General features: G+C 41.9%; 16 protein-coding genes across 22 annotated transcripts in view; 8 read left to right on the forward strand and 8 right to left on the reverse strand.

The window, feature by feature from the left end:
• Positions 1–968: 968 nt before the first annotated feature.
• Positions 969–10609, forward strand: ccz1 (CCZ1 homolog, vacuolar protein trafficking and biogenesis associated). Its single transcript, XM_035146287.2, has 17 exons — positions 969–1264; positions 2278–2353; positions 2457–2553; positions 2688–2785; positions 3032–3125; positions 3509–3589; positions 3667–3714; positions 3904–3987; positions 4688–4863; positions 5389–5470; positions 5903–5964; positions 6597–6708; positions 7025–7058; positions 7216–7333; positions 9081–9239; positions 9886–10013; positions 10134–10609. Exons 2-17 carry the CDS (start codon positions 2340–2342, stop codon positions 10187–10189), a joined length of 1443 nt encoding a protein of 480 aa, XP_035002178.1. The 5' UTR covers positions 969–1264; positions 2278–2339; the 3' UTR covers positions 10190–10609.
• A 1407-nt stretch (positions 10610–12016) lies between these two features.
• On the forward strand, positions 12017–19323 carry dlgap5 (discs, large (Drosophila) homolog-associated protein 5). 2 transcript variants are annotated; one of them, XM_035146768.2, is made up of 19 exons: positions 12018–12161; positions 12933–13185; positions 13335–13522; positions 13719–13793; positions 13885–13924; positions 14564–14650; positions 14776–14874; positions 15437–15511; positions 15641–15675; positions 15771–15988; positions 16118–16291; positions 16393–16481; positions 16581–16741; positions 16840–16941; positions 17194–17443; positions 17547–18190; positions 18340–18505; positions 18861–18901; positions 19038–19323. In XM_035146768.2, the coding sequence occupies exons 2-19, from the start codon at positions 12948–12950 to the stop codon at positions 19155–19157; spliced, it is 2802 nt and encodes a 933-aa protein (XP_035002659.2). In that variant the 5' UTR covers positions 12018–12161; positions 12933–12947; the 3' UTR covers positions 19158–19323. The 2 variants fall into 2 exon arrangements, with proteins under 2 accessions (XP_047194404.1, XP_035002659.2); XM_047338448.1 differs by lacking the exon at positions 18861–18901 and having other exon boundaries at positions 12017–12161.
• Positions 19316–24986, reverse strand: rsph10b (radial spoke head 10 homolog B). The gene is made up of 17 exons (XM_035146771.2): positions 24860–24986; positions 24706–24781; positions 24315–24383; positions 23895–24068; positions 23728–23813; positions 23539–23659; positions 23236–23412; positions 23053–23131; positions 22794–22909; positions 22515–22704; positions 22278–22383; positions 21510–21589; positions 21192–21340; positions 20824–20928; positions 20538–20717; positions 20206–20308; positions 19316–20067 (listed from the first exon to the last, which is right to left on the reverse strand). Exons 1-17 carry the CDS (start codon positions 24901–24903, stop codon positions 19907–19909), a joined length of 2016 nt encoding a protein of 671 aa, XP_035002662.2. The 5' UTR covers positions 24904–24986; the 3' UTR covers positions 19316–19906.
• Positions 24987–26364: 1378 nt separating this feature from the next.
• On the reverse strand, positions 26365–32199 carry pms2 (PMS1 homolog 2, mismatch repair system component). Its single transcript, XM_035146769.2, has 15 exons — positions 31999–32199; positions 31189–31328; positions 30709–30795; positions 30526–30628; positions 30256–30439; positions 29722–29889; positions 29405–29502; positions 29075–29174; positions 28901–28985; positions 28666–28818; positions 27699–28554; positions 27444–27611; positions 27245–27345; positions 26964–27133; positions 26365–26743 (listed from the first exon to the last, which is right to left on the reverse strand). The coding sequence occupies exons 1-15, from the start codon at positions 32010–32012 to the stop codon at positions 26600–26602; spliced, it is 2571 nt and encodes an 856-aa protein (XP_035002660.2). The 5' UTR covers positions 32013–32199; the 3' UTR covers positions 26365–26599.
• Positions 32200–32887: 688 nt separating this feature from the next.
• On the forward strand, positions 32888–44685 carry eif2ak1 (eukaryotic translation initiation factor 2-alpha kinase 1). 2 transcript variants are annotated; one of them, XM_035146772.2, is made up of 15 exons: positions 32888–33304; positions 35349–35516; positions 36288–36424; positions 36635–36669; positions 36776–36875; positions 36968–37048; positions 37137–37230; positions 37505–37547; positions 37642–37984; positions 38599–38707; positions 39261–39367; positions 43095–43209; positions 43316–43395; positions 43861–44094; positions 44394–44685. In XM_035146772.2, exons 1-15 carry the CDS (start codon positions 33127–33129, stop codon positions 44517–44519), a joined length of 1950 nt encoding a protein of 649 aa, XP_035002663.2. In that variant the 5' UTR covers positions 32888–33126; the 3' UTR covers positions 44520–44685. The 2 variants fall into 2 exon arrangements, with proteins under 2 accessions (XP_035002663.2, XP_035002664.2); XM_035146773.2 differs by lacking the exon at positions 32888–33304 and adding an exon at positions 34846–35109.
• Positions 38744–42733, reverse strand: LOC118101103 (ankyrin repeat domain-containing protein 61). 3 transcript variants are annotated; one of them, XM_035146775.2, is made up of 5 exons: positions 42223–42733; positions 41751–41804; positions 41336–41507; positions 40692–40892; positions 38744–40116 (listed from the first exon to the last, which is right to left on the reverse strand). In XM_035146775.2, exons 1-5 carry the CDS (start codon positions 42342–42344, stop codon positions 39517–39519), a joined length of 1149 nt encoding a protein of 382 aa, XP_035002666.2. In that variant the 5' UTR covers positions 42345–42733; the 3' UTR covers positions 38744–39516. The 3 variants fall into 3 exon arrangements, with proteins under 3 accessions (XP_035002666.2, XP_035002665.2, XP_035002667.2); XM_035146774.2 differs by having other exon boundaries at positions 41751–41836; positions 42223–42729; XM_035146776.2 differs by lacking the exon at positions 41751–41804 and having other exon boundaries at positions 42223–42732.
• A 134-nt stretch (positions 44686–44819) lies between the features above and the next one.
• usp42 (ubiquitin specific peptidase 42) lies at positions 44820–56191 on the forward strand. Of its 3 annotated transcripts, none has more exons than XM_035146765.2 (18): positions 44820–45643; positions 47462–47711; positions 48412–48618; positions 48781–48891; positions 49106–49205; positions 49783–49850; positions 49955–50025; positions 50154–50236; positions 50319–50430; positions 50544–50684; positions 50994–51094; positions 51338–51503; positions 51618–52289; positions 52394–52476; positions 52618–53721; positions 54040–54353; positions 54440–54505; positions 55119–56191. In XM_035146765.2, exons 2-17 carry the CDS (start codon positions 47471–47473, stop codon positions 54475–54477), a joined length of 3612 nt encoding a protein of 1203 aa, XP_035002656.1. In that variant the 5' UTR covers positions 44820–45643; positions 47462–47470; the 3' UTR covers positions 54478–54505; positions 55119–56191. The 3 variants fall into 3 exon arrangements, with proteins under 3 accessions (XP_035002656.1, XP_035002658.1, XP_035002657.1); XM_035146767.2 differs by having other exon boundaries at positions 54043–54353; XM_035146766.2 differs by lacking the exon at positions 44820–45643 and adding an exon at positions 46766–47293.
• Positions 56192–56508: 317 nt separating this feature from the next.
• On the reverse strand, positions 56509–88695 carry LOC118101104 (cytohesin-3). Its single transcript, XM_035146777.2, has 13 exons — positions 88393–88695; positions 75567–75649; positions 75131–75195; positions 74033–74099; positions 73784–73902; positions 71549–71629; positions 71341–71453; positions 68876–69024; positions 68624–68735; positions 64217–64293; positions 62334–62405; positions 61866–62020; positions 56509–58357 (listed from the first exon to the last, which is right to left on the reverse strand). The coding sequence occupies exons 1-13, from the start codon at positions 88409–88411 to the stop codon at positions 58285–58287; spliced, it is 1185 nt and encodes a 394-aa protein (XP_035002668.1). The 5' UTR covers positions 88412–88695; the 3' UTR covers positions 56509–58284.
• An 8041-nt stretch (positions 88696–96736) lies between these two features.
• On the forward strand, positions 96737–103746 carry LOC118100454 (ras-related C3 botulinum toxin substrate 1). Its single transcript, XM_035145594.2, has 6 exons — positions 96737–97102; positions 98902–98973; positions 99634–99751; positions 100275–100337; positions 101506–101665; positions 102254–103746. The coding sequence occupies exons 1-6, from the start codon at positions 97068–97070 to the stop codon at positions 102382–102384; spliced, it is 579 nt and encodes a 192-aa protein (XP_035001485.1). The 5' UTR covers positions 96737–97067; the 3' UTR covers positions 102385–103746.
• A 55-nt stretch (positions 103747–103801) lies between these two features.
• Positions 103802–108306, reverse strand: crym (crystallin, mu). Its single transcript, XM_035145593.2, has 8 exons — positions 107772–108306; positions 107545–107695; positions 107036–107098; positions 106268–106369; positions 104923–105106; positions 104659–104780; positions 104498–104582; positions 103802–104395 (listed from the first exon to the last, which is right to left on the reverse strand). Exons 1-8 carry the CDS (start codon positions 107936–107938, stop codon positions 104322–104324), a joined length of 948 nt encoding a protein of 315 aa, XP_035001484.2. The 5' UTR covers positions 107939–108306; the 3' UTR covers positions 103802–104321.
• Positions 108307–109432: 1126 nt separating this feature from the next.
• Positions 109433–111290, reverse strand: snu13b (SNU13 homolog, small nuclear ribonucleoprotein b (U4/U6.U5)). The gene is made up of 3 exons (XM_035146726.2): positions 111076–111290; positions 110779–110899; positions 109433–109907 (listed from the first exon to the last, which is right to left on the reverse strand). The coding sequence occupies exons 1-3, from the start codon at positions 111076–111078 to the stop codon at positions 109645–109647; spliced, it is 387 nt and encodes a 128-aa protein (XP_035002617.1). The 5' UTR covers positions 111079–111290; the 3' UTR covers positions 109433–109644.
• A 487-nt stretch (positions 111291–111777) lies between these two features.
• On the forward strand, positions 111778–117481 carry LOC118100826 (cytochrome b-c1 complex subunit 2, mitochondrial). Its single transcript, XM_035146256.1, has 14 exons — positions 111778–111891; positions 113295–113381; positions 113825–113974; positions 114171–114235; positions 114323–114379; positions 114580–114704; positions 115112–115209; positions 115292–115349; positions 115434–115529; positions 115632–115831; positions 116107–116187; positions 116281–116357; positions 116581–116734; positions 117139–117481. The coding sequence occupies exons 1-14, from the start codon at positions 111859–111861 to the stop codon at positions 117220–117222; spliced, it is 1365 nt and encodes a 454-aa protein (XP_035002147.1). The 5' UTR covers positions 111778–111858; the 3' UTR covers positions 117223–117481.
• A 732-nt stretch (positions 117482–118213) lies between these two features.
• LOC118100827 (uncharacterized protein C16orf52 homolog B) lies at positions 118214–125395 on the forward strand. The gene is made up of 3 exons (XM_035146257.2): positions 118214–118910; positions 123015–123227; positions 123999–125395. Exons 1-3 carry the CDS (start codon positions 118805–118807, stop codon positions 124181–124183), a joined length of 504 nt encoding a protein of 167 aa, XP_035002148.1. The 5' UTR covers positions 118214–118804; the 3' UTR covers positions 124184–125395.
• A 732-nt stretch (positions 125396–126127) lies between these two features.
• Positions 126128–132665, reverse strand: tmem235b (transmembrane protein 235b). Its single transcript, XM_035146153.2, has 4 exons — positions 132382–132665; positions 132207–132287; positions 131845–131982; positions 126128–127015 (listed from the first exon to the last, which is right to left on the reverse strand). Exons 1-4 carry the CDS (start codon positions 132557–132559, stop codon positions 126786–126788), a joined length of 627 nt encoding a protein of 208 aa, XP_035002044.1. The 5' UTR covers positions 132560–132665; the 3' UTR covers positions 126128–126785.
• A 726-nt stretch (positions 132666–133391) lies between these two features.
• On the reverse strand, positions 133392–136440 carry birc5a (baculoviral IAP repeat containing 5a). The gene is made up of 4 exons (XM_035146718.2): positions 136204–136440; positions 134982–135091; positions 134030–134147; positions 133392–133601 (listed from the first exon to the last, which is right to left on the reverse strand). The coding sequence occupies exons 1-4, from the start codon at positions 136309–136311 to the stop codon at positions 133509–133511; spliced, it is 429 nt and encodes a 142-aa protein (XP_035002609.1). The 5' UTR covers positions 136312–136440; the 3' UTR covers positions 133392–133508.
• A 508-nt stretch (positions 136441–136948) lies between these two features.
• faap100 (FA core complex associated protein 100) overlaps positions 136949–137255 on the forward strand; it is a 4911-nt gene continuing 4604 nt past the window's right edge. Inside the window, exon 1 of the mRNA XM_047338467.1 lies at positions 136949–137255. This exon is cut by the window's right edge and continues 68 nt beyond it. Coding sequence (XP_047194423.1) covers positions 137168–137255 — 88 coding nt within the window. The 5' untranslated portion in view covers positions 136949–137167.

The raw sequence follows: 137255 nt of genomic DNA on the forward strand, positions 1-137255 counted from the left end.
CAAACGTGTTGAAAATCACCTATCATTAAAAGCCAGGCCCTCCACAAAGTAGGAGCTGCCTATTACTCCACATTACTAAAATATATATATAAAGTTTACCTAAAATTTCTCAATACATTACATAAATAATTACCCATAAAAATTGGGTAATATTTACTCTTGATTTGGTAGCAGGTAATTGTTAATATAATCAATATGACTAGCTAAACATTATTTATTCAGGAAAGGTAGATTTACTCAAAAATATTGCACTGGTATTGATCATGTCAACTATTTTAAATCAATCCAATCATCAAAAAATAAACAGGATAAATGTGGATTTGAGGGCCCTGCCCCCTAACAGTCAACACAGTCCTCGTGTCATTAACAGCTGCAAATGCTCTATAGTTTCTGCAACAATGGATCACATAATATTTCAAACCTTTCCGGATTGTGAAACCTTTAATTTATTTGTGAAAATAAAATGAAATGAAATAAAGACCACAGCTGCTAGATTATCCTAGAATATATTTTTAATGAATACACTGTTTCTGATTTGTAAGAAATGTGTGTGTGTGTGTGTGCGCGCTCATGTGTGGGTGTGTATATTTTGGAATTGGACAGATGGTGGAGGATGGTGACGGAGAAAATAAATAAATAAATAAAAGAAAAATAATAGTATTAAAAACTATAGCAATGATGATGACAGTGATAATACTATGTATTATTGCATTAGCAATAATACATAGTTTATCATTCTAAAAACAACAATAACAAACGAGACAAAACATGGTGTAAATGAGACACTGTTTACCCCTGAGACTCCAAACGTGTTTTGTGGCCTCAAACCCTTCACCCTCACCTTCATCGGCACAGTGGGGAGTAGATAATGAGTGGATTTTCATTTTTGGGAGAACAATCCCTTTAAATACAGAACACATAACAAACAGTGCGCCCTGTGCGGACCCGGACCTTTTATTTGTCTTGGTATCGCTGCCGCCCGAGCACTTGAGCGTGTGGCACCGCGCTGTCTGAATCAGGAAGTTGAAAATGTTTAGAATGCGGCGTCTCCTCTCATTAAGCTCTTTTTATTTATTTACGTTGTCTCCGGCCACGAGCACCTGAACGCGTGGGCTGAATTCTCTGTACGGCGGGTGGCACCGTCGTGTTGCTCCGTTACCGTCACCTTTTTCTCACCGCCTGGACCTTTGCCACCACAACTCCACTGCTAGCATAAACAGCTAGCCCGCTAGCTGCCCCGACTCACCTCACATCGGCCGCTTGGGTAATAACAGTGACTGTCAAGTATTTGTACTCGTTAACTACAACACACACGTTACCCTCAATTCAGCGAGTTGTCATTTATTAAAACCGGCTGGATTTACAATGACATGGAGGTGTGTTAGCCCACCTCACGAGCACTTAGCTAGCTAAACATACAAGAAACTCAATATGACATGAGAACAGTAGCTATGTACTTAGGTAAAAATACACTGTGCTTGTCTCCACTTACGTTATCTAATCTTATCTAACCCTACGAGTTTAAAGGTGTATTTAAAATATCGTTATTGACATATATAACGTGACCATCAGTGTTTCTTTTTTACCACAAACAACAAACACTTACATTTGTATCCAAACGTTTTATACAGGTTGTTTTCTATTGGGACATTTACCTATTTATATATGTACACATCAGACCCATTTGTAAACTCAGACTGGGCAAGAAACGACATAATTTGATCCTTCATGAACACAAGCGATAATCGAGATTATTTTTAATACAAAGTGTGAAGCACTTAGAGCTGTCCACCTGTGATCGGATGTGTCAGGACGGATGTTAAAACTACGTATGAACTGGGCCTAAATAACTTTTTCCCCCCATCCAATTGGGTGTTTCTCTGCTGATTCTGATATCCCGACTCAGGAGTATCTGTGTGCACCAGCTGCCAGTTAATCACAGTGCACTTATTTTCTCTTAAGTTAAAATCTCGATACCTTCCTTGTTGTGTTTAACTCACAGGACTGTATTTTACTTCATGTAATTTGAGGCTAGGGATCGCTGTGGCATTAAAAGTTAAGTCAGAGGCTGAACGAATGCAACTGTGAATGGACACGCTTAATGCCAGAATCTGGACAGATAGTCTTCCAGTACGTCAGAACCGTGCGTCCCGGGAAAAGATGCCTTCTGTGTTTCCAGCTTTGGATGCAGATCCACTGTACTCAGTGTGACCCATCAGTTAGTATCTCAGGATTTGTCTTGCCTCAGTATGTGATGTACTTGTCTTCACCCTGCAGGCACACGGCATGCGAACCACACCGTCTCCGGAGCAAAGGAAATCCAGACACAAGTTACACTAATGCTGATGATTAGGTAAAGATGGTGATAAGGCTGACGTTGATTTAACCTGGAAGAAACCTGGAGATGTCTCAGCTTTTATGTCTTCATCAGCTTTTCTCTTTTGTGTCTGATACAGCCCCAGAATGGCCTCAGGAATGCAAGAGAAACAGTTCACACCCTGTCTGCTTAATTTTTTCGTATATAACCCTACATTTGGACCACGAGAAGGAGAGGTGAGCTTGACTCCTAGAGGAAGAGTTGTCGTGCACATGTTTTACACCTGAATCATTTGACTTTAAACTCTGTAGATGTTAAGAAAACATTTTATAGGGTAACTAAATTCCTAATCCAAAGATTCTATATTTAGGAGGAGAAGAAGATTTTGTTTTACCACCCCAGTGATGTTGAGAAGAATGAGAAGATCCGAAATGTGGGTCTTTGTGAAGCCATTGTACAGTTCACCAGGTACAGATCTCAGTACTCTGCCAAAAACAGAGTTTACATATAGTCGTTGCTAGTATTTCACTGAAAGGGTGGATTTGGGTGTGTTTATTCAGCCTTTTGGCATCTTTGTAACATTTGACTTGGGCTTAGAAATGGTCTTAATATTGATAGCATGGCTAAGTTTGACAAACTGCATAAAAGGAGGGTCAGATCTTCTGTTTGGGTGTGTCTCCTTGCTCCTCACAGTCACGTCTTTTTGTCCTCCAGAACCTTCTGTCCGACAAAACCGGCTAAATCCCTGCACACACAGAAGAACCGGCAGTTTTTCTTCGAGCCCGAGGACAATTTCTGGATAGTCATGGTATCTTAAAGGCCCATATGTACAGTTATTCAGCATATACAGATTATTTTGTAGACTTCGATTGGAATGTAATTTAGCTTTTACGTCTCCAATCCTTTTGTAATCTGCAACTTTTGTACGTATATATCTCAAGAGCGTGATTCCTGAAGTAAAAATCCCATTCAATTTCTGAATAGAGATTTTGATTATTAGCCATAATATTGTAAACATCCAATGTAGTTGACCTATGATATCAACAGTATTTTAGGAAACAGTTGGAAAGGGATCATTCGCAATGGTTCTTGGGAGTCGTAGTTCTTTCAATCTTAAAAGAATTGTGTACACACTCTTGTACCTTTTTACATTTTTCAGTTTTCCAATCATTTATTTTGTCTATTCTTCAGGTGGTTCGAAACCCCATGATTGAGAAACCAAACAAAGATGGTAAACCTCCCACAATAGAATATCAGGAAGAGGAAATACTTGTGAGTACTGAGAGAGACTGTCTTCATTTTTATTTTCTTAAAAACATTTTACTTACCATTCCCTTTTGTCTTTGCAGGACACTGTTTATGGTGCAGTCGTAAGACAATGCTACAGCATGTACAAGGTTGGTTCCAGTATGTTTTAGATGATATTATCTGTAATGCTTTTAGCAGCTTAATTCTTTTACTTATATAAAGTGTATAATGTTATCATCTTCTTCTAAAAAACATATGGTGACAAACTACTTATTTAAGGACTTAATAATGCACAAAGAATCCATTTGGTAAAAGTGATTACTCTCCTCGTGCTGTAGCTCTTCAATGGTACGTTTGTCAGAGCGATGGAAGCCGGCGGAGTGGAGCTGCTCATACAGAAGCTGGAAAAGTTCTTCTACAGGGTAAATATCTCTCCACTTCTTACTCACTGATTTGATATTGCACACTGTTATTTACACAAAGTCGGTCAAACCACAAGTAAACGTTTTGAGCTGCTTTCAGACATGCACTTAACTCCGGTTATTCTACTGCCTCTGCATGCTGCACCACCCCTCACTTGACCACTCTGGAGATTTATGTGTTGTTGTGGAATGGTCTGACCGGAGAATCTCCTGCTGAGTTCATATCTGAAAACATCTTTTGTTTCCTTGTAAATACTCATGTCACTCTTGGAAAAAGTGGTGAAATCAGGCATGACCGGCTGGAGTCATGCCTGATTTCCTAGTAAATATCCGCCTGCATTAGCTGTCTTCGCCTCAAGCTTCTGTCACCTCTATGGAAAGCTGCAGCTCAAGGCGACACACCAAGTATACATAATTCATTTGTGATTAGGGAATACCCTTCTTAAGTTAACACAGGCTTCCCTCGCCACCATGTAACTCAACGACAGTGAGAAAGAGAGAGGCTGTGGGGTGCATATCAGAGGTTGAATGTCAGTGGCGCTACTGCTCGTGCGGGGCGTCAATCATTTTGAGTTTCCCGTTCCGTTTTCTTTATTGCACTGTAAGGAGGCACTTGTAGACAGGTAAACTAACCCCTTGCTCCTTCCCTTCTCCTGTGTCTTGTCATTTTTGTTGTGTGCGGTCACTCTGGGGTTTCCAGTATCTGCAGACTCTCCACTTGCAGTCCTGCGACCTCCTAGATGTATTCGGAGGCATCAGCTTCTTCCCACTGGATAAGATGACCTACCTGAAGATCCAGTCCTTTGTCAACAGAGTGGAGGAGAGCCTCAGCCTGATCAAATACACAGCCTTCCTGTATAATGACCAGCTTATCTGGTACAGAGTGCTTGTTGAAAATGTTTCCTTAACCGTGTGTGCCTTCTCCCTGACATCCACTACCTAGGAATTGATGGCTTCTACAATCTTGTATAAATCGAAACATTAGCCTCTGCAAACACATCATGACATGCTGTGTAAACAGAGGTGGATTTAAACATAACCTCTAATCCTCTTTGTGGTTTATGTCCTCCCTGGCACGCCACTTGCCTTTAATTTCACTGTCAACCTCCAGTGTAAGCACGGGGGGGGATTATGTGATTTCTAATGAATTGACTTGAGAGCAGCGTGATCATTTAATGCAAACTGTCAATAGACAAATAAAGATGAGCTGTTTAATTATTGTCCAAATTAAGTAGCTGCATCGTGTGCTTTCATGCTCGGCTCTGGAGTATTGATTGTAGCGCGTTTTACAACCACTGCTGAACTATAATTACCCCCAGGAGAGACACAATTATGATTTTGCACAGTGTGTTGTGAAGGTTATAAGGTTTAAAGGTTTAGCCTCTTTTGTTTTGTCTGCAGGAGCGGATTGGAACAAGACGATATGCGGATCCTGTACAAGTACCTGACCACCTCACTGTTCCCCAGACACTCTGAACCAGAGGTGAGGAGATGGGAGAGCCAAATGAACCAATTAAAAAATAACAGCGCACACTTTGCTAAGGGCACAGAGGAGTGCAGTTTAGAATTTGGTGCGATTTGGACATGCGGTACATTCAACATTAATAAACCTTGAATAAACAGGCTGGGATATCAATATCAATCAAATTTGCTTAAGTATGTGTTGCTAATGTTACAATTTCATGTTTGGTGTGTTTTTTGAATTGTAGACGCACCCAAACATAGATGAACATATTTGGAGCTGGTGGTCATAAACTCAAACTTAAACACATTAATGATGAACTGTAAAGGAGTTATAATATGAATGGTCCTGACAGATCGCACAAGACTGTTGACCACAATATGAGGCATTATTATTGCTTCCACAGCGAAGCCACACATTCTCACTTCACCATTTTGTCTTCTCTCCTGTCAGTTGGCCGGCAGGGACTCTCCTCTGAGGCCAGAGGTCGCAGGGAATTTATTGCACTACGGAAGGTAAGTGTCGGTATAGGTGTACCTGCTTCTTCTGCACAGGATAGGATCAAAAAGAGAAGAAAATTTGTAATATCAAGTAAAGACAAAGCATTGCACATCCAAAAGCGTACTGATACTTGATGTGCACATGAATGTTTGCATGAGAATGTGTATCTGATTGCCAGCTTTATGTGGTTTTCCACCGGCAGTGAGTTTTTCTTGGAATCAGATACGGAGGAAACTCCCTTTGCTAACACATTGTTGTCAAACAGCAGGAGTAAGTGTATTGTATGTATCTTCTGAGTTTCAGTGTACATATGCAACAAGACAAAGTTGGCTCAGGTACTTAAATTCTTACAAAACCTGTGTCTTGTGATGACTTTGTTTCAGCTTGAGGTGACTCAAGTGTAAAGGTGAAGTTTGGCGGCTGCAGTCCAAGTCTGACTCCTGCTGAGCTGTCATGGGACAGAAAACACAATTTTACATGACACACTAGAATATACAGATTACAGTGTTGAGGCCAGAGGTGTTTGCTCTAATGTCACGCCTCCTCTTTTATACTAGTATTATGGAAGTCATAATCTTTGTCAGATCACCTCTACCACAGCCGCTCTCTGAATATTCCCTCTGCTGAACACATCTGTTCTCTCCAGGTTTTTGACAGGACCCACCAACCTTAAAGATCCAGAGGCCAAATTCAGATTCCCCAAAATCTTTGTCAGCACACAGGACGGCTACGAAGAGCTGCATCTTATTGTTTATAAGGTACGGTAGAGTAAATGTGATCTGTTATTTCGTGACAGTCTACAGGAGTAAATATATTAAAATAGGGGGGAAGTTGTTATTCATTTTTTCAGGTGAGACTCGTAATCTGTAATGGGGGGGATGTGTTTATGAACAGTAGATTTAGGATGATCTATTCCATTGCTCTATTAAACGATATGGATTTTTGGGGATTAGACTGCAGAGTTTTAAAATGATGAAATACGTCCCATGATGCTTATCATCACGTTAATGTAATTTCTAACCTGAGTGACCTTGACTCTGCATTTAAAACCTGCACTGATCTGCCCTCTTCCAGGCGATGAGCGCTGCAGCTTGTTTTATGATCAGTGGTAAGTGTGCACCTACTTCTATGATGAATTATCCCTTTTCCTAGTTTATTTTTTATAATTTGATTCTATTATGTTGCTCTTTTATAATATTTTGACCATTCTGCAGCTCGTATAGAGCTAAAATATGAACTTGTATTCCTCCTGTCCCCCTTCCCAGCTTCTGTGGACCTGACGAGGGAGTTCTGTGAAGAGTTGGACGGCTTGGTGGGACCTCAGCTCACCTTGCTGGCATCTGATATATGTGAACAGTTCACCGTTAACCGCAGGATATCAGGGTCAGTTGAGAATCCACCACTGTCTGAATTTCTAACCCGCCTCCTTATGTTTTCCCTCTTTCTCTCTCCACATATCAGTTGCCTGCTTTTGAGACAGTCTAGAAATAATGTAATTACACCAGAGAATTTTCACATTTGAAGAGCTAGAATAAGAAGTTGTTTATATTTTACATACATCTTATTTTAACTGACAGCATACGAAATCCTAATATGAAAATGTACAAAGCCCGTTTTAAAACTAAATGAATGCGATGAAAAAGCTGCACAGCTAAATGACAGATACACAACTGATGATGGTTCCCTAACTTTCACTAACATCTGCTGATGATTGGCAATTGATCATAAATATATTTCAGAGGATTTCCAAACGTACAAGGGATACTGACCATCTTTAAAATAATGAATAATTATTTATTTAAAAAAAGAATTTTGACTAGTTCTTCTCAAAAAACAAGGTTGCATGGTGAATGAAGTAGCCGTGTCATCAGTTTGCAGTTGTTCCTTTGTATTAACTCTGTCTGGTTGCCAGTGATAGATGAAACTCTAATACCATTAAATATTGTCTTGGCACATTGTGTGGGTAACTGAAGCAGTGTAGCTTTAAAGTCTGGCACCCCGGCCTGCTCTCCTTTAACCCCAGCTTCAGATACGCCCTGGCCTGTAATCTAAGACTGGACTCTCTGGCCCAGACAATTTGATGGGCTCCTTTTTAATCACTGTAGTGAAGAATCCACTAAATAAATAATGCCGTCCCTAATTTCTCTGCTGGCACTCCGGTTCGTGTCCTGATTTGGCCTGGTGACACTGTCAATGAGCTGCAGCATAGATATGAATCAGTTATACGACCTGTTTTAATACATGTCAGGTAACTGCCCTTAGCATCCAGAGTGATTACTTGCTGTGTTACAGTCTCTGCCCCAGAGAGAACTGAGCTCTTAAACCTCACAATAGTGGGATCTCACCGTCGTATAGAGGGGCCATGGCTCCAGGTTTAGTGTTAAAACACAAGATGTGTCATTCCTCTCAATGTACTTGCAACTTCTCCTGCTTTGCGACACACAAGATGAAAAAAGGAGAAATGTGCGCACAATGGGGTTCAGACTTTCTACGTGTGTGATGCCTCTTTTTCATCTTGAGATCTGTGTTCTTTTTGTTTAGTTTTTTCCAGTTTTGCATTAAGCGCATTTTTGAAACATCTTTCTCCAGAGGATCACCTGCTGTTCTCTCACATGGGCTCTTTCGGATATAATCCAGATTTTTCACCACGGGGCTGGCAGGAGAAACTACGGAGAATAGCACCTCCTCTGAATCATTTCAGGAGATTATCAGTTCAGTGCATGTCTGAAAGCTGCTTCATAGAAATCAGTCCCCTATATATGCCAGATCTTTTTTTCTTATCAAGAGCTATGTATTATTCCTTGGGAAATTCTTGAGAATGTCAAAAACAACAAGAAATTCATCAAATAAATTCCTAGATCCGGCTCTTTGTCTGGGTCAAACATTTGATGAGTCCTTTCTTGGCCCATGTCCCATCCTTCCAACACGTTTTGTGGAAATGTGCTGAGTAGTTTTGGTTTAATCCTGATGACAAACAAACAAAACAACTTCATCACCTCCTTGGCAGACGTAATGAAGTTGTATCCTTTGAACAGATGAATCATCTTTATTCACTAAAGACTGGTCCTTGTTTTGCCTCTTGTTTATTTAGTTTAATTTATCTGTTCTTTTATTTATTGTGTCCATACAGGCCAGAGAAGGAGCCTCAGTTTAAGTTCATCTACTTCAACCACATGAACCTGGCGGAGAAAAGCACCATCCACATGAGGAAGACAGCCAGTGTTTGCCTTACCTCTGTCCACCCTGACCTCATGAAGATCCTGGGAGACATCAACTGTGACTTTGCCAGGTACAGCAGAGAACATCCACTTCGTGAGAGTGCAGCAGTACTTATCTTTACCAAATGCCTTCCAGGCATTTTCCAGAGTTTTTCTTGGGGCTGGCCACAAATCATTTCTGTGGTATTCTTGGTTTTCCCAGTAGAAACCAAAGAGATGCTATAATTGATTTGTTTTAGTTATGGAAACCTTTCAGTGTCAGTGGATGATACGGCAGCATGAGGCCATTAAACGTCGTTTGACGTGGTCATGAGACTGTAGTCATGTGAACGTTTTCAGTCGGTGGGATGAAACCGTGGCATCGACGTTTATCTCAAAAACAGTGTTAATTTGTGTTTATATAGTTGTTGTGTAGTTGCTGCTCGTCATCTTATCTTGTCAGCAAGGTCAAAACTCACTCACTGTGCTGTTATCTCAATTAAATATTTGATTTTAGGTAATTACATGTGGTTCTCTTGTTTGTTTGTAATGTTAAATATTATTTAGTACACAAAACTTCAAAGAATATTAAAGTTTATGACTTTTTGAAATCACATCATAGCTGCTTTCAAAAATGCACTTTTCTCCGGAGGAGGTGCATGCAAATGTTCCAGTGAGTGTTATTTCTATATATTTTGTTCTTCTTTCTGTTCTAAGTTTTGTCTGTCTCACTCCCAGGGTTGATGAAGATGAAGAAATCATCGTAAAAGCAATGACGGACTACTGGGTCGTCGGTAAGAAGTCAGACCAGAGAGAACTGTACGTGATCCTGAACCAGAAGAACGCCAACCTGATCGAAGTAAACGGTATGTCTCCTCCACCCGGTGAAGAGTAAATCTGTGTCATTACAGCCACAGTAGACAATCCACCCTGCTACTTAATCTCCTCTTCACCCTTAAAGCCTTTTTCTCTTTTCTCTTCCACAGAGGAGGTTAAGAGGCTTTGTGCAACACAGTTCAACAACATATTCTTCTTGGACTGATGACGCGGAGCGACTGTTCCAGCACACTAAAAACTGTCACTGTTGAGGGTTGTCATGACAGCATCAGCGTAATGCAATAATTGCATTGTAAAATACAAAAAAATATAATAAAAAGCTTTTTTTTATTTAATCTACAAGAAATTAATGTAATTATGTGTAAAAATCCAGATTTTTACTGTACATGTCCTTTTCTTTCATTTTCTTTGTACATACATGTTTCTTTTTGATTTCTTTCCGATTAGAAGTTGTTCATGCATTTTCTTTTTGTAATGAACACATTGTGACAGTTTTTCAAATTAATTTAAAACGCTGACAGCAGTTTACTCCAGACCCTTTAAAGTTTTAAAGATTTCATCATATCAAAAATATTTTCTTTGTAAACAACTGTGCTAACTTTAAATAAATTAAGAGTTAATGTGTGACAAATGTCTTTTTTGGGTTTAGAAGCTTGACAATGACTAAACTTTTGCACCATCTTCCAAATGACAACATCATCATCACTGACTCCACGATGGTTGTAATGTTTTAACACCTGTTTGTTTGTTTGTTTGTTTGTTAATTAATTAGTTTTTTTGTTTATTGAATTGATTTCCTAAAACTTGGTGGTAGTATTGGACATTAGCCAAGAAAGAAATCATTGAATTTTAGCATGGATGTGAACCAAGGGTCTGACTTAGAATTTTTTTCTTTAATGCGAGATAAAGCATTTGTTTTATTTCTCAGATTTCCCAGGAAATGGATCTTGATGATAAATATGTGACATGTTAAGGGGACTGATATTCATGGGCGTGTACAATTTGGTTCAGATCCAAATATATATCTAGATCTAGTGGATTTAAATGTGGTTCCATAAGGGGGCTCATGTTAACAATGTTTATTTTATAAGAGTTGCAGACACGGGCACCAACTTGGCGATTAACCTGCTCAGAACTGGAGGTCGAAGATGTTTCCAGCTGAATTATTCTGAGCTTTTGATTCAGTTTTATGATGAGCAATCTGTAGTCGATGCAAAAATATAAGAAGGTAGAATCAACCTCACCATGTCCCAGGCCAAAGACCCTTTTATATGAATCTGAGTTGCATGCCAACCCATAATTACTTGGTGCCCTTTAGGCCAAGACAGCATAAAGTACATTCCCTAATACTGTACTGTCCCCTTAATTAGAAAATAAATGGCAAAGCGAAACAGTTGTGTTTGAGCACAGTGTGTGAATGCATGAAGGAAATATAATTACATGATTATAAGCGAAAATCGAAATAAATACTTGCATAAACAAACTAATGCATATAGAGATAAAGAAAAGTACATTTTACAATGAAAAATGCTATTATGTATCCTATTGTTTACCTTCAAATGTGGTTTGAAATGTGCTATATAGATACAGTTGACTTATTATTTCTGTATAGCTACATTTATTTATTTCATATTTATGTGTCCATTTGTTACTCGGGTTTAACTCAGTCTAAAACATGGTTGGTTATAGCCATGTGATTTTTCATTTGTTTATGTATTTAATTTTGTATCCCTACATTTATTTAATTATTTAAAGTCATGTAATTTTTGGTTTTAATTAAATGTTGCTAAGGAATTTGGTATTGAAAGAAGTATTCATGTAGGTCATCACAGAACAGACATGTAATTTAGTTCACGGCCTAAAAACACATTGAAATGTTTCATTTGCACGTCATACTCCAGACCAGTAGGTGACATCAGGTCAAATCCGTGGGTTGTTGTGAGTAGAGAAAACTAACCCGAAGAAGAAGAAGAAAAAAAGAGCCAATCAGAGCTCACACTGGAGCTCTGACTCTCAGCCAATCAGCGTCCTACCAGATGAATTTCAAAAAGTCGCCCGCCATGATTGTTGTGTTTTCAGACTGAGCTGAAGTCCGTCCGTTGTTTTTCAGGTTTTTGTTTTTAACTCTGCGACCAAAGGCAGTTTTTTTGTGCGTGTGTTTTTTAACAAAGGATCAGGTGAGATGTGTGTATGATTGTAAATTGTCTAAATGCTAGTTTGGGTCTTTTGTTGCCAACTGAACAGTTAACGTGACTCGTGGCTTCCTGTTCATCCGCAGTAGTTCAGCGCACGGTTGCTAATTTTGGATGCTAACAAACACATTCAAATCCCATTTGGATCCAGTTTTTTTTAGGCTTTGGCATTTACAACAGATACGTGTTCATTATGTTGAGAGGCTGAAGTGAAATTGTTAAAGTTAAAGTTCGCTCCACGACGTAGTGTTTATACCACTATTTAAGCTCGTTAAACTCGTAATGTGTTACTCTTCTCTAAATACAAATGTGTGTGTCTGTGCTTGTGGGCGTGCGTGTGTGTGTGTTGGCTCTTTTCGCCTTTTAGTGTTCGTCACTTTAATAAAGTTTTGTAAATTTAAGTACATTTTTGGATTTCAGGAACATTAGCCTGTTAGCTAACTGGTTCGCCCATATTTAAAGGCACAAGCTACATGTATATATTAGTCAGGGGACAGCATTCATGTTACATTAATGATATTTGAACGAACATCCTTATTTTGTTTTTGAGAGGAAACTGCTACTACCAGCAACTTAATACACATTATATAGATGTTTTTAACATTTGGTTAAAGATAATAAATTGAGAAAATGAGTTATTTCTACCTTAGTATCAGTTCCTACAATTACTTGTGCGTGTTTGTGATGTGTGTAATTTGTGTAGTAACTGTCAAATGCAGTATTTCTCTAATGCATAGTCTTGTGTTCCTCCTACAGATTTTTCCAGATACCATGGAGTCTCGCTTTTCTCACCTGCGCCAGCGGGACACCAGTGTGTCCATGCTGAGAGTAAAATTGTCCCGCAGAAGGTCTCAGTCCCAGAAGGAGAATCGAGATCGGGCCGTGAACACACGCAGGCAGCTGGACAAGCTCCCAGAGCTGGAAGTCTCCTCCCTGGACGCTTCCATCGCGATGGCCAACATGTCAACCATCAACGAGAAAACTCTGAACACTGCACAGTCTGCAAAAAGTAATGTTTCGATATCCTTGAGCTCAGACCTAATAACCTGTGCAGGCACACACTACAATAACCCTATATTTTAATGATTTACTATAGAGCTAGCAACACTTTGTTTAGAAAATCCAGGTGATCACCAGGCTTCTCTGACCTTTTTCCAGATGTGGCAGGAGAAGAGAGGTTGAAACAGCTTGAGCGTTGGAAAGAACGCAAGGTTCTTGAGAAGGAGAAAGAAATGAGAGATAAGGAGCGCAAAGGTGTATTTAAGACCGGCCTGTATCATCCTAAAGACGGATTCGCTATTGGTTCTCTGCCTGTTGTCCCAGCAGCTCCAAAAAGAGCAAAGGAGGTGAGCAAGGACTTAACTGTAGGCTCACAATTGCTGTAAATGTGAATGTAACTTATACTTCTACCCCACTGCTTTAATTTGTTCTTACTGGTTATGATTAAACTGCTTACAACAATGGAATGGGTCTGTGTAGCTGGGTTGACTTTGATGAAGAATAACTTCTGTGATCATCATGTCATATTTGCTTGTGTTTCAGATAAAAGTGAACGCGGCTCCATCCCAGAGTAGCAGAGTCACTCGTTCAATGAAACAACCACAGCAAGTGCAGCAGGTATTGTATTCCAAAATCTTTCTGATGAACACTTTCATTGAATTAAAACTGCTGTGCTCTTTCATTTACCTTTTTGCCCAAATCTCCACAGCCTCTGAAGACACAAGACACAAATACTGTGGCAAAGAAAGGTAAATTTATTGAATGTCCCCTTTTATTTATAATTGTGCAAAACCTCTTCTGTAACCTGAGGAAACTGTAAGATGTAGGATTCAGACTAATTGAAAAGTAAACAGTTAATGACCCAAAAGGCTAACGGGGTGTGTCTATGCACTGACAATGTTTGTGTTTTCTGTTTTTAAATGGCAATCCACCCCGTCCTACCTTGTCATAGGAAAAAAAGAATTATAAATAAAACAAGTAATTTGAATAAGAACTCTAACTGTGCAGCTAACAGGGAAGGAAAAAAACCTGGTTAGCAGGGGCACCTCATGATACACAGGATCCACATTGCAACCTAACATTGGGCACGATCTGTACTGCAGAAGGACACAGTTCCAAGATGCTACATTCACACACTTAATTCACTCATAAACACACAGTATACCTTTTTGTAAACACAAGTGTATATGCATATATGTGCACACAGCCCCTGGAACAATCCTGTGTGTTTATCTCAACTGCCTCTGCCTTTTTTATGCTTTTACATTAAAACCAATCAGAATTGACCAAACATAAAACAACACATAGGGAAAAAGTGTAGTGGATTATCCACTGATCACTGAATCTGGTGATTTTATTTCATGCCTGATCTCTTGCTCTTCCTTTAGCTCAACCTGCTGTGGAAAGATCAACCAGGATCCGGGGGGCTCCTGTCAAGCCTGCCCCAGCACCGGTTTCAACCAAAGTTTGTGCCGGTAACTAATGAGAAAAATCTCGGTGCATAACTTGACCTTGAGACTAGCTATCGTGTTGGCTTTGCCCGATTGTGTTTCCTTGTTGGCAACTCAGCCAGTGTCTCTGTCATGCCATCCTACTGTAGTGGAGCCTTCCGTACGAGCTACGACGACCAGATCAGCCAACAGGCCTCCTGTTACAACTGTTCCTGTGGTGAAAGACAAACCGAAGGACAAGGCTGCAGGTATAAACTGAGCCCAGGCCAGAGTTCAAGCTGTTTGTTATTCTTTGGCATAGAACGTGTAATAACGTTGGAAATTTGATCATTAAAGCAAAATGAACGAAAAGCATCAGAGCGGCAACACATACCCTGTGTGTGTTGTGTATATACCCCAATCAGGCAACTTTTTAATAATGGCGTTATTCATACCGTATGATGATTGCAAATCTAAATATGCTGCAGGCTGTGTTGCTAATGTTCCTGTAGAGTGCAAAGATGCCTGGGAAAATTAATTTGCAAACTATGTATTATGTCATTTTGTGATGTCACTTATGTGATGGGGAATGATTTCTTGACCAAAATAATGTTTATTCCTGTTATTTGCAGAGACCTATTGTAAAATGTTTTTTTCGTACCTTATTTTCGTTGACCTCGAAACCCGTCCAATCATTCTTGAGTTCTGTTGTACACACAGACGGGTGAAAATAATACCTTGCTAGCGAGTCGATGCTGGTGCACAGGATAAATGCAGTATTGTTCTAGAAAACCACTTTGAACCCTGTTAAATGTCCCTTTCCACCCTCAGATGTAAGGGCCACAAGGAGTAGAGCCTTTGTCAGCCATGTGGCGCTCCCTTCTGGCAAAGACAAGAATTGCAAAGGTATCGTTTCAAGTTGTCATAGAGCCATGTCGTTTTTGAGACTGATTAATTTTACTTTTCCCATGTGATCATGAGCATTTGTTAGTCATTTATACCCCATATTTTGTTTCTCTTCCATTAAATCTGCAGCAACTGTCCACACCGTCCAGCCTCTTGCCCCAAAAGTGAGAATTTCATTTCTCTCTTCTTCATTTTTTTATAGTAATTTAAAAAGAAGAATTATTCAAAAACAGTAATTTTCTGTTTCTGTCTTGTGTAGGAGCCAGAGGAAGAACTTCATCCCTCCACGTCTGAGGAGGAAGACATGGTGGTGGATCAGGATCCGATGGACTCCGTCCCTGCTGTGGACCCTGTTGAGGTTCCATCTTTATCTTCATTTGCTCCAGAGGGTTTTCTCTTCCAGGCTCCTGTCGGCTTGTCGTCTTTCAAGTTCGAGCCTCTCACTCCTCGCTCAGCAGACGCCTTCCTTACACCAAGGTCTGTCGGTTGCTTTACTATGATAATTTAAATGTGAGCCTAACCATAGAAGAAGCCTCAAAGACAGATTTTTATGTTTACCGCTCAAGTTTATCATCTAAATGCCGTGTTGTGAATCTTCCCACCCAGCCCCAGCTTCAATATTCCATCAGTTCCCTCGTTCAACGTTGAACCTGAGCCTGAAACATGTGAACCCTCTCCCTCTAAGTCCCCTCGCCGCTCCCAGCCCCGAGCATCTCCCATAGTGGCTCCTCCAACTACAGACAGCCCCCTGGAATCAAAGCATGATGTACCATACTTCAGGTACCTTTTTTAAATCTTTCTATTCATATATGTTCAAAATGTACAAACAGTAGTTTGGTTAATTCAATGTTTTCCATGCTTTTTTATTTTTTATAATTCAGATCAGAGATTGTGAGTGAGACAAACCAACTTAGAACTCTGTGTGTCGAGTGGGAGCCTAAAGTGGAAGACGAGTCCATCCCAGAAGAGAGTGAGTGTGACATTGTCTTGATTTGGTGCTGCACAGAGGCCAGTGTTCCCTGAACTGAACAGCAGTAATTCAGTGTCTTTCTGGCTCTTCTCTGTTTAGTGAGAGACCGAATGCGTACAACAATCGGCCAAGCGCGGCTCTTGATGAAAGAGCGTTTCAACCAGTTCAGCGGTCTGATCGACGACTGCGAGTTGGGCCGAGGGGAGAAGATCACCACCTGCACTGATCTGCAGGGCTTCTGGGACATGGTTTATTACCAGGTGAGTGGCTCATGGGAGAGCATCAACACATTGTTTCAGTCACCAAATATGCAAAGAGAGGGAAAACCATATATACATATATTTATTGTACTTTTCAGGTAGAGGACGTCAACAAGAAGTTTGACGCGCTCAAAGAAGCAGAGGGCCGAGACTGGCTGGAGGATCACAAGCCCCCACCACGACAGAGGAAAGTAGCGAAGGTGAGTACAACTAAATAATATTAGTTTTTATTAACATTGTTGTATACTGTTTCATACTTCTGTGCTTTTTGTATTTTGAATATTTTGGCAACTGACTGAATGATCACACACTACCCATTTAACCTCACAATATTGTCTCCATTTTCATCATATTTGCCTCTTATCTTCACCAGAAGCTCTTACAAAAGTGGCAAATGAAATGCAGTGATGTGAACATCATGTATATCTTGTTTATTGTTTTTTTTGTTACAGAAACCATCAGCTGCACCTGCCAAGCCAACAGGAACCAAAGTGGCAGCCAAGTCTCGTCTGGCTGCCGTGAAAGCCGCCATGAAAGCACGACAGCAGGCGGCCGAGAAAGCTGCAAAGGATGCTGGTCAAAGTGAGGATGACCCCAGCCTGAACTCCGAGGAGCCAAAACCCCAGGCAGAGCCCCAAGTGCCAGGCACCATGGTCTTTGATGGAGGCTTCTTTCAGGTGGAGAGCCCAGCCAAAACCCCAGGTGAGAGAAACGTGTATATGTGCCACAGGCCTTTCTTTTCATGCGGCCTCCTTTCCTGACCATAAGATCTGGAGCCAGGTTGTAAGCGTTTTTGTCTCTGTAGGTTCAATGAGGAGATCCAGCCGACTGAGTGCTGCTGTGCTGCCTCAGCCCTCTCCCTGTTCCAACTTTCTCACACCTAGAAGAGTCACCCGCCGATCCCTTGCGTTGGCACCGACCCCCGTTCAGGTCGCTGCCTCTCCTGCTCAGCGCATCCTCACTCCCGCCCCGCTGCGTCTTACCCACGATCAAACACCAAAGTCTCAGTGCGGCACTCCTCGGACATCCAAGAAGAGACAGGACACTGTAAATGTCTCTCTGTGTTTCTCACCTGCAAAGGTCGTGCTTTCAGACGACGCCCAGCCTGAGGGAAGCTCCTCACAACAGACTGAGACGGTCTCTACACAGGAAAAACCTGCCTCTGTTCCTGAAGCAAGCACAGTCATACCTGTACATTCACTTCCATCCATAACTGTAGTGGATGAGCAAGAAGAACCAGTTGAAGCTGTTGATGTTGTCCTCGCTGCCTCTCCATGCAAATCCCCTCCTCCTGTCTGCCAGGCCCCTGAGCCCTCATCATGTCTGAGCTTCACGCTATCCCCCTGTGTGAGTCCTTGCCAGCCTCCCATGTCCTCCCCTCCTGCTGTGCAGGGCCACATTGAGGCACAAGACTCAGTGTGCTGCACACCAGACACCTCAGTTGTTGAGGTAAACAATTATTCTGGCTTCTCTACAATTCTTTCTTAGTATTGAAATAATCTCAGCTTCATCATTTCTCATTCAAACTTAATATATGATCGACATTGAACAGTATTCTCTTTTGATACAATAAGCAAACTATTTTCTTGTAACTTTAGGAAATTCCTGGGTTGGACTTTGAGCGTTACCTTCAGCCGTCACTGAGAGGCAGCCTGTCACCAAGGGAGACAGTTGCCATGGAGACACTGTCACCCATGGCAGTGGATGTTGAGATGGAGAGTCCCAGAGGTCCATCTGATGATCTGCTGTCTCAACATGAACCAGGTATGATTGATGCCCACAGGTACTGTGCATGCACACACTCTGGGTACACCTGGGTTTTGTTGTTCTCATGGATTTTTAAGCTGCAGTAGTAGGAAGTTGAGGCTCATTTATTACACCTTTATGTCCAAAAAGGGATGTGTCCATCTCAGATGATGTAAGCAACATGTTCCACATGCTTCCATGTGTCCTTAACGTTGGTATGGTTGTTAAAGAAATGTCTAAAGCCTCATATCAGATCTACATGCTGCAACTTTAAATGAAATGTGATTTCACTGAGCTTTATTATGGTGTAGATTGATTTTAATACTTTTTTTTTTACTGTCACTCACTGTTCACTTTCTCACTGTTACCACAGCTGCAGCGGTGCCTTCTGTGTTAACTCTTCAGTCACCACAGGTTCAAGTTTTTTCAATTTTCAAATATCTAAATACTTTGACTAACTAGACTCTTAACTGATACTTAAATTTTTTAATTACAGTCTTGTCATTGCTGAATATTATTTCTGAACATTCTTTGTTTTTGTTTGTTTTAGGTCCAGAGTCGGGCAGCTGAGTCTGATCTGCTTCTTTTCACCCCGGACTTGAAAGACCGGATACGCCAGTCTGTTTGCCCGAGTGACCTCATGGTCTTCACACCTCCCTCTAATGTGTAGCAAAGATTTTTTTATATTTTAAAGTTTTTTACAAATATCTACTACTTTTATTATTCCCTTTTGGAGAAGAAAAAAAAGATGTATCTGATTTTAACATTTCTTTTTAGATGAATGGAAAATAGTGCGTCAAGATTGTTCGATTAAAGTTTGAGTTAAAACAAGAAAATGGCCGGTTCTCTTTATTTACATCCAAGCACAAATCAGCAAAACTCATAGCTTTTACTACAGTAATTGAAGGCTCTATATATTTAGTTTGGTTGTAGCCTCTTAATGCTCCTTCTGCCTGTATCACAACACAACATTTCACACTTTATAAGTTTGTGCAACAAAAATGCAGTGAAGGAGCTTTTTTTGGGACTTAGTTGGAGATGATCCACATCCAAGAAGCAGAGATTAAAGTGGAATAAAAGGTGAAAGATGCCATCTGGTGGCTGTACTCATGCTGCATTGGGAATTTGTCTATGATAATGTGGATTCAAAATGTAATATTAATCCCAGCATTGCCGTTTAGATTTGACTCATAAGTTTTTGCAATTTATATTTTGAAATCAGAAAATGTTTAATGCACACAGTGAAGAAATCTTATATTTTCACATGTTTCATAAAAATTGGTTCATGAAGATTGAAGTTACAATTTGACAAATCCACTGTAATGATGCATATAAACCAATTTTATCAAGCGTTGGACCTCTAAATGTTGACTGACCCAACAAAAACAATTCTAGACTACCTGTCTCGTTGGGATTTAGCTATAGATTTAACGGGACCTTCTGACAGAGCTTCTGTTCCTCCATGAGTTTAGTCACTAACTGGTAATGGTCAAATGCAGGTAAGAAAAAGTGGTTGAAGAACTGATGAATCGTCTGGTCGTTGGCCTCCATCTCCTCAACTCTATGTTCTTCTCTGTGAACTAGAAAAGACCGAACATTAACTGGTATGTAGTCAGTCGATCCATAGATTTGAGGATTCTGATTATCTAACCACCACTAAATATTTTTAATGAAAATATAAATGTTTCAAACATCAAATAGAAACCAATAAAACAAACCTGCAGACTGAGGTTCTTCACAGACTTTGGTCTCGACATCTTGTTGACTCTCAATGATGTCCTGAGCAGGAGATGATTCTGCTGCTTCGCTGGAATTCTCTTTCTGTTGTAAGATGTAAATAAAATAATAAGCTATTAGAGATTTACCCTGTAACAATATTGATATCAAACTAAAAGTAGGCATTTTTCTGATCTTACATAAAAGACGGAAGTATGGATTCAAAAATAGACACGGATAACAAGATCTGCCACCTGGACAGAAAGCGTGTAATGTGTACAACTACACTCTTTAAATAGACTGGGCAGGGGGGAGTCTCGAGGAAGAACCTGACCGAGTGTGCAGGGCTGCTTGTAGGGGCGATTTTCTCGCTGTCTTCCACCTCGGAAAGATCACTGGTCTCTTCATCTGAACTGGACGAGGAGCTGCTCTCCTCCGGGCCTTTTTCAGAAACCCACTGACACTTGATGTCAGCGAAGCCCAGAAGTACTTCAAAAAACTCCAGGAATGTGATCTGGAGGCGGGAAAGAGTGAGAAACAACAATGGGCATAAAGAGGGGTGGAAGGAGGTGGATGACTGGTAATCCAATGAGTGAGCGTGTAAATGCAAGAGATCGAACCTCCAGATTCAGGTAGGATGACGGGTTGTTGGGATCCTGGCTCTCTGCCATGATGATCTTCAGTAACCTCACTGTGGTCAGGTGATTGTCCACCAGACCAAGTTCCTGGCAGGGGTTACGATAAACTAATCAACACATTGTTGTAAACACGGTCATAGTCATGCATTTCGTGTCTGTGACATGTTATAATGTTATATGGGGACTGAGTGTGATATGGTGGTTCCTGGTAAGGGAGACGTCTGTAGCTGAAAAGTAAGTAAAATCATTTTCTGTTGGACACACATCCATGCAGTAGTTTGAAATATGTTATCACTTACAGCATGCCAACAGTGAGTATGCATGGAAATGTTCACGTGTGAGTGTTGCACCTTGAACATCCACAGCAGGTGTCTGCAGGTCATGGTCCGGTCCTCTCTGGGTTCTGCCTGGACCTGGCAGTGAGCCTGATAGACGTCCCAGCACCTACTCGTGTAGTTCAGAGCCGCAGCTGAAAGGTGTGGTCGTCCGAACAGCAAGCCTGGATGGAAGAAAAAAAGCTGCAGTTATTAAGCATCACTGCATAATATAGAGCTGAGAAACCACGTTGACTATGACACCGTCAGTTTCTGTCGGCGTGTGGTCTCAGACAAAACGATGAAACAACACCAGACAAGGACTGACACATCGGCAGTAGAAACAGTTTCCACCTTTAACATTCTTGGCATTGGGAAGGATGTCGTCCGTCATCAGTTTGGAGAAGCAGGAAGCCAGAAGGTATTTTTGTGACCTGGTAAAAAAACAAAAAGGACGTGAGGCTTCAAATTTAAAGTCACACTCAGAGGACAATAGAGTGTATAATCCTGTCTCTCTTTCACTCCTCTGAGGGACGGTTATTCCCGTATCAGTGAAACATTTGCAACTTAAATCACTGGATGTAATTTTAGCTCTTAATCCTTTATGAAATCACAGCCATCCGATATCAACCAGGTGTAACTGGTGGTGCTAGAGTAAACATAAAGGGGATAAACATCCTCTGGAGAACATGTATATCTGATCAGGCCATCCGGTGGTCACTGAATAGTCTACGCACCAAACTAAAAAGACTAGAACAATGCTGCTATATATACACTGAAAATATACTGCAAATATACTCAAAACCTCCTGGTGGTGCTAGAGTACACAAGGGGACAAACATCAAAGTCACTAGGATTCATCCTCTGGAGACTATGCATATCTTAATAAAATTGAAAGTCAGGCCATCTAATAGTTTCGAAAGTATACTGAACACCACAAAAATCAACCTCCTTGTGGTGCTGGAATAAAATAAATGGGATCACTGAGGTCAATACTGTTAATCCTCTGGAGATCACGCATGTATGTACAGAATTTCAATTGCCATCCCTAGAACAATGCTGCGAGCATAGCTAAACAAATTCCACTTAAATACAATCCTTCCACTCCTATCAATTCCTTACTCCATGTCTTTATTGTAGATGTGGTGGGCCACAATCACGAGACAGCTGAGGAGCCTAGTAAGCGACATGGGGGTATAAGGAGAGTGGATCTGTGTGGGGGAATCCACTGAGACACAAAGAGAGACAACATTAAGCACCAACAACTACTGTCATCATGAAACTATCAATTTTCTCCCCTGTTTACATACATACTGTACGTGAGATATAGAAACGATTGCGAATGGCATTCCCTCTCACCTTTCATTAAATGATCTATCTGCGTCAGAGTGATGCCATGATGGTGGATGTTGCAGTCTTTGAGCAGGCGCCAGAGCTGCAGGCGGCACAGCAGGAAGGTCTTGTCCGGGGACCTGCTCTGACCAAGTCTGCAGTAGAAACTGTAGATGGACCGCAGCTCCGCGTCCTGCCTCAGCACCACAAACTCCACCTGTCACCCACGGAAACACAGGTTAACACAAGGATGTCGGGCAAAGCTGTACTGCATGTTGATGATTTTACAGCAAAGCAGAATCTGACCTGCTTGCGTTCAGTGCTGCGCTTTTTCTCTGGGATTTTATCCAGAAGACTTTCAATGTTCAGGGCCATGTCTGCTACCAGCACAGATGAATCACTGCCTGATAGAGGAAGTGCACCTGCAACAAGAAGAAGCCATCATAAGGTCTTCACTTATCCATATTTGAGGTTTTGACCATCTCCTCATTGGGAGACTGAGCATTTATAATGGAGCTAATGTGCTGTAGCTGTTTACCACACAGAGGAGTGCAAGCTCTGTTACCTTTCAACTCGTTTGTCACCATCTGATCGTCCTCAAATTCTCCTTCAAAAACATGTCCGTCCTTAGAAGTGAATTTCCCCTGTGGACAAAAGTCACTTTTAGAGTGTCTCATAATATGTATAATATGTATGAGTCAAATCTCTCTGGGCACATATGCATATTGACAGTGAGAATGATATTAACCTTCCCGTGTTTTTTATCGTTCCTCAATTCTCCTTCATAGACTGCACCACCAGCGTAGAAAAACGTTCCCTGTCCGTGCCTCTGACCCTTAACGTAATCCCCCGTGTATCGATTATTATGGAAATACTGGGATCCATCCGTTCGCCTCAGCATCCAGATATGTGTTCCTCGTCCATGCTGCCAGAGAGGAGAGCTCATGTAATTCACAACAAAAAAACCCAAGAAAAGGTTAAGGAAGATGAAAGAAAAAGCTAAATTTAAGGTTCAAACTGTATATGTTGACTCCACGGTGGGCTTTCATACCTGGACCCCATCCTGCCACATCCCAACATACTCCTGCCCCAGCTGCAGCCACCTCATCGTGCCCTCTCCGTGCCTCAGGTTGTTCTTCCACTCACCAGAGTAAATGTTACCAGAGGGGTAGCTGTTGAAAAACAGATGTTACCCAAATGTAACTCAGGCTTACAGGTTGATCCTTTACCATGTACGTACCATCTCACTCCAAATCCCTCTCTGCTGTTCTTCACCCAGTCTCCTTTGTACCAAGAGGTCTTACTCTGGTCATAAAACACTTCACCCTAACACAAACACAACCAATTAAAGAAAATGTGGGAAAAAAAGAAAATCACTACACCTCATAATAAATGTATGAATCATACCTTTCCGTGCCTCTTGCCCTGATCCCACTGCCCGGTGTACGTCACTGCAGATTTGGCACATTCATAAGTTCCTGTCCCATGTCGTACACCGTCATAGACCTCTCCTTTGTAGGAGCCGCCATCTGGCCAAGTGTAGGTACCCTGACCCATGGGCTTGTTGCACACAAATTCCCCCTGTTCGATAAGAAACTTTAATTTACTTTGAGGACATTTTGATGAGAACATATCATATAACATAATATAATATTACTTATTTTATTATCTATGTATGACGTATGTTTATTTACGAATGTTACAGGAGACAGACATTTTAAAGAAACAATTAAGTGAAGTTATTTAATAAATCAAATATATTTACAATATGTGATGCAAGATGTGCAATAATAACAGTCATGATAATATATCCTTATTGTTCTATACCTCATATTTCAATCCTCCTGCCCATGTGAAGACACCAGGTCCATCCATTAGTCCCTTGGCAAACATGCCCTTCATAAAACAGAGCAGTGACTTTAGGATAGCACATTTATTTATGACTTTTAATTCAGATTCACATTTTTCTTTTCAAAATGCATTTGAAGCCAAAATGTATGTGTGACAACTGACTTCATTTAATGAAATATATCTGAAATGAGCACTTTCAACATCAATGCTTACTGAAAAACAACGTTCACTGTGTTAGAAATTCAAATGTAATGTTTAGATGTTGCAAAATGTTCCATTAAGGATTTAAAATGTCTTGTATTGTAAAACCAAATATACAGTCTCTTCCATATGTTTCCACAATGCGTGTTGTTATGTGTTATTGCACCTTGTACATGTGGCCTCCTTCAAAACAAGCGACACCGTTGCCATGACACTGTCCTTCACTGGTTCCCCCCTCATGTCTGACAACGAAACACAACAGGTTGATCTCTGACAGTGACACTCATCTTCATCATGTGTCTGATCTAACACGTGTTTACCTCTGCAGAACGAGGTTAAACAATGTGGACGGGAGCTGGTACATGTCGTCTTTCTCTGGCTGGAGGTCCGTGGCTCGGTTCCACTTTTCTCTTTTCTTCTTCTTCTTCCTCCGCTGTCTGACAGCAAGCGCACACTCAAATCGTGGCAGCGGTAGCTCGCACAGGCACTTCCGGTGTCAACAGAAGCTGCCACTGATATGTAAAGGCAGCTGCCTCTGATGTCACACTGTTTAAAGGCTTCTGCCTCTGATGTCACGTGACATCACGGCCGCCAGCTGTTTGTGATTTATTCAAAGAGATATATACTGGTTTATGAAAGTTTATTAGATAGTTTGTTAGCTCTGGGGGGGTTGGACTCAAAATGAATCAACAAAAGCTCCACATCTATCAGATTCATATGCATGATATTGGTGTGTATCGATGGGTTAGAACTCAAAGACTGTATTCCCAGTATCAGTTCCAGTCTGACTGATACTGTGCCTGAGTAAACTGGAGGAATGTACATTTTTATCCTTGCCTTGAATTCTACATAAAATGGTGAATAACTCCATGATAGCAATGGTGCACAGAGATGCCACTGCTCAACCGAGGCCGTAGTCATGAAGTGAACATCATTATTAACACACAAGATTCATTGTTATGTATTTTGTTATTTAAAACAATGGTTAATACTGTATTGGAGGTCTAATGTGTGCTTGGTAATACAAACATGTTTATGTGTATTTCATATAACTTTATATTATATTTTTTATATTTTTTTTAAATACAATTACATAAGTATATAAAATTATATAAAATATACATAAATGTCTTCAAATTAACATGTATACATTAGACTTAAGGCATAAGACAGTCAACACATTAGGGCCCACAATGTTAAATATTTGATTGTATTATTTTTTTAAACAATTACAGAAATATAGTCATTGGAGGTGTCCCCCCCCCCCCAATGACTATTATGGCAACTGCCTTTACAAATCAGTGGCAGTTTCTGTGGCCACTGGAAGTGCCACTACGAGCTGCCGCTGCCACGATTTGAGCTTGTTGTCGCTCCGTTTTCCTCCGTGAACTGTATCTCACTTACAAGCTAGGATGATCTCCATGGCAACGGCGAGGACGCTCACAACTACGGCAACGTCACTCAGCCAAAAAGAGTCGTATGATATACATATTTGTCGTTTTTTATAATCAAAGACAGAATCCAAAACATACAATATATCGACTCATGAAATACATTACAGTCCAGGGCTACTTGTCATTGTTACAACCGGCTCGTAGGCCGATGCACTCTCAAATCTGTTTAATATTCAATGTACTTAAGAAAATGCCAATAATTACCGTGTGATGTGGTGGTGGGGGGGATCAGTAGATAGATATATATATATATACATATATATCACACACACACACACACACACACACACCTAGATATATGATAATATGTGAACCCAATAAAAAAGTGTAAGAGAGGACATTTGCATCAATTAACAGAACGAGGCAACACCAAGAATACATGCTGTTTATTTCTCCGCAAATAAAAAACAATTATTTTTGTGATGTAAAATACACATAATATATACAAAAACACTGCGAATACAAAGCATTTGAATAAAACTAATTTACAATATCTATAGTTTGGACTCAGGTTTTCAGTGCGTCGGTGAGGGGGATGTTGAACGGGGATAAACTGGAGTGAAATGACAGCTAAACGTTCAGTCTGTTCCTCCCTCGTCATTCTGGTCAGTCTAGTGAGATGATGTCCAGGTTGATGAGGTGTCTCATGGTGGGTCTGCCGTGAGGACAGTTCCACGGATGCTCGATTTCCCCCATGTGAACCACCAGCTTCTTCATCTCGCTGACACTCAGAGCAGTGCCGATCATGATCTGAACACAGACATAAAAAACAATCCATTATGTACAATTAAACAATCTATTCTTCTCTTTATTTGATCTGCCACACAGCCATTTGTTTTCCAGTTTGGTTCCTTGAGGAGTGCATGTGGACTTTTTCATTCCAACTAACAATATTATAGAACTGCCGATCAAATCAGGATCACACATTTTAATCATAAACACTGTCTGTTAATTATCTGTGTAAACTCACAGATTTGCGACACGCTCTGGAGGCAAACATCTGTCTGACTCTAGATGGCCGACACATGACTCCTGGGCTGTCGCTCAACATGAAGACCAGCTCCTCGATGTCGGCTGGACCGAACGTCCAGTTCTTACTGGTGGGTAGAGACAGCAGCTTCACCCTCTCCATCACCTGAGCTGCAGTCACAATGAAAAACAATGTTTGGACGTAATTATCAAAAATTGGACGTCAAGTATGAGACCAAATCAAAATGTTTAATCTGTGATATCAGAAGAAAACGTTAATACCGTCCTCCTCAACCAGAAACTCAAAGCCGTTCTTTCTGAAAATCTCAATGTTCTCCAAGAGCACGTTCTCGCTGACCGCAGTGAGGTGAAGTTTCTGAGGTCTGCAAACATCAAGGAAAAAACACAAATCAATCACTGACCGGCTAAAATCGTACTTCTTGAAGAATAGTGTAAACAACCAACACTAATAGATCCTTACGCGATGAGTTTCTGTCCTTGGAGCACCGTGTGCTGCTGCAGCATCTCAAAGTTGTACTTCTCATCTGTGGCGTGTTGGTCAATCATGAAGATGTCCGAGTTCAGTTTGGTGATAATGAAGCCCAGGTTAAACTGACCGATGATCTCCATCTCTTTGAACATGTCCTTACTGTCGATATGAGAGTGCAGATGGTTTAGTGTTGGGTAAAGAACAGTGTAGAAGTATAGTCATAGTACAGAAGAAGAAGAATTCTACCTGATCTCCTTGCTCAGCTCGTCCTCTGCACTTTGGTTTTCTCCAGGGTTGATCTTGGCCCGGAAGCGTCTGTAGCGTAGCTCCTCAGCCACGTTTTGCTTCTGCCGCTCCTGTATCCTCTTTACCTTCCCTACAAGCTCTTGTAGAGAGAACTGCAGAGGCACCGTCCTCCTCTGTGCGCAGCCTGGAGCATCCACTGTGGTGGAAGATGATCCCAGAGAACAGTATGAGAATGTGTTGGGTTTGACTTCTGCATTCTCTTTCCTGGCCCTCTTGGCATCCGGGCTCACAGCACCGTCCTCTTCCAAAGCGCACGGCTCAGTTTGTAACGCTGGGGCTTCAGGAACAGTCGGACTATTGTTTGGTGTTTCTTCTAATTCTTCCAGTTTTACTCTGGGCCTGTCAATCGCCGGTTCAGGAGAACTGACCTCCAGGCCAGAACACCGACTGTCTGGAGCTGCTGTAGTGGACACAGCACTGTCTTGGTCGTGGTCTGCGTCCCCACACGATATCTGTCTGTATCTGAATCCATCTAGTGCCGATTTTCCCACTGGGGAGCATTCAGCGAGATCTTTAGCAAGTTTCAAAGGAGATTTCACACTTGGGCTGGAAGCAGAAGGTTTTACAGAACGGTTTAAAAAAGACTGCAGAGTTGTCTGTGCTGGGCGGCCGCTGGCTGCTTTTGACGTGTTTAATTTGCTCCCAGAACTGGAGCTGTGATGACTTGAAAACGCAGCTTTCAGGCTGGCCAGGTTCAAGGAAGACTTTGGGCTCTGAATTGCTGGTTCCATGGATTCTGCAGGTTGTGGCACGTTCTCGTTAGATTGGACCACTGGACATAAATCCGATGTTGCATCTGCAGATCATTGACAGACAAATATTTCAAAATAAAAGCACTGTGGTGGAAAAGTCGACAGAGAATTATCCCTCAAATGATTTTACTTTTACTGTAATGCAGTGTTCTTACTGGTTCTGGGCATGTGCATATAGTTCAGACTGATCTTATTGACTCCAGCCTCATACATGCTGATGAGAGAGGTCTTTAGAATAGCCAGCAACAGCTTCTCCTCCTGAAGTAGAATCTGTCGTTTGTCTGGGGTGACGTTCACATCCACACAATCTGAAATAACAAAACTCAGGTTGTACAAAACACCAACTGTGCATTTCAAAAATAGAATTTTGATATAATTAAATTCTCTTACCTGAGGCGACGGCTATGTTCAAGGCCACAAATGGATACTGATGTCTGTTATACATGTGATACACTTCATTCACAACTTTGGTCACCTGCAAGTTGAAGGACATCCACAGTTTAGGCTGAAATAAGGGAATCATCACCTTTAAATTTCCCAGTAAACCCACTGCACTGGAATTACCTTGAGGGGATCACATGGTCGGTTGTTAATGAAAAAGAACTGTCTGTCTGTGGCGCTTCTCCCGACGCCATGATCCCCGCGTGACACAAACCCTGTGATGCTGCCAAAACACAGATTTTCATTGAAACAAAAAGGTTCCATCCACGTTAAAGACGCAGACGAAGATGTAAACACCTAATTTCTGCAGCTAAATGTATACGTCATGTTCTGCCTCCTGCATGCTCTACCCAGGCGTCCCCCCCCTCGCCTGAATGTTCTGCACATTTTGTGGCTTTAGTTTTTTGAACCAGAGAGAGGGACACAGGACTTCCATGCAATAGGGCTACTTACGTGAAAAGCTGTTTGGGAAGATCAGCATCTGTCAGTCCATATTCTTCAATAATATTTTCTGTAGGTGAAAGTTGTTGAAAAGGTAGGAGACTCTGGAGCTGCAGGACACACAACCATAGAAAATGGAAAATAGAAAATTTCCAATCAATTTGAGTTTCTATGGGGGATTCCAGAAATCCCATTACTCTGCAATATATTAACAACAAGCAAACCAGTTTTACTCACATATCAGTGTGATCAGTTTGGTAAAAACATGGTATTCCTTCCACAGAAGTTAAACATTATGATCAAGACAAATGTAAAACCAACATTCCAACCTGTTTTGGTCCATATATGGCTCCTATGTTGTCTCTCATGCTGTGGCTTCCGCTGGTGCTCAGCACCGTGCTGCGTTTTCCCTTCTCATTTTGGTTGGAGCAGGTGATGCGCACTCCTATGGAGATGATGCAGTACGACTGCAGGACATGGATCATTTTGACGTACTCCTGAAAATACAAAGCAACGGAAACTTTAGGATCAAATATGAAGGACATATGCAATCATTTAAAAATCGATAAATCCAAAAGACTAAATAATAAAACATTATGAAATGCCTTTAGGTATAATACAGGTTATACTATGTACTGAGAGAATTTGGATGGTTTTTATATGTGTTTGCCCCTTGAATGTCTTACACCCCAGTGTTTCATTTATGGTATAAAAATGCAAAGTCTAAAAGGATGAGCAATCACTCTGAGCATTTATATTGATATACTTGTTATATTGTATTTGAAAGCATGGATTGCACTCACAAAAATGTCTGTGAAAGGCTCCCATGATCACATCATCTGAATGGTCCTTTAATGACTGACCTTCTTTATATTGCGTTGGAACTCTTTGTGTCGAACAGGCAGGGTGTAGAAGAGCTGCTGCAGGCTGACTGTGGTGCCTTGCTGACGGGGATGGGGTGTCTGCTGCACCGTGTGGCCTTTGTGGTCAAACACCAGCTTGGTCCCCACCTGGTTGGACTCGTGGCACGTCACCACACTCAGGTCACTAGGGGAACAGGAGTTGGAGGCTACTGAGGTGGCGAGTGGTTTGAGTTTATGTGCTGAATGGACGTGTCCGTTGAAGTGTTTTACCTCAGAGCACACAGAGAGCTGAGCGCTTCACCCCTGAAGCCAAACGTCTCCACGTGGATGAGATCGGAGAAATCCTTGAGCTTTGACGTGTGATGCTTCAGTGCTGTGGAGACAGAGGAGGTTTCGCCAAAAAGAACAGGCAGGACTCATCCAACGGAGTGAACATACAAAGCTGACACTTACTCAGTGCTTCAAAGTTGGCCTCCTCCACACCTTTGCCATTGTCTGACACTTCAACTTGTTCAGCACCGCACTCCTTCAGCTTCACATCTGGAACATGCAGCAATGTGAAACGCGTGAAACGCAGCAATTGCAAGCGATCACAATTTTAAATGTGGATAAATCCTCTCACAGCACACTAACAACCTTGTTGAGTGATCAGAACCATATCTTTTCAATGGATTTAGTATTTTTGATTTGCTCTGAAAAGCTGAAACATGATACTGGAAACGTTCTGATGTAGATATGTACAGCACCGTATCATCTTGACAAAAGTAAAACAATTACTTTGATAGGGTTCTCACTAACTCTCTAATGCTCTGTGTTCTATCATAACCTCATCTGACAGAAAACCCCAGTATCAGTTTCTGCTTTTTCTATTTTAAAGACAGATAATTGTAGTCCCCTGTGGGAGGAAAAAGAACAGAGTATATATTTTCTTACCAATGTTTGTGGCTCCTGCATCAATGCTGTTTTCCACCAGCTCTTTGACGGCAGTGGCCAAAGTCAGCACCACCTGTCCTGAGCAGATCTGATGCACTGAGTGCTTGTCAATAGCCTTGATGGCTCCTGCAGGTTCAGAGCTGCAGAGAAACAGACAATAACTATAAACATTATATTGTCATATAGGTTTGATAACAATATCTCTGGAATCATTGCCAAACATATTTTGTCATATACGCATAGTATAAAAGGCAGATATATTGGTATCAAAGTTTTTTAACTCCCTAATATCGGTATCAGTATCGCCCCCCCAAAAATCAGTGGGGCTCTACTCCTGACAGTTTTCCAGTGCACACCAAAGTTTGTTTTTAGTCCCACATTCCAGACAGCATTTTATCTCCATTTGTAAATTGAATGGGTTTAATAGATCTGACAGGATATAATATGTTCAGTATGGTGGATCGCCCACTTTATCTCGGTATCCATCGGCCCCCAAAAATCCACATCTGTCAGGGTCTAATGTTACCAGCCCCTCAAACTCTGCATCGTCTGACCTGTGGAGAGTTAATGAGGATTGTGGGAGGGTCGGGGTCCTGGTTAGAAAGCATGGAGGTCTCATAGAGTCAGTACAGAGATGCAAGGGTTTGCAGGAAGTAGGTTTGAAGAGAGGATCCGCCTCTAAAAAGCGTCAGATTGGCAGTTTATGTGATGAAGGTGTTTAAGAAAATCTATATGACGCCTGAAGCCTGAAATGTAATAAGGGTTTGACGTCTAATTGCAGGCAAACTGGATGAATAGTAGCAAACTTACCAAGTATCAGACATCTTCAGAGTCCGGGAGGCTTGATGAGGAGGAATTCATTCATTTGTTCACATGTGACTTTCGCTGACACGTTAACAGACCAACATTAACACGTGCCCGTCCACACAAGTGTAAACAATGTCTGTTTTCAGTGTTGGAGGGAAGAGCTGCTTCACGACACCGTTGTGTTGTAAATACGTGAGTGTTCGAGAGCAGTTTTTACGAGCAGCAGATTTCACCATCAAATGTAAAAATTTCAAATATATTTAAAATAAATGGATGGTGCTTAAAAGATCAAACTTAAATATATGAGCGATGGTAACGTAATAATAATGATATCGCTCTACATGAATTAATAACAAATGTATCGAAAGTGTGGCCGCAAACTTTGTAACACTTCATCATCAGCCTTGGGTGCATTCATGTACTATTAGACTAATCGGTAAAATGAGTGACCAAATCAGGAAATTCACGTGAACTCCACATCAAGTCGGAACAGCGCCATTGTTACCCTTTATTATCATGCAAACATTGGAAATAGATATCAACGTGTTGCTTAAACACCCTAAACACAAAAATACAACAAATTTTGTTTTTCCACGTTTCTTTTTTCCTACACATTATGAAAGCACATAAACACGACTTCACAACTCCCGAGCTGGGGATCTTCCCGATGAGCACGTGAACGCACCGCTTTGACCTGTTGAGATGTTAGGACCCGTGTGCAAACCTCTCACATTTTACAAAAACGAATAACTAGTTTGCTGCAGCTTCGTTCTCACCCACTTTAAGCTGCAGATTTGTGTTTCTGATAAAACACAACACAGTGTATGAATGTTGATTTCACGCTGTAATTATAAAATGCAACATGTTCCATTATATTGGAATATTAAGTCACCATCGGTTATTTGTGGACCCTCCCCGGGCTGTTAATCATGGCAGTCCTCGGCATGGCTCTGACATATGAGGGACTTTAGCTTTTCTGATGGTTTACTAAACGTTTGAGAAGCCAACTTCTATCTATTTGGTTTTCATACTGCAGTTATGGGGTAGTTGTTGTGAGCTGGGCAGCGTTTGTTTCGTAACTATCTTTTTTTTATTTTTGTGCTGTCAAACCATCGCGATTCGCGTCCAGACATGTTCAGCTCGACACCCAACACCGGCGCGCTGCGCTCGGAGGAGAGTTTCAGCAGCGGCAGCAACATCTTAGTCCGATTCCAGCTGAGAGCCGCCGGGAGACATGAAGCTAAAGCTAACGTTAGCATGGAGAGTTGGGCGAGAGAAGAGGACGAAGAAGAAGAAGTCCAGTTCGACAGTAAGCAGCTGTTGTTGTTCTTCTGCTGTAAAGTCGCTGCATGTGGTTGACAGACATCCCCCTGTTAGACCAGAAGAACACTTTGACCAGCATGAACTGGCACAAGGCCCTCGTTACGCAATAATACGTCATGTAAACAGTTATGGGCTCATCCCAGCATCACTCCAGCTACTTACCATCAAATAACTCTTATTACACTTTGATTTATGTGTTTTCATCCTGATAAACCAGCATCTCCTACACTCAAAGGACCCAAATAATCTTGGTAATGTTTTTATTAGTGTGTTTCATCTAAAGTGTACCAATTGTTGTTTTCTTTACCTACTTTGTATTTACATTGGGAGCGGGTCCTCTCTACGGAGGCCGCCATGTTTTTTGCAAACTAAACACCCTTTGAGATGTTATGACAACTGCAGCGACCACATGCTCTCTGTCATGGTTGGAAGGGGAGGGGGAGGTGGGGGGGGGGATTCAGCTGCACCACTAAATTCTACACACTGAACCTTTAACTCATCAGACTCAACTTTGGTTTGTGGAGTTTTGCCAAAAATGCTCCTCAGTTTGTTATATTCTGAAAACAACAGAGACAATGATCGCTCAGCTTGTCCGGGTAAACCTGAAGTTGTTTTGAAACTGAGCTCAGATCTTCTTACACAGCAATGTTTGTACTACTGCGTTTCCACTTGAGTGTATCCCTGTTTTACTACTTTTTACTTTTTATTATTAAACTTCAGGGTGAACAAATGCATTTCCATGCACATATCTTTTAGCCTCTCCTTGAGCTCGGGGGCAGTCATCCATTCTACATAAGCCTCTGTTTCTTTGTTTTACACAAGCTGCAAACTATTCATGTTTAAAGCCCCCTCCGATGAACATTGATTGGACATTGTAGGAATAATCTCCATTAAAATGTTCCATAACAGGAATTATTTTTCTTTAATATTGCCAAATAGGATATTTTTTACGGCATTTTTGGGAATTTCTCAAGAAATACTTCATGGAACTTGATGGTAAAAAAAACAGGCATGTATTTGAAGGGGACTGTTGGGCCTTGGCAGAAGTAGGCACTCTACTGATTGCCATTTTAGTTTGTTCCAAATATGAGTCGTGTTTCAAAATGGGTGGATCATTTCCCAAATTGACACTGAAAAATGGCTTTCATAAGACTTTCTCTTCCTCTTTTGGGGGAAGAGGAAGTCTAATGGAAGTAAAGTTCAGGATAACACTTACATTTTAGAGTTATTTTCTCAGTCTTTAGAGAGCTCCGTCCAGTGCCTCCACAAGACTTGATGCAGCCTGTTTTCATAGTTTGAGTAGTACTGACAAGTGACCTTGATTGACCTTCAAATTGACCTTCACATGTAAAATCGGTGGAATACCCCTTTACCCTTAAACCTACTTGCAGTTGACAGATACGTTTGCATGGGTCCAGTAACAGCATCAGAATAAAAGGTTAACTCTAAAACAAGCCAAGACTTGCTACTCCACACATCCTGCAGTATGATGACACTGACATGAAAACGTGTCCTGTCACAGTGACCAAGTGTCTTAGCTGGGTCGTGTGTTTACAGAGTAAGGTAGGTGGAGGAGGCTGGTGTCCGCTGGACCAGGCAGATAAGCATTAACACTGTGCACACCCCCTTATGTTTCATCCAGATGAGCTCATTTTGGGCCTTGAAGGTGAATAGGATTATTCATTAGTACGGCTCTGAGTCTCGAATATTGCACCAAAAGGGTTTTATACCGAAAAATGGACCTACGAGAAAAAGGGATTGTTGAAATGATTGCAAAAGTTATTGAAGAAGGTAAGACAGCTGCAATTCTGTATGTATGAATATTTGATTTGATTGAAATTTGAACAAAATAACATATAATCTAAATCCTTTTTTTGTGCTAAAATATTCAGTTTGGGTCTATTGAGGGGGTGTTTTATTAGTAACAATTATGCAAAAGAGAAACTGAACAAAGAATCATGTCAAAACTGTGAATTTAAAAAATAATAATTCTCAACTGCTTCCTTCTCCTCCTCATTTTCAATACTCAGCTTCTGACACAGATAATAACCATGAGGTGTTAATGGCAGAAAGACATTACCCGTCCATCCAAGAGTTTACCTCTGCGATCCCCAACCACCTTCTCCTGGGCTCTCTTCTGGAGCAGCTGTGCTTCATCTACGAGAGGAATCCAACACGCTCAAATAGGCTGTTCAAAGGTAATCACAGAGCAATAACACTGGAAATGACAGTTAAAAAAATGAATACATGTTTAGACCCTATACCAGACTGTTTGAAGTGTTTTTAGATGAGTGTTTGTTGATAAAGATCGACAGTGTGGTTCCGGACGTAAAAAATCCCATTCATTTTCTGAGTAGAGATTTTGATTATCAGCCATAATATTGTAACCATCCAGTGCAGACTTGCCACAAACTACGAGACTGTCAAATGATGCTCTATGCTCCTGAATAAGCCACAAATCTGTATGATATTAACTGTGTTTTCAGAAAAATATGTTTTATTCATGATGTTGAGGAGTAGTACGACCCTACCTACAATTCTCAAGTGTAGTAGCCATTGTTGGTGCTCGCTGTTACCATGGAAATGTTTACCACAACTGCAAAGACCTTGTTGGTGATCAGATCGTTCAGGGTTAAATTAACAAGGTTAAATTCAAGAAGAAGCACTGAAAGTCATTGGAAAGGGATCATTCGCAATGGTTAATGGAATGCATTGTTCCTTCACACTAACAATAATTATATACACGGCCTTGTACCTTTACCTGCTTTTCTGTTTTCCAATATATTTTTTGCACCAAATCAAATGTTTTATTGTCATGATCCATCTCTGAATGGCCTCAGCTGGTAGGCCTTATAGGGATTTTCTGAAACGTCAATCTAGAAAATGAAAGTGTGCTCTTAAAGTGGGCCGTCACTGTTGCGCTCCATTGCAAATTCATTCACAAAAAAATTCTGTCGTCCCTCTGACAGTCATTGGCCAGCATTTAGCAGCCTTGAAACTCCTCTCACCTCTGGCCATAAGTGATGAGTTCAGCACGATCAGACTGCAGCACAACCGGGCCTTCACTGAGCTGCTCAACGCTGCCACCTCCTCAATGTACCCGCAGGTAACCGGACATGTCTCAAACAGCTGCCAGTATGTTTTGATCTAAAGTGAGGTTTTTAAAGCACTGATCAAAGCAGCAAACTCGGCTCACAGTTTAATAAGCTGATAGTCCTTTTCTAATGAAATTAATATATTGCATATTTTACTCTGTCGTGCTCTGCTCTGTGTTTGTTTTCCAATGTGAACATAGTGTGTTTCTTCTTTTTTACAGGGTCTTGGCACAAACACGTATAATCTTCCTGTAAGGTAAGGTGCACTTGGTGTCATTCGAATGTTGAGTTGCCTCCAACAACTGTTTTTAGTTTGTTTTTAGTTAAGTGTTATGTAAGATGTTTTGTTTGCCCTCCCGCAGACTTAAGGAGGGACTTTTTCAAGCACAGACGTCGCGGTATCTCAGTGAGTTCGAACAACTCTTTAGGCTTGGGAAAGGATCATATGGAAACGTTTTTAAGGTATTTACTTTGTTCTAATCCACACGGTTCCTCCGGTCCATCTCCCCTATAAGACATGAGTTCACACTCATGTTATCTTGATGATCTTGCAGGTTATGAACAAACTTGATGGACAATTTTATGCTGTGAAGAAAATTCTCATCAAAAAAGTCTCAAAAGATGACTGTATGAAGGTGGGTGGTCAGTATTTCATCAGCAGCAGCAGAGATGTAACACACCCATTATAACAAATTTAAATGTTTGTTTTCTTCTTGACTGTAGGTCCTCAGGGAGGTCAAAGTTTTGTCCAGCTTGCAGCATGTAAATGTTGTGGGCTATCACACTGCATGGATGGAACATGTTCAGCTTGCACCACGTGAGTATTTAAGTGCTGCCCTGCAACGTGTGTTTGTGGCTGACGTTTAACGACATACTGGTGAATGATAAGACTGTATCATCGATTAGACCAGTGGTTCTTAACCTCGAGTCGCCACCCATCAGTATGATCAGGCTGGTGCACACAACCCCCCAAAATGATCTTGTGACTGCCCCAGAAATTCTCTCATATCATATATATATATATATCTCACAACCCCCAGGTTGAGAATCAGTGCACCAGTCAAACTTTGTGTGAACTGTCTTTGTTACAGAGTCTCTCCTGCCTGAACTGGATTCACCTGAACAAGAGGACAAGTAAGATCAGTGTAAACATTATCACCAACAAATCTTATAAATCTTGCTGATGACTTTTTAATTGTGCTCAATAACTTGAAACTCTTTTTTGCAGTTCTGATGAAAGCTTGTCTATAGTTTTTCGAAGCCTCACTCAAGCATCAACAGATGCAGCTGCCTGTGACCGAGTGTCACCGAGTGAGACCCCGTCTGTCAAAGCTCTAGTTCCAGCCCAAGAGAAGGGCCAGGTGGTGTGTCCCCAGACGATGCACCGCATCCCGGAGAACTACGTCCCCTGTGTGTTTCTGGGGCAAAAAGGTCCCATAAAGAGCTCCAAATGTCCAGCCATGGGTTGGGACAGCTCCGAACTGTTAGAGGAGGAGTCTGGTAGGATCGAGCTGAACGACAAGTCCTGCATCGACGAACAGTGGACTAACGGATTCCCAACTTCTACAGAGGTAGGAGCTTGTCACTCAGGCATTAGACCAATTACATGAGAGATAAACATATTTTTTACAACACATATGTTTCTTTAGCAGTTTTCAGACATGAACTCTGGAGAATAGCCACACAATGGGGTCTGGACATTATGTATTAATTCCACTGAGGAGAACACATTATTGTTTACAGCACACCGACACCAGCGTTGGCCCGTTTCACCAAAAGCTCTCGCATCTCGTCATCTGTATGGGAACTGTTTTCTCTACAAACTTAAGGTATCGGCCTTATTATGTCATGATTTGGCTCTTAAATTAAACTGAACAGGATATCTTTTATTACAATCGATATGTTAGAAACCTCATCAACATGCCCGCTCACTCGCTGTGAATCCTCCGGTTACTCTCCTGCTGTGTTCTCACATGGTCTCATTCGGAGTTCTTACTCGAAGTCTGGCAGGAGCAACAGACTCGGACATTTGCGTTTTCATAAACAGCCCCTTCAGAAAATTTAAGGAGATTGTCCAGAGTTCAGTGCATGTCTGAAAGCAGTTTTTAAAATACAGAGCAAGTGATAAAGTGAAATATACACCTAAAAGGGTAAGTTCTCTGTTACAGTTCCTCTTTATCTGCAGGTGCAGTTCCACCTGATGCTCTACATCCAGATGCAGCTTTGTGAGCGCTCATTGAAGGACTGGATCTCTGAGAGAAATGAAAAGCCCAAAGAAGAACAAACCTCCAAATGTAAGTGTATAAGACATTATGCATTACACTGTAATATATTGTTCCAATACAGATTTTATTTATTTAAAAGCACACAATTAAATATTGCTTAGCGAAAAGCAGTAATACACAGTCGTAAAATGGGGGAACCTGCCCCTATTGGAGCAAATCTCAACAGTTTAACTCAATTGATCACTTCTGATTCAACGGCTCTCCTGTCTATATTCCCAAAGAACACACGTGCAAAAACTATCCATTAACATGTCATCAATATGAAATCAAATAATGATAGTGGTCAAGCAAATGCTTTGACTAGCAGCTGGTAAAATCCGCACTGTAATAAGCTGGTTAAACCTTTTGTAGATTTGTCCTCGAGAAAAAGTTTATAAAATGCACAAGAAAAAATCCTCACGGTATATTAACAAATGGCTCCATTAATGACATTTCTTCCTATGAGAGAAGTAACGGGCAAATATGAATTAGACATGAGTCCTGCTGGAGTAGTGACCTCAGTCGTTCTGTGAAGGTCTCACTTGTTTAATGTCCTTGTTTTGACCCATGGCTTCTATGACAGGTCCGTATGGATGTGTGGATACTGAGCAAACCCTCAGCCTGTTGAGGAACATACTTGAAGGGGTGGAGTATATTCACTCCAGAGGAATCATGCACAGAGACCTGAAGGTGAGATGCTTTCATGGTTTTCATTGACAGGCATCTGTTCATATGTGTTGTTATTAGATTTAAATTGTCTTTCTAGCTTAATGCATCGTTTGCAGTCACCTGTAAGTCGCAGTGACACACAGCTGTCAAGTTTGAGTGATATCAATCTGTTATTTAACGAGTCCGTCATCAGTCACAAAGGAGATGTCCTGTACGTTCTCCCAGGAGTTGAAGACAAAGTCACACAGCCTCTCGGGCAGCATTTTTGTCAGTTCCCCTTTCTTGCCTTGTACATGTTTTAAATAAATATAACTCTTACAAATATCCTGAAGCCTTCTTGGTTGCTGAATGAGTTTCAGTAGCTGTTCTCTCTGCTTGTAGAAACACGGTAATGTCAAGGTTGAGGGAAGGAGACCGTTTTGGTTGTAGACGGTGAGCGGGGATGTCAGGTTGACTAGTTTCCCCAGCATGGAGCTGTTGTTTACGTTGGTCCTGTGGTTCAGGAACAGAAACAGACAGTTCTCCCCTGCTCGGCTCAGCTTGTGGATGTCTGCTCCGTACCTGAGCAGCAGGTCCACCAGCTCCTCGTTGCCCATGCAGCACGCCTCCTGTAAAGGTGTAAGTCCGGCCTTGTTCTCTGCGTCGGTCTTGGCCCCGTGCTCCAGCAGCTCGGAAATGCAGTTGAGATCGTCATCCAGGGTTTTAGCGCTCTTTATGGCCGTTGCCACAGCAGCTAGGTGTAAAGCTGTGTTTCCTGTGTGCTTCACCCCCTTGAAAACAGTCAAGAATTTACATTACTTTTAATTAAGCTGTAGAATCTTTTAGCATGTGTTTTAGCAAGAGATTTTTATCTTTTTTATCTTGTGTGGAATACATCACTACTTTTTTCATTCTTAAACATTAACATAACAAGATTAACATCTGATTCAGATGTGTTTAACAATTTAATCTTTATTTCTCTGTGGCAAGTTGCAGTCATTGAAACATAAAATAAAGCTCAATAAACACTTAAAAACAAAACAAAATAATCCAGTGTATTTAATAAATTGATGAGTATTCAGATATTAAATTAAGTAAATGTATAAAATATTTTAATAAGTTAAAATATTATTCTTTTTTGTTAGTTGACCTCAGAAGAAAATTGCTTAGTTGAAATCAGCCGACTATTAGACTGTATGTTGCCTGCAACAAGCCCATTACTGAATTTGGTTTATATTTTTAATCTTTCAATATTTTCCTTTCACAATAAAAGACAAACACTATCACTGTGTTTGTCTTTTGTGTTTTATTGTGAAAATATACGCAAATGACAACTGCCAAAAACAAACAAAGGAACGACACACACCCTGTTGATATCTGCTCCCTGTCTGATCAAGTTAACAAGAATGTCCTTATGAAGGATCCCTGCGGCCATATGCAAGGGCGTCATCCCGCTGCTGTTCACGGCATCGACCTCAGCACCATAACTGGCGAGAGTTTGGACTGCAGACAGAGCAGCGTAGCGTACTGATAGGTGGAGAGCCGTCTCCTGACTCTCCCTCTCTACCTAAGGAGGAAGCACAAGAAAACCACCCCTTAGCCATCATGTTTCGAGGAACTGCAATCTTTTAGAAGGTTTTTCATAATACATGTTTAAATATATTTACACTTTAACACTTAGTCAGCACTGTAAATTACTTTTTGAACAATTGAATTTAACCCTGTCCATGTTGGGCAAGGAATGTCGCTGACAGGAGATTAAAGCTAGGATTGGTAATCCTGGTAAAACTAGCAAGAGCAGGTTCCACTTTATGTAGGTTACGGTGTATGTCTCCTTGGCTGAAGACTCCTGTCATGCGCAGTGAGAGCAGTGGCAGGGTGCGTGCAGGCAGACTGGTCAGTTAGTGACTGACGGGTACATCGACCAATCCCAACTTTAATCCCAACTTTATTGATTAATGGTTATCAGCACATGAAAAAGATTTCAACAGATAAGAAAAAACTGGTCACCTCTGCATTGACGTTCACACCATGCTCACAGAGGAGCTGTAGACAGGCCTCTGCCTTTCTGTGCGCGCCGATCACAGCATTCTGGAAGTTGGAATCGGGTTTTGTCCAAGGAGTCGAGGTACGCGGCCAACTGGTTATCACCTGGTGAACTGTGGTTCGACCGAGCTGGTCCCTGTGACGGAGGCTGAGACAGTGAAACTGATGCAGAGGAAAATGGTCCATTTCTACTGTAGTAGATAAAAGCAGCCAGTGACATGCATATTGTTGTACTTATTGTTATTTCATCAACTCTAGCTGAGTTACTTTATTATCCTACTAAACAATAGGCTTACACAATGAATAAACCACCTGATCCAACACTGAGATATTGATGGGTGTATCCGGGTGTGTGTGTGTTTGTGTGTTTGTGTCACACCTCATGTCAGGGTCTGCTCCTAATGACAGCAGGTTCTGCATGCTCTTTAGTCTTCTGTAAGAGGCAGCCAGATGAAGGGGGAGGCCCTGGGGCAAGACAAGTCAAGACAAAGTGGTGTAGTGTAGTGTAGTGTAACGCCACAAGAGCAACTCCCTTTTATACTGTTTCCTTTTACTGTCAGAATCTGATCCCATTGTAGCATCGACATTTGAGGGTAATTAAATGATAACCCTTATCCCTAACCACACCAAGGCAATTTCCTGTATGTGTAAATATACTTGGCAATAAAAAGAATTCTGATTCTGATTCTGATATGCATGCTCGTTCGTACAAGATTTCGTGATATTTTGATATATAACTTGCTGCGTTTTGGTCTATGTGAGAAGGTTTTCTGTGAAGGGAAGTTTAAACATATTTCAAAACTTTATCTGAGTCAGTAATTTAAAAACAAAGTCTGCGTTTTTGCATTTACCTTCCAGAAAATGTTCCCAGGTTCACCGACTTGTACCTGGATGGGAAGGTTGGTCCTGTGCTTTTTTGACATATCCTCAATACGTCCCACATCTTCATCCATAATAGCCGTATAGAATTCATTGTTGTGAAACTTAATCATGTTACTGCTCGTCTTCATGGTCCCTTTGCTCCTCCAGCAAGACATCGCAGCTTCCCTGCTGTCTGTGCTTAGTCTTTCAGGAGGGGAGTGGTTAACAGAATCGGGTTATTCTAGTTTGTGGTTGCAGGCGTTAATTTCTCGAAAGGAAGGTTGATTCAATTTGCAGTTGCTACTACTTCCCTTTTCTGTGTGTACATTTTTTCACCAGCTACTTCCGTTTCTTCAGTTCTGTGTTTTTCGCTGCGTCTGATTTAATCAACTCTGGTCTGAGAGTTACATGTCTAACTTAGATGTACGGCCTTCCTGTCAAGGGGGCCAATTACAGGGACTAGTTAAATACTCCAAAGGGTGTCACCTGTGGAGTATTCAACATTTTTTTCCTTTGTTTGTGGCACTTCAATAGTTTTATTTTAGTAAAGCAGGGGAATTATTACTATGTAAATGCTCACAGTGCATTCTAATCAATCATTTTGCAGTGCAGAATATAAAGTGTGTTTTTCCAGAATCACTTCTCATTTTTTGCTGAGTATCTACATCACAGTGTTGTACCATCTATCTTCCCATTAGAGCCATAGAGGGAGAAATATAAATTTTCTAGATAAGTAATATTGTATTCATATTGTTAATGTCTGCCCCCTCAATATTTGCATGAAACCGTGGGATCACACATGCAAAAACCTTGGACATTGCATCTTAACATCTTTATTTATAATTTGTTCTCTTTCCCACAGCCGAGGAACATTTTCCTCCATGCTCAGGACTGCCATGTTCGGATTGGGGACTTTGGTTTGGCCTGTGGCAGAATAATAGCAGATGGACACAAAAGCACCGCGTCTCCCCTCAGCGGTAACAATGTTCCTATTACCTTGTTACATTTTCATGGCGTGGTACCTCATACAACCAGTAGATGATGCTGTGTGCTTATAAGTCATCTGAGTGGTGTAATTTGCAGGTTCTTCGCACACTGGTGGTGTTGGCACAGTTGTCTATGCTGCACCAGAACAATTGAATGGATCCCATTATGATTCAAAGGTAAACAGTAATAGTATAATCTGTCTGTGCAATATCAACGATTCATGTGCAATCCATTAACTGTACATATTCTCAAACTGCATATCATTTTCACTGTCTTTACACTGTATATACTAATTTAATTACATTCATATTTTTCTACATTTCTTTTTTTTTTTTTTTATATTCCTCACGCTAAAGTATTGCATGTTACTTATTACTTCCTGATGTCTTTTTGACTCTTGCTGCTGTAATACTGAAAATGTCCCCATTGTGGGACTAATAAAGGAGTTATCCTATCTTCTTATAACAGCTTAACTATGAATAATTCAGACTTTATTTTTCATGTAAAACAGGTTTCATCATTGTTTTATACTCAAAGCATTTTGAACTTTATCATTTAGTCGTTACACCTTCATCATTTTCAGGACTTAATTGAAATTCTTAACAGTCTAAACTTAATTTGTATCGTTGTGGGTCTTCCAGTCAGACATGTACAGTATTGGAGTGCTGGCTCTCGAGCTATTCCAGCCCTTTGGGACGGAGATGGAAAGGGTCCGGACCCTTGGGGACCTGAAAGAGGGGAAAATCCCAGACTCCTTCTGCCAGAGATGGCCCGTCCTGACGAAATACATCATGAAGCTAACGAGTAAAGAGCCTAGTGTTCGTCCCACGGCCAGCCAGCTTCTACAGAGCCAACTCTTCTGCACCAAAGACATGGTACAGAGCCTTTTAGCTTTAAAAATTAACTACCCCTGAATTTTTATGCAGTAAAAAAAATTCAGAATAAATTATTTTGGCATTACTTATATAAAATCTACAAAGATTTAATAGATTTATGGAAACAAGTATAAATAACATTTAATTGTTACTTATCTTTATGTAGCAATTATTTACTGTATCTATTCATGTGTGGTAAAGTGCAGTTTGTTTGATTGTTGGCTCCAGGAAGACTTGATCACACTTGAATCTGCACTGAAAGTTCCTGACCATATCACGAATAATCCTTTATCCTTCAGGTGATCCATGGTTTGCAGAGGAGGGTTGAAGAGCAGGATGAGGAGATCATGAAGCTGAGGAGACAGATCAGTGAGCTTCAGATCTCACAGGTCACAGCCAGTTTGTCAGAGTCGGACAACACCTGAACATTAACAAGAAATATCCAGACTGACAGAACTTGATTCATGTAACCACTGTGCTATGAGTATGTGTGTTGATGTGCGTGTGTGTGTGTCTGTCTGATACACCTGGATGCAAGGAGGCAATTATTTATCTTCATTCAGCTGTTCAATAAAAAAACTATTTATGCTACGTCTGTTGGGATTTCGAAGAAGCATCATATGATTATTTTATTCATCATGATGTTGCTTGGATATGAGCACATTTATTTCTATGCATGTTTTCTTTTATTTGATGGTGCATTCCCTGTGCCAGTAACCTCTAAATCACCCCTACTTTCATACTTTACAAGAGGAAATGTTATGGGCACCCAGTAATCTTTCTTTTTCTCAGCAGAGATACATGATCTGTGCTTTCAGGACAATCGGGTTGTCTGGTTTTAGCAAGGAAATTATCTGAGGCCACCTGCTATAATATAACGCACATATTGTGGCAAAGACACTGGAAGTAGGGCAGAAAATATCTGACAAAACAATAATAATGATCTGTTATTGTTTAGAATGACATTCAGAGTAGCACAGGAGTAGAACTTGACATTTTCTTGTAAATGTAAATGTTTTTCTTTAATATTTAATTTCAGAATATTCAGTGTATTTTCTCTGTAACATTTCTGATGTAGAATAACGATAGGAGTAAACTAACAGGATTTTAATGGTTGGAATAGTAGGTTAGATATTTCTTTTATTCCCCTAAAGCCAAGGCACTAAGCCCGTTGTTGCGGGAAATGTCCTAAAACTGGTATAAAATGTGGTCGGTTGTTCAAATAATGCAAAGATGAATGATACTGCTGCAGCAATGTGTTCATCGGGATGTTTCTGGACAGACTCTGTATCGTGGCTTCATATACAGAGTAGGATTGTGGGCTGAACATCATGTACAACTGTCGGAGGTGTGTACATGCGACGGATCTTCCCGAAACACGTTCCTCGCCGAGAAATCACCGAAGCAGCCAATCACACGCCTTGTTTCATCCCGTGTGCCCGGATGTACCCGTGGGGCAATAAGCTACGTCATTGTTCACCGCCGGACACCCGCTGGAAATGAGGAATGGATTTACAGGCGCTATTAACGTGTTCGTAACAGATTCCAGGTGAGTGTGTTGTTGCGTTCACGACCCGGGGGCAGTTCCACCGTGCAGCCGGAACATTTGGTCGCGCCTGAGCCGCACAGATTAGCTGTAGTAGCCGTACACCGGTCCCTCTGTCATGTCGGAGAGAGCAGCGCAGTGGGCGCACACAGCCGCCGGTACCGAGCCCCTCCTTTCTTAGCTAAGCTACACGTCCCGTTACCCGGGCCTCCGACGTCCGAACCGCAGCCACTTCGAATGGGAAGGCGGAACTGCGCGCTCGGACGCGTAGAGAAAATGGCTGTGTCGCTCTCCGCCATGTCAGAGAGCGTCCATCGTGTAGCAGCGGCAGCTAGCGGCGTTAGCATCAATAGTACCACACGAGTGCCGCCACCGCACGTAACGTTAGCTTCTGCGTTACGTGTCGCCGTTTCCATGGCGTCGGCGGCTCGCTCGCCCGCAGTCGTTCCGTTCCTGTCTTCGACGAGAGCTACGGGCCTGTGGGCAGAGCTGCGTCTCCCTCACCGGGTTTAATGGAGCTTTAGCGCGTGTTTTATTGAAGTTTCGCGGTGCTGCGTGCTACAGGCCTAGCAGCCGTCTGTTAGCCAATGTGAGCCAGGCTGCAGGTGTCGTGCCAAAAAGTGATCGTCTGCCAGAAACTGATCGCCGTCCACGGGAGCGCGCGCACAGTGTGTTAAAGTTGTATCGCCCCGTTTACATGCGAGTGTAAACGGGGCGATCCAACCCCCGTGATACGGGGGTTGATAACGTTTGCTTCTCCAGCTCCCACGTTGACGTTGGTCGTTTTATTTTTAGCCATAGCCGCTAGCTCCTATCAGTTAATTGCTAATAGTTAAACGGCTAAGGTTAAAGATGCAGTGTGTAAAATGTAGTGACATCTAGTGGTGTGTTGCATGTTGCAGCTGAATACCCCCCCACCCTGCCCTCCAAAACATGATAGAGAACCTGTGGTAGACTTCAGTTGTCATACAAACTCAAAAGGTGTTTAGTTTGTCCAGTCTGGGCTACTGTAAAGAACATAGCAGCCTCCATAGAGAGGACCCTCTCCAGAAGTAAGTATAAAGTATTTGAATATAAACGGCCCATTCCATGGTAAAGAAAACACACATTTGTATAATTTAGATGATTACACACTAGTGATAACATCTCTAGGATTACTTTATATTCAATTTCTACAATACATCCTTTTCACCTAAATCTTACACATTGGATCTTTAACGTGTGCTGCTGTTAACGTTTATAACAACAGTTTAATACTTCAATGTTGTTGAAACAGGAGCTCTACTGACCTCCAAATGCATCATAAAGACCGGGGGTGTTGGTCTCTATGACGCTTCGCCGAGTTTGTTGTGCTACTCGACTTTGTCGCCACCACTTTGTCGCATTGTTTACTTATCTTTGTACCTTGTATGCAAAATGCTTCCAAACAGCACTTTAGCTTTTTTCATTTTTGACTAAAACTGGTCGCGATGGCTGTTCAGCAGCAGCAGTTGCCATGTTAAGTTAGTTTTATGTTGGCGACACTTGCTCAGTGTGGTGACGTCAACCAGAGTTCATGTGTTCAGCTGCTAGTGAGGGGAGGGTTTGTGTGTCTGCCTGTCTGCAGCGGTGCTGTGTGAAGCACCGAAGAACTGCAGGAGGACGTTGGTAACGGTACTGTTGCAAATTAGTATCTACTCCGATACTCATTTTTAGTATTGATTAGTATCTGAGTATCGTTTTTTTTTGACAACCCTAGTTAAATAGATTGTGTTCCCTTAAATACATCCCATTAAGAACAAGATATTTAAGTTGTACACTTCTGTTTTTCTCTTCATACAGCAATGAACAATGACCATAGTTGACAGATCTTCAGAAAAGTCTGACCACGAGTCAGTCGGGTGTAACCGATCTCCCTTCACCAGTGGAGACGCGGGGATGGACGGCAGCTGTTCCAGCAGCTGGGCGGTGGGTCCCACCATGCCGAGTGACTCTCCTCGGCTGAAGGCTCCAGGAGGCTGCCTGGGCCCGACACCTGGAGCTGCCGTCTACAACAGTACTCTCTCATCTGTGGACCGGCCCAAGGAGCAAGGTAGGAGCAAGCAACAGTTAAGCTTGTACTTGAGACCAATGTCAAGATTTTGCCACTCGTATTAGAAATGATTCTTCACACTTTTGTTAGGTCAGATGCGAAAGGTAAAAAAAAAATGACATCAGAAATGTCTGAAGGTAATTCATTTGTTTTTACACAAAATACCACGTTGCTGATTTCTATTTTCCTTTGCTGAATTGGCTGTGATGTTTTAAGTGACATACTCTTACAGGACGGTTGAGAATTATTATCTGGAAATAATTGCTCTGCTTCGGTCAACTTTCTGTTGGCTCCTGTTTCTGTATGGAGTGTGGCACAACTTGTTTTGTGGGTGTTGTGCTGCTGGTTCCACTCTACCTTCATTTATCCAGTTATGTAACAAAGCCAGTTTTGAAGCTGGAGCATGATCAATCATTTGAGCTCGTGACACAATTGTTGTTTTGATATAAAGAGCAGTAATCTGACTTGTTCAGGGGAAATTGCAAACTCTTTATCTTCTATTTTCTCCCTCAGCTTGTTTTACAGTGTTAGACATTCATAAGAATCACATTTTAGAATTTATTAGAATATCAGCAATGACTATAAGGTGTCAGATTATACTTAAATGGGCATTGTAGCATATATATATATAAGTATTTGTCCTCGATCTGGTAAATACATTAAATCTGATATAAGCAATGATGTCCCTCTGTTTGTCCAGTGATCAGCAATGGTGACGGCATTGAGTTGCCGCAGAAGGTCCTCTTCCCTCCAGACCGCCTCATCCTGAAGTGGACCCAGGTTCACCGTATCGGTGCCGGCCTGCAGAACATGGGGAACACATGCTTCCTCAACTCAGCGCTGCAGTGTCTCACCTACACGTCTCCATTTGCTAACTACTTGCTGACACGCGAGCACTCTAAAACATGTGAGCTAGTGTTCATTGTTTCATGGTGGGTCTTTGCACCCATTTTTTCGTGTATTTGTACGGTGATACAATACATATAAGTTTAGCACCGTCTATGAGCTGTTTTCTAGTCTGAATAATGTCTTACTTATCAGTGTTTTTGTGAATCTTTCCCTGCACCAGGTCACGAGCCGGGGTTCTGTATGATGTGTACCATGCAAAACCACATCATTCAGGTCTTTGCCAACTCTGGGAATGTCATCAAGCCCATTGGTGTGCTCAATGAGCTCAAAAGTAAGTATTTGTAAAGCTAGAATGCTGAAGTTGTGCCCTTATACAAAACATTTACCTAAAATGAATGACAGGAGGCGCTGTGCTGCTGTTTACCTTTTCATTTTGGAGGGAAACTATCTAGTGGGAGTATAAATTGAGTTATCTTCTGTCAAAATCATTGTTGGTATTTACCAAGCTTACATATCCTCCTCCATTGTGTTTTTTCCCCTCACAGGGATCGCAAAGCACTTCCGCTATGGAAGCCAAGAGGATGCCCATGAATTCCTGCGGTACACAGTGGATGCTATGCAAAAGTCCTGCTTACCTGGAACCAAGTAAGTTTGAGCCGAAGCTGTTTCATATATGAAAGGGATGAGACGCAATCATGTTTACTTTCAAAGGTTGTCCCAATATTTTCATATTTTTCTTATTAGATTTACAGTTCATGATCTTAAGTCAGGCACTTGACATTAGAAGGAAGTTTTTAATCTAGAAATTTAGTCAATCCACTGAACATTTTAGAGTCCATCCAGGATAAATCCTGCATAAAAACTCAATACAGATTATCCAAAGTATTCCTTTTTACTGCTGAAATATAGGAAATCAGTGCTGGGCAATGTTGCCATGTAGGTTTTGTACACATATGAAGCCTCCATGCATTTTTAACTTAAAGTCAAGAGCAGGGTATGTTTAATAGATACACTGCTGGCCATTGTGGTTTTCAGGAGACTCTTAAATAATCATTTTAACAATGGCAAGTATCAAGTCAGTTCTCATTTGGTACTAGCAGCTGGCCGGTTGTCTCTGTTTCAGTATAGTACAAACATTGGTTTGTTTTGTGATTAATAAGACAGACGGAGAATTATGTCTCTACCTTCGTGATATAATATCTAATATTTTTTTCTGTGACAGATTGGACAGGCAGACACAGGCAACCTCTTTCATCCATCAAGTATTTGGCGGGTACCTAAGGTCCAGAGGTAAGACATTAGTCTTAATTTTATTTTCTTGATTCATTTCTTCTTATTTCATGTTTTTGTTTCTTCTCTGACTAATTTCCCTGTCTTGTCTTTTTATTTTCCAGTTAAATGTTTAAACTGCAAAGCAGTCTCAGATACATTTGACCCCTTTCTAGATATCACTCTGGAAATTAAGGTAATTCCTCAAAATTCTCAAGTCACTTGTGAGTCTGATTTACAGCAAATGTGTGACAAAATGTAAATTCAGATTTGGTCTATTATAATAGTTCCAGACTCTCAAAATAGATTTGTCTCTCCACGCAGACGGCTTCAAGCGTCTCAAAGGCTCTGGAGCAGTTTGTTAAGCCGGAGCAGCTGGATGGAGAAAACGCCTACAAATGCACCAAGTGAGTTGTCAGATGATAAAAAAGTGTTTTTATTTATTTATGTCAGTTTGTCGCCTAACCACTCAACATTTGTCCCCCTAAGGTGCAAAAAAATGGTCACAGCCTCGAAGAGATTTAGCATCCACCGCAACGCCACCGTGCTCACCCTCTCACTCAAACGCTTTGCAAACTTCAGTGGAGGCAAAATTACAAAGGTACCCGATCACAAATTCAGAGTCACGCTACAGTCATAGTGTGGCTCCACTACGCAGTAAAGGGAAAATCTGATTTGTGGTTTGATATTAATCGGTTGCTCTGTGTCCAATAGGATGTAAAATATCCAGAGTACCTGGACCTGCGGTCGTTCATGTCTCAGACTCAAGGAGAGTCCCAACTCTACGGCCTGTACGCTGTGCTGGTCCACTCTGGATTCAGCTGTCACGCTGGACACTACTTCTGCTATATTAAGGTACTGGCAATGCTACAGATCAATGTTCTACTCTATCAGGACACTGCTGTTGCCAAGTGTACCTGCACACGTTTATCTCCTCAACACTTCAACAACTCACTGTAGCAGAGATAAATGCAGAGTTCCCACAAAATCTTGAACAGACAGTATATGTTCTATTGTAATATGTCTTAAAACACATTTGTATATGGTGATATTTGTACTCAGATTTCTCAACTTTAAAAATCATTTTCAGAGACTGAGTAAACATTTGGATAACAAGGATGAATCTGTTGTCAAATCTGATGACACTTCTGTTGTGTCTCACAGGCGAGCAATGGTCAGTGGTATCAGATGAACGACTCCTCTGTGTCCGTCAGCGACATCAGGACTGTTCTCAACCAGCAGGCCTATGTCCTTTTCTACATAAAGTGAGTAAACCACAATAGTCTGTAATTTATTTGGTCGTAAATTAACTAACTTAACAAGAAATGTAATCAAAAAAATGTTTAACTGAGGAGTAACTAAAGTAACATTTTGACAATCAAGTTCTCTACTGATTGCCATTCTAGTTATTTATCCATTTTGATGAGAAGATGGTCTGAAAAAAATTATGAAAAAAAATGAACCTTGGTCACGTAGATGCTAATGTGCCTTCCTTTTGGTATCATCAGGTCCAGTGATGGGAAAAAAACAGTGGACTACAGTCACATGAACCACAACCCTGGAATCCCTGGTCAGTCGTCACCACGTCCGGTGGTGATACCACGCATCAACACCACCGTCCATCAAAACAACATTGGCTTTATAGGTCCCCAGCTGCCCCCACACATGACCAAGGTACTGCACACGTGCTAATGTCGAACTACTTGTGATTTATCATGTTTCAGTTTCTAGTTGGTGTTCTACCTTGACAACAAATATTTCCTTGTGTACCTCATGTTTCCTTCTCAGAGCACTCTCTATGTCAATGGGAATGGATCGCTGAGGGACTATCCCACAAGCTCCAAGCCCAGCACCAGCAGTAGTGCTGTAGGAAAACCTAACCACGGACTGGCCTCTTCCTCCTCCTCCATCTCCCACTCAATCAGCCGGCCCACAATGATCCCAGACCATGACAAACGTCAGAAGCTTTCATTTTTCATTGGACAAAGCAAGCAGAACCGCCCATCCTCCTCCTCCTCCTCATCCTCTTGCAGCCAGCCTTCCTCTGCCAGCGGCTCCTCCTCCAGCTCTCTATCCTCCTCACAGTCTACCTCAGACGTCCACTCAGACGTTCGGTTCATTCCACGTCAGCTTCACCACGTTAACGGCATGTCTTGCAGTAACGGCGATCACCACACTGGAGGTAATGGAGCATCATTCCTGGTGCCGTACGGCCAAGAGTCTTCTGAGGAATCAGACCAGGAGAACTGTGGCGCTCTGGAGAATGGCTGCTTAGCTAAGTCTCACCTCAACGGTAACAACAGAACAGGAGGCGTCTTTGAGAAATCTCCTCAAGCCACAAACAGAGAGTCAGAAGTGCACCATAATGGTAACGGATTATTGTATGGCGTCTCTAAATCAGGCCAAAATGGACACCATTATGGACAACACAAAATGAATGGACACTACACCTCTGACAAGGTAAAATGCTTTGTGTTATTTCTATCGCTTTATGACATGTTCATTATTTGTGTTGATCAGTTTTTTTGAATAAAAAAATGATCTATTGTTTTTATGCCCTTCAGATCTGTGGCAGTGATCATGGATCTTTGTCCTCGGGGGCTACCATTGCTGCTAATGGTGTAGATGGTGACCATAGTCCAACAAGGTAATGTAACATTCTAACCATGAGCAAGACAGGTTTTATTTATTTATTTTATTTAGTGAATTATTAAGTTCTAATTGTAATTATCCTAAAGGTTTGGTTTATAGCATTTCTAATCTGCTTGTCTGTTTTTGTTTTTCCCAGCAAAGAGGCGTATAATTCAGCCTCGTCATCACAGACCTGTTCTTCTCGGAGCATCCATCCTGCTGCCAGTGAAAGCCAGCACCTCTCCCCTCCTCACAAAAGGGCTAAAAGTGTGTCTGAACCCCTGCCTCAGCATACAGCACCCTCCACTGTTAGCATTCCACCTTCAGCTACTGCTACAAAGACCCATTCTGTTGCATCTGGAGAATCTGCTTCCTCCTCAGCACATCATGGCAACCCCGCGGCCTTATCCTCCCCGGCAGACCGCTCCGAGAGCACCACTGGGGCATCTGCTGCTCCACAGAAGGTTAGCGTAAGTGGGGATGAATCCAAGAATCTACCACAGAAAAACGGGCCGTCAGCAGGGATGGAAGGAAGAACGGACGCCAAGGAGCAGCAACAGTCCAAGCCCAGTTCTAGTGGCAGCGATGGACAATATTCCAGAGACAGAGACAGGCTGCACTCTGACTGGAGCAGAGAGAGACACTACAGGGACCGGAGTGAAGAGCGGGAGAGTGACGGTGATCGGCATCGGCACAGACGGGACCACCGAGAACACCGCCACAATCATCGCTTGCACAGTGATCATTTGTCTCCTCATGATCGACATTACAGAGACTGGGACTCTGAGCGTCGCTATGAGCGGACTGTCCACCACCCCAGGGAGCGCAATCGCGACAGGTCCTCTCACCATTACCACCGTCATCGATCCAGAGAGGATTGGGACTGTGAGCGGAGGGGGAACGGTCACTCCCACCGCGAGGAGTCTCGCAGTCGCTCGAGGTGGCAGCAGGAGAGTCGAGAATCCCGGGTAACGAAGGAAAAGAGCAACGGCAGGGAGAGGAACTCTTACCCTTCAAAAGAGGAGACTTCCTTTCCTGCCACAGTGTCAGAAACATCGGCAAAGTACAAAGGCTCGCCGCCTCTGCCTCCTCTCTCCATGTCGAGATCAGCTCCAAACACAGACGATCAAAATCACAAGAGGACTGCTGATAATCTGAGCAAGGAGAGAGACGAAAGCCCTGAGGCCCGTCACTCTAAAAAACACAAAAAGAGCAAGAAGAAAAAGAAGTCAAAGGACAAAGACAGACACAGAGAGAGCGGGTGAGTGATACTATTGATCCATTTTTACAAGGAGAAAAATGCTGACCATTCTGTGTTCAGCTTCTCAAATGTAAAGTTTGCTGCTTTTCTTTATCATATAACTGTGAACTTTAAATTTTTGAGTTTTGGCCTTTTTGTCAAGAGAACAAGACATTTGAAGATGTCGCCTCAGACTCTGTTGTTGCAATGGCACTTTTTTCTTGATATTTTGTGTTTCACATGGTTAATCATTAATAAAAGTAACTGAGCCCTCCAGACAAAGCCTTATATCTCAGTTAATTGTGGATTAAGACTAATGTGTTTTCCATCTTACCCTAGAAGCTCTGACGTGGATTCAGACAGAATTGCTGAAATAAAAAAGAAGAAGAAGAAAAACAGGCGGCAGCGGGATGGCGAGGCCAAGCAGCAGAGCCCAGGCGCCGCACCGAGACACAAGAACAGAAGCAGCGAGGAACGGGAAAGCTGCAAGCGGAGTTACTATGACACCAAGGACGCTACACACAACTATGGTTTTTTACCAGAAAAACGCCGGCGCATAGACTACGCTGATCCTCGCATTGACCATCTACCCCCCCCTCAGCCCATTTCAGCCACCAATGGTTCAACTCACCGCCATCTCAATGGACACACAGGTATTACAGGTGTTTTCACATACAAACCATACTATAGCTGAATTAAATGCTGTGTGTCAGTTTAAAGCATTCATTCTGTTTTCTAGGAAACGGTTACAGTCGAACCAATGGCAACTCCCACTGATTCTCCAGTGGCCTGAAACACTGACTCTGTGAGTGGGCGTCCTTTTTACTGATCATCACTGTTTGCTGTAGTAGTGTCAATGCTAATAAACTGTATCCCTTCTCGATACCGATACCAATACCTGGACTTTTTGTATTGGCTGATAAAGAGAACCGATCTGATACCATTGCATATCAAAAAAATATATGTATTTTGATTGATTGATTGCTATCATTGTTGTATGGCCTGGCTCAGGTTAAAAACTGTATATACATATATATAAATACATACTGAGACTGGAAATGACCAACTACATAAAAAGAAGTTCTATGGCGTCATTCTTTAACAGTCGTATCTGAAAAGAACACAAATAAATAAATCTCTAAATACACAACGATGAACTCAACAATTTGTTGCGAGGCTCTTTGTTCGCTTGAATGCTGTTTTAAAAAGTTGAATTCCCTTCGTCTGGGTGAACTCCTCGTGCTCTTACATGTGATGGTTCTTCAAATACCTAATGACACTAGTGTAATCCCTCCAGACTGAGGTCTTGAAGTGGAAGTTTTAGCCTGGGACTATCCTGTGTAAAATGTTGCCAAATTACACAATAGCTCATAGTTCTGCCTACCAATTTTGACATGGTCTCTTCTTTTTCATTTCAGGCGCATCAACACCATTTTAACAGCAGAGGAATGAAATCAACAACCTTTTGACATGGTGCTTCTTCTTCGTTGGGAATAAATTGTATTTTTACCAAAAGTTAAGTGTTTTAAAATATTCCGAAAATCTTTTTTTAAGGCATTAATTATTTGCCGTAATTCTCTTTAACTATGGGTAAAAAAAATAACGCTCACCTTGTTGAACATGTATGATGAAAAATATTAATATATACTCGTATGAACACAAACAAAGCCTGGAGCTTAAAACATCTCAACTGCTGCTCAGTGGAACTCAGGACTCGAAAAACTTGTTAAACATCCCATTACGGATTATCCACCCGCTTCGAATAAGAATGAAACAAAAGGGAAGATGTCACTATATCTACAGAGCTTCTGAGTTTTTACATCCATCCCACTGGGAGCGGACGAACTGCAGGAGGGAGATTTTCACGAACGAGGCGGCCGAGCGCAGTGGTGGGAACAAGGCTTCGCTGACTGATGCCTCCACTTTAACCCTGGACAGACTTGAGGACATTTCCCTGCTTACGTTTTTCTCCTTTTTTTATTTTCCCGTTTCCATTTTTGCTCTGAAGCCTAAGATTCACTCTGTAATTTTTAAACTTTTTTCACAAGATGAGGAGTTTTGTCTCGCCTACATCACAACTCTCTCACTCGCTCTTTTTTTAAATGTTCAGAAAGAAAGCATCAAACATTTATCATCGCTGTGGACCATTTGTGTTTGCTTTTTAATGAAAACTACAGTTTGTGTCTTCTCGCGTCATAAAAGAATACTGTGAATTTAATTTTGAACTGTACTATCAGTTATTTTATATGTACAAAAAGATCCTGTATCAGGATTAGCAGTAGATGTTTTGTTGTTTTGCTTTTGTTTTTAGAACACTTGTTAATTTTGACCATGTTCTTTGGAGTATGGATTGATTTCTCTTTTTTTTTTTTCGTTTTGTTATGTTGTGTTTTTCAACTTTAGACAGACGTTGGAAAAACTGCTGTTATACCTTTTTAGTTTTAGCATGTCAGAATTTATACATTGTATAAGGTAAAAGCCTTAAAATACATTTGTTTATGTCTGTAATTTGTTCTTGGTCTTTGACGTTTACAAGCTGCATTGAAATGAATGATAAATCTTTAGTGAGGAGAGTTGCCGGGGTTTTTTAGAAAGCTCTTGTATCACACAGAAGAGACTGATTGTATTCAGCCTCTTGAAGGGCAAACGGTTGAATCACGATGTATCAGCGAGGACTGAAAGTGATGGCGCTCTTTATTCAGGTGTTGTTAAACACCCACCTTTCTAGCTGTTCGAGGAGCAAAGACCTTGCTCGGGTGTAAAATACCAAAGAGTCGAGCTCTTCTCACTGAATTCACACGGACACTGTTCACTGATCAGCATGTGTTTTTTAATTCAAAGTCTTCACATGAGCGGTTTACCCAAGATCAAAACCGGAAACCTGCACCTAAACAATGTGGGTCGGTTTGACGGACCTTGGGATTCCAGTCAGCATTCACATGATTTAAGTCCACGTTCTGCACGTTTTGTTTTTTTAACTTACCATGTCCTGTGAGTATGTTTTTTTCTTCTATCTTAATTCAAGAGCGTGATCTTAGAAAGCAGGACTTATTGATTTCATGTTCAGATTTTGTAATGCTCTCTGTCAAAACCATGCGCTCACAATCAAAACGCTCCCTGCTTGTGCTTGGATGTTATGGTGCTACAAGTCTAGTTCTAGTCCACTTCCCTAACCAATAGAATGCCAGGTGTAGTTACTATGAGTGAAGTTGTCCCGCCCTTCATTGAGAAGGAGTCCAGCAGATCTCTGGTCAACATAAAGCGGCAAAATCAAGGATGTCAAGTTCTTTTTATGTTTTCAATACAGTTACTAGCAACTATAAAAACAAAAAAGGCGACCCACCACAGCTGGCATTCTGTTAGTTGGGACAGACTAGAAATCCGAACCATTTCTCCTGCGCACAGGAACGAGAGCTAAAGCTGGAAGGCTGGGAATGTTTTGAGTGCGAGTGCAGGGTTTCGAGTGAGCGCATTACAAAATCTGAGAAATAAGCCCCGCTCACAAACTGAAAGAACACTCTTGAACAAAGATAAGGGGGGAAAAAAACACCATTAGGTCTCTGTAATGTGAGTTTTTCTCTCATGAATCATCACATTATCTGATCTTCAGTAAAAACACTGTGTGAGGAGACTTCACTGCTCCGCACAAGGTGCCACTTCCACTACTATAAACTGTTGAACTAAAAGGTGAACGGGTACAGGCTATGGCTGTTATGACTGACATGCTACATAAATACAACAAAGAAAGAATAAAAACCAGTATGTACATTATATATTATACATGCATAATGTAATGAGTCTGGGGCTGCCTCTTTTGTTAAAAACAATAAGCAAATAAATACAAAAGAAATGAACACAGAGATGCATCTTCAATATGTAACGGTACAGAACTAATATATATGATGCAACAGTGGCCACTTGAAAGGGTCGTTCCTCTAAGTGTGTGTGTGGTACTATTTCCCCTGAATCGTTTACGTCTTCGTTTTCAAAGAGGGAATAAGGTGGCACACGCTAAATTACAGAAGAATATGAGCCTGGATTTCATTTTCTTGGTTAAATCAGTAAGTTTGCATATACAGATACACAACAATCAGACCAGCTGATTTAAAAACTCGAGGCTTTCCGTAGTTAACGGAAAACATTGGCGTCGGCAACTGCTGATGCACGAGACAATTAAAGAATCAAAAGTTGGCGTCTGGGGGTGACCAACCTCACCAGGTGGAGAGAGACCGGAGGGATTCAGGTTTTACATCCTGCCCGTGCGTTTGTTGTGCAGTAGATGTAATTCCCCACACGTCCAGCAGAGGGCAGCAGTGCCACAGACACATTACGCAAAAATGTCCTATGATTCCAGTCGTGGCTGCTCCGCCTCTAAACTGTGGTCCTCAATGAACATCCAGCTCGGTGAAGATCCTGCAGGTCCTTATTCTCCATCTACACCTTCGCCTCTGATCTGATGTGCAGACGATCCTCCGGCTCCCAGACAAGCTTGACCCGAAAACTCCCACCTGTGTCTCCTGGGGCCGTGCTGGTCACAGAGAGGGCAGTGATGAAGACGAGGAGGATGTGGAGCGCGGGCGGACATCACTTCTTATTCGCTATCCTCTTCTTCCTGGTGGCCAGCATGTCGTAGAAAGGATCCCTGCTGATGCTCGCTCTGTGGGGAGAGGAGAGGAAGGAGCACGTCACTGAACTGTCCACCACATCAGACCTGCACACATTCCTGAGTCCTGCACTGAATTGAAAAATTACCCATCAAAAATGCTGAAATCTATTATAGAGCCTAAAGAAAACCTCAAACACGATCAGTGTGTGATGTTTAGAGCTTGCTGGGACTAATTCTTGATTCGATTTAGTAAATCCTAGGTGTACAACTCTGACCTTAATCCATCTCGTCTCCATCAGTCAATGCACCTTACAACACACCACTTCCTGTGCCTGCACTGTATTCTGTCAGGCTTTATGAAGAAAGAAAAACCCATCTGCCATGTGATCAACACCAAAGCCTGACGTTTGCAGTGATTTCACCCCCGGAAACCTGTTCTTCACTCACTCCTCTCGCTGTGCTATAAATATCAAAACATCTTGCTATTTATGTTATCCACACAAAAAGAAAAGGAAAGAATGCAGCAACGCATCCAAAGCTTTATTGCTTTATTTATATTATTAACTGTGAGGGTACGATGAGTGTGATGGGTCACTATTGATTCATTGGATAAGGTTTCTAATATGTTACTATGACGATTGATGTTAGTTTTCACTGTATATTTTATGGGGACATCAAACACATCCGTGTGCTTGCAACTAAACTTAACGACATAATGTGACAATTGTGAAGCTGAAAATTGCGGAGTCATCTTTGCTGCTGTCAAACAACAAATCAGCAGGTTTAGGTGCATTCTTCCTTTAATGTCGTGATTCATTATACTTTTCCATGTTTGTTTTGGTAAAAAGGAAACAAGAATTCAAGAATAAAATAATAATATTCCGACATTGTTCTCATTATATTATATGCATGCAGTTGCAATATTATAAGAATATAGTCATAGTGTTACGAGAATAAACTTGTAATATGAAAAAAATCTTAATTTTAGGCTACGATTGATTTTACAGAGGGAATTTCAGAGGATCAGCCTGTCGCCTTCATTAAAATGAGAAATGAGGAGCAGCACAAATAACGCTATACGTAATCATTTGGCTCATGAGGACCACATTACCATTAGTGTCAGGACTTTGACAAGATTGTGCAAGAAGCTGAGTTTATAATGAAGAAAGAACCACACACATTAGGAGGTCTTGCCTCTTCTGTGGAGGAGGAATTGTTTTCTAGTGGTTGACTGCAGAGTTATCGTTGTTCTATATTTAAAGAGGTCTCATAGTTTCTCAAGAAACAACGAGAAAGAGTTGAACGACTTTATAATGATAATATTACACCTTTTTTCACGAAATCTCAGATTTTATTTACTTCATTATGTCCCTAATACTCATGATTTATTATATTATATTGCGCAACATTAGCATCCACTTTGTTTTGTGTGTCTGGCCACCAAACAAATATAAGGTTCTGTCCTGAGAAAAGTATCAGTTAGCATACAGGGGGTTTGTCTGAACTTTATGGCTTCATAAAAACACCAAAACAATGAGCTGAAAGACACTAAAACAGTTTTTACTTTTCTTATACACAGTCAGTTTAAGAAATGATTATTATTATCATGAGGTTGTGACTGTAGCTGCTTTGTGTGTTGTCAGTGCCACACACTAGAGAGCGGAACAGCGCTGAGTAACCCAGAGGTTTCCCGGCAGCAGAACAGTGAACACACTGAGATGACCAGTCCTGTGTGTTGTTACCACAAGAGCAGTTTCCACCCAAGCAGATGAGTCAGGTGTGGATACAATGTGTGTGTGTGTGTGTGAATCTGCTGACTGCAGGACAGTCTGTCGCCGCAGCAGCTGAGTCAAACGTGTGGTTGAGGCAGCGCTGAGTTAAATCTGTGATCTTTATCATTCCAGCAACAAGAGGAGAAGCCTCAACCTCCCAGTGTTCAACTGGACTGAAACACTAGGGCCCAGTTCCGACCTGGTATCAACATCGGTCCTGAGAGATCCGATCACAAGTGGACGGCACCAAGTACGTGTGTTCACACCAAAATGTGTCCTGAATGGATTTCACTTCCCTGTTCTATATGCAAATAAACACGTGTCATTTCTGTCCTGGACGACCAAATTATGATGTTTTTACCCAGTTTGAGTTTACAGATGTGTCTGATGTCACTGTGTTTGTGTCTGTGTGTGTGTGTGTCAGGACAAGAGAGAGCGGTAGAGAGAGAGAGAGAGAGTAAGGTCCCTGTCACACATACGTGACTATCAGTCTTCTCCCTCCCACTTCCAATCTGTCCAAGCGAGGAAGGGAATTAAGCTTTAGCTTCCTGTCCTTTCTGTGGCCGAACAAATCGCTGTGTGGAGTCAGACTTTGGGGAACTTTGACCGTGAAGAAAGATTTGACCAATTCGAGGGAAGTTTCAGTCATTATGTGGTGATCAGTGTTGATATTGTGGCAGTGGTCACCGACAAATCACCGTACGGACACAGAGAAGGGTAAAAACACGCTTGGTTAATTTGTGAAACTGCTGCAGGTCAGAGACGTCAGCTGAGTCCTCCACATCCCAGACCACCTCCGAATGTGGTTTTTGTGATTGGATCTCAGGATCACGCTGACCCCCTCGTGATGGGATCACTCAGGACGGGTGTCAGAATCAGGTCTGAACCGGGTCTAAGAGACAGCACTGTGGGCTCACACGTGTGCATGTACACTAAAAGCACTCGGACGCCCGAGTGTGAAACCCGTCACACACGCGATGTGTCACGAGAAGGACAGCCGACTGGAAATCTACCACACGAGAACCGCGAGCACCTCTCTCCTCTTTCGCCAGGCCGCCAAGATTACAGTAACTCCGCTGAAAAACCCATCACTTTCATTTAATGGATACACATCTGTCAATGCTAAGTGGTTTTTTTTCAATATCATTAGAGCAGGGGAGGACTGTGTAATACGATTTTTTCGCTCAGATATTGATCATATTTGCCAGTGGAGCTGCAGCCGAGTGGATGATAACCACTGAGCTGATCAATTACCCACTGGGTCCAATTTACCGCTGCACCTCCACTCTCCTGGTTAATCAGACGCCGTTCGGATCTGACGAATCGGGTGTAGGGTCTGCCAAAACACACTGAGAGCGCAGGGAGGCACAGCAGCGCCTGAGACGGTGTGTGCGTGTGTGTGTGTGTGTGTGTGTGTGTGTGTGTGTGTGTGTGTGTGTGTGTGTGTGCGTGTGTGTGTGTGTGTGTGTGTGTGCATGTGTGTGTTTTTCTTTGCTAAGCGCTAATCAAAGGGAAGTGAGCTTATCCAGCAGAGCAGAACTCACCTCGGAGTGTTATCTGTGTGCAAGTGTGAGAAACAGTCGCGTTTAGTCACCTGTTGTGTGTGTGTGTGTGTGTGTGTGTGTGTGTGTGTGTGTGTGTGTTTAAGCTCACAGCTCTATGTGTTTGCGTGCTGCGTTCACACAGTCAAGGTCAGACATGAGAACGTCCCACATGGGAGCGGCCCAGTGTTGGCTAAGTGCCGTCTCAGTGTAAATGGATCCACACTAACGCGCCTCGCCTCTTACTTGATGGATTTGATCCACTCCTCCTTCTCCTCCGGCGTGGGGGCCGATATCCTGTACACCACGTGGTTGCCCTCGACGACCCGCCCGTCCGCCTCCGTCTTGCAGGCCTTGATCACCTGACCTTTGTGGTTTGGGTTGTAGAGCTCAAAGCAGTTCTGGGAGGAGATCATGAGAAATATGTGTGATGAAAGAAAAAGAACATCTCAGAGAAGATATAGGTTGTAACAAGGAGGTTTTGTGTTTGTGTTTGTTAGTCTGTTAGTTAGCTGGAAATTTACCATGAAGTTACCATGAAATTTCCAGGAATTTTGTTTTACTTTCTAGATTTTTCAGCATTTTCATTGATTTGTGGGTCTTGAATTATAAAACCAAAGACATGTTCAGAAGGCTGATATTCACGATTGTGCACAACTTGGTGCAGAAGAAAAAGAAAATCCTGATCTAGTGAATTTAAAAGTTGCTCCTTACAGGCTTCCTCGGCTCGTCCACCTCTCTGATACTGAGGTTCTCCAGAGGAATAATCCCACGAGGCTCTTTATCCTGGAGACACATACAAAGACAGAATGTAGCATCAACACATCTCTCACTCAGAACATAGATGTCTCTTAATCAACCATCTAACATGAAGACCAGGACCGATCGGACCTGAGATCTGATCGCTCGGTCCCGCTCACGTCACGTCCTCCTCTCGTGTCTACTTTCATCAAACCAACTTGAAAGCAGACACTTGCTCTCATCTTCTCTCCATCTCCAATGTCTTGAATGGCGTCCCGAGCTGAGGACCGAGGAGAGGACTGCTACTTGTGTTCTCTGGCTAGTGGCTGCTAGCTGCAGTTATTATTTATGTGTGATTATTATTTCTGCCCACGTAGTTGTTATATATGGATTGACGTAATTTCATTTGTGCTTTTGTTCAGTGTGTTCACTGTGCGTCCCTGACTATCGGGGGTTTTCTTGGGTGCATTCACACCTGCACATTCATGTGGTCAAACTCTATCCGACTGCAATCCGATCACCCAAACCCCATTCTAATGCTGTAAAAGGGTAATTGTGAAAGATCCTCCTACACACACTCTTATCTACATGGGGCTGGTGGAGCACGACTGTTCAAAGCTATTTCATCAGCTACACATTGAAAACAAGAGTTCACAGACAAGCCAAGAGAAACCTTTTAGACGCTATGTGTAGCACCTTTAATTGTTTAAGTGTTTTAACTATTATCTTAACATTATATTGAGCCTGACAGCATCAAAGTTTTAAAAAGTCAAGGTGGCGATTAAAGCACATTGGAGGTTTTTATTCATCCTGGTCACGTAAGGGACAGCACCCGAGGGAGACGTAACCCTACACTCGCCATCCTCCAGCGACTGCTATTGTGCTTGTGGGTCCAGATGTGAAGTGTGTGTGTGTGGGTGTGTGTGTGTGTTTGGGGAGAGACCTTGAGGAACAGCCCTGTGTCCCGCTTGTCATCCTCCTACTAATGAGGGGGCACAGCAGGGGGAGGAAATGCTTGTGGACAACCCCTCACAGCTGGCCGTGTGCGTGCCATTTGAGTGTGTGCACCACCACAGCGTGTATGTGTGCGTGCTGACGGATTGGCGTGTGTGTGTGTTGGGGGAGGGTGTGCGTTCTCAGCATTAGGGATGCTGCTGGGTTCCTGGGGTGAAGCGTGGGGGTGATCCTCACAGCGGGTTGGGGGAGGCACTTGGTTTGCAGCGTAGCGGGGGGGCCAGATGTGTGCCGTAGACACTGCAGATGTTTCCCATGATGCCTCATGTTAATTGCTGAAGGGAGTTTTATTTAAGTCAAAGGGGCAACATCTGTTAAAGAGCAGAGCTGAAAGGCAAAGACCTTTGTCTGTCGCTCTCTCTGTGTGTGTGTGTGTGTGTGTGTGTGTGTGTGTGTGTGTGTGTGTGTGTGTGTGTGTGTGTGTGTGAGACAATAATTACAACTGTAGGATTTATTTTTTATGTCTCCTTTACTTATCGTCCTTTTGCACATTATCTATCTGTACAAAATGTATTTACACATTATATGTTTCACACACTCAGCTAAAAACTATCAGTATTGTAAATATTTTAACATTTGAAATTATAATTATAATATAATATCATAATATAATATAACTTATTTGTACATTTTGGCTTTTATGGTTTCAACAAAATATAAGATGTTTCTAGCCTTGGTGTTAAACTAAGCTTAATATTTGGCTGCAGCTTCATATTGAGCATAAGTGTTGAGTCAATCTCCTCATCTAACTCAAGAAGAGAAAACTAAGAAGAAGAATTGAATTATTAAATAATGAACAATCTATGGTTCCGAGACACACAAACACAGATCGGCCTACTCACTGTTGTGTATTCAAAGTAGTAGAGGCAGTTGTCAGTCAGAATGAACCACCTCCTCTTCCACGTCTTCACACGGCCGCCTGCGGACAGAAACACACCGCGCTTGATTTCAAACCGAAGAGGTGTCAGTGTTTGTGCACGTGCAGGCTAACCTGCAGGAGACCACGTGCCACATCTGCTTCTGATCACCATCCGTCTGCTTTAGTAGGCTCAGGTTGGATACTCCCTCCGCTAACCTCTCCCTGTCCCCAGAGCTCGAGCGCAAGGAGGGAGGGTGTGTTGGTGGTGGTGGTGGGGGGTAGTGAAAACAGTTGAACCCTGTGTTACCTTCCAGGAGGAGGGCCGGACATGTGCACGCCAAGTACAGAGTGTGTGAGCACTAAGGCAGGAGTGCATTCAACTGGGGTGGCCAGCGAGAGGGACAGATTTTATGAGCCTGGTTTGAGAAAAGTGTCTACCGATGCTTGTATGTAATGAAGAATAGCTCTTACACAGGGAGTTAAAATCACTCCCTGTCTGAACCGATTATTCTACAGTTAAATATCTGAGAGATTTTCATTACAAGAGACAAAAAAGTCTCCATCTGCCTCACTCATCAGACAAAAGTGGATTATTGGGATTAGTGGATTTTCTCCTTATTACACCATCGGTGATGCAATTAACCTATGTAATCAAAACAGCATAATGCTGCTGATGTACAGTCTGCGTCATGGGCAGCATAATAACACGTTTGCTGACTTTACAGAAGGCGCAGAAAGCAGCCGTTACTGATGTAATCAATATGTAATGTTCACCTGACCCAGATTTTTATTCTATACTTCTACCGAGGGTCAACTCCAGCATTTACAGTATATTATTCATGAGAGATGTTTAACTTAAGGTGCAGCCACAGCATTTCCAGCCGCTGAACTAATGTGAGCCCGTAAAACCTGGTTTCCTCTTGTTGGTAAGTACAGTATGTACGTCTTATTCTTCTACAGTCAGTCATAAAGTGGCATGGAGAGCTCTTAATCCCATTTCGCCAAATTTCTATTTTAATCCTGATATTTATTCTGGATTTCTACCAAATGAAGTTCCATGTTTGTTGTTCTAATGCAGATTGATCCTTCATTTGGTTGTTATGTAGGGAGGGAAAATAAATGTGAGAAGGTTCAAAACTATGCACAAGTGTGAGGGAATATTTGTTTATCTTTAACAAGGAGGTTGTGTTTTCACTCCTGTCCATTGGTCCGTTTGTTTTTTTTGTGTCTCAGCAGGATTACACAAAAACTACAGAACAGATTTGCTTGGAAATTGGTGGACGGACATGGGCCATAAAAGAAGCTGTGAAATTTTTGACGACTTTCCAGGGAATAATTCCTGGATCTTGATGAAAACAAATCTGGCATTTTTAGGGAACTGATATCTTTGAGTGTGTGAAATTTGGTGCAGCTGGAATTTAAGAAGACTGTTGCTCTTGGTTGAGGTGTAATCTCTGCCAAGGCCTGGGAGACATAACAGCCACAATATGTTACACTGACTGGCCATGTTTTTAATATAAATGCTGCTTAGATGGTACATTTTGATTTGGTATCTATATCTGTCAAGGCTCTATGTCTTTGTGACCCCCCCTCCACAAATGTAGGCTCTCTAAGATACATTCCAAAAGCATCTAAGTGATTGGATTTTATTATCATGCTGGATGATGATGGGTTCAGGCATAGCGGCAGGCTCAATCTCGGTGAAGGTGTTATGTGAGCTTCACAGCCTCAGCAGTGCAGCTGTATGGAGCTAAAATTAACATGGAATTCACTTACGGGGGGAAAAAAAACAGACTCTAGAAGGATCTGGAAAGTGCAGTTAGTGGAACCGAGAGCAAAATAGAAAGAGAGAAGGGCTCAGTGAAGCAGCAGTGGGAGGTATGGAGGTCTGTAAGTCAGGGACAGAGGGACACAAATGGAAAAGGGGCCAAGGTCTCTTTTGTTTCACTGCATGACCGGTAACGCAGCGGCTCGTACGCATTCCCACGGCGCAGATTCAAGCGGACCAAAGCTCGAGCATGACTGCATGTTCTGGCAAATACAGGAGCTGTATGTCGCACAGGGCGGTCTCGAATGGTACGAAGCATGACCTGGCCTGTTCAGCTGACCGATGGGAACTTTCAGAGAATCTACAAGGAGGGTGAAGTCACTTTCGTCAGAGCAATCCTTGTTACTACTACATGTAGAAAACTATTTAATAATTTTAGGGTTGTCATGTAGATGGTTAAAAGAACAGCATATTGGGAAATATGTTTTTTTTGTTGTTTTCTTGTTAGCTGAAAGGGTAGATTCAGTACCATTCTAAGGTTACATTGTGGGTGAGCTTAGCATAGCACAATGACTTGATATGAGGGAAGCAGCAAAGTATGAATTTATAAATTTTATAGGCACTAATGGTAGATTTTGCATTTTCCCTGTGCATAGACTCTATATAAAGATGGCCGACATTACTGCTCCCCAAAGTGACAGACTATTCCTTTAAAGAAGTTTAAACTTGACCAAAGTGGAAGTGAACTTGAAAGCACCTGTAATGTAGATGAAAGATGAACCATGACGGAGCTCTCCATCACGCACTTCAGAATTTGTGCAAATGTTTGTTTCCAAATAAGTGGCTTAATTAAATTAGAACCTACAATTGTTCCAAAGGGTAAAAAGCAAGTGGCAGAGAGGTTTGATGAGTTGCATCATTATCTTTTATGCCGAGGCTTCTTCTTGTGATAAATTGGCGTTCTGCCTGAATACCGACTGAGACGAGCCCTGAGCGTCACCCAGCCTCCTCCAGAGCCAAAAGAGGAATGCAGCCCGTCCTCATGCAGAATGAGAGAGAACGCTGACCTTCAACTCACCTCGCTTCTCAATAAAATAACCCATCACTTCATATTGCAGTAACTTATTTAACCAGTAACAGCTCTGATACAACTTAGATGAGGCGGCCAGCATGTTCAGGAGCCTGGTGTGCTACAGGGTTAATGGCAGCCAAGGCCAGTTTGAGATGAACCAGGTGGACAGAGGAGGAAGGAGTGTACCTACCTCCTGATACAGAGATTTAAGAAGGAACAGCCGCAACAGAACAGAGCGAAAGAACAAAACACAGAGTTGAAAGGGCGAAAGGTTAGAGAGGGAGTGAGGTGCAAAAGGAAAAAATAACAGAATAAGACAGCGAGCACAAAAAATCACCACGAGAGAGGCGGAGAGAGAGAGAGATGGTGAAATCATGAAGAGGAGCAAGACAATAGAGAGGCAATATGAGAGGAAAGAAAGAGGAGTCTCATTGCAGGTTGGACACAGATCTGGTGCCATCATGGAGGTGGACGGTTTCCGAGCAAACATGGGTCGACGTGCGTAGAAATCACAAGCTGATACAAGTTCGTGGCACAGTGAATGGAGTTATCGCATGATAGGAGCGAGCACAGTTGAATGACTTGTTGGCTCGCTAATCAGCCGGCAGTTGTCTGAGTTTGTGGCACGTTCACACAGGGAAAATGAACACAATGTGCCAGGATGCGTCTCTAGCTGAGTGAGGTGTTTTTACCACCAGTGTCTTATTAAGGGTCTTATTTTGAAAAGAAACCTAAAACCCCTTAAACACCAACATTACGAGTTGCCCTTCAATTCTTTTTTCTCTAGTGTCGCTTTCAATGTAATGAACATGACAGGAAGTGGTTAGTAAACACTAGAAAGCAGTGTGGGTTTCCTTCAAGCTCTTTAAACTCAATGCCAACTGAGTATGTTGTGATGTTCGAACATCTCTTGAACGGAGATGGATGGACAGATTTAATTGGTTGTAATGAAAAGGAACTCATTGAAATACATTTTTTTTGTTTCTACAGTAATGCTATTATCAGGTGGCTTGGCTCAGCCTTAGAGATAGGGTGAGGAATTCAGACATTCGGAGGGAGGCTTGGAGTTGCTGCTCTTCCACGTTCGAAAAGGGAGAGCTGTCTACCCAGCATGAGGTAGACCCAGAACCCGTGGGAGGAACTACATATCCCATCTGGCCAGGTAACACCTCGGGATTGCCCAGGGAGAAGTGGAAAGCGTGGCTCGGGAGAGGGATGTCTGCAGTACCCTACTTGGCTGGCTCTGCTGTAACTAAAGCACGTTTAAATGCTAAATATTAAGTTCTTATGGGTGACGTTAGCATCAGCTCATGATTTCTGTCAGCATATATCAATACCTGTTAGTAATAATGTAGGATACTGGGTCAAAGCTATTTCTTGTTGCCCAATCCACCTCCAACATGGCCACCTTCAAGCTCATCATTAACAAGTCACATACACAACAACCCACAGGGAAATGAAGCATGTACCAATCAAAGTGATGTTGAGGCTATCCCGACTCAAATCAACACAAACAAGGTTCCTTTGACAGCTCTGATTTTTTTACGTACCGAGCTTTAGGAGCCAGCCTTCTCTGTCAGGGTTGAAGAATGTGTGCGTCAGATCGTTCCCATCATCCTCTGGGATTTTGAAGGGCTCGTTTTTGATGCTGTCGTAAAGGTTCTGCAGACAGGGGCGGAACCGTTAATCACATGGGGGTACAGTGAAGGAAAAGCCTCATTCGTATGGAGTTGGTATAACAGAGCGGTCACAGAGATCAGTCACCCCACACACACACACACTCATTACAGGCAAATCCTCACCCTGAGAAGCTCTTCTGGCAGATCTCCTCCTTCATTAATGCCTCTGTTCATGGAGATAAAGCGCTCCACAGGGGGCTTGTCTCTGACGTTGGGGTTATGTAGGCTGGTGTTCAACATGATGATCGCAAACGACAACACGTAGCAGGTATCTGAGAGCAGCAGGAGGAGAAATAAATGGGTTAAAGTGTATCTCAATATATCTGTAGATGTATATTATACGTGTGTGTCTACCAAAACCGGTGGCCACATTGTTACACACAGGATGCCGAGTACAGGGAATAACAGTAACAATGAAAAAGGCTGAAATAGACACCAATATAAAAATAGGACAGATCACAGTGACATACATAATTACCAAGGAGGTTATGTTTTCGTCTGCGTTCTGTTTGTTTGTTAGCAGGATTAAAAGAGGAACCCATAACATTTTGGTGCCGATCCAGGAATTATTTTCACTTTCTTTAACATCCTTTGATCAGGGCCCTTTTTCAACATTTCCTTTCATTTCTCTGAGTATATTTCTTGAATCGTGATGATAGAAAAACCAGGCATATTTAGGGGACTCATATTTATGAGTGGGTGCGATTTGGGGCAAATAAAAATCACAAAATTAATCAGTGAAATTAAATGTGGTTTCATGAGGGGGATGCACTCTACTCAAGAGCCATTTGAGTTAGTTACTGTATCCTTTGATAATAATACCATATTCTTACATGATTTTTTTTGCACATGAAAATATAGAGGATAAGATAACTCCAGACTATTTTCTTATCAGGTTTTATTTGAGCATTTACTGTCTATTAGGCGTGGGATTACAATTTATTTTGCATTTTGTGTCCAGATTGGGCCACAAATTTGTGTCAGCACCGTCCAACAGTAAACTAAACAAGCCCGACCAGGCAGGCGTTCGTTTATTTGTGCCTGAACCCGACCCAAGGCCAGTGAGTGAAAAATCAAGAAAGCTCAGCTATCGACCAAACCTGACCCAAACTCTAATATCATTTCAAAATTGAGTGTGTGTGTGTGTGCCCGTGTGTGCGTGTGTGTGAGGGGTGGGGGTGCAGCGCTGCAGTCTCTCTACTGTGTGTTAATGTTCAGACTCACACGGGCCAGTGACTGCCTGTAAATGAATCATTCATTCCACTCTGTCTGTCTCCTCACACTGACACACTTTGGGCCTGGCTGTCCTGCCCTGCTTATTGTGTGCCGGCTCACACACACTCTTTATTAAAAAAAAGAAAGAAAGAATGTGTGTACCACGGGCCAAGAGGTGGTGGTATCTGTTAGAGGGATGCCTGTGTATTCCAAAGTTTAATGATCATGATGAAACGCGGAGCGGAAACTGAGCTTTCATGACCTTTGTAATTAAAGATCCTAAAAGGCTTTCAAAGTTGGATGTATTAAATCTAATATTCCTATAATAAGTAAAAATAACAGTTATTTCATAGCATCTGAATTTGCTCAACCCCTTACTACTCAGGTGGAGCCTCCACAGAAACACACTCACACCCTCCAGAATCCCGTGCACACAATAGCTCGGTCCGAACCTCTTGAATTATTCACTGTCTGTTGTAGTCGCAGGCTTTGTTTAACACGAGACGCGGATCACTTAGCCAGGTTGAGTCCTCCTGAATTATGGATGTCCCTTGTTTGTTGGTGCTTGTTTACTCTGGACTCGTGCACTGAACTGGAAATTGTAATCTGGTTAATCCTCATTGAACCTTAGTTACAGTAACTCTTATGGTTTAATGATTGAAACACATTAAAAAACAGGCCATCACTCAGTGGGTCCTTTTATAGACCCTCAGGCCGTATTTCTGCTGGTATATTAGGCCGGAGTGGTTTTCGGCGCACTGACACACATTGCTCATGTGAATATAGACGACAGCTCGGGCCCAGATCCCAATCAGGAATATGTACCAATAACCAATAATAATTCTCATCAAACGTGGAGCAGTACAAAGTAGCGGACTCACTGTATAGTGGAAAATATAGTTAATAGTAAGTGATTTTGGATTATTGACATTAGTTAAAGGTCATAGGAACATGGTAGAAATAGCTAAAATATATAAATAGCTATAATATCTATAAATAAGGGATAGAAAAGTTTAAATAGTTTGGTAAAATAATGAATTATGATGATGAATTATGGAAAAATGCACAAATTGGTTAAAAAAGCTTTAAAAAAGTAAAGAGTAAGGGGTTAATGGTTGATATTTGCAGGTTCTGCCAATCTAAGAGATAGAGCTTATGCAAATGTTATCAGCCTGACGTCAACACTGACTTTTCTATTGAAAACAACCTATGGACTTGTATATAAATGATAAAACATCCAGTTCCAACTCAATTCATTTGTTGCACTAGGAGTGGTGCTGATGTAGGAGTTCCTGTCTGACAGGCGTCTGATGATATGTCTGCTATAACAAGGTTTACATGAAGCATTAACAACGGCTTGCTGTGTGTCTGACCTGTTGACTGGAAGACCCCGGGGTTGCACTGACAGTACCGAGAGGCAAACGCCTCCATCATTCGGTCGATCTTCTGGGCTTCGCCTGGCAAACGGAAACTCCATAGAAACTGCCTACAAACAACAAGGAGAAGAGGAGGGGAAGGTGTCAGGGTTTCACATGATGTCACTGCTGTAAATGTTTTATTTGGGTTAGTCCCTCCACTGACCGTAGAGCTTGGACCAGGTTGAGGTCTGCAAACTCGTGCAGCTCCACAAAGGCCTGCAGCACCTTGAGGTTGAAGTCATCTCTGGTGGAGAAAAAGAAAGAGTGAGGAAATAATATTTACTTTATTGTTTTTCTGTTTAAAGAATTTCCAAGAAAAATGAAACTATTCAGGATCCCCCGAACACAACGTGAACCCAGAAGAAAAACATATTTCCCCCATGAAAGCATTTCTCAACCTGAATTCTTTTTTTTTCTCCAGCATTCCTGTCATGTTTCTGGCCTTATTCATGCCTTATGCTGAGCGGGTCTGGAAGCAATTTAAACAGCTGGCCAGTGCTGGATGTTTCTCCACACCGACTGTGTGTGTCTGATGGAAAAAACAACTTAAAACAAAACCAGGTTCTTTTTTCCTCCGAGGTTTGTTTAGGTATCAGAGGGGTTTTAGGCGGAAGAATCAACAGCCCCTCTCGGGCTGCGGAAACTGCTTCTCTGATCATGTTTGTGTTACGTCAAGCTCCGTGATCCTGTATCTTCTTTGTATTGTGTATTGTTCAAATTAAAGCAGGACTTCTCAGGCTTAGGGTTTTATGTTTTCTGTGGAAACGCTGAGGAGAGTACAGAGAATGCTGGCTTACAAGGGGACAACAGCAAACTTGCATTGCAATAACATCTCGTGTTATTTGGAGGATGACTTTGGGTTTTTGTTTATGACTGAACCTAATGAAACACATTATTTCCTATGAGGATTATACAAGTTATTAAAATTGGCCTGCCATTTGTAAAGGTGAAATAAAATATGCATTTAAATATATATATATATATATACTGTATATACTGTATATATAGGTGTCTGTGATAACAGTGAGTGTGAGCATGTGACAAACAAGGGTGAATTACACAGGAACAATAAAAAGGGATGCAACCTTCATCAACACACCCATCTATCTGTCCATCTATCCATCTATCTGTTCATCTATCCATCCATCCATCCATCCATCCATCCATCCATCATCTATCTATTTATCTATCTATCGATCGATGGATCTATCCATCTAACCATCCACCCACCCATCCCACTCTCTCTCTCTCTCTCTCTCTCTCTCTCTATCCATCTATCCATCTATCCATCTTCCTTGAAGTCACTTCCACTGTCTGAGCCTCCCTCCCATGAGTAGCTGCCTTGTACCCCGCACCTCCACGATCTCCACCACCTGCTCCCCCTCTCTGTGTAACAATAGGTTCCTGCTCCTTGTAGAATCTTAATTAGTGATAATTACTGAGTGTAAATTACCGAGCCTGTGTTTAGTGTGATTTCCACTGGATTGGTTCCCTCTTAATGATCTTCAATGAATAAAGCCCATTGCCAACAAGAGGACTCCCCAGAGTCGTCCCCTCCCCAACCTTCATTTAATCTTCATTCAGCGTACATGTGTGCCTCATTGTTTCAGCCCCTGGAACTAAGTTAATACAGACTGGAGCAGATGGTATTTCCAGCATGGACTAAAAGGCCAAAGAAAGACAGAGTGGACTTTCTATTCTTTTAAAATGATGTACAGCCGCTTTAAAAAGATCAACACCGTGAAGTCGACATCAATCAAGATTATTTTTATTAGACCATACTGGATATGAATAAAGACGTAATGTGAGATTTATTCTATTTTATTTTTTAGATTTACATTTTATTTTATTTTATATTATACATTTATTCAATTTTATTATTTTAGGGATGAAACGGAAAACAGTTTCATGGTACACCGTTCTCCATTAACTATCATTAAGTCCATGTTTGATTACAGCTCTTTGAAAACCTCATGGTAAATACTGTTAGCAGCTTCACTCTTTTCATTTCTTTGTATTCATGTCAGTTCTTGGGCTCATTGATTGATTCAGTGTGTATTCTTCCTCATATCGTGTGTTTAACTACTCTCACCTCATCTCAACAGTCTTTTGGCTATAAGAGACATTCACTGGGGTGCGGCTGCAGGACGGTCGGGCCAGAGATCTGAGGAGCGGCTTGGACCTTTTATTACCAGTTAGAAGTTCACGTGGGTGAACTATGACAAGACACACGCACGTCCTCAAAGATTCATGTTGAGGGGTGGGAGGGTGCAATCAATGTTCTCCCTTATTAATCAATTCATCCAGCCCATAATTCCTCTCTCTAATCACTGAGGGGGGGTGTAAATCAGAAGAGGGGAGGGCTTCCTGCCACAGCCTGACTGATGATCTGTCTTACCGTTCGCCTAAGTAGTCTCCAATCATAGTCTTGTTGAGGCCCTCGCCTTTGTAGAGGAACTGGGAGACTTCTTCGGGAGTGTGCTGCAGAAGGTCGTTCTCCAGCAGGAACTGGATTCCCTGGAGAGGAAGAGGACAAAAGATTCATTTAATTCTGAGGCTACAGAGACACTGGAGGCTGTGATGATTTGTAATGAAAATATGAGGCCGGTACAGGACTGTCAAATAAAATAAAAGCGCAGAAACGTACTTTCTTTGGGTCCATGTTGAATTTCTTCCGACCCATGGCGATCTGTTTGTTTCTCTGGGTTGTTTTACTGCGACACAAAAAATGCAAATGCAGATTTTATTTTTACAATATATAACATTCGGACCCCCAAACACAACAATTCCATTTTATTTATAATAATAACAGGAGATTATTTCCTGCTTGCATGCTCGTGCTTGAATCTAAGACGATAAAAAACATGTGCACACAGAGACAAACTGAAGAAAACGCTGCGTGTACAGTTTTAATATCTGTAATGCAGATGGGTGATAAAGTGACAGATGAGATGACAAAGCAGGAATGGCCTTAGGAGACCTAGGGAGCACTCGCTTTATTGATTTACATTGACACATGTTGAATATTGACTGTCATTGTTGGTTAAATAGCTTTCACCTTTTGAGTCGGTGTGTGCGTGTGTGTGTGCGTGTGTGTGTGCGTGTGTGTGTGTGTGTGTGTGTGTGTGTGTGTGTGTGTGTGTGTGTGTGTGTGTGTGTGTGTGTGTGTGTGTGTGTGTGTAACTGACACTGAGGTTAAATGACTGTCTGACAGTGGACACATTTTGACAACCGCCCAAGATACCATGACCAAACTTTGCAGGTGTTGAGATGTAGCCGGGGGTCACAGGTTAATTTAACACATACACACATCCAGCAAGGTCTGGTTGATAGTATTCTTCAACCTTCTTCCCATGTTTATCTACTTAATTCATATCGAACCTGCAGTATGTAATTTACAACAGAGAGCACCATGGTGATCTAACTGTCTTTGACAACTAAGAAAACAGTGAGTCGACTATGAGCCATAATTCTGCAGGGTGAAAACCAATATGTGTGTTATTTAGGGCTCAGGAGGCCAAAGACTCTCTTACATATGGTTAATTATTTTTAAAAGATGGAAATACGTTTTCATTTCCTGTTTAATTATAGTGACCCACAACATATTCATTGCTGCTAAAGAGTAGAGGACTCTGAAACAGCATTCAGACTGTGCACAAAATCTAAAGGAATATTTGATAAATGCTTTAAAACATCATCTACACAAACTACATCCATGCAATAATCCTTGACTTCAGTGACTTACCTCTCTCCGACACACGTCAGCTGCTCGATCTCCGTCATGACCTCTGCGATCTCGAACTTCAACCTCTGCGGGAAAAGAGTGAAACAGTCCTTTATTTAGGTCAAAGCGGGATAAAGGTCAGAGAAGCTTCATGGTGTGAGACAACACTTTATATGTGCACTGTGGAGAAGTCATCCCTTTTATTGGAGCAAATTGAGTGTGCAAAGATAAACTGTGGGTCAATTTGCATTATGCTCAGCATGCAAATAGACCTAACCTTCTGCAGAAAAAATTTGAATTTAAAGTTTAAATGAGTAAAAATAGATAAATTATAAATGTCTTCACATGAAATTGATCGATAAAAGACGTACAGTGCACCACTAATGATCGGAAGCTTTCTGAGATAGGGCTTCTAATGTTTCCTGGATATAAACTATATGCTCATATGTCCACGCACCTCAATATCATCGAGCAGCTCCTTCTTCCTGCGTCGGATGTTTGACAGCTCATCCCTCTCCTCCAGGGACAGGTCCTCGGGAACTGTAACACACGATGGGGAAAACACAGCAGACCTTAAGTCTCATTTGCACGCAGCTCCTTCCGTCAGGGCTCTTTGCGTCATGCACGACAAAACAAAATGGAACGTGACAGAAAAAGGTAAAGATCCCAGTGCGAGTAATAGGATTGCTAAAGATGAAACAAAACCGAAGCGAGCCCTGAATTCAATCTGGTGCCGACGAGTTCTTTAGGAGTTCACAGCAGAGATTGAAGATTCATCCTCCCACATACAGTGAAGTGACGGGAGTATTAGACAGTTTTCACCTTGTTCTGCTTCACTAACACATATCAGGAGCCTGCGTGTTAATTAACCAGGGGGGAGATGAGGGGGGGTGTTTATTATTCCAATTAAAAGGGTTTTCACTCTTTCTCTCCTCCTCTATCTGGCTCACATGTGGAATTCTACTAATAAGAGCAAGTTTTCTTTAATTACATGTACTTTAACACGACCTAGAATCCTGATGCCAGAGAGGTTTTTTACACATCCTGGCAAACGTCTGCAAGCAGGGAGGACGACTCGCTCTCGGCTGGGTTCTCCCAACCATCTTTCTCTCTCCGTCTTTCTGTCTCAATCTTGTTTTTTAATCTTTATTTCCCTCTCTCGCCCCACACACGCGCTTTATCTCCAAGTCGTCTCCATCTTTCTGACGCGCAGAGAGCCTGGGCAATCTCGCGTCATTAAGCCAGCTTAGAGGCAGAAAGCGTGTATCTCTGCAAGTAGAGATATAAAAAACATCACTTGTTATTTCGCCTCGCAGGCGGGAATCTGCGCCAATTAAAGTAAAAGAAGGTCACTGGGCTCAAGAGGAAGCATTCATCCCACTTTCAATTTGACAGCTTGTAGAAAGAGTTGCGTTCAGGGGGCGCCAACTGTTGTTGTAGATGGTTTTCAAATTAACAATGAGACAAAAAGGCACTTCCTGACCTAGTTATGTAATTCTGGAGCGCTGTGATGAGGGGCAGGTAAATGGTGGAAGAAAACAGCACAGGGGTTCCGTTTGTGGGCAATGTTTTTAATAGACAACAGAGGGGGGTGCAAAGTATGAAAATAAAGACGTTAATTAGTGTTGCTAACCTCTGGCTAAATAGTGCTGTGAATGTGGCGCTAAAGACAATTAGTGCTCCTATAATGTTCCCATGTTGTTTTACAATACCTCAAAACTTTTACCCGAGGAATGTTCTCAGCAGTTTTTGGCCTACATTAAAATGTAATTGAATAAAAATAGGAGCTTGTGTTCGTCCATCTGTTGTGCAGGATATCAGGGCTAACCTCGTAACCTGCTGGGATTTAAGGGTCAAAACTTAATCCATTCCTTTGACATTCTGGGAAATTCTTGTATTTGCATTTTTGAAAAGAGTTTGATGAGAATGTTGATACCACATACCTTTAATATTATAGGCTACAGTCAGCCGTGATTTTAGCTTAGCATAAAGAGTAACAATGGGGAAGCAGCTGGTCTGTCAGCACCTCTTAAGGTCACTGATTAACATGTTCATTTGCTGTTTGCAGTTATTATCCTAAAATAAGCTAAGCTACCTAGCTACTGGCTGTACCGTAGACTGTATACAAAGATGGACGACATGACAGCTCTGAAAACTGAAGCCAAGTCATCTTGATCTCCACCTGGTGGCTAGCTGAAGAAGGGATGATAAACCCTGCCTCCTCCATGTTAGTGGTTTGACATGGACCAAACCAAATAGTCACAGTGCTCGTTAAATAAATTGTATTAATGTTTAAAGAAAATAGTATAAAAAATATTCTTCGGATACTGACTGAATATCTGAGCTGTTCCTTGGACCAAACAAACAATTTGAAAAAAACAACGTCTGTTTTGTGGTAAAAGGTTATAGGCATTTTTTTTTCATCATTTCCTAGACTGGCCAGTTGATCAATAATCAAAACATTATTACAAAATATAATATTGAAAATAATAATCATTAGAGAGACCCATTATACTTTGCCAAGAGGAAGATAATGTGCACAGAGCAGACAGCTTCATGTTTTCTGTTTGCCTGAGGCCATGCATTAGCTAATGGAGATATACACTGAAAGCAACAATGCAGTGCATGATTACAATCTTCATTCATTACTAATCTAATGAGACAGAGAGGATGCCCCCTTTAATAAAAGCCCACCGCCATTAACAACAAAACATTGCTATTATCCTCTAATCCAGTTGTCTGTTTCTGGGTCTACTGCAATATAGAGTAAATTTCAAATTACATATTTGGAAGTAGACAGGACTTTGACATCTCTGTTCCAGTAGATAATCTTGTTTAGTGATGGGGGTCCTCTACAGAGGTGGTCCACCAATTACATTATTAACACACCCCCCCTCTGACCTGCTTTGACTGACTCAGGAAATGAGTTTAGTGTCTTTAACAGGCACAGAGGGAATCGTGGGGCTGGAGCTGGGCACTATGTGAAGATTGGCTCAAACCAAACACAGCCACGCTTGATTGGAAATCTACAAAAATCAATTATGGTGTGAGTCATTTCTAGAAGACCAAGGGTTGGCTCGTCCAATAGTGGGGCAGCTGTAGGTGGTGAGCCGATAAATTTGTGTGAGAGCTAAATGGGCAGAAAACTGGACTGGATACACATTTTAACCTCTGTGACTTCTAATATGAGAGCTCAGAAACCCTGTGTATTGAGTGGTGGGTTGACAGAGTCCAAAGGGTTTAAACTCCAACATGTGCGCCACGGAAAAAAAGAAGCTCCAGTAATGCCCCCAAAAAAACAAAATCCCTCAAAATCTACTTTTAGGAGTAAATCCTCTGCCGCTCTTCACACCCAAAACTAACAACTGTCCCTGACCACCCACTCAAACCAGAGGCTTTAACGTCACTTAAACTAATGCAGGGGCGCTTTTGGCACCATCACCAGTCTGCATGAGTTTCATAACTTGTACCATGTTTATTTTGGGAGCGAACAATAGGAGCCACGTCATAAGAGGGAGAAAAAAATAATTTTCCAGAGCTGATTCGAGGACTTTCATACGACCAGTGTTCACAGCAGTTGTGCAGCAAAAGCAGCGAGGTACTCATGGAGCTCAGAGTGAAAATCCCACGCTCACTTAACACTGGCTCCGGTCCTAGTTTTCACGACTCGTGTGTGTGTGTGTGTGAGAGAGGATTTGTGCAGATCCACTGGATTTAAACTTGCGACTTTACCCGCTATGATGTCGTTTAAAGTGGATGAGCTTTAAAAAAAACGATAACCCTGTTACCCCGCTTGGCCATGCAGCACAATGGAACACATGCGAGGAAGCAGGAAGGCAAAGGGAAACTTCCTCTGGATCCAGACTCTAATGTGAAGCCAGCAACCCCCAATCCCTCTTAGCTGTAGACGAAGATACGCTCTGCATTACGGCCGGGGTCATACAGACAGACAGACATACATGTGTGGATAGAACCGCACACAAGCGCGTACACACCGAGGCCAGCTGGCACTAATCCCACAGAGTCACCCTCCCCACCGCTCTTTAAGCCCGATACGAGGCGGATGTATAACAGCATATACACAGATGTTACCTCCAACTAGTCGCTGCCTGACTTTAACCTACTTTGCCTCAGTGGTAAAATAATGTGACAGTATCAGCAGATAGTCTGGTGAAGCTGTTTACACAGGCACAGAGCGGGAACGACGAGATGTCGGCACAAAGGCCAATGTGAAGAGGAAGAGGTTGTGCACACAGGAGTCAACATGCATGTGAGAAAAGCTTCTATGGGACAATAAGCGTCAAGTTGACACGGCAGAGACCTTTTCATCAAATCCATCCTATTCTAGAATTCAATCTAACACGTGTTAATGTCCAATTGACCAAATCAAGTATGATAAATATCTAATATCGCTCTTGTTATTACGATTATTGTAATGAGTATAAATTATCCCTTTAATTAATTTATTTGCTGTCAGGTCCATGAAATGTCCATAAAGAAATTCTTCTTTGACCAATTTAGTTTAAGATTGCATATAATACAGAATCTGCAATTTTGCTTGAAAAATTATACTAGATTCACAATAGCAGTTGCCGGTTTCATGCTGTTCCATTCAGACTGTATGAATGTCTAAAAATCTGTTTAGTGCGCCGCGCCACAGCCTGTTCAGTAATAATTCAGGAACAACAATCCTGCCCTTTGCGTGAGAAGGCCCATTCGGGGAGCTAATATCGCTTTGAATTTTTAACTACCTCTAGGATCACGAGGAGAAATCTGGGGCTTGGGGAGCTGAAGAGCCCTCACACTGATTGCTCTGGTTAATCTGCAGTTTTGGGGAGGGACCTCCTGCTGAGTGAGTGCATTTGCGCGAGTGTGCGGTTGCATAGGAGGTGGTCTGCGTAGCATGTCCTCCTTATACGACACATCTGCTCGGCATCAGCGCTATGTCAATATTTGATTCGACGAACACGGCGTGTAGGATCTGAGGGGCTTCATCTGCCATATGCTGGTGGCCAAAGTAACTATAATCTGATGATTTGATCGGCCTGAGAATGAGCTGGATGGATGCTGTTTCTTCTGGCATCCGGGCAGGATGAGGGGCTTTCACGGGCTGAGTGCAGCCCAAGTAGCTCAATGTTCACTCAACGCTACAGATCTCAGATGATTGTCCAGGTTTTAGACACAATTTCCAGGGAAGCTGTGAAAACCTCCAGTTTCATGTTACTTCTATTGTCTCACGGTGCTAGAAATATCCCAGAAATTAGCAAAAGGAGGCAGAATACTGGTGTAATAGTCTTTTACTTCCCTTTAATGTCTCTGGAATGATGGACAACATGACAGTTCCCCAAAAGTGAAGCCCATAAACCCCACCTCCTCCGTGTTAGTTGATGGAACATGGACTAAACTAAACTGATGTATGTTGAAGGCAAATTAAATAAATATTAAAATGTTATTCAATTCTATCAAAACAGGCAGAAATGTCATGATTGACAGCTGAGTCTGCTCAGATATTGGCTCCACATGACAACACAAACACAGGACGTCAACACCTGTATCCGGTAATATTTTAGCTTCTTGTAAAACCTTACAGGCTCTGTCTAGCTCGGAACCATCAGCAGATAAGGGTGGAAGACATGGAAGTGGAAAATACATTTTGAAAGGACGGTGGGATTATTTCCTGACAGACACCTCTGCTGCTTCCTGCGGGTGTCAGGTGATTGACAGGAAGCTGAATGAAAGCGATGGTTTCTCTGATACGAACACAGTCACCTCCATAATTGTGATAGATATCTGGCTTGGGAGCAATTTCAAAATCTGTATTAGGTGCTTGTTATTCTATGCACAACAATGAAGAAGAGCAAATAAGTTCTGATATCTGTGTACATGCTGACAATGTGCAGATACCAGCGGAAATATGGAAAATCTGAGGGGGTCAAACTGGACGACTGGCACAAGCTTGAAACTGTTCAGTGAGCCGCTGTGTGTCGGCCTCCGGCCTGCTTGTCCAGGATGTTCCTGTAATGGTTGTGCGCCTGCCTGCAAAAACACTGACTTTGGCGGAGCACCGTGATCCCATTCACAACCAGAGCAGAGCAACCTTTGATCAGAACATCTACAGAAACCACCCACAACGTTCATGTGATTGCTCCCTCTTCGTACTGGCTCCCTGTTCGCGACAGTACCTCAAAGAGGGATCATGTTAAATCTCAACCTGTCCCATGTCCTACTGGTTGAAAACACTTTCCATTAAGAGCAGCTCTGTCCTCGCACAAGTCTATTAGGAACAGAAGAGAAAATATACACTTCGTCCTGAAAATAAAAACGCAGGAAATGAAATGACAGAGCGCCAGGACATTTTATTAAGGTGAGAGAATGGGTACCAGGCGGTGGCGTGATTCTTGGCTGGGAAGCCAGAGGCTGCACACGTCTACTCTGGAAGCCTCTCCAGCCAACTTCCCCCACCTCTGATTCTGTATGGTCAGCTGGAGCCTGTTTTCTCTGAGCTCTCCCTCCACTGAAATTAGGTGTGGATTACTCGAACACAGTACATCTCCGCTGGCCTAAATGTCAGTCTGTGTTCCTCCCTGTCTCCCGCTCATTTAATTTGCTGAGCCTTTTGTCTCCCATCTGCTCTCCGTCTCGCGCTTAAAGGCCTTTCCCCTCTCGACAGCTCCAAGCAATAACTCCAGGCAAAGCGTACCTCTATTCACAACAGAGGAGATGTTGTCTTTCTCCCAGAGAGCTACAATTTCTCGTTTTCCACTTACGCACAGACACACACTGCCATGGAGATGGGAACACGTCGGGAAGCCTCCGCAGTCTCTCTCTTAATCAGGTCCATATGTAGTCCCAACACTTAAATAGCCCAGTTTGTTACCGGCTCAGACGCTGTACATCATGCGCCAGCAGTGTCTGTGTTTGTGTATTTGTCATGCTGAATGTGGTATAATGTTCTGTATGTATAATCTTCTAATGTTGCGCCACAAAACCCATAATCTTGGCAGTCAAATTGAATTTCTGTTCTTTCCAAATCATCCCTTAAGCCTTTAAACAACACAGCCAGTCTGCCGGGTCAACCAATGAGATTGTAAAGAGTACATTTTAGCACATTTTTGGGAATCTGTGTCGACACATACACAGAAGAGACGAATTTTGCCTAAACCGTTGCTTGCTTTGCTTTCAGGCTACTGAGATGCTGTAGGGCATTTGGAAGAGGTAAATCCAACCAGCTGTTTTTATACCAGAGGGGGAATTCTTTCTCCCGCTGGCTGGATAAAACATGTACATAGCACATGTTTTGCAGATGCAATAAACGTTTTTTAAAAAAAGATTTAGATACAGTCATTTTTTATTTTTAAAACAATAGTCAGGGCAATGCAGCTAAACACTAACTACTGCTACCAGCTGATGCCATATAGAAACAGTGTGGCACATAATACAACACAACACAACATAACATAACACAACATAAGATAACAAAACATAACAAAGCACAACATATCACAACAAAACATAACATGACACAACACAACACAACACAACACAACAAAACACAACACAACACAACACAACACAACACAACACAACACCACATCACATAAAAGGTGGTGTTAGAAGCTATATTTATTTTAAACCTTTGGACGGTGCACCCTGCAGGTCTCCAGCATATCCCAGGGCCAACATACAGAGACAAACACCATTCACACTCGAATTCACACTCACAGTGGATTTCAAGTCACCAATCAACCTAAGCCCAGTCTGCATGTCTTTGGACTGTGGGAGGAGGTCCCCAGAGAAAACCCACACAGACACAGTGAGAACAAGCAACACGGGATTCAAACCCGCCCCAAACTCAAATATATTTAGTTCAGTGACATAAATAAATAATAAACCAGAATATATTTACCAAGTGACTCTTAGTCATTTTTTTTCTTGTCGATTACTCGCACACTTAATCAATCATCAGAGTAGTTGCTGATGAATTCTCTGCTGATCAACTAATAGACTAATCATTTCAGCTCTAATATGTTTAACTCTACACTTGAAGCACATCTCCAGGGTGACATTAGACAGATGAAGCATGCGGATGCAGAGAGAAACAGCTGCCTGAGCTCTGCTTCATAGCTGTCCAGCCTTTCAGCACCAGCCACTTACTTACATAGCAGCTCCAGCTCGCCCCCAAAGTGACTATCTGATGTCCTCCCACACACTCCACTACAGCCACAACAAAGACTGTACCTTAATCACACCAACTTCCCCCTCTTAACAACTAATCCCCCTCAGAACTACAGTCCTGGCCGCCAGTGAAACGACGCCCACGGTACCGTGTGTTGATTCAGGCTACCAGAGGCTGGGTTTCATGTCTGCTGCGGTGAATGTGATAAACACTAACTGCATAAAGTCAGACGTTCATTAAGTTAGAGGATTTTTAATTTTTTTTACATGCACAAACATTTCTCTCTAATGTCGTTTTCATACATGAACTCCGGAGAATGTCTGCAGAATTGGGTCCGGACTTTCTCCATAGTCTGCCTTTCACACATGAACAGTGCAGCAGGAGATTCTCTGCTCAGAAGGGTTCAGGTGAGGGTGGTGCAGAAGGCAGAGGCAGGACGTAATTTATTAATTGTCATCAACACGCCCACTCGCTTGCAGCGAATCCTGCAGAGGATCTCCTGCTGGGGGCTCATTCAGACATTCCCCCGGAGGTCTAACTAGGTCGCTGGCTGGAGAAACTCCGCAGAAAGTCTGGAGCGTCTCACGTGGACATTTGCGATCTCACATACGGCCCCTCCAGAGAATATCTGCAGATTATCCAGAGTTCAGTGCATGTCTGAAAGCAGCTTAAGGGAGATATTTCATTGCAAAAGAAAACCAATCAGACGGCCAACGTGTGTGAATTCATCATCCAGCGCCAATAAAAAGCCCACGCAGTCAAAACATCAGTGCTGCAGTCAGATACTAATTGTTATTTTAGCGCACACGCTCAAACTCAGGCTAAAGAGAATAGAAGAATTAAAGGAAAGGCCTTTCCCACTCGACTTTTCCCACGGCCCGGCGGAGAGAAGAGTGCTGATGGACACGTAGAGGGGTTATCACGACACTTACACAGGAAACGTGGTCAAGGAAACCTCACAGGACACCAAAACCAAACACTTCTGTACATTTTTTTGGCGTCCGTACCTGGGAACACAACACACGTTTTGTCGGGGAGGGGTCTCATTCATGACAGACGCCTCCATTCAGGCTGTAAAGGTGCAGGGACATTTCAGAAGGTGAATTAAGTTCATTCCAGCGTTTTAATACCCCGAACACTCAAAACAGCCATTTACTCCAGCCAGTTAATCCCTTGACGGAAGCATCGTAAAAAGCAGCGAAATCCAAGAATGCCAAGTGTTTAAATTCATGGCCTCCCTCCAGCCGTTCAGTGAACCGCCTCGCAGCCAGTTTCTGCCCCTGTGTACTTTCCACTGCTCGTTCCAGCTATACAATGACGCTAAAAATAGACACATGAGTAATAAAAAACACTTAGCATTTTCAGGCCTGTTGCTGATTTTCATCCATTTTGAGGCCAGGCCCTGTCTGCGCTGTGGCATGTAAGCTGAGCACAGGAGCGCCAACTCTGATTAGTGAGCGCAGTAAACTTGTACTAATGAATTCCATGCTACAGAGATGAGTCCCAGCAATAACACACAGTGGCTCAGTTTATATGTTTCATTGAGAGATGTAGCAAGTGAATAAGGATCCTACAGCATGTGTGAAAGTTCATGGTTTCTGCAAGTTTAATTTAAGAGTTTGAAGATCATAAGAAATGAAATGTAAGACCAACATCAAGTATGACAGATATGAAGGAATATCACAGTCCCAGAATTACTTATGGTTCCTAATATTTGAAAATACTAAACCCTGGAAACACAATGTTATCTCTCAAACTACAGGCAGAGACAGAAGGCGTCAAAACTCAGCCAAGCAGACTGTAATTAAAAAAATTCGGAGGGTTTTTGGATTTATCAGTTCCACGTTGGTCATGTTGTAGTTTTATTACAAGTTAATATCTATACCGTTGAGAAAGAACTACAACTATACAAACTATGCATGCAGCAAACGTTTACCTGATTAAGACCTATACTAAAATATCTTTAAACCGACAATATTTTCATGAATTTATACTTTTTAAGGCCTAGAATTCAGATTATTACCCTTTTTCAGACCCCTTGGAAACCTGAAGGTTAAAATGTCCATGTTCCACCATTATTCCACTGATGATGTCCCGCTCGGAGAAAACAGCTTTTGGACCTGATACAGCTCATTATCACATCAATGTACTGTTTCAGTTTCATGAGAGATGAAAGCTTGTGGGAGCATTAGCTGTTCATATACCATTTCTTAATCCGACAGTATCATGGCATCTGTTGGCTCCTCCGTTGTTCTCAGATTGGCTCACTGGCGCAGAACAAATTATAGCCCCCCATTTTTGAACATATGTTGCACGCATACTGTACATGCAGGCGTGCGAACACGGCCCCTAATGTACATGCATGACGATAATGTGCACACTTGTTGCCGTGCACAAAAAAGCAAAGCTCAGCCTATGACCTACAAACACTGTGAGCTGAGAGGTGCCCAGAAATGGCTTTGACATATATTTCATTCATAGTGCCTGGGTTGTGTTAGCAGCACATCGGGGTGTGCATGTGAGCAATGTTAAGTGATCTGTGCGTGTGTGTGTGAACGAGGGCTCTCCATGAGTTTAACATTTATGGTAAGTTATTTTAATGATTCGCACACTGCACAGTGCTGCACACACTTTATCTGAGCGAGTGCCGTATGTTTGATCACCAGACACTGTTCCTCTGCATGTGCTCTCTGACATCCCGTCACAGGATTCAGTGTATCTCTCCGTCTGGCCTCATCTGTGAGAAGTGCACTGCCAGCACATGCAGTCATTTCATTTGAGAAGGGGACAGCAAGTCACAAATTAACAAAGAGGATAAAGGTCCAATCCAGAATAATATTACTCTCAACAAGACTCTGTAACAACTCTTAGATCATGACGACATACTGAAACCATCCATCCATTATCTATACCGCTTATCCTTTGAGGGTTGTGATGGGAGCTGGAGCCAATCCCAGCTGACATTAGGCGAGAGGTGGGGTTCACCCTGGACAGGTCGCCATACAGAGACAAACAACCATTCACGCCTAAAGTCAATTTAGTCTCCACTCAACCGAATCTTCCCCATTGTGCATGTCTTTGGACTGGGGGGGAAGCTGGAGAACCACGAAAACATGCAAACTCTACACACAGAAAGACCCCGGGCCTAACTGGGATCCAAACTGGGAACCTTTTTGCTGTGAGGCACCACCGTGCAGCCCACCATACTGTAATCCCTGCAACAGACACAAAGAAATGCGATACTGTTTCTGCAAAGTTGACATTTGTACCAGAGTAAAGAGCACCAAAGTGTCCAAAACGTGACTTTTTGTATCCAAAACAATGTATTTTCCCCAAAATAAATTGTTAATTGATTTTAATGTAACTTGCATTACCGTAGACAACAGTAGAACATTAAAACAATACCACCTTAAGGAAAAGACTCTTTTGTAAGTCATAACCCCTGGACACACGAATATAAACTATGAGTGGTCCAGGGTCCTTCTCACATGAACAAATATCCACTCTCACATATATTCACACCATGTATCGTGGAAAAAAAAGAAGAAGTGCAGACAAGGGTCTGTCCTGGGTCTGCTAATCTCTAACAGTTAAACTGACAAACTGTTATCAGACTATATGGCCTTTTGTTTACACTACACTGCCTTCGAGGCCTTCAGCCCCACAGGGCGGTTTTGGATTATCTGCTCAGAAGCATCCTGTGTGTGTGTGTGTGTGTGTGTGTGTGTGTGTGCTTCATCCACTGTTGCTGTCGTATCGTGAAGCTGCAGCCACCGTGTGTGAGCAGTAATCCAGGTGAAACATGCAGCTGCACAGACTCAGATCATTCAGCTTTATCACAGAATCACACTGTCGGGACTGTGGCATCAAATATTCAGTTTAAAACATTCAGTCTGTACAGATCATCACTATAGCTTGTTTATGGCATTAATAGAAAATAACAATAACCTTATCATACTGAACCTCCATCACTAAACAGTAGACATTTAAAGATTGTATATGCAATTAAAAACAAAGATATAAAAATAATAACAATAATAATAATACTTTTAAATATAAAGTACAAAGTGCTGCACAGCAAGAAAACAAATAGTTAAACAAATAGAGGGAATCCCATAAATAATAATGGTAATAATCTCAATAGGGATAAAAGACCAATGATAGCCTGGCACCTCAAGTAAATTCAAGGATATTCCTTTTGTAAGAGTACGTAATAATTGTATTTTTATACATTTCACCTGCGTATATTGCACTGTACAATAGATGTCAATAGATGGAGAATTAATTGGCAATAACTTTTGTTATGCTTCTTCATTTTAGTCACACAAGAACTGCTGCTTTTTTTAGTCATATGACAGGATATCTTTGAGTCTGGATAGACAGAATACTGAGAAGTTAAAATAAGCATTTTTCATAAAATGTCATGTACACATTTTTTTTTAGATTATTTAAGATAATAATCTGCAAACAAATCCATAATGGAAATAAATTCGAGCCATATCTCCTCCTTTTACTAAAAAAAAACTATAATATTTCGCATTACTTTGAGAACTAAACATAATTTATAGCGACTCAACCTCTTGTGGTTTACGGGGACATTTTAGGGACATGTTTCGGTAAAAGGATGTATACGGCTGGTAGGTCTGTCTGCTCAGCCCGCCAGTCACATATCTTATCATTTCCCACCAGTTCACAGGCTTCAAACAGAGCAACCAGATAGCGAGAGCAACTTCAAAGCCTCACAGCAAGACATCAACCACATGGAAAAGGTGATTGCGTGAAGAAAAAGAGCATTTTATTCATCATGTCTCCAGCGTTTCTTCACATGTTTCCCTGCAGGAGCGGACAGATCCCCTCTCACCTGGGAGCAAACACACTGACCTGCAGCCTTTTCGGGGTGAAATGCTCCTTTATTAACAGGTGTTACAACCAAGTCTGCTGTGTTTTCCTCGGTAGGTCAACACCTTGGACGTGATATACCTCCATCTGCTCCCATCCCTGTGTCACACTCATCCATCCACACCATCCCTCCATCCACTGCACACACGCGGGCTGAACGAGGGAGAACGTGGGGAATAGATACAAAAGAAGGATAAATCAGCCTCACCGTGGTTCTCCTCATCCATGTTTGTTGTAGCAGCGGCTATCCTGGAGAAGGTGGTGTGGTTTTCTTCAGGAGACAGTCGCAGCCGGTGTTGTGCTGACAGACGGGTGGGTGACGCGGAGCGGTGTCAGCGGCGGAATGAATAGAAAAGCGCCATAGAAAATAGAGACGAAGAGGAAGTGCCAGTGTGTCTCTGGATCGAAGGGAGGGCGATGGAGAATTCAGAGGCGTGAGACAGCGGCGGGTCTTCTCCTCCTCTGCTCCATCCTCAGCTACTCCGTCTGCATTCACACTGCAAACCGCGGTGACGTCACGAAGCCACGCCCCATAACACCCCACCACCACCACCACCACACACACACACACACACATTCTCCCTGATTTCAGAGGACACGTGTATTGACATTATCTATATAACCACAACATGTCTAACTCATAGGTTGTATAGAAATGGACTCCCCAAAAAGGGAAGCCAAACTGTCTCGAGCGCCACCTGGTGGCTGGCTCTAGTACAGGTCATAATTCTCCTCCATGTTGGCAGATGTGACAAATTAAAAATACCAATATAAACATCAAGTAATTTTTCTCATAGATGATTCTGTCATTTTAAATACTACCTTTTGCGGTCATTTTGGCTTTGATTTGTTATTTGCCCTATATGCTATAAAAAACGGGGTAAAACGTCATCAATCAATCAATCAATCAAATTTTATTTGTATAGCCCATATTCTCAACAATTCATGATTGACAGCTGAGACTGACCCACACTCGATTGGACCTTGCTATCGTGGATCCAACCCTAAATGAAGACTCCGGCTCAAAATGCAAATCCAATCCAAGATGTTTGTACATTTTGGCTTCATTTCTGGATAGTGGGAGGAAGTGGAGATGCATCGTCCATCTTTATGTACAGTCTTTGGGCGAACCCTAACCTTAGCCCAACCACACGTTACCGTGTACGTTTGTTTTTTCTATATTTATGACTTAGATGACGATCAGGTCAACAATTGATGCAGAAAACGAAGTTATTCCAAAGGGTTTCTACAATCTCTGCGTTATTGGTGCTTTTCTGTCTCTGACCTCATACATCTGGCCCACACTTGTCATTGGTGATGTTATCTTGATTACACCTTCCAAAAGCTCAGGACCAGCATGTATACTTCCTGCCTGTCCCTGTTTATGTGAGCTCATGTATTACTAAGGGTTTTCCAGGGAAGATCCCAGCCACGCCAGGAGTGATGCACTGACTGGTGGAATATGAAGGCCGGACCCAGCATGCAGTCAGAAGTTCAGGAAGGGAGTTGTGCTGAGGACTCTTTGTGCAGCAAAAGACCTGGGGGACAATGGAGGAAAGTTACAGGAAAGGAAGTGATGTGATCGGCCCGCCCTCCTCCACCCTCACAGTGTTATGAAATCTGATCTGATATGTCAAGGGGCAAAAATTAGCTTTTGGTCACCCATTGACCCCCACACTTCCCACACACTGCGAATTGTGTATTTATCCTTTCGGCTCCAAGTTACCATTAACTACACAGAGCAGGTTGCAGTCTTTACAAGTTTAATTTTGTAACTACAAACCAGAGTAGCTCAATATAAAATAATAAAGATGCTGAAAGGATCTTTATATATGTTATCATCAGGGCTTGTTTTTTGTGTAAATCAGCAGGATTACACAAAAACTACTGGACGGATTAGCTATGTGAAAGGATGTAGAATTTGTCAGGAAAGAAACCGTTATGTTTTGGTGCAGATCTAGATCAGGGGGCAGATCCAGGAACTTTAACATTTTCATTGATTTCTCAGGTAATAATTCATGAATCTTGAGGAATAAAATCAGCCATGTTTAGGGGACTGGTATTTATTTTGCAGATTTAGTGAATTTAAATGTAGTTTCATGAGGGAGTTGTTGGGCCCTGGCAGAGGGATGCATTCTTGTAGGTCTTCTTTTGTGGTGCAATTGTGGCGATGGGAGTCTGGGCCCCTGTCTTCAGTAGACCCCTTCGCCCATTTGGTTATCCCACCCTGAATGTGGGTGGATACAAAATTGGAAGCGGTTTTATTTCGTATAAAAGTCTGCATGCTTTAAAAATAGACTTTTGTTAGACAATGATGACTTTTATTTGCTCAAATGGAGATGAATTCATTGTATCAATTTGGTTTGTTGCTCTCCTCTGTGTGTGAGCTCAATACTTCTCTATTGAGGTTTTTAAGAAAAGCTTAACCTCTGCTACAACAGCAACATGATCTGCTCTTGTTTATCTCACTGACTGGAGACAGCATCCCTACTAATTGGCCATAAAGCATTAAATCACACTTTTTTCATATATTCTCATTATACATTTTAATTCCTACTTATTATATGGGATGTTACAAAATATACTATCAAACCAGACTCATTGTTCTTGTGAATTACACAGTGGGATTCAGAAAATGTCGGATTTTCCTATTCATCATGAAAAACTCTGCCTGTTATGCAACAAGTGTGGAGACAATAAGGTGTAAACACAGGACGTGTGTGCATTGTCTCAAACAGCAGGAATTACTTCAGTGTTCCTGGAAAAAGTGGAGCACAAAAACGCATTTCCAATCCATGCAACAATGCTAATGATATAATAGCCCTACATGTACACGCATGTTCAGTTCCACTCAGTGGGGAAAGGATGAAATGGCCAAATCTCATATGGTTGCCATGGTTTAATTACCTCAAAATGAGTTTCAGTCTCATCATCTGATCACATGTCATGTTAGGGATCCAAACGCTGCTCTCTCCGGGGACATAAACACTGAAAGAGCCTTTTCTGCATGATTCTCCCTTAGTCTGCAACTCCCAACGGATAGCAACATACTGTCAAAACAACTTTTCCACTCTTTCCTATAAATAGAACATTCATGGTTTCACTTGTTTTTCCCCTCTCAGGCTCCAGGCATAAACATATACTGACTCCACGGCGTTTGGTAGTTACAATTAATTTGCAGCATGTTCCCATAAATTCCTGTTCGCACTCCCTCAGATGCCCACCTGCAGCGAGGAACCGAACATAGTTGATTTCCTCCAGTATGACGTGAAACTTGGGGCGTTTATTGAGCACATGACATCTCCATCGGCAACCCTCTTCTTCTCTAATTTCTCGGCCTGCGCCTCTTCTCAGCATGTGCACAAAAAAGGAAAAGGGGTTTGCATATAGGAAGGAAAAGGCTGTCGGTTTTGGGAATAAACGTTCAGATGTCCGGACCAGAACAGGAAGAGGCTCCACTTCCAGTTAAAGTGCATGGAACCAAAAGGGTGGAGTCAAGCTCTCATCATCATACAAGTCAAGTATTTCCCTCTAATCAATAAAACACTTGAGTTCATTTATCTGTTGCTAGCAATGTGCACTGTGTTTACTAGGATTAAGGACATTTGGAAATGAAGCATTTATCCAATAAAAGAAGGGCAGAAAATATCTTCTGGCTCAAAGTTAAGATATCTCATCTCAAATTGCCTCTGGATTTAAATGGAAAAAGTTTAGAAAAAGTATGGGTCAGCCTCTCTGATTCATTTTTGAACCATAGACACGTTTTTCGTCAGGCGCTATCTTTGCCAGCTCTGAAATTAAATTACATCTTACTTTACAAGCCAGCAGAAAATACTGCATGAAGGCGCTTGATGTTCGCTGTTAGCGGGTTTCTGCGAGGCAGCACGTGTCAACCACATCACAGCGTCTCATACACAAGTCCAGGGAGTGGATGGATGAACAGACCTCAAGCTCTTGTGTTTATGTGCCACAGTCTGATTACAGTTGGGCGCACACACACACACACACACACACTCTGAACTGTAGGATGATACATCAGTCTGCTGTTACGTCATGTCAAGAAAAATCCAGTGCATAATCAAGTTAAGATGTTATTTCACACAACTACTTTTCTCAGCGGCATTCTGCCATACTGCATCACTGTGTGGAAGCATTTAACAAAAAGAAAAAGAACATTATAGAGTGTGTTGAACTATCTTGTTCTTTAGTATCTTTGACGCCCTGTTGAAGTTGCAAAATGTAGACAATAATCTGCCATGGTGAGATGTTTTTGTCAGTAGCCTCTATAGTCGGCAAACTTTATCTTCACATGACTAAAGCTGTTTTCAGACATGAACTCCAGAAAATGAGCAGAAAATTGGGTGTGGACATTTTCTAAACTTTGCCTTTCTCATGTGAAGAACACAGTCATCAAAATAACCAGTGGAATCTGACAGAACGAATCCTGCTCCTCATAGAGCTCCATGCTCTGGCAGATAAACACACTCCCGGAATCCATCACAAATTCACACCCACTCTTCTCTAACTTTTTTGTTTTTCAGCATGTCGCCTCCTCAATGCCCAAACAAACCCAAGGTTTCATGCCCTGAACTTTTGTTGCACTCATCAAGGAAATGACCCTGTGCTGCATGGAACCGGATTCATCCGCAGCGCAACACTGGGCTACATTCGTGCGGCAGCCACATTGTGAGCAAATAAGCTGCTTCATGACCCATACTGTTATAATGAGGTACATGTTGAGCCATTCAGCATCAGAGATTTTTATTTAATTGATTCTGATTTATTTTGATCGAGACTCGCTGATTATTCAATGCTACTGTCCTGTGGATGTTTGTCAAAATGGTGAAACATTGGTTCCTTGAGCATGAGAGCCTAAACAATACAATAACACATATTTATTTATTGCAGTTTTTTATTAGCTGTTCATCACAGACGGACAAACAGCTTAATTTATACACACAATACAAACAAGTGGAATAAGGAGGGTGGGGGTGTTACACTATCAAATTACTGTATGTCTGTGTCTCTATTTGACACATAAGCCGACCATAGGAACACATGCATGCGAGTGATGTTACCTCAACAGCAGCCACACTTCATTTATCACTTTACCTGTATCAGAGTGTTCTGGTGATGAGTGGTTACTGCAAATTTCATTTGGTGTTTGAACCTGAGAAATCCTGAATCCTGTGAAACCCAAGTGCGATAGTCTCACACACATTCCTGCTGATGCAAACACGCAAGAAAGTGACACACTTCCTTTCTCACAACGGTGCGGAGAGGAGGAGAGAAACTGGAGAAAGAGCAACACACACACAGAGTGAGGAGAAAAATGTGTGGGAACATCTTTCCAACTTTGAGCAACGTGCTGGGACCTTTGCTGATGTTCCGAGAGCAGCAGCATGTGACTCACCGCTCTGAAACTGACTGAATCTGATGGCAACAGTGACTCATAGCTGATTGTTTCAGGAAACAAAATTGCTTTGTGAATAGATGAGGCCGGATGTGATCACGCAAGCAGAAGTCCCTTTTTATCTCATGACTAAAGCTCCGCATATGTTGCATGTCACTGTTTGTTGCAGTGCGAGGAATTCTTCAAAAGAGCAGTTTTTATATCTGCTGCCGACGTCACATAAACACAGTTGCCTGAAACCAACCTGGAGTAAACTGTGCATCCTCCTGTCACGGCTTAACATGCAGTGGAAATCAGAGGTTTCGGGGAAGGGGGGGCATCTGGAGGCAGTTCATGGCTTCGAATAAAGGATAAAAGTAATTTACTTCTTTTGCTGAGACATTTTCAGGTGGAGTTTGGTTTTGCTGTACAGCCGCCGTACATGCAGATCATATGTGGGTTTAGCATCAGACTCCGCTCTCTTCAGCAAGAACACTGTGTGCAATACACTCTCTGTTTACAGTACATTACAATACACCACATCTGTATATGTGCAGTGTAATCCAACATGTGCATAGATTCTCACATCTGTTTACATCTAATGTATCTACTTATTCAATATGTGCATTTTCTGTTTACACTATGCATACAAATAACCACTTTTTTAAACCTTCAGGTAGTTTCTATACCTACATAGCATTCTGAATACTATTTGTGAGCTGTATTCAATGTAATTGTGTTGTATTGTTGTATTGTTGTATAACTTTTCTTGGTCTGAATGATGATAAAGTGAAGTTGGAATCTTGGAATGAAAGCTTTTTGTGCAATTATGAGTATATACGTATAATATGTTAAGACCTACATGGGAGGTGAATGTTTTCTTTATACCAGCTGCACATTTGCAATGCCCCGATCAGTCCGTGCTGCTTATGTGCAGATAAACTCCAGAAATACATCCCATCCGCACTGAATGATTCATAGCAACACCAGTTATCTACATGATCTTATTACTGAAGTATATAGGCTTACATTGGTCGTGTGGAAAGCAGAGATAGCAGCAGCAGCGGCAGCAGAAGCCTCAGCTGTGTTCCACCATCTGCTTCTCTGTGCTCAGTTCAGCTACATTGATGACATCCAGGGGAAATACCTATTCTCATCTTCCAGCTTTCACTCTATGTTGCTCTCTCCCCATTCAGTTATACAGCGGACATCCTGTGGACTCTATTGTGAGTGATAACATTACAGAGCACATTCAGGGCATTTGAGCGCTGATTGCCTGCAGTCTGTCAATCCGACTCCAACGCAAATGAGAAAGCCTCATGACAGGGGTCATTAAATCCCTGTGATTATTTAGAGGACTAATGGTGGCACATAATGATCCGAGGAAATGTCTGAACTGCGGTTTGATGGAAGATGCATACGGACTCAGGGCGGCTATAGAGGAGAGACACTGCACAACAAGGCCAAGCCAACAAACACTCTCTTAAAGAAGTTCTGGCCTCTTAAAACAAACAGCAGGGGAAACAATTACAAGAGGAACTAGTCACAATTGGATGTTTGGTTGTATTTATAGCATTTAAAAAAGCCAAAACAGCTATGCTCCTCATTCTGCAATATGTTGTATACGCCTCGTTCCTCTTTAATGTCTTTACCCAGTTTGACGTCCCGAGGTCCTGCAGTGACTCCACTGTGTTTTACAGCCTCCCTGATGTGGCGACGAAAGGCCTGTTTATCCCTCATTAATCTCTCTGCCCTGCTTTTACCCCCCACTTAATGGTGACGTTTATCCAGTTAATGTGTTGTTTGCTGGAAAAATCCCCCAATAACATAATCCAGAGTCAAGGTTGTGTGCGCGTGCGTATGTGCGTGTGTGTGTGTGTGTGTGTGTGTGTGTGTGTGAGAGAGAGAGAGGATGCTGGACTGAGTGGTTGCCATGGAGCCAATGATTAATTGATGGAGGAATAAAACCATTACAGAGATGATGGCTGGAGACTAAAAGGCAGCGATATGAAGACAGGGAGGTTTCTAATCTTTTCATAACACTGTACTATACTGCTCTCTAGTGGACACAAGGAAACTGAGGCGTGAAGAAGCCAAACCGTTATTACAAGTAATTAAAGAGTTCAGATCCTCCACTTTTCAGAATTTTACAAAAACAAATCAACAGAATAGCTCTTTTCACAGCCATGTACAATTTTATTGGATTATTGATAGAAACACATTTGATACTGCATTTGTGGGGCTGCAGCACTTCGATCAAGTGCAACATTAAAATTCAACTTACACACCTATGCATTATCATTACTTATTTATTACAAAATAAATTATAACTTACAAGGTTTTAGTCTAATGTATTTTTAGTATAGAATTATAGGCATATGTTAGGCATATATTAAGTCTAAATATTCATTGAAGTAAGATGAGAATTTTTTTTGTTCTTATGCTTGATATGATTATTTTGTTGTGTACAAAATTTGAATTGTTGTTTTCCATGTTTTTTCTTTCATCACTACATTAACCAGTGTGGCGCTACTTCACGATCACTGTTCTTATTTTGGGTAGAGTTAGGGTTAGCTGTGTCAGCAGCCGGTAGATGATGGGTTCTGTGTGGATAATAACCAGTAGATGATGGGTTCTGTGTTGTTGCCGGTAGATGATGGGTTCTGTGTTGATAATAACCAGTAGATGATGGGTTCTGTGTGGATAATAACCAGTAGATGATGGGTTCTGTGTGGATAATAACCGGTAGATGATGGGTTCTGTGTGGATAATAACCAGTAGATGATGGGTTCTGTGTGGATAATAACCGGTAGATGATGGGTTCTGTGTGGATAATAACCAGTAGATGATGGGTTCTGTGTGGATAATAACCAGTGGATGAGTGGTTCTGTGTGGATAATAACCAGTGGATGATTGGTTCTGTGTGGATAATAACCAGTGGATGAGTGGTTCTGTGTGGATAATAACCAGTGGATGAGTGGTTCTGTGTGGATAATAACCAGTAGATGATGGGTTCTGTGTGGATAATAACCAGTGGATGATGGGTTCTGTGTGGATAATAACCAGTAGATGATGGGTTCTGTGTGGATAATAACCAGTGGATGAGTGGTTCTGTGCTGTTGCCGGTAGATGGCGGGTTTTGACGCTCCTCTCTGACCGGATGTGACTCTCAGGGATCTCGGGAGCTGCAGCTTCTCTAACTGAGGGCGTTTTTTCTCTCCCTCAATCTTGACCATCTTGTCTCCAAACTAGTTGTTTTGTCTTGCCCCGGGTGTTTCCCTGCCTGGTTCACTGCCCCGGTGCTTCGGAGGCTCCTGTTGCCGAGGAGAAGACGACTCAAACCGGATTACCTCCGCAAAAGACGAACATATTTGAACTTTCCGGTCGCGGTCCCGTTATTCCTCTCGCTCTGTACTTTCCAGGCCACACGGGGCTGACGGCCTTATCTGTTAGCACGCTAAGCTAACCGAGGAGCACACCGAGCCGGTCCGATGCAGGCCATTAAGTGTGTGGTGGTGGGGGACGGGTGAGTTCAACTGGCATTTTATTCAATCCTCACTTTGATCATCGATGCGGTTAGAAAATGTCCCGGCTTTGTTCGGCCCGGTCGGCGACGGGCTGTTGGACCCGGCTCCCAACAGTTGGCCGTGGATAACAAGCCAACATGGGCGACAGCTGCTGTTGTGTCCCCGCTCTCCAGTTCAGCTGGGTCAGACAGATTGATCCACACGCCCCGGTTCGGTGTGACTGGAGGGAGCTCAGCGTGTCCTGGATTTAACAAGAGATAAATATGTGTGTGTGTGGGTGTTGTTTGCACCGATCATCTGTTTTTAGCCTCGGATCAAACAGCAGAACTCAGTAACTTTGATATTGAATTCACAAACTATAACATATCTAAATAATCCTGTGTCTACTATATAAGTTATTTATTTTATTACAAACTGGAATAACGACAATCAAACGCACCATTACTTATAATGCGTCAAACGTGTAAAAGCTTTGTTTGAATTATTATTAGTTAATCTGGTTTATGATAAAATAGTTTTCTGACAAGGTGTAGTGCAAAATCTAACGATTAAAAGCAGCTTACTTTCGTTTTATTTTGAAATACACTGAAGAATGGAATGCTTATCTGAAAGATTTTTTATAGAAAAGATTTTTTATTGTAGATTCAAAGTACTTTACTTTATTACTTTATTTGAAAGGGACATTAAATATGCCAGAGTTGGCTAATTTTCATCTGTAGTCCCAGGACAGGCAATAAAAGTGCATATGTTATGAATAAGAGCATTGAAACTATAGAAACACAAGTAGAGCCAGCCTCACATAGAAGCAAGAGGAAGAGCTCTTAAAATGCACAAAAGGAACAATACGACAACAATAAACAAATAGCAAGACAACACAATATCAATATATATGTGTGTACATTGACAAGAGAGCAGCTGCCAACCTGAGCATAATCATGTAAGACAACAGATAGCGAAAAGACAAAAAACATTACAGTATTCACGGTTTTGATTTATGATAAGCCACGCTCTTAGTGTGGAGGTCAGGGCTTCTCAAAGGGGGGTCCGGGGTCCTTGAGGGGGGTCCCCGGCAAAAAAAAGGGACTCATTTATTTTCACAGTGATTTCATTTATAACTAACACACTGATCCAATGTATGAATATTTTGGTGCTAAATTCCGTACCGTTCCTGTAATAAAACATCTAAAAGCAATAATCTTGTCAAATGGGGGGGTCCATGGTCTATCTGTGTCAGTTCAGGGGTCGATGACGAGCAAAAGTATGAGAACCACAGCATTAGATGGTTCTCATTAATGGATGAAATTTAATCTTTTATGTATACAAATAAATATCTGAATCATAAATGATCAGATTTATTAAATAACACAATGTATTTCACCTCTACAATGTATTTTGTCATATATCCATATAGTTGATATATACTGTATATATAGTCCAAGATGTTATTGATCAGTCATGTTTAAAAAAAAAAAAAAGCTTTTAAAATATTAACACTAACTTCCTGAAGGGTTAAATATTTAAAAGGAGGTAATAGGCTGCACACACACTCTTGAAATAAAGGATACACCCACAATAAAGATAAAGGTTTATTTCCATTTCCTTGTTCCTTGTCATTAACCATTGATCCTCCTAATCAGAGGAGATGCGTTAAACTTGCATCACAGGATAAATATCACTTTATTGCTGTTTTAGTGTCACTCAAGAGTTTACTTTAACAATTAAAACTAACAGAATAAGTGTAACTGGAACAGCAATCTTCTATCATTGTATTTTCTTACTCCTGTCTTTCTCCTCCCAGGGCTGTGGGTAAAACATGCCTGCTCATCAGCTACACTACCAATGCCTTCCCTGGAGAGTACATCCCCACCGTGTAAGTAACACACAGACCCACCTCTCATGAGCAGCTGTGTAGTAGAGATGTAGCGAGGTTCAGGTGACGGAGCCCGCCCACCAGACAGGAAGCAGCATCTCTTCGCTGTATTATACACAAAGATTTAATGTGTCATAAGCCGTTTCAAGACATGGATTCGCCCGTGGCAATTTGGTCCAGACGTTTTTTCGGATTATGTCTTTCGTATATGAAGAACGCAGCAGGAGATTGTCCAAGTCCGATGTGTTTACATCAACAGGAAAATGTGCAGAACATATAAGCAAGGGGTGGTGTCTGGGTAGAGCATGCAAGACGCACGACTTAATGTTGTTTACAGCACATTGACACCAGCATCGGCCTTTATCACCAAGTCTTTCCAACTCAACATCTTAGGCGCCGTATTCTACGTGTGTGGCAACTCTTTTTCCATCCTGACTTTTTGTATTCTTCCAGTTATGCGTCCGTTCAGTGTTAGAAACATCATCAACACGCCCACTCACTCACTATGAACATTGTCAGACATTGTCCTGCTGTATTGGGACTGGCAGGAAAAGTTCCCGAAAACGTCTGGAGCAACTGAATCGGACATTTGCAGTCTACACAAGCTGTTTTTCTTTCTTTTTTTTTTTACAAACCTAATATTCGCCTTTCTTCCATTAGCTTCGACAACTACTCTGCCAATGTGATGGTTGATGGGAAACCAGTCAACCTGGGCCTGTGGGATACAGCAGGACAGGAGGACTACGACAGACTCAGGCCACTCTCCTACCCACAGACAGTATGTGTACACTTTTTGCATTTGCACACACACACACACACACTCGTAGCAACAACTGCCTGCCTCTGTCTGCTGTCCTGCACAGACCAGTATCAGCCGGACAATGTTGGCCTGAATGCTGTTTTCACGTTGATTTGGAGTTATTCACAGGCCTGGATTACTTAGGGCAGAGTCTGTGCACGCAGCAGAGACGAGCCTTGTATCCACAGTACCTATACACTGCCTGAAGGACGGCTGAAGGAAGTGAAAGGGAGCTCTTGTTTGGCCTCTTTGTCCTTTGACCAACAAACTGGTCTTTGTGCCAGAGACTTGCAGGGAGCTGAAAGTGGGAGTCAGCTTGTATTTTACCAACAAGACCAGTCCAGAGCTACATTTGTGAATCGTTTTGATTTAATTTATAACTTTTATTTCTAATCGTTACTTAAGATCAAATGTTTAGAACAGAAACATCAAGCTTTTACTTTAATATTAAAAGTATGTCTCTTTTAATGTAACGACTAATGGTGTCATATTTCTTCCTCAGGACGTGTTTCTGATTTGCTTCTCTCTCGTCAGTCCAGCTTCCTTTGAAAACGTCCGTGCCAAGGTGAGAACAGCCTGATCTTTCAAAGTGTTGCCTTTGCCAGTGAGGATCATTTGAATGCCTCTGTCCCCAAATCCCAAATACTCATGATCTGTTTTCCATAAAGTTTCATGGTCTGATCAGCTTGGGCGGAGAAAGAACTGACTCACAGATCCAGATGTGGCATTTTGGCCACTCGCCAGGATTTCAAACAATTTTTCCATTTTTCAGACATAGCTCTGAAAGTAAAAGATAGAAAAACTAGATGTGCACTTTAAGGGATTCAAAATGAACTCAAAATGTGGACTAAACATTTTAAATGTTCTCTTTGATGTAAACTTACAGCCATAAAAAAACGAGACAAGTTTATAACCAGCCCAGTTGTTGTGATGATGCAACAAAAGAAATAAAAGTTAAACGCAATGTGTCACGAACAAAAGACAGAGTTTTGTGACGTTGTGAATAAGCATGGCAACGTGGAAGTTGTATTCTTGATCACCATTGTTGTCACTGCAGACAGTTGGTCCCTATTAGGCTTCTTTCAGTGTTAACTGTTTAGAGGGTTTTTTACAGGGATCTTTATCATCCACAGAGGTCTCCTCCTGATTATTATATCAGGTAAAAATACAGACTAAAATTATTTTCATATCATTCATTTAATTTTAAAATGTCCACCTTAAAATTCAGTGTTTCTGTGAAGCTGTTTGGCCAACACTGGTGGCTGTAAGTTGAGCTGCTGCTATCATTTGCTCAGCTTTCTTCTCTGATAACTTAAGTTCCAGACGTCTCATGGCTAAAATCCTTCATCTGGTTCAAATATATAGTAAAAATTGCAAAACAGCTTACCTAATTAACATATTGTTATAGCTTATTTAATAGAGGTTTAGTCGTCTTTTGGACATTTGAATGTTAAGAGTTTGCAGATTATGTCCGTTTTAAATTGAAACAGACAATCTTAGGTGTTCTGTGGGTCAAGTAACGGGAGTAAACGCCATACATCGTAACAATGACACTGAGAACTGTTCAGTGTTGGTGGAAGTTTGAGTCTCCGAGTTCCTCAAAGGTCAAATCATGTCGAGTTTGGATGACAACCAGGAAACTGAGGGAAAAAATCTGTTCTTGTAGCAACACACCCACATTCCACCCAGTCCATCTGCATCCTGCAGCCTCTGACTCTGTCCCCCTCCTGCAGTGGTACCCCGAGGTGAGACACCACTGCCCCAACACACCCATCATCCTGGTGGGCACCAAGCTGGACCTGAGAGACGACAAGGACACGATCGAAAAGCTCAAGGAGAAGAAACTGGCGCCCATCATCTACCCTCAGGGCCTGGCCATGGCTAAAGAAATAAGTCAGTTCAAGCACAGCACGTTCACTAATCCAATTTTTAAATCAGAGTGCATACTGTTAATATTTCAAACTGATGGAGTCATTTTTGCTACATACTGGCAACAGGAAATATGCCTCATTTCACCATCATTCCATTTACATGAAATATTCATGGTCTGGTCTGCAAGTTACACACAGCCATGAAATGCATGTTTGGTGAATGGTGTCTAATGACACATAGTGGAGACAGGAGTTGATACACAATGTGTAATTCATCACGTCCACCGCCACACACACAAGCATGAAATGACATCTTACTCATTCATGCAGCGTCCGATGGTAGTGACAGCACACAGTGTCGTTAACATTGTGAGTTAAGGCGTTTTTTAGCTTTCTCCTTGATTTCTCAGGGAATAGTTGATGGATCATCTTGATTATCTTAAAAATTCGGACGTTGTGAATTTAAATGTAGGTTTTTTGAATTTGTGATTTAGTTTTTGTTATAGCATTTATATATATAATACTTTTGAACTTTATGATCATCCCGTGCAAAGAAATCCATCTAATTGCTGAATTGTTGATTTTTGTTTCGCTCCCCTTTGGCCACCAGGTTCAGTGAAGTATCTGGAGTGCTCAGCTTTGACACAGCGCGGCCTTAAGACGGTGTTTGACGAAGCCATCAGGGCGGTGCTGTGCCCCCCACCCGTCAAGAAGAGGAGGAGGAAGTGCAAAATCTTGTAAAGGAGACACAAAGGTGGAGCAGAAAATATGGTTTCAGTCAGAACTCGCCTACTCAGAGGGAAGACGATGATATCGGGGTTCACCCCAAATATCTGTTCAATCCCTGTGTCCTTGCGTTTGGAGAAGCTCTGGTAGATCAGACTTCCATCTGAAAGAACGTCACAGATTTAAGAAGCGCTGGTGGTTCTCAGTCAGGTCTGACCGGTGGTTTCTTAAATCTGTGTTGCCCTTTCAGATAGACAGGAATTAAGTAATTTTGCTATAGGCCTTGGGGGGAATGTGAGGGTGGGGGGATTTGATTTGGGATCTGGGATTGATTAACGAGTTAGAAGGAGGATTGTAGAAGAAACACATTGTGAAGAAACACTACTTGAACGTGAATTTATCATGAAATGACCGTAGATTTAACTCTAGTTCAGAAGGAGGTCCTGCACTGCGCTCTATCCCTTACACGAGAGATTTCTGCTGCCTTAATGAAATTATAACTTTTCAGAAACAGTTTTTTAGAAGCTCAAATTTCTCCTTTTTTTAAGTGTCAGCTGATTGAAGGACCGTTTTGTTTACACGAGTCATCCGATGAGACTGAGGTGCTGCCAAAACCCAGTCAGTGGTCATCACTGTGTAGTCACTCCATAAACACTAAAATGTAATTTTTTTCTTCCTTTACTTTTATTTTAAACTGCATTTAATGTCATTTATGAAGAAATGTTTTAACCCTGATATTATTAAATTGACTCATAGCGCCGTCGTCGTAGCAGCTGCTAAGAGAAGTATTAATTAAAACACAAGAGTTATTAGTTATTTTGTTTTGTTCCTAAAAGCTTTCTAGATGAATACATTGCTCTCTTCTCACTACGTGTTAAATGAAGACAGTGTTTTTTGACTTGTTTTGATCATGTGAAGGTGCACTGCCGCCACAGTTGTTGTGCTGGCTCATTGTCTATTTATATGTTACGGTTATCATTTCACATTTTCACAATTTGCTCTAAAACCGCTTTGAACATTCAGGCTTTTAATGAAGTAAAAGACACTCACATTGTTTGCATAATGGTGTGCAACCATGCTCTTGTGACCCCATCTATCACTGTTTTATGAGCCAGCGTATCAGCACTCGAGGGTTGTTACTCCTTTTACTGTCTTTGTTGTTCAATGCGACCTTCAGCAGATGACTTTTATTATGAAATGAGCATGGATCAAACTGTATAGGGGCCCTGTTCAACCACCTTAAATCTGGACTCATGGTATTAGTGTTTCAACGGCACGTAGGGAGTGCACACTCAGATTTCTTGCTAAATGTGGTTTAATTTTCATATAGTAACTTGCTGATTTTTTTTTTTAAAGCAAATAAATTCTTTGAAAATGCTCTGTTGTGTTTTATATCTTTTGTCCAAACACAGAAAAGTACAGGGAAGTAAGATTTAAGAGTGCAACAAATTTTATTTAGCACATAAAATATTAGAAAATTGTGACATTCAATGCTAAATAGCAAATGTTGACACATTTCGTAGACTGTATATAAAGATTGGACAACACGACTGCTACCATAAGTGAAGCCAACTCATCTTGATCGCCCCCTTGTACCTGGCTGCAGGAGAGGGCATTAACCCCTGCCTCCTCCATGTTAGCAGATGGTGCATGCACAAACAAAAAAGTCAAAGTATATGTGAATACTTTGACTTTCTTAAACGGAGTTTCTGTCATTTTAGGTAGTTCTAATAACATATGTATATTCAAGTGTTACTTTTTTGTTATTTGATGCTATAGAAAAACATTAACATGCTTAGAAAAGTTTTCTGTTAATTGACAATATGATCTATCGACTTGTTACCGCAGCTTTAAATATACAGTTCTATGTTGATGATCAGTTAGGTTATACAGCAGGACTTCAGCTTGTGTGATGCAGGGGTAAAACCCAGAGACTGCAAAGCAAGGTTACTTCATGGTTGGCTGTGTTTGGCTTTCCATTGGTCAAACACCAGCTTGGCAGACACTGCATCCTCAACTCCCATTCCTGTTATAAAAAACAACCAATTCAGTCACACAGAATATCATGAAAACATTTAAAACCTGTCCTGACACCAAAAAATACTTTCCACATGATGGCAGAGCTTACCGAGGGATTTGAACACAGTTGTCTTCTCTCTGTGAGCGGGTTTAGTCCCATTAATAACGTCTCCAAGCTCTGCAAACATCTCCGCCTGAAAACCAGACAATCCACAATCAGATTCTGCAAAGGGAACCAATAACACACACATCAGTCAATAAGTGACTGACCCCAGAGAGAATGACGTCACCGGACTCGGCCATCGCTCCCTCTCTGCTGTCAGCGTACACCACGGCCTCCTTCATCAACACGTCGTCCAGCTCCCGCCAGTCCGGCCTACAGGCTCCAACTGCTGCTCAGCAACAGGAGAGAAACAGTTTATGTACAGAATTTTTTTAAAAACACCTAAACACTGAGTTTGGGTCATTTTTATTGGTGCTAATCTCACATATTTCCTCTTTCTTTCTGTTAATGTGTTTATTCTTTCTTCCCACCTGCCACGTGGGCTCCTGGTTTGACCCACTGACCAAACAGTACCGGCTCAGTAGATCTGGTTACTGTCACTATGGCGTCCGCTCCCCTCACCGCCTCCTCTGCTGAGACACAAAGCATCACAGGACCCCGGACCGAGTCCCTGAACCTCTCAGCTCTCTCTTCCGTGTGGCTCCACACACGAACCTGGGGGTGAAGAACCAGGGTGAGTGAAACAGTTTACAACGAGAAAACAAACAAACAATATATCAACCAATCACAGACCTCATTTCAACAGTACTGACCCAGAAAGTCAAAATGTAGGACATCATTGTGGACGTGATAAGCCTGCACACACTGGGCAGCACTGGAGAGGATGTAAAATCAGATTTCAGTGCTCAGGCTGGTTTTGAATCTTTCACTTTGCTCAAATCTAAACTTGGAAATGAATCATAGACTGTATATAAACAATGATGTCGACTCCAGGTCCGAGTGAAGCACATGAGGAACTGCTTGACACCTGTATTCTCACAAATGACCAGCAGAAGGCGACTCTCCTGGTCGATCCTACCTCTCACTTGATTTATGTCAGTAAACATTTTCCCGAAGGAGTTTATGGTCTCGATCAATAGGTTCAAGTTTCCTTCAATACAGCATGATGCTCATTTAGTAAATTGTGGTCCCATTTAGAATCAAATAAATGATAAATCATAGAATCCGATGGGGCATGGATACAGTGTGATTGACAGCTAGTACTGCCAAATGGGTTAAGGTTCATTCTGGTTTTTAAAAAATCAACGTGGCACTTGCTGAGATACAATAACTCGAGGCTTCTCAGTGTCACTTCACTAACCAATGTGTTACGTCACGGTGGAATGTCACTTAAAATGTACGCTGCCGCTTTACCTTTCCACTGTAGTGGTGTGTAAACAAATTTGTTAAATGTTCAGTTACCTAAAGCAAGAGCGGTGTCAGTCCAACAAGAAATCAAATCAACATCCCAAAATGCTGAGCTACAGACAACCTTAAATATAATTTTAAAAAGTTGTAAAAAGTTGGCAGAGCGGCTTAAGGTTTGTTTGTGTCTCTGTCAATATCTAACTGGTTACAGAGGAACAGGTTTTACATTTTACATTACAAATCTGTCTATTAAGTCCCTCTGGTCTCAGCTTTCACGAATAATGAGCTTAATAACAAGATAAATAGTATACTCTTATAATGTGGTATGTTTTTGTATGTTGTCAGGAAAATACCTTGTTGTAGCATGAAAAACATTTGGCTATAACAATAAATAGGTAACTCAACACTGTTTTTTTCTTTTCTTTTCTTACGTGGCAGCAGCACACCTTTGTACTTTTCTAACAGTACCTCTTTAAAGGAGAACATTTCAGTGAAGACATTGTAATGACTCAGGGCCTGGATGCCGGTCCCCAAGATGGCCAGCACCTCGGCCTCTGGACGCATCAGCAGCTGCACAAGGAAAACACACAATGGCAAATCCAAGAGAGTCAAAGTTAGAAGAATAGAGCAACAATAGAACACAGGCAGCCACTGAGAACTGAAGCTTAAACAGCTTAACCTTTGTATCTGTTTCCTTTCTTATATTGTAACCTGAACAAGGTGTGTCATAACCAGCAGGCAACTTGTTTGCTTGCACGCTTGTTGCATAAACATGTGAAAGCGATATCTACTGAGTTTATACTGAATTCTGCCTGCATGTCTACTGAAGACGTTAAAATCTTTATGGACAGCCACTGACAGAAGTAGGATATCTGACTGTGACAGACGGTCTGTGTGTTTGCGTAGCAGAGAGAAGGAGAGTGAGGCAAAGAGCGCATTCCTCTCAAATTTTTATTAGCAGCTCTAATTATAGGATACTCACCGACACACACACATTTTCTATCTGCACACGAAGCACTCTCTCATAGGGGATGTCAGTATTGGCAGGTTATTAAAGGGGATGGCTTTTGGATGATTTTGGTTTACAAATTACCTACTGGTCATCACAATAATGGCTTAAATTTATCATTTTTTAAAAAATTATTCAGAAGCAATGATGCTAACCCCCCCAGCCCCGAGGAATCTGGGCTGACCCAGATGCCTTACAGTTCAAACTGTTGCCCTCTGACACTTTACCTTGGCAGAGATTGCAGAGACTGCAGCTGTCCTCATGCTTGTGATGACCTCTCCATCAATGACCTGCAGGTTGTAGAAATGTTATAGAAAAATGTTTTATTACCTCCCCCAAGAAGGTTTTGTTCTTTAGCTAGCAAGATTACGCAAAAAAAATACTCAAACAATTTTCATGAAACATGTTGGGTGGATGTGGTATGAGCCAGAAATGAGCCCATTAAATTGTAGTGTGGGTCTTGATCAGGGGGCAGAGTCAGGCTTCTCTTTCTCTTTAACATTGCAAGATAGGGTGTTTCTCAACATTTTTCTTGAATTCTCTGACAATGATTCGTCGATCTTGATGAAAGAAATCAGGAATGTTTAAGGGACAGATATTGTTGTGTGTGTGTGTGTGACAATCTAGTGAATGTAATTGTGGTAAGTGGAAAGTTGGGCCTTGGCCGAGGTTTGCACTCAGCTCTAGTTTTAATCTTTTTGTCCGAGTCACTCATGCATGGGCCAGTTTTACTCACAGCTTTGACATTCCCATACTCTGGATCCAGCAGCACCACTGTGGCCTGCGTGGCTGGCAGAGTGGAACCAGCCTCCCTGTTGTAGAAACACACAAACTTTGTGCTCAGGACTCCAACTTTCTCCATGTAGGTAGGCATCAGCCCCAGGAACCTGTGCAGGTGAATAAGTGTTAGCAGCAACCGCAGCGTGTTAACGATTCACTTTCAGTGAAGACGAGCAGACGTACCCGCGGTGTTTCTGCAGGGCCACTGTGGTGCGAACCGGCTGGATCACCTCAGCGCTGTCCCGCCTGGAGAACTGACCCAGAGCCTCTTCCAGGCGCGGCACCAGGGCGCTGTAAGTCAGCATCTCTCTGACTTCGTCTTCCCAAATGACAACAGGTGGGTCGGACATGGCTGAATGTTGCCTCCGCGATTCAAATGAGTTCAAGCCAAGTCCGAAGTTCACTGGAAATCGGATCTCACCTCAAAGCTCCTTGCGCAAAACACAGGCAGAACCAAGTTATGTGCGCAAAGAGCAAACGTAACTGTTTGACAACTTTAGAACATGCGGATGTCTCCGTGGTCAGTGTGTGTGCGAGTTTGTGTCGGGGTGTGTGTGTGTGTGTGTGTGTGTGTGTGTGTGTGTGTGTGTGTGAGAGAGAGAAGGGGGATGTTCAAGAGCTGCCGTAGAGTTATTTAAACACTGTGGTAAGAATGGAGATGTGGAACCGGGAGGGCAGGCTTTAGAAGTAGTAACGCCGGGTTCACACCGGTCGCGAAAGCGCCGCGCCGAACCAGGGGGTTAGGGTTAGGGTCCGCCTCCTTTCCGCCCCCATGTTACTCAATTGGGCTGTTCACATGGGCTCGCGCTCTGCGTCTGTTCTATTTTTTCTATCGCGCCAGAAAACACACTGAAAATGACATATTATATATGATATAAATGATCAAATATGCATCCCATACTTTGGATTTCCCTGCTGTTCTCCTGGAGCTTCAATTTCCCCCCCCCCCACATGATGACATTTCCCCATCTGCCCATCCACTACAAGCACACAGAGAGATAGAAACAAGCATAACTAAGTATATTATGAGAAAATAGTCATAGCATTATGAGAATAAAGTCATAATCTGTTTATTTCCTAAAAAGTGATACTTTCCTGGTAATACCGACTATCTTAACCTTAAACTACAACTTTATTCTTTTAATATTTTGACTTTTTATTAATTTACCACTTATGGTATAGCATGATTTTTTTCATTTCGATATGGCCCTAATAGTTTGTTGTATTAAAGTGATCAAAGTCCCACAAAAAGATTAGACAGTATGCGATAAAGTCTACATAAAATACATTTTGTTGCAAAAATTATTCTTTTCATTGCCAAGATAATTTTACATGTAATTAAGCATTTGTACACTGGTAACCTTCACTAACGGATCTGAGTACTTCTTCAACACGGATGTAGGTCAATCACTATTTCTACCACTGGTGCAGCATCACATTTAACAATATTTCCTCAAATCCCTTTTAGTAACTAGTCATTTACAGGAAGACCTTATGTTACTGCTCCAGTTCTTTTTATGTTATGTATAATGAAGTCAATATTGGATTCTAAATAGAGACAGAAAAAGTGAGGCTGTATGTTGGTAGCAAACACTTCTACACCCAACTGTCTCTGACCACAATTCAAACAGACAACAGTGAATCTGATTTTGTTGCCAGAAGAACATGGCCCCAAACCCTGCAGGGGAAATTCCTTCCTGTTGTATTTGGCTGCAACACAAATTCATCACTTGTAATGTTAATCATAATTGATTTAGGACACCTCTGATACAGTTAACAGGTTTACAACACAGCATGTGCAAAAATGAATATAACGTGAAAAACTACATGGACAAGTCACCAGGTTTAAGTACAAAAAAAAGAGGCTTTTATTAAGAACCAAGCAATGTCAATGCAAACTGATAAACAGAAGTGAATGCATTGTCCTAAAAATCAAAATTACACCATTATCTCTTCTCCATGCATAACGACTGTTTTAAATCAAACAGAACACAGGACTTTTTTCAAACTGGAATTAATTCTCCTCTTCTTTCAGGAGACGACAGTGCGACAGAACTCAAACCAGCAGTCTCTCAATAGCCGTCTGAACAGACTGAATCTGGGGCTTGAGCTGAGATCCCTCCTTTATGGTGACCGAGGTAGCAATGACGGGGCGCGACACCCCACAGGCCCGGCCCAGGGCCTGCTTGGAGCGGACGAATACGTACGGGACGTTCTTGTCCTCGCAGAGCAGTGGCAGGTGGAGGATGATCTCCAGTGGTTCAGCGTCAGCAGCCATCACGATGAACTCGGAGATGCCTCTGTTCAGGGTTTTGGTGGCTGGAAGAGAAGAGGAGAGGAGGAGGACGTTTTTAGCATCAACATTTCCACAAGTAGGACTAATGTCAAATCGCCTTCATTGACAGCTCTCCATTGAATTTAGAATCGATTCGCCTAACAACCCCAGATTCTGGGTTATTTTCTGGCTGAACACATAAACCACAACTAGACCAAAATGGATTTTTGCAGATACCAAAATTGCGGAGTAAAACATTGCTGAAAAGGATATATCAGCCATTATCATATATCAAATTGGCTATGATTTCAAAGATTCCCATAACAGAAATTTATAAACTTCTTAAAATCTAGTTCTATGTATATATTTGCTGACATTTATTATCTTATTATTTATATGTGAAATAAACATAAATCCACATATTTTCTGCATTGTTCTGTACGGTTTTCATATCAGCAAACAAACAGTGATATCGTTAAGTCTGTGAAAGGCTCATATCAGGCCACTGCAGTGGATCTGACCACAACCAGGAAAATCACTGGGATATCATCGATAACAATGTAGTATGCTGATGCCGTGCACTGTATTGCTTTAGTACAATGTAGATCACCAACATATACAGTTGAAGACTTTCTGTATTTGGATTTTTATACAGATAAATCAATTTTCATTCATAAAACTGGTTCTTTGTCCAGAAACCTTGACTTCTGACAGAACTGTTATAAAAGAGATGGTTCTCCATTCTATCACTAATTGATAAATGACTAGTTGCAGATTTACAATGGCGAGTTGAAGACCCTCAGCGAGGTTGTGTCTGTTGTAGCTGTGGTAAACATGTGGGGCCACCACGTTTCACCGATGATCATATAAGGAGCTTCTGATTGATTCTGACTGGATGTGGTTCTGGCTGCTCACCCTCGTTGGCTCCCTTCCTCAGCTGCTTGTAGTTGGAGGCTTGCTGCACCAGGTCCAGGATGGTCTTGGTCAGCGTGGCGTCGGCCAGCGGGTAGGCCTTCGGGTTCACTTGAGCTTCAGTCTGCCGATGATAAACACAACAACACAACCACATTACCCACAAGGAAACGCTTAATAAAGTGAACTAACATGTAGTTTTTAAGTTTCAGCTCAGTTCGCCGTGCAGCCTGGTCACTTTGGCGTGCTAACAGTTAGCTGGTGAGCTAGCACGGGGCTTCATTCAGAGCTAACACTCACCATGGTGAAGTGGTTTTCTGCTGTTCCGGCCCTCTCGGCGAAATGCTTCACGGAGGACTTGTTGTTTCACCCGCTGATGAAGAGGAGACGAGACGAAAGCTTCGATTCGTTGATAACAGCTTGCTGCGTTGAGGAAAAGTTTCAGCGCGGAGTTCACATGCAGGAGTCACTACGTTTACTGCACGTGTGAGGTGATGCACATGCGCACTGGGGAGCACAACAGGAAACCACAGGAAGTACTACTGCGACAATAAAACACATCATTATTATTATTACTATGTTATTAGTAGTAGTAGTAGTAGTATTGTATCAGAATAATAATTCGAATAATATATGCATATATTTAAACATACATTTTACTATAATACAATACTTACATATGATTTTATACACTCTGCTTTTATTTTGGTAAATTTTTAAATAAGATTTTCTTCAGTAATTTATTCAACTTTTCCCTTGAATTTCTTACCTGTCTATTTTAGTATTATATATTAGTCACATCGATTAGTGTCAGTTTCGGGAGTTTAAATTCCTGGGGTCAAATTTACCTCTCGGATTAAGGATGTTAGTAACTTTGAAGTTAAAATCCGTGTATTGTGTAGTGAGGTCTTATTATAAACACATGGGTTACGTCGGGTCTTTTCACCTCCGCGCCAGCAGAGGGCGCGTTCTCGCTGGCTCCGCGGTACTTTGGGGAGCGAGGGTCGCGCTGTGCATTGTGGGTAGGGCACTTTGAAGTTCGGCCATATTGCTTCATCGTCCTGAGTGAAGGAGAGAGGGGAGATGAAGGGGATTCGGGGAATAAGTCAGCTCTCGGTAAGGACCCATCAAACTGACATGTTGTAGTATTGAAGTATCGGATCAGATGTAAACAGAAGCAGTCGTTAGTTTATCTGTGTGTGTGTGAGAGAGACGGTGTGAAAACACGGGGTCGTGTCAGGACGAGCTGCGGTGAGGAGCAGAGGAGGAAGCGGTCAGATGAAGCCGGTTGTGTTAAACCAGAACTATAACGCTTCACCATCAGAAGTCCTGTCAAAAATACTCGTATGTTTAATTAAAAACATTTGAATCAAACCAGGATCTTCACAACTTCTAGCTCAGGCTACACAACAGTTAGCTTCCTGTTTGGGTAGACTTAGCATCATCCAGTCCACAGCTTACACAACTCACCTCAAATTTCTGTTTTCAGGCTATTAGCAGTCTATTCACGTTAATATTACACACTTGCATTTTCTTTAACCAAGAGAAACGTTGTGCTTTGTGTTGGAACTAAGACAACTTCATGTAGGTAATACATTTATATAATATCATCTTATAAACCAGAGATCTGCAGTTTTAATGTTTTATTTATTTATTTTACTTAAAAATGTAGATCACGTAATATTGTCACCCCTTTTCTTGTAAAGACAGATAGGATGTCAAATGTCATGTAGCTAAAAGACAACAAGCTCCACTCTAGTTAGTAGCTCCCATGAAGCTTTTGATCATTTCTATTTAGTCATGACCTTCATCAGCAGATGGAGTTTATCCTGTTGTCTTGGAAATATACTGTAGAAGTTTAAATTTCCATTTTCCCCCACTAAGCACTTTAAAAGAACTGTTCACGCTGAAAATATTCCATCAGCTTATGAAACCCATATGATATAACTGAAATCTACAGGACAGCTATTAATCCTTGGGAGAGGTTTGTTTTGTCAGCTATTTGAAATGTGTTCAGGACCACGTACAAGAACATGGACTTCTGTAGTATCTTGAGCAAAATGAATATTGTGTTTTATTTTGTAAGCATCACAGTTCTTCCTTCCTTTCCAGAAATGCTAAAGCCATTGAATGCACTTGTGGAGATGTCAGGGAATAAGCAAAATAGTCGCTGAGAGGCTGAAGAAAGGCCTTGAGTTACTTTGTCTGACGCGTTAACAAAACGATTTGCTGAGATCTAGAAGAGGTCATATTGATAATTTTGGCTCAACTTATTTTAAACGTGCAGGAAACATTCACAGTGATCATAGTGATTCATAATATCAAAAAGCAATAACAAATAACACCAGATGATAACAAATCTAATATAACTGCCAACATTGAATCCATGGCCACATTCATGGCTCCTACTGCATCATTTCTTAATTTTCCATCCTTCTCACACTGCTTTTACATCTGACAACTAGCCGGCAACACATAAGTTCTAATGTTCCACCTTCCAATGTTCTCTGTTTTTCCAGACGAGGCTTTATGCGGCCCAGGCTGCCCGTAAGGTGGAGGCCACCGGGGCTGCCGAACGCGTAAAGTTTCATCCGCAGGACGTGCAGGTCAGTGGTGGTTGACTTTTCATTTTCCTCCACAGAGACGGTTCCATGTGGCTGCCAGAACAGGCCAGTCCCTTGTCCAGCCCCTGGCAGGGCTAAAGCTCTCTCCTGGGGTTGCTCACTCCTACCAGGATGTCCATGTATGTTGGGGAGTGATGGGGACAGGTGTGGGGTTAAGGCGGTGTGGTGCTGGGTCTGACAACGAAGATACGAGTTGTTTATAGAAAAAAATATTTTGGTTTTTCTTCTAATGTGGTACAGAGGCAAAAATAATAGAAAACTAATGTCTCATGGTGAAAAAGTTGATTTCCCTTCTCGCCTGAATAATGCAGAAGACGTGAAGCTGTTGTGCATGTGTCTGTGCAAAGGACCTCCCATTGTGTTGTGCATTTGTAAAAGGCAAACTGCGGGTCATGTCTGAAAAGGTCATGCCTCCATCTGTCCAGGTCACCAAACTGCCCAGTGGACTGGTGATCGCCTCACTTGAGAACTATTCCCCTGCTTCCAAGATCGGAGTGGCTGTCAAGGCCGGCTGTCGTTATGAGACCCCTGAAAACAGTGGGGTCACCCACGTCCTCCGACTGGCCTCCAACCTGGTATGATTCATCTACAAAGCCTCTTGTCCTCTGTCTTTATAATATATCATTAGCTATTATGCATCTCTGACACTGCACAAGCTCTAATATACAAACCCTAGTACATATTCCGTATATTATGTGTAAATCTTTAGAACAAAATAAACATAATAAATACTGGGTTCTGTCTCATCGTAGCATTGACATACTTTTTCAGACAACCAAAGGAGCTTCAGCTTTCAAGATATGCCGTGGAGTTGAGGCAGTGGGAGGCAGCCTGAGGTCAGTAATCAAGAAAGAAAGAGGTCACAGCAAACCACTGTACACGAGTCTCTGCATTTCTATCTAAATGTTTTTACTCCTCCGCAGTGTGACTTCATCCAGAGAGAACATGATGTACACTGTCGACTGCTTGAGGGATGACATGTAAGTCTTTGAATAATTACAATTATGTGATCATATGGCATTCACACCAGTTATAAATCAACAAGCAGCTGAGGTCAGTAGCTGGAGTCTTGACTGCTAGTTTCCTACTGTGAGCACAAATGTAAAGTTTCTGTGGAGTCATATCAATAACAGTTTGTTTTGCCCTCCGTCTCTCTCTCCTTTTTATTATTTGTCTGCAGTGACACTGTGATGGAGTATCTGATCAATGTGACCACAGCCCCAGAGTTCCGGCCTTGGGAGGTGTCTGACCTCACACCCAGAGTGAAGATGGACAAAGCTGAAGCTGCACACAGCACTCAAATGGGTAGAGGCTTTATTTCCCCTGCAATGTGCACACAGTTTAATTTTATAATTTAATCCCAGTCAGAAAATGCTTTCTTAAAAGGCAAGAGGTTTTACTGCCACAATTAAAGCTCCAATCCTTAACTTCCTCCTCACTGTAAACTAGAGCAGACATGATTGAGCATCCAGCATCTAGTTTATTGAAGTTTTTTAAATCTAATTATTGGAGAAAAAATTAATTATTATTTTTGTAGTTATTTTCCACAAAAATTTACTCAAGTGATGAAAATAGCTGATATTAGCTTCAGTCAGTGTCTCTGGAGTCTCTATCATACAGACTTATTTAATAGTTTATCACTTGAGATGATCTCTTAGCTTCAACATCATGAATATTGCAGTTAATGATGACGCCTCTTTCTTTTTTTCTAGCTGTGATTGAAGCTCTCCATGAAGCCGCCTACAAGAACGCCCTGTCTAACTCTCTGTACTGCCCAGACCACATGGTCGGCCACATCAAGTCTGAGCATGTGAGTACTTCTCCAGTGTTTATTCTGTTAAGACTGTTTTAAAATGCATTCCCATTTTTCTAATGTTTGCATTTTCCTCCAGCTGCACCAGTTTGTCCAGAATAATTTCACGAGTGCAAGGATGGCCCTTGTGGGACTTGGTAAGGGACCATCTTAATGGATGTGGCCATTAAAGTGCTCTGTGTTGAAGACCATTAGGTTTATGGTGTTCACCTCTCCTCCAGGTGTTGACCATGCTGTGCTGAAGCAAGTCGGAGAGCAATTCCTCAACATCCGCAGCGGAGCAGGCACCACAGGAGCCACGGCTCAGTATCGTGGAGGTGAGCTGGACCTGTCTCATAAAAAAGTAAAAAAACTTCCGAGCAAAGAAAGTAAGAGATTCTATATTCCTCCCTGTCTTTTCTCCTCCTGTCTCTCTCCAGGTGAGGCCCGTCTGGCCAGCCTCGCCAGTTTGGTGCACTCAGCGGTGGTGAGCCAGTCGGCAGCGGCAGGCACCGGTGAGGCTGTGGCCTTCAGTGTGCTGCAGCATTTACTGGGAGCTGGTCCACATGTCAAGAGGGGGTCCAACGCTACCAGCAAACTGATCCAAGGGGTTGCCAAGGCAACTGCTGACCCCTTTGATGTAAGTGGTTTGTCAGCTCCTCATGGAAACTTGTAAATGACTACAGGGCTTTCCCTGGCTTAACATGGCGCCCTGGCAGTACCTATAGAAGAGTGTGTGTGCATGTTACCATGTTAACCATATTTGCAACAGTGCCTGTAATATCCATTTAACACCAAAAGTAGCGAGGGTTTTTAAAAACACAGGTAAACCTTCTAAAACCTGTTTTTCTTTTACCCGTGGACAAGTGGCTTAACAAACCCCCCCCACCCCACATTTTCTCTTTTTTTGAACAGGTCAATGCTTTTAATGCAAGCTACTCCGACTCTGGTCTGTTTGGGGTCTACACCATTTCCCAGTTTGCAGATGCTGGTGATGTGAGTATCCCACAGTCACGACAGGAGTTTGCCACCACAACCTAATCTTAATACAAAGTAGTGAAATACTGTATCTTGACTTGACCTCTGCAGGTGATCAAGGCGGCTGTTGCCGAGGTGAAGAATGTCGCTGATGGTGGAGTCACAGCTGCCGACCTCACTCGGGCCAAGTAAGACACAAAGACAGATGATCAAGACATTGTGAACAAAGATGATGTTTCTATTTCTGTTGACAGTAAACACCACTGAAATGGGGTCGTTTTCATATCCATGTCTAACATTGGACATAAATGAGCCTCATTTGCTGTTGTTTTTTTCTCTATATTAAATATTGTCCTTGCTGAGTTTGAACTGTTGTGGCTGATGCTGGAACTGTCTTTGTTTGCCCCTCAGGGCTCAGCTGAAGGGGCAGTACCTGATGTCTCTGGAGACTTCAGAGGGTTTCCTGGAGGCCCTGTGCACTCAGTCTCTGACTGAGGGATCCTACGTCCCCCCCGAGGAAATCATCAAGAACATCGACAACGTCTCCTTGACTGATGTCTCCAATGTAAGACGTTTGGTCGATGTTATGATTAAGTAGTAATTTATTACCGACTTAGATAAATCAGTCAGTAATCCTATGATGGGTTAAAAGTTTATTTTAATGCAATAGAAGATGTACTTCGACTATTTATTAAATTTTTTTGTACATGTTTTCTTAAATTTGAAGGCACTTGCATATTGCATGTTAAACAGGACCATCTCAGCTTTTTTTGTACTGAGGCTCAAATTCGACGTAGGGCGTTGTATAAAGAGATAATTTGGCCCAAAGATGTGTTTTTTCTTAAATTATTTTTCATTTACTCATTTGGGCAAATTCTTTTGATGCTTGAAATGAAATGAAACAGTAGTTAAATGTGAAACATGACATTATGTAAAAATTGTGTTATATTTTCTGTGTTTCATTTCAAGGCTGCCAGCAAATTTGTGTCTGGAAAGAAGACCATGGCGTCCAGCGGCAACCTCGTAAACACACCCTTCGTGGACGAGATCTAAAGCTGTCACCTCGTACTTCATCCATCTATAACGGCAAAGCAAATTTTGTCCCCTCCATATTCTGACAGGAAGTCTTCTCCACACTTTGCATTGCTGTTGTACTGAGCGCTATAATGCCATAACAGCACTGGCTCTTCATTGGTGTTGTCACAGTATATAGTCGATGCTGCTCTGGCGCATCACAATGTTGTGCTCCACTCATCTGTCCACATTTACTGTACAGCTGATGTAAATTAATAAAGAAATTCTATCAACCATACACAGTGGTATGAATTGTATTGATTTGTTGGTGTCTTGATGCTATAAAATGTTTGACTTTTTCGCTTGGTTATTTTCAATCTTGGAGCCCATCTGCTATCGTCTGTTGATAAATTAGCCTCTGGGGGCGAGGACTAGTATTTTGGGGCTTTCGGTCAATGTGCTCGGCTCTCCATCTGGACAATTCTGATCTGCTCAAATGTGATTTGTCAAACTTGAGACAGAAACCAGAAGACTTCCCGCCCCAACATGTCATCTCTCCTCGACAGTTCACCTTCAGAATCTGTCATTTACAACCTTGGAAATAAGCGGCTGATAAATTGTGTCAATCAAAGGTCCACTTACTTGCTGGCTCTGGAGCTTTCAACCAAATTTAAGTACGAACAAGCAATCAAGGCAATATTAAGGAGAAGTCCAAGAAATGCTTTGAAGTCGTGGACCAATTTTAAAATCATCATCTCCATCACCACTAATGTTTTTCAACTCGGGTGGCGAGAGCACCGTGATGTGGCTGAAAGCTCCAGAACAAACAAGTAAGTGGACAGTTGAGTGTAGAAGAAGCTCATGAAAAAGACAGCTATCAATTTGAAGGTTTTTACTGAATGAGCGTGAGGAGGTAAATGCACAATCTGAGCTTTTCCCTGCAGCTCATTGAAACGGTTGCATAATTTATGGAGATGCCAGAGGTGGCAGGAGTTGCGGATCTTCTCGCGAGACTTGGCTGCTACAGACGTGAGCTCAGTGGATGTGAGTTTGCAGTGAGAGGACAGCATCGTCTGTGGATCACAGACTCTTGAGTTTTTCAGGTTTAAAGGAGCAAACCGACGGAAACTCAGATGATGGATGACGGGATTATAATCTCAGGTTGAGTTGAAGTGTGGACATGGCTGCTGGTTTCGGTCTGTGTGCGTGCAGCGGACCGGGGGCTCGATCTCTGCAGAAAATAAGTAGCGTGCATGCGTGAAGCAAAATCTCTCATGTGGAGATTTGAGCAGAATTTAAAGTTGAGGTGTTTTTTGGGGATTTATCACGGGGATGCTGTGGAGGACCCGGCGGGGATAGGTGATCCTCAAACCCGGGCAGCGGTCCTCACCCTCCGGGCTGGAGAAGGGAGTCTCCCCGCACGGGCTCAAGCGAGATGCGAGGACGAGTAGTGGACCGACCCCCTCATCATCATCATTATCATCGTCATCATCATCATCATCATCATCGTCACCGGGATGAGGAGACCTGTGCCGGGGCTGTAGGTCACTGACGTGTCCATGTCCCCGGGAGGTGGGACCGAGGCGCACGAACACTGTGACCCGCACCTGAGCGCACCGACATGGATAAACTCACCGTGATCTCCGGGTGCCTCTTCCTCGCTGCGGACATCTTCGCCATCGCCAGCATCGTCAACCCGGACTGGATCAACACCGGAGAATCAGCTGGTAGGTGCTGGTTGTTGCTGATTGGTCCACACTCCTGCACTGACCTCTGACCTCTTCATCCAGAGATAGGAGGAGGAGGAGGAGGAGGTCACTGCTGGGAGCATGGAGAGCTAAACATAACATCTGTCATAGGATCTAAACCAATATTGTTATCTTAACCTGGATGTTTTTCCATTTGATAAAGTTTCAAAAGTTGTACAAAGGCCGATCAGACATCAGACACATCACATGATGTCGACACATCAGTCATCAGAGAGTTACTGTCAACCTGTTTAGTTTGTGACCCTTTAGAAATAAATCCCTGTCGTCACAGGTTATGTGTGATGAGAGGTTATGAGCAGTGATTCCTCTTAATTCTCTAGTGAGGGTGAATGTATTGAGTATTTAAGAAGAAGAATTCAGAAATGAGAGAAAGGTAAGGAAAAAATGTGGATATTTCCCCAACACACACACACACACAAACACACGTATTATAATTCAGCTTCAGAAAACTTAAAGCGAATTCTCCCCACGATCGGTCGAGTGCATGAATCGACTGGTTCTCGCTACCGTGGCTCCATCTCTTGATCGCTAAAGACTCTTGCTTCAAATATGCAAGATGGCTATGTTCATATCCTGGATATTTTGGCTTCCGTTCTGGATAGTGGGAGGATGTGGAGACGTGCCCTCCATCTTTATAAACCGTCTATCATTTGTCCAAAGAAGCAACTTCAAACATCTAGTTCTCCCCCAACCCACATGAGACAGACTTTAGTGTGTAAAATAGGATGTTTAATGTTTAATTTGTGAACTTTAAGTTTCACGGTTTGATTTTGAGTTATTGATATTTAACGATATTAATATTTACATTTTCAAAACAGGAGCTGTTCAGGAGCTTTAAATACATTTAAATGATTGTTTCCGAATATGTAATAATCCTAATTTACTGAGGATTTATAATTATCATTATAGTAGGAAGCCACATGTCACTGATTGTACAGTTGGTCAGTCAACGTCTGGATTATTGCAATAGAGAAATATTCAGATGCAAAGTCCAAAGCTAAACATTGACTAAAACTGATGCAACAGACAAACAGCACCAGTACAGTACATGTACAGATACTGTAGATGCTCTTGTTAGCCTCCATCCGTACGCTACAGTGGAGAAAAGCATGTAGCAGGATTACAGGATTTCATTTGTTGTAAAAAAGCTGTTTTTAGTTATCACGCAGCGACTCTTTTTTGTTTTTCCTCTATCATCACATTCCAGGAATGGACTGAAGTTCAGAACTCTCCCCCTGAGCCGCCGTTCCTCATGTTAAACAATGGTGTGACATGACTATACTTAATACACTAAAGGAACCTTTGTTCCTGTTTAATTAGCCGAGTGGTAATTACCTAATGGCAGGAAGTGTTGTCGGGGAATGAAGACGTGTGACTTTTAATGAGGACCCCTGGGAGAGAACTGTTTTCCACCTGGAGAATTCAGACTCCGCAGGCACAGTCATGACGTATTTTATTTTGCCTGCGAGCGCTCGGTGTTTACGCAGGACGATTTTCTCTCAATCTGTGCCTCTGCACGGAGCCGGAATCAGTTGCTAAATCTGTATAGTTTGCTCTCTAAGTTTTTAAAACTCATACAAGAGGAGGAAAAAATATCAACTTATAACATGACCGTGGCAAAGTTCACTCCGAGTGAGCTTCTGTAGACGTTTTTAAGATCCTTCAGGATCACCCCATTGGTGAGAGTTGGTTACAGCTGCTGTTCAAACACACAGGTAACTTTGTTTGACTGTGCTGCTCTTTCATTCCACACAAGGTCAGTATGTGTGCACTGTGTGTGTTAGTGTGTGTGAGTGGGAAACTGAGCACCAGTGTGGACATACAGTGTCTATTTGTGTGTGTGTGTGGTCAAGTGGCTGACTTAAACCTGTGTTTGGTGAACTCCTCTAAAAGCTCACACATGTTCCTCTCAACACAAAACTTTAACTTTACCTCTGCTCCACAAGTTAGAGGAGTGACTGGCAGCTATGGGAGCTACCAGTGTGCTACATCCTTTTATGCTGCAACCATCAATATCTTTACATTTACCCATGACCAGTTATTTGAGTTTGCACGAATGCAGCCACCTCTTCCAAGCTTGTGTGTTTTCTCCTTTTGAACAGATGCAGCTTTCATCACATTCTTGACATTTGCTGTTCTTGAAATGCAAAATGAAAAGAACTCCCCTTACCCATTCTTTTTCTTATGCCTGGTCCTCATCTATAACAAAATCTCTCAAACAAAATCCTGTGTATGCTGTGTCCATAATCTGTACAGTTCAGCAGTAAAACCTAAAGTAATACCTGAAGTAATACTTGAAGTACGTATAACTACTTGTTGTGGCTTCTGTAAAATGAAGCCGTGTGGAGACTGTCTCACAAAAAAGTCAAATGAAGGAATCCAGGCCCAGTTTTTTATCTATTAAAATGCAATATACCGATAATCTTTTACAATTCATTTTGATCCAATTCATTTCTTGATATTATTCTTATGCCGTCCCATTCATTGTTTCCTTCTTAAATCTGATGGTTAAACTACTTTCCATAATCACATGAAGCAAAAACACATTCTGTTTGTAGTCTGTAACTAGCTTTGGTTTGGTGTGGATCCCTGGATGAAGGGATGGGATCGCACTATTTACATTGTCCCCCACCCTGTGGTATGAAAGGATGTGTTGAGAGGGAGCAGGATATCCTGCGTGTAAGGGGAGTAGGTCAGCTTGCAGAAGGATGTGGTTTGGGCCTGTTGTTGTTTCCATTAGTCTGGTCCTGGTATCATCACCCGGCAGCACTATCCATGATCCATGGATCAGGAACTGAAGCATTTCCATGCCAACATCAAATATTTAGAGGAAGATTTTATTTTCGTGAGGGACACAAGGGGAGAGATATGCTCATAATGGTGGAGAATATTTTTCAGTTTATTATGATGAGAAATCTGTGGAATGAGCAGGAAATAAAACCTTAAAAAAGTTTAGTGTAAATTTTTGCAACCGTCCATAATTGTTCTCCTATGGCCTTTCACACATGAAATATTAAAGTCCTTAACATTTAAATGCAAATGTAGGACTATAATATAAAATATATTTCCTGTGGTTTTCCTGCATTACTTGTTAATTCTACAATTCAATAAATGAAACGGATAGACTTCCTCTTTCTTCTGTGTCTGCCTGCTGGGCACTGAGTGATTTCTGGGAAGAGGAGAAAAAGAAGGGAGACAGGACAAAAGAATAAATGAAGGAGTGGGAGGATTTGATTTCTCTCATTTGCTCGATGCCTGGTGGATTCCAGCACAGGGAGTCTGGATGGAGAGTCGAGCAGCTGCTGTTTCTATCGGGCTCCAAGTGTTTGTGTGTCTTTGGGAGCCCATCAGGTGACTTGCCTTGATGATGTGGGGTAATTGATCTCTTCAGGACCCTGAAGCTGTTTGATGTCATGTGTAAATCACTGGGGGGATGGTGGTGGTGGTGGTGGTGGTGGGGGGTCCATTGGTGCTGCTGGCACTGCCCATCAGCCTGTTTCCATGCCAACGGTGCCTCGGCTCCTGGCCACTTTGGGGTACCAGAGAGGCTCCTGGGAGCAGTCAACACACGGACAAATTATGTCATAAGATGCTGCTGTGAATTAGATTGAGTTTGTCATGTAAAGATTTACGTATGTTAAGCAGGAGGAAATGCACGATGAGATTTCTCTCACTTAGATTTGCTCTGCTTGTGCTCAAACTGCGCTTGCACTCAGGTATTTTGTTGCTTGGATAGATTTCCTGCACTCCACCTAGCAGTCTTGTTGCTCAAAAACATCCAACCGTGGAGGACCAAATTTGGGAGCAGACGTTCACACGCGCACAGAAGCAGCAAGGAGAAGAGCTGAAGCTGGAGTGCAGGAAATCAACATATCTGAGTGCAAGCGCACAGTTTGATCACAGTTTGCTGAGGCTATGTCCAGCACTTAAAATGAAGAACCAAGCTCTTGAATAAAGATTGGAAATAAACCCCCAAACATATTTAGCTGCTTTGTTGAAGGATCCAATAAGAAAGAGTTTTCTTTAACTTGAACTCTCCTCCTCTTGTCTTTCTTCATCCAGGCTCTCTGACCGTGGGTCTGGTCCGCCAATGCCAGACCATCCACGGTCGAGAAAGGACCTGCATCCCTCCGCAGCTGCCCCCGGAGTGGATCACCACGCTCTTCCTCATCCTACTCGGCATCGTCTCCCTCACCGTCACCTGCGGCCTGCTGGTGATGTCACACTGGCGCCGCGAGGCCACCCGATACGCACGATGGATCGCCTTCACGGGGAGTAGGTGTTCCCTCTCACTTTTCATCCTTTTTCATTATAACCAGTAATGACAAGTGGGATTTTCAAATTGAATTGCACCCTCCACGTTCATGCAGTATCCATTCCACACTGTATGTCGACATCATTGATTTTCTCTCTTTTGTCAAACGATACTCAAAGATCCAGGATAAACTGAAAGTTGAGATCAGCCTTTTAAACATCAAAAGACGTTTTAACTGGTACCCAACCAAGGGGAGAAAATAACCTCGAGACCAAACCTTCGGTTACAGTTTATAAAATGACCGTGGAAGTAAAATGCATCTTAAGAATCTCTTGTGGTAGAAATAGGACTTAGCCTGACTCCACATTAATGCATTTCTTTTCTGTCTGCTAATTGCGTCAAAGTGACTGAGGAGCTCTAATTGATGGGCCGGCCTCTATTTTTAGGGTTAGATTAGACAAAATGAGTCTGTGTTCGAGAGAGCTGTGGCAGGAGTCTGGCTTCACACGGCTCTATATATAGAAGAGCAGCTAGTTCTCATGCACAGGCCGTCAATACTGAGGGCAGCCTTTTAGTTCCACACACATTTTAAAATTTGAATGTTTTTCAAAACAAGGAAACCAAGTATTGAATATTGAAAAAAGCTGTTTAGAGCCGTGGTTTCAGCAGACAGACAAACCACTAACGTCACAGTCATGTCAGATCAACTTCAGCAGCCCTTCATTGACTCTGCCATTCTCTCTCTCTCTCTCTCTCTCTCTCTCTCTCTGCTGTTTTCCCCCCCGTCACAGTGGTCCTGTTCTGTATGGCCGCTCTCATATTCCCCATTGGCTTCTACATGAACGAGGTTGGAGGTCAGCCCTACAAGCTGCCCAACAACACGGTGGTGGGCTCCTCCTACGTGCTCTTCGTTCTGTCCATATTCTTCACCATCGTGGGCCTGCTGTTTGCAGGGAAGGTGTGCTTACCTGGCTGACACAAGGCGCCCTCTTCCTCAGCTGGAAGTTACTTCCCCGTGGCAGCGTGGGAAGTATCGTGCAAGTGCGTTTTTTGGATGATCTGTCACTGCTCGTTACTTGAGCCAAAATCGGTGCGATCAGAGAATGAGCAAGCGCAGAAATGGCCGTCGTCTTCACCCAGAAAGAAACTTGATTAAAATGGATGAAAACATCAGGACTTTAATGGGTAATATCCAGCATCAGAAGAATGAACGACAGCTGACAAATCTGCTTCTTTCTTCTCATCCCAACAACCGATACGCACATTTTGAGATGAGATGGATAAATCAAACTGACACTGGCCACTGGGCCAAACATCAGCCAGTCCCCTCCCATATTATGATGGAGGTTCTTCCCTGATCACAGCCACGTGGAACAATCTGTAATATGTATATATGAGAAAATTACATTTTCTAGGAACATTTATTTATTTGATGAACTGTTTGGTTCCATTTTTTTGTAAAGTAATCTTTTATAATGAGGCCTGATGTTTCTTTGAATGTGTGTGGTGGATCACCTTGCCTTAAAGAGCGTTCAACCTTAAAGTAACTGCAGTGCTGTTGAGTTGTAGTTGGAGGTTTTAGTATCATGGGACCTTCTATTGACAAACTAAAACCAAACTTACCAGAAAAATTGACACTTCACAAACACCAGTGTTTAAATGACCTAAAGTGACAGAAGCCATCTTTAAGAAAAATGTATTTCACGTGTATTTTGACTTTTTAGTTTGGTCCATGTCCCATCCACTAACATCGAGGAGGTCTTATACTGCAGCCAGCCAGCAGGTGGCAATCGAGATGCTTCACTTATTATTAGCCGTCATGTCGGCCATCTTTATTTACAGTCTACGGTCCAACTCCTTTTGAGCTAAACTAAAGCTTAGAATCAGAGTTGAGCAGCAGATGGACGTCTCCAGTCAGGTTTCTGCTCCAGCTTATTTTTAGTGATGTAGTGAATGTATTATTCATTTTATTGGAGTGTTTCCTGTTGTTTAAACACTGTTTGAAGAAATAACTGAATCTAAGACTCGTTTGTTTTATACAGTTGGGACCTTGGTGCCTACTTCATGTCCTAATAAATGAACTGGCTGCCAGGCTGGGTCATTTCCTAGAAGCACTGTGATGTTTTGAATGAGCATGGATGATCTCATCTCATCTCTTCTCATTAAACATGACTCACTTTACCACAGACTCAATTTCTCTGTTTTCTTTTACAATATATACATATATATATATATATAATACTGTAATCATTGACTATTCAAGAAACTGAAGTTTTGTGAACCTCAATTGTTGCATTTGTATTTAAGGCTCACACATATTCACAACAATAAACAGGAATAAAATATGTAAATAAAAAAATATTAGTGCTAAAAGGTACAAATAATAAACAACATCTAACTTTAAATGGAGAAATCTCTGTCAACATCTCATCTGATTGACTTCAAGCTTGGCGTGAGTGTTGCTGATGACCACAGCGAGCGAGTGTTTTCTTCAGCAAATCGACAGACAGAGATTACTCCATTTATTTTAAATTGTAAACTGCCGTGGCTGTTACCGTAGTAACAGGGGCTTCTGTTGATCTGGGACACAAACCTGCCTCGATGTCACTGACGACATCAACAAAGGTCACGCACCATGTTGACAAGCACGTCACCACTTTAGTGTAAAAACACATTTAACAATAAAAAATGTCATTCAGCCAACGAGGAGGATCAGCTTCACTTTTATCATACAAGGGTCATTTTTCTACAATGTCTGATGAAGTCAAACTTCTCAATAGGGCCATACAAACAAATGATAACTGAGGATCAGGCCCAATCACACATAATGTTGTAAGAACATGCTGGAAGCACAAAGTATATCTCATAAAACATAAAGTAACTGGTTATCAGGAAAAAACACTACGATACAGAAACAAACTGTTGTGCATCAAACCCAGAGAACTGAAGGAATATGTTAAAACAACGAGAAGTTGGAGAAAGAAGTAATTTGCTGTATTGAAGCTTTTAAAGTTGTTGTTGTCACATGGAGTCAATACTCTTTTCAAAAAGAAAAAAAACATGCTGCTAACAAGGCACGATGATATGTACAACACATTTTAGGTTTAACCTTCACACTGTAAACATTCAAAACAAATACACCTGACATCAAATCAATCTGAAGGAATACAGATACAGACAATGGGGAATACTGTGAAAATACAGATGTTTCTATATCTTAAACCTAACAGCAAATGATCTTAAATTGAGAGCTTGTATGTGTAGTTTGGCAAAGAATATATTATAACAGTGTGGTTGTGGACAGATACAAGTTCCAACCACAAGAGGGAGCCACGGGCCAGATGGATGAAACTCACTTCACTTCTCCAGAAAGTCAGTTTACAGTCTGAAGCGGATTTAAGGATATTGACATTTACAACTCAGAACACTCCTTTTAACAAATTCAACTGATTTTAAATTCAGTCTTTGTATGTTGTCATAGCTGCGATACTTTCCAGCTATAGAACCACATGGCAGCAACATACTCTGACAGCTCGGTACAGTTCAGTGCCCGTTCTGAATGTGTTGCTCCCCCTGTGTCAGGCCATGGAGGGACTGCTGTGCTGCACCTTGACCATCTGTGCAGCGACGAGCAGCAGAGCACCGGTGAGGAGCTCCAGGATGTAGGAGAGCCAGGCCATACCCAGAGACCAGCCGAAGGAGGTGTGAATGTAGGCCAGGCCCTCGGCTCCCACCTGCCGCTCTATCTCTGCCAGGGCCTCGTACGAGTAGACGATGTAGAGGCTGACGCCGCACAGGGTCAGCAGACCTGGAGAGAGAGCGACACAGCAGAGGCGTCAAAGCAGAGCCGGGTTTACAAACTCAGTGGGTTTATGAATTCTGGGACAAAGAACTTGTATATTTTGAAGGAGAACATGATTTTGGCTTAAAGCTGGGGTTGGTAATCCTGGAGAGGTTAGCAAGAGAAGGCTACACTTTGATAACTGATACATCCCACCCCCCCTCAAATAGGCTCACTGACCCACAACCTCTAGAAGCCCACTTCTCCGTGACTCACTCGCTGACCTCTGGTTTGTATGTGTCTCCAGCGGAGGCCATGTGCAGTGGTGAGGTGTGAGCAGGCACATCGGTTAGTGACAGACAGGTAACTGACCATTTATTTAATTTCATCGTTTATCACAGTCCTGCGAGGGCAACAGACACCACATTTCTTTCCCAGACAGGATTTCAAGTGTTTCAGAAACAAATGACCATAACCTAACTTTAAATCAAGACATAACAGAGGCTGGATTATTGACTCGTTGTCTTGTCACGTCAAGAAATGCTGCTGAAAGTCTTGAACAATTAAAACTGGTGTTTTTTATACAATAACAAGCTTAATCACAGTTGTTTCCTCAGAATGTAAAGAGTGACGCTTAGCGCGGAAAACCCACACAGACAGAAACAGAAACACTCTGGCTAAACTGGGATTCAAACCAGTGAGGTTAACCACTGCACCACATACATTAAATATCTAATGTTTTTTTAGGTATAAACACATTTTGAGGCAAGAAAACTGCCTGTTGGTCTCCAGCACTTACGAAGTGGAAATTCACACCACTCGGAGCTGTGCACTGAGAGCTCATCAATAAAACAGCAATAACAGGGAGCCATTAGCTTCCCCAAAATCTCATATTGTGAGACACAGGAAACACTGACGCATGTGTTGTCCCGTTATACACAACATCGCAGTCAGCAGAGACCACACTGACACACACAACCGCACAGTCCTCACAAGTTTCACAGTGTTGCCATTGGAAACCCTTTTAATTTTGATCTGCCCGCTATTGGTTTTTAAGGGGATGCAAGTGCAGTGCAGGGGCTACCCAGGGAGAGAGAAAATATTCATTTCATTACGATTACACCCCGAGGAGCTGTGAGTTCGGGGAATGATGAGGAAGCTGCGTCTGATGTCTCATTTTTATGCAGTTGACTGTGGAGAGAAGACGACCGAGGGAGGGGAAAATGGAAACGGCTCCATTATACTGAACGAAGTACTACTGAAGGAAATGTTGGTGTTTGTGATCTGGCCTTTTTGGGAAATTAGATGGACGATTTAGGTCTACACTGAAATGTGTTAGTCATTATTTGGATGGTAATATGATAGAGTTTTTCATGGAACACAAAACCTTTCACGATCCACTGACTTTTCATTTAGCGCCATCATTGCCAAAGTGTCAAATGGTCCATCTTGCTACTAGTCATCTTTGGGTCTAACTGTTCTCAAACAAATCAGAGAATGGTTTTACTCTTTGATTATGATGTGTATATTATATTTCAATGTGTGATTGTGTTGTGTATTATATATTTATTTCGTTTTTATCTGATTTCTGTCTTTTTTGTTATTGTTAAAAGTGCTATTACATTATATTATATACTTTGGTTGTTATACAGTCCAGTTTACTCTATTTTATCCTATTTTATCCTATTTTATTTTTATTCTATTGTTTTTTTAACCTGTATTTATATTGAGCAGATTGACGTTACTAGAGCTGCTTGTGTCTCTGTAGACTCTTTCTTGTTTATGGACATTTTACACATGATTTAATTGCTTTCAATCAAATCTACTAATTCTACATTTACTACCATTACTACTTCAAAAACTACTACTTAAGCAAATAATACTTAAACTAACAGTTTTTACATCTTTCTCTTCTGGTGCTGTTACTGTAATTAGTCACATTTTATTCTTTTAACTTCCAGGCACTAGAGTATAGATAAGAACAGCAATAATAATAATAATAATCCTAACAAAAATGCATGCTATCATTGATACAATACTAATGACTTCACATTATGTGCGTCTGTTCTCCTTTCAGAGGAAATCTCAGAAAGTGAGTTACACTGAAAATGAAGCGCTCAGCGGAACGACCCTGCAGGGAGCTCAGGCTAATTCACACTGGGCTGTTTAATGGTTGGAGCATTACAACGAATACAGAACAAAGAAATGAACAGAAAATGAATGTTGTCACTGTGATGTGTGTGTGTGTGTGTGTGTGTGTGTGTGTGTGTGTGTGTGGAGTCATACACGTGTGTCTGTTTCTTCAAACACATAAGTGTTGTAATAAGGTCCGATCTCACCTTCAGTCTCACCCCCTGAATGTGGGCGTTAGCACATAATTACCTTCAACAAGGTTTTGACTATACTCCGCAAGATTACACAAAAACTACTGGATGGATTACTGACAAACTTAGTGGAAGGATCTGGTATGGGTCAGGGAAAAGTGCATTCAATTTTGTTCCGGATCCAGGAATTTCTTTTGTAAGATAAGACGTTTTTCAACATTTGTATTGATTTCTCAGAGAATAATTCATGGATCTTAATGAAAAAAAATATTTAGGAGACCGATATTTACGAGTGTGTGCAACTGTGTGCAGATGCAAATAAAAATCTGGATCTAGTGAATTTAAATCTGGTTTGATAAAGGGACTGTTGGGCTTTGGAGGAGGTAAACACTCTATAAAGTGACATTTCCAGTTTGTGTTGAGGTTTATTCTCATAATACATGACGGAGGATGCAGGTAATATGATTTAAGGGACTATAAAAGGCTGAACGACAAACAGGACAAAGGCGACAGCAAAAAGAAAGCAGGGCCTGTCCCGGATAGCCTAAAAGTTGGGCGGTCAACAAGTTCACAAGATGACTCCAATCTAATTCAAGCGATCATTAGATTCAACACTTTACCATGTGCTGCTTATTAAGGAGACCGTATAAAGGGTCTTTTTAGGTAAGTGTTCATCCGTCACAAAGCTCGTCTTTATGAAGGTCATAAGGTGGAGATCCAGAGGGAAGAGCTCGTCGCGTTAATCCACGGACCGATAACTTGATAACTGTAAATACCCAGGTTAACATAATGGTGCAGACGAAGTTAGGGGTAAAGTCATTTTCCCCAATGACCCAAATTGACATGATTTGTCGGATGGTCAGATCATTATCAAGTTGGATGTGTGGTAGTAGATTCATGATGGAAAACACACACCAGAAGAAAAGAAAACTCAAAAGTGAGTTTATTACGAATTGAATCCGACTGACGCTGACGGCTCTGCTTGTTCTGATTATGACAGTGAACTTGGGTCAGATAATCAGGTTGTAAATAACAAGACAGCAGCAATATCTGCACTGCTGTCTTCATCTTGTTAGTGCATCATTCTCCGTCAGCTCTGTTGAGTATGCGGTGTCTTAATGGATAATGGTTGGCTCAGCTGTACGTCACCTCGGGGTAAACGTCTCAGCGTGATAAGTGCTGGGACGGGAACTCGTCCATTTTAGGAATGAAACATAGTGAGAAGTTTCATTATTTCTGTGTGAGGCGGTGGGAGGAAAACATCCGTGTTTGTCGAGAATTAACAATTTTTTAAACTGCAGCCAAAAAGAACAACCGCAGAAACAAGCTTCTATTTGAAAATACAGTATTACAGTCGTAGTTTTGCGCACATTTATTATGGCTTTGATTTAATCATTTAGTTGTGGGGGCAGCTCCATTGTTACAATATGAAACTAGAATGTCACTCAGTACCGCCCACGCTTATGACACCACATTTAAATTCAGTAGATTCTGATATTTATTTAAGTCTGTACCAAATTTCTCACACTCATGAATATCAGTCCACTAAACAGGCCTGATTTCTTTCAGCAAAATCCATAAATTATCTGGCCCTAAATGTAATGGGTTCGTTCCTGATCTATACCACATCCTTCCATCAAGTTTCATGGTAATCCATCAAGTGGTTTGTGTGTAATCCTGCTTAATAACAGACGCAAACATAATCTCCTCGGCGGAAGTAAATATCTTGTTATTGTTTAAAGACTCATGTTGTAAAAAAACAGCGATTCCATATAAATTGTAACTAAATATTAACAAAAGTATTTATTAAATTTAAGAAATTGTGTCTAATATTACACAAAACAGATCATCTATTGCACTGGACATGATTTAATGTTGTTATGTTGCCATATGCTCATATTTCTGCACGACTTCTAAAAGACACACACAGTCGGTCCTTTGTCTGTTCAGTTGTTTTGTTGTTGTTGTTTTTTTAGAGGATTTAATAAGTGTCGTCTCCAAGTTTCCCATACAAACAATGTTAAATTACAGAAAGTATGAAATGAATACAGACGCCAGGCAGATGGAAGTTTTGGTCACAGTTGTTTCCATAGCAATACACACACACACAAATATCTGCTTATTCAGATTTTAAAGCAGGGAGAGTCATTTTCTATGCACAGGCACCACTGACACTAGACTGTAGTTACAATGTAAACCACAGAGATAGAACACACACTCCTGATGAATCCTCTTCAGTAGTTTTTACAGTTTTACAGCTGCAACATGACCTTTAAGTATTGCCAGTAGTAATAGGTACACAAGGTTGATCTTAGTGATCGGTTGAATGGAAGTATTTATCACCAAATAACCTCTGCAATGTTTCCCTTCTCACGCACATTAATGACCTCATAACCACCTTACTGACATCGCCTACAAGTCCAAACACTGCAGGTGAAACAGAGGGGACTTTTGTCATATTGGTCTTCGGCTGAGGATGGATGGAATGTCGGGGATCACTCTACTGAGTGAAGGAATGAAAGCTGGACTTACTGCAGATGAAGAAGTAGGAAGCCGAGCTGGTGAGGAGCACAGGACTCCGAGCCAGGGAGCTGACCAGCGCGCAGATACCTCCGAACAGCAGGAGGACCAGGCTGAGGGTGAGCACAACCACTATAGCACTGTGCATGTCTGCGCGCAAAAACACACACACACACACACACACACACACACACACACACACACACACACACCTGTTGAGTTAAGTCTTGAAAATTAAATCATTAGGGGTTCATAGTATTACTATTACTATAAACTAGTACTGCTAGTATTGATATTTGGGAACTGTTGGGTTTCTCTATAACATTGAACAACTATACAAATGAAGCTGAATCAAAGCTGGAGCAGAGACTTACTCAGCATGAGCAGCTCAGTGTCAGAGTATCTGAAGTAGTCAGCTTTGAAAGAGTCCATAAGGTCTTCGTCCATCTTCCCACCTGGATGTTACAATTGAAATAAGTAATTTTGCAATTTCACTCCATCAATGACTGGGTTATTTTTAAATAAAGTTATGTAAAATTAGAGCCCAACCTTCGTTTATAGTCCACAGTCCATAGTGGAAGCTCACGTGCTCCAGGTCGCTCATGTTCATGGGGTTCATCCCTATAATGTACCAGTACTCTGTTCCGAGGGAAGTGGCCAGGAAAGCGTAGCTGAGGAGACCACAGATGCCTGCTACGACCACCAGAGAGCCAAAGGTTACCCTCATTCTGACCGGGCGCGTAACGGCGAAGGCGTCAACTGCAGCTGCGTCTTACTGATCCGCTCTTTACGCGCTCATCGCCGGATGTGGAGAAGCGCGCTGCGCCTGTGCCAAAAGCACCGCTGAGGTTATCCACACGCTTTGCTCTCCAGACAGAGGTGAGGATGTACAGAGTGGATGGATGGAGATCTACTCATTCTTAACTGAGTGGTTCACGGCACGGAGACTCACAGGGATGGGAACAGCCGCCGCTTCTGTCTGCGTGGGAGGGACTTGAATCCGAGGGAGACCCGCACGTTTACGCAGCAAATGGTGGGAGACTGATAAAGTGACACATGGGAACAATGTCAGATCGCACAGGAGCCAACTCCTCCCACCGGTCTGATGTGTTTCAGTCTTTATATGGACCTCTCATTGTGAGTGTTACTGTGTGTGGAGCTGCCACAATTTTATATTCGTTACAAATAAAACACAAATATTTCGTCTGAGAGCAAAATTCCTTCTTTAAAGAAATAATAATGTGATATTTATCATAAAACATTTACTGCAACACCTCTGCACTGCATGTCAGCTGGTTTCTGGACGTGTTTCGTTCATCTTTCTTTTCATGACAGAAGCCTTACACCAAGAATCCGCAAATATAGAATTTATGTCTTCCAAATTGCTTTCTGATTGTAGAAAAATTTGGAAAAGGAGACAATTGCTGGACAGTTCAGTTTTGTTTCCTACAGAACAATAAATTGGTAATTAACTGATAATTGTCTTTAAATGTATCTTATTCTTATATCTTCCGCATTCACATAATACATATTTTAAGACACAAAATGTTACACGTCGGTAAATTAAAAGAGGTTTAATGAATAACAGACAATGAAAGAGACAGATATATCACAGAGACAAACACACGAAAGAAACACGGAAAGCAGTTCGGTGAGGAAAATCAGGAGCCAGTCCGTCACTCCTCTCCCATGGCCGTGTTGATGATATCTGATCTTCTCAGTTTGGCCGCCTCTTCAAACTTGGTGATGGCCTCGTTGCAGGATTTGTTCTGTGATTGGAGGAAAAGTAAAGAGTCAGAAATAACTAGAATGACACTCATTGAAAAATGTCCTAGAAAATTTGGGATCTGGCCCACGTCTCCAAAACTAAATGGATTCTTCTCTGACCCAAACCACATTCTTACAAGTTTTGTGGAAATCTGTCTGGTTGTTTTGTGCATTCTTGCTTACAAACAAACAAAACAACCAACAAACAAACGGACAGGGGTGAAAACATAACTTTGGCAGAGGAAAAGACAAGGTCTTGTTTTTCTGTTACTTGCTCTGTCTGTGCGATTAAGGCACTTGACATGTCCTCTAAACAAAAGATAAAAGAACAGAGTAGGAAAATATGTTAGCTATGTGACTTAAACAGTTGCTCAACATGTGTTATGCAAGTCAGTAATTTGAAAGTGGCGGAGCCCTCGGAAGAACTTACAATGATGAATTTGTGCCTCTCCTTCTGTAGTTTGAAGAATTCCTCCACAGTGAGCTCCTCTACTTTCTTCTTCAGGGTAATGAAGTGGCAGGAGGGTGAATGGGACTTGTGCTCCTTTCTGGAAACAAAACAGTGACGAGGGTGTAAACCTTTAGGAGGAAACAAATATTTACATTCATGGACCATGAGCCATGAATGTATATCTTACCATGTAAAACAGACATGAGAATGGCCGCACTGGAAACATAGATGTGTTAAACAATAAACACTTAGACAGAATGTTTCAGTAAACTTGGAGATGCCGACTGTGGTCCTAATGTAATCCAAAGAATTTGCTCCCTATAGAGAAAAGACTATAATAGTACAAACTATTTTGTGACAATTTCACAGTAATTCAAACTGTGATGTTTCAATTACCATGACTTTAAACCTATTTACAGAGCTACAAATAGTTCAGATGGTTAATGTTGTATGAGCCACAAACAGATTCATGTAACACAGAAATGTGATTGAATCATGACAACATGTGGAACATTTCACTGGAACAGTGAAGACAAGTTAACTGTCACACAGCAAATAAAGAGGGAGGGGATATGTGCTTTACTACATTATATATAATATCATTAAACTGTTCTGTTGGGAGTAAACAGCTTCTACTCTCCATGAAACAATTCTGCCCCTGTCGAGTACTTCACTTTATTTGTTGAGTTTGTTTCTATCACTACAAAGCCCACACAGGAGGATTTTAGTCAGCCAGCCAAAGAGGAGATAATGAGAAAGAGATGACTTTTAAGTTAAATTCCGCTGCCTCAGAATGTGTTAATGTAAGTGGGTTTTTAAGCTGCTCAATAAAGATTAATTAGGAAAATTAGATAAACTGAAATTGATAGGAAATATGTGGTGTTATTTGCTTTTGTGACCCATGAGCCTGGTAATATGGTTACTATCTTACTCTGGATCATCCTCTGGCTCCCAGCCCTCCAGCTCTTTGAGGCAGAAGAAACACATGGCGATGTCTGGGCTGTTGTCTGAGGGGGTGTGAATGAAACCAGCTTTGGCCATCTGGAAAAACAAGTGATCAATTTTTTAAAACTGGCATTTTGTAACTGCTTGTTTCAAAGACACAAAATGAATCATCAACTTGATTGTTCTATAAATCTAACCACGGAAAACAAACCAGCAAATATCTTGATAATCAACTGTTTCCCAAAACAAAATATCTTCTAGTTCCAGCTTTTCACACATGCATAGTTGCTAGATAGTTATACATACATAGTTTTCCCTGTTTTATATCCTGTTACAAATTAATATTTGTGTGTTTTGAGATGTCTCTGAAGATTTTAGATTCAGTTCTAGATCATTGTGAGGCCATTTTCATTGTTTTATGACAGTTTAAAGACCATGATTGATGTCAGGTTAAAGACTAAGGACAACAACAGTTAGGTGAGCTTTCAAGATGTCTGTCTGTTTAATGAGGGTCACCGATCTGTTCTGCTCTATAACATGTTAAATTGAGCATCTGTGGGTTTACGGATTGTTGGTCAGACAAAACAACAATGTGGAAAATAAAAGTAACACAGTCTATCATGATGAAGACAGGATTAACACTTCACTGGTTGAACAAATCACAATTTGTAAATGTCTAATAGACAGTACTTTTAAAAAACTGTTACAATTTTAGAGTTGAGGAAAACCTATGTAGGGCAGGACTGTGATAGAACTGTATGACATCACCCACAAGCCTATTTTCCTTTTTTTCCCCACCATAACTTTTCATATTTACTTCACGTAGCTTTGTTTTGGCAGCAATAAAAACACGAAACCTCACACATCAGCATATATATTTAGCTTTTCAGGTATTTCTCTGTGTTTTACATAATGTCTGGCTACAGCACTTTCTTTCTTAGCTGACCTCAGACTACAGCAAACACTTCTATACGAGTAACAACACTTTAAATGTTACATTAAACACAACCTGCTAAACTTTATGCTAGGTTAGCCTCCATCCAACTTTAAGTGACTACTGTGTGAATTTGTTAAACATAAGGTTAGCATCTGCTCGGGATAGCCCTGCCGTTGGAGCCGCTACATTTCAGGAGGAAATAGGTATGTTTTCTAGCCTGAGAGCTGCTGTTGTTGTGTTAGCTAGCGTCGTTAGCCGCTCGCCCACTCACGTTCTGCGGGGTGCACATACAGTCCTCGTCGAAGGGCCAGCCCGCGAAGCTTTTCAGTCTGTTCTCGTAGAAATACATCTTGGTCTCCTCTTCCGTGAGCGCGTCCATTTTGTTGGATTTGTGTATATTTACTCTTTCGCGAGTCCGAACTGTCGCCGTTTTTCAAATTTCGCACAAGTCTTCGCTCCGACTGTTCTGATTGGCGGAAAAACCAGGATCGACTCATGACTCTTCTTCGCGGGTGGGTGGACAACTCGGAAGAAGTGCGCCACCTAGTGTACTCCACCGGGCACGTACTGAAATTAAGAAAATACATGCAAAAACGTAAAAAATGAAGGAAACAACTTCATTAATTTGACGACACGTGCAAAAAAGTCGCAACACATGCAAATACAGGAACGCGCTGCAAATTGCGAAAAATGCACCAGAAATGTTTCCAGGGGATCCAAACAAATTATGAACCTGACTGTAGTCCAATGTGTTGTGAGGTTCCATCACTACTGACGAGGAGCAGACTTCAATAACTTCACATCACAAATTGATGAAGTTGTTTTCTTAATTTGTACGTGTTTTGTCTATTTGCAGGTGTTTTCTTCATTTGCAGTGCGTTGAGCTCTCTCGGCCACCGTACAAGATACAAACAAACTACAACCACATGTTTATTAGATGATACTTTACGGACGTCAGAGCATCTTCTCAATTATATTCCCCTGAGTGCAGGGATTTTACGGACCGAGCCAACATCCGCCGCCTAGCTTCATGGGTAATGTAGTTCTTTTCTGTTATTGGTCCAAAACTTGACGCGCGGAACTTGGTAGGAACTTCCTCTGTAAACAACCGTCTCAGGATCATATGAGTCCAGCTTTTAAATGAGCCTCCACTCATCCTGCTCACAGGAACTAACTGACTACACGACACTACACTCTGCTCTTCCTCCTCCTCCTCCTCCTCTTCTTCTGTGGTTATGGACGGACGCTGTGCTGTTGACACATGGACACAGTTCGGCTGCATACACGCATCTTTCTCACCGAGGATCACGTTCGGTTTGGGGA

Source organism: Hippoglossus stenolepis, chromosome 21, assembly GCF_022539355.2.
Source record: "Hippoglossus stenolepis isolate QCI-W04-F060 chromosome 21, HSTE1.2, whole genome shotgun sequence".
Classification (NCBI taxonomy): Eukaryota; Metazoa; Chordata; class Actinopteri; order Pleuronectiformes; family Pleuronectidae; genus Hippoglossus; species Hippoglossus stenolepis.

What these genes read in the sequence shown, in the direction of transcription:
- snu13b (XM_035146726.2), bottom strand. An exon ending in GAGGAAGGGAGCCAACGAGG is followed by an intron (nt 109,908 to 110,778) that starts GTGAGCAGCCAG and finishes CTTCTCTTCCAG; the next exon opens with CCACCAAAACCCTGAACAGA.
- usp42 (XM_035146765.2), top strand. Translation starts at nt 47,471, where the DNA reads ATGACCATAGTTGACAGATCTTCAGAAAAGTCTGACCACGAGTCAGTC. An exon ending in TGTGCTCAATGAGCTCAAAA is followed by an intron (nt 48,892 to 49,105) that starts GTAAGTATTTGT and finishes TTCCCCTCACAG; the next exon opens with GGATCGCAAAGCACTTCCGC. An exon ending in GGTGACCATAGTCCAACAAG is followed by an intron (nt 52,477 to 52,617) that starts GTAATGTAACAT and finishes TGTTTTTCCCAG; the next exon opens with CAAAGAGGCGTATAATTCAG.
- dlgap5 (XM_035146768.2), top strand. Translation starts at nt 12,948, where the DNA reads ATGGAGTCTCGCTTTTCTCACCTGCGCCAGCGGGACACCAGTGTGTCC. An exon ending in TCCAGCCTCTTGCCCCAAAA is followed by an intron (nt 15,676 to 15,770) that starts GTGAGAATTTCA and finishes TGTCTTGTGTAG; the next exon opens with GAGCCAGAGGAAGAACTTCA. An exon ending in GACGCCTTCCTTACACCAAG is followed by an intron (nt 15,989 to 16,117) that starts GTCTGTCGGTTG and finishes CTTCCCACCCAG; the next exon opens with CCCCAGCTTCAATATTCCAT.
- tmem235b (XM_035146153.2), bottom strand. Translation starts at nt 132,559, where the DNA reads ATGAGGGTAACCTTTGGCTCTCTGGTGGTCGTAGCAGGCATCTGTGGT. An exon ending in CACTGAGCTGCTCATGCTGA is followed by an intron (nt 131,983 to 132,206) that starts GTAAGTCTCTGC and finishes TTTTGCGCGCAG; the next exon opens with ACATGCACAGTGCTATAGTG. An exon ending in TTCCTACTTCTTCATCTGCA is followed by an intron (nt 127,016 to 131,844) that starts GTAAGTCCAGCT and finishes CTCTCTCTCCAG; the next exon opens with GTCTGCTGACCCTGTGCGGC.
- rsph10b (XM_035146771.2), bottom strand. Translation starts at nt 24,903, where the DNA reads ATGTACCAGCTCCCGTCCACATTGTTTAACCTCGTTCTGCAGAG. An exon ending in AAGGAGGCCACATGTACAAG is followed by an intron (nt 24,384 to 24,705) that starts GTGCAATAACAC and finishes TGTTTTATGAAG; the next exon opens with GGCATGTTTGCCAAGGGACT. An exon ending in TGTGGCAGGATGGGGTCCAG is followed by an intron (nt 23,413 to 23,538) that starts GTATGAAAGCCC and finishes CCTCTCTGGCAG; the next exon opens with CATGGACGAGGAACACATAT.
- pms2 (XM_035146769.2), bottom strand. An exon ending in CCATATATGGACCAAAACAG is followed by an intron (nt 29,503 to 29,721) that starts GTTGGAATGTTG and finishes TGTGTCCTGCAG; the next exon opens with CTCCAGAGTCTCCTACCTTT. An exon ending in GAACATAGCCGTCGCCTCAG is followed by an intron (nt 28,819 to 28,900) that starts GTAAGAGAATTT and finishes TTGTTATTTCAG; the next exon opens with ATTGTGTGGATGTGAACGTC.
- LOC118100827 (XM_035146257.2), top strand. Translation starts at nt 118,805, where the DNA reads ATGGATAAACTCACCGTGATCTCCGGGTGCCTCTTCCTCGCTGCGGAC. An exon ending in CAACACCGGAGAATCAGCTG is followed by an intron (nt 118,911 to 123,014) that starts GTAGGTGCTGGT and finishes TTCTTCATCCAG; the next exon opens with GCTCTCTGACCGTGGGTCTG. An exon ending in ATGGATCGCCTTCACGGGGA is followed by an intron (nt 123,228 to 123,998) that starts GTAGGTGTTCCC and finishes CCCCCGTCACAG; the next exon opens with TGGTCCTGTTCTGTATGGCC.
- ccz1 (XM_035146287.2), top strand. An exon ending in AATGCTACAGCATGTACAAG is followed by an intron (nt 3,715 to 3,903) that starts GTTGGTTCCAGT and finishes CTCGTGCTGTAG; the next exon opens with CTCTTCAATGGTACGTTTGT. An exon ending in TATAATGACCAGCTTATCTG is followed by an intron (nt 4,864 to 5,388) that starts GTACAGAGTGCT and finishes TTTTGTCTGCAG; the next exon opens with GAGCGGATTGGAACAAGACG.
- LOC118101104 (XM_035146777.2), bottom strand. An exon ending in CGGGGTCTTCCAGTCAACAG is followed by an intron (nt 69,025 to 71,340) that starts GTCAGACACACA and finishes TGCTGCTCTCAG; the next exon opens with ATACCTGCTACGTGTTGTCG. An exon ending in TGGACGAGCCGAGGAAGCCT is followed by an intron (nt 62,021 to 62,333) that starts GTAAGGAGCAAC and finishes ATCTCCTCCCAG; the next exon opens with AACTGCTTTGAGCTCTACAA.
- eif2ak1 (XM_035146772.2), top strand. Translation starts at nt 33,127, where the DNA reads ATGTTCAGCTCGACACCCAACACCGGCGCGCTGCGCTCGGAGGAGAGT. An exon ending in CATATGGAAACGTTTTTAAG is followed by an intron (nt 36,876 to 36,967) that starts GTATTTACTTTG and finishes ATGATCTTGCAG; the next exon opens with GTTATGAACAAACTTGATGG. An exon ending in CAAAAGATGACTGTATGAAG is followed by an intron (nt 37,049 to 37,136) that starts GTGGGTGGTCAG and finishes TCTTGACTGTAG; the next exon opens with GTCCTCAGGGAGGTCAAAGT.
- birc5a (XM_035146718.2), bottom strand. Translation starts at nt 136,311, where the DNA reads ATGGACGCGCTCACGGAAGAGGAGACCAAGATGTATTTCTACGAGAAC. An exon ending in GAGCCAGAGGATGATCCAGA is followed by an intron (nt 134,148 to 134,981) that starts GTAAGATAGTAA and finishes TTTTGTTTCCAG; the next exon opens with AAAGGAGCACAAGTCCCATT. An exon ending in AGAGGCACAAATTCATCATT is followed by an intron (nt 133,602 to 134,029) that starts GTAAGTTCTTCC and finishes CTCCAATCACAG; the next exon opens with AACAAATCCTGCAACGAGGC.
- LOC118100826 (XM_035146256.1), top strand. Translation starts at nt 111,859, where the DNA reads ATGAAGGGGATTCGGGGAATAAGTCAGCTCTCG. An exon ending in GACTGCTTGAGGGATGACAT is followed by an intron (nt 114,380 to 114,579) that starts GTAAGTCTTTGA and finishes ATTTGTCTGCAG; the next exon opens with TGACACTGTGATGGAGTATC. An exon ending in GCCGACCTCACTCGGGCCAA is followed by an intron (nt 116,358 to 116,580) that starts GTAAGACACAAA and finishes TTTGCCCCTCAG; the next exon opens with GGCTCAGCTGAAGGGGCAGT.
- LOC118101103 (XM_035146774.2), bottom strand. Translation starts at nt 42,408, where the DNA reads ATGTCTTGCTGGAGGAGCAAAGGGACCATGAAGACGAGCAGTAACATG. An exon ending in GGAGCAGACCCTGACATGAG is followed by an intron (nt 41,508 to 41,750) that starts GTGTGACACAAA and finishes CCTCCGTCACAG; the next exon opens with GGACCAGCTCGGTCGAACCA. An exon ending in AGGGAGCAGATATCAACAGG is followed by an intron (nt 40,117 to 40,691) that starts GTGTGTGTCGTT and finishes ACTGTTTTCAAG; the next exon opens with GGGGTGAAGCACACAGGAAA.
- LOC118100454 (XM_035145594.2), top strand. Translation starts at nt 97,068, where the DNA reads ATGCAGGCCATTAAGTGTGTGGTGGTGGGGGACGG. An exon ending in TGTGTGGTGGTGGGGGACGG is followed by an intron (nt 97,103 to 98,901) that starts GTGAGTTCAACT and finishes TTCTCCTCCCAG; the next exon opens with GGCTGTGGGTAAAACATGCC. An exon ending in GGCCATGGCTAAAGAAATAA is followed by an intron (nt 101,666 to 102,253) that starts GTCAGTTCAAGC and finishes TTTGGCCACCAG; the next exon opens with GTTCAGTGAAGTATCTGGAG.
- crym (XM_035145593.2), bottom strand. Translation starts at nt 107,938, where the DNA reads ATGTCCGACCCACCTGTTGTCATTTGGGAAGACGAAGTCAGAGAGATG. An exon ending in AAATGTTCTCCTTTAAAGAG is followed by an intron (nt 105,107 to 106,267) that starts GTACTGTTAGAA and finishes CTTCACCCCCAG; the next exon opens with GTTCGTGTGTGGAGCCACAC. An exon ending in ACCAGGAGCCCACGTGGCAG is followed by an intron (nt 104,781 to 104,922) that starts GTGGGAAGAAAG and finishes GTTGCTGAGCAG; the next exon opens with CAGTTGGAGCCTGTAGGCCG.